Source organism: Panthera tigris, chromosome E1 (genome assembly GCF_018350195.1).
Source record: "Panthera tigris isolate Pti1 chromosome E1, P.tigris_Pti1_mat1.1, whole genome shotgun sequence".
Classification (NCBI taxonomy): Eukaryota; Metazoa; Chordata; class Mammalia; order Carnivora; family Felidae; genus Panthera; species Panthera tigris.
The window spans coordinates 42,269,749-42,392,102 of record NC_056673.1 but is presented as its reverse complement, the minus strand read 5'-3'; the positions used below and the strand labels follow the sequence as shown (position 1 = coordinate 42,392,102).

General features: G+C 44.8%; 3 protein-coding genes, 3 long non-coding RNA genes and 1 other non-coding gene across 11 annotated transcripts; 3 read left to right on the top strand and 4 right to left on the bottom strand.

The window, feature by feature from the left end:
• Window positions 1-13,162: 13,162 nt before the first annotated feature.
• On the bottom strand, window positions 13,163-21,359 carry LOC102952589. Its single transcript, XR_446493.2, has 3 exons — window positions 21,225-21,359; window positions 20,397-20,688; window positions 13,163-15,048 (listed from the first exon to the last, which is right to left on the bottom strand). It is a non-coding gene; the product is annotated as an uncharacterized LOC102952589 (long non-coding RNA).
• A 55-nt stretch (window positions 21,360-21,414) lies between these two features.
• CCDC43 (coiled-coil domain containing 43) lies at window positions 21,415-32,242 on the top strand. Of its 2 annotated transcripts, XM_007093815.3 has the most exons (5): window positions 21,415-21,648; window positions 25,610-25,697; window positions 27,277-27,412; window positions 28,883-28,941; window positions 30,493-32,242. In XM_007093815.3, exons 1-5 carry the CDS (start codon window positions 21,445-21,447, stop codon window positions 30,678-30,680), a joined length of 675 nt encoding a protein of 224 aa, XP_007093877.2. In that variant the 5' UTR covers window positions 21,415-21,444; the 3' UTR covers window positions 30,681-32,242. The 2 variants fall into 2 exon arrangements, with proteins under 2 accessions (XP_007093877.2, XP_007093876.2); XM_007093814.3 differs by lacking the exon at window positions 28,883-28,941 and having other exon boundaries at window positions 21,435-21,648; window positions 30,493-30,648.
• Window positions 32,243-33,416: 1,174 nt separating this feature from the next.
• Window positions 33,417-49,954, bottom strand: MEIOC (meiosis specific with coiled-coil domain). Of its 4 annotated transcripts, none has more exons than XM_042967196.1 (8): window positions 49,722-49,951; window positions 49,009-49,143; window positions 45,565-45,722; window positions 42,604-42,708; window positions 39,817-41,689; window positions 39,139-39,273; window positions 35,583-35,763; window positions 33,417-35,161 (listed from the first exon to the last, which is right to left on the bottom strand). In XM_042967196.1, the coding sequence occupies exons 1-8, from the start codon at window positions 49,785-49,787 to the stop codon at window positions 34,932-34,934; spliced, it is 2,883 nt and encodes a 960-aa protein (XP_042823130.1). In that variant the 5' UTR covers window positions 49,788-49,951; the 3' UTR covers window positions 33,417-34,931. The 4 variants fall into 4 exon arrangements, with proteins under 4 accessions (XP_042823130.1, XP_042823131.1, XP_042823132.1 ...); XM_042967197.1 differs by having other exon boundaries at window positions 49,782-49,951; XM_042967198.1 differs by lacking the exons at window positions 33,417-35,161; window positions 35,583-35,763 and having other exon boundaries at window positions 39,197-39,275; window positions 39,818-41,689; window positions 49,722-49,953.
• Window positions 49,955-50,200: 246 nt separating this feature from the next.
• Window positions 50,201-101,318, top strand: LOC122233579. The gene is made up of 3 exons (XR_006211208.1): window positions 50,201-50,513; window positions 57,836-58,003; window positions 100,728-101,318. It is a non-coding gene; the product is annotated as an uncharacterized LOC122233579 (long non-coding RNA).
• LOC122233919 lies at window positions 62,014-62,131 on the bottom strand. The gene has a single exon (XR_006211634.1). It is a non-coding gene; the product is annotated as a U5 spliceosomal RNA (small nuclear RNA).
• A 912-nt stretch (window positions 101,319-102,230) lies between the features above and the next one.
• On the top strand, window positions 102,231-103,781 carry LOC122233580. Its single transcript, XR_006211209.1, has 2 exons — window positions 102,231-102,505; window positions 103,551-103,781. It is a non-coding gene; the product is annotated as an uncharacterized LOC122233580 (long non-coding RNA).
• Window positions 103,782-117,800: 14,019 nt separating this feature from the next.
• Window positions 117,801-119,617, bottom strand: FZD2 (frizzled class receptor 2). Its single transcript, XM_007093851.2, has one exon. It carries the CDS (start codon window positions 119,615-119,617, stop codon window positions 117,920-117,922), a length of 1,698 nt encoding a protein of 565 aa, XP_007093913.2. The 3' UTR covers window positions 117,801-117,919.
• Between the last annotated feature and the right edge of the window lie 2,737 nt (window positions 119,618-122,354).

Genomic DNA, 122,354 nt, shown 5'->3' with positions numbered 1-122,354 from the left:
GGGGCAACCCCAAATAGATTTGTAGCATAAGCAAGAAATAAATCTTTATTATTTTAAGCTACTGAGATTTTGGTGTCATTTGTTACTATATCATAATCAAGTCCAAGGTTCCCAAAGTGTAGCACAGTCCTTTCAGAAGGTTCCATGAAGTCAAAACTATTTTGGTAATAACACAGAAACATTATTTTCCATTTTTCATTTTCATTCTCTCATGAATGTTTAGTGGAGTATGCAGAAGCAAAAGTAAGAATCTAACACTCTTCTGTTTAAAATATTAGAAACAATGCCATTCTTCTAATTATTTTTGTTTTGGAAAATATTTTTTCATTAAAAGTGCATTATTTAAGTTAACACATAATGGACTTATTCTTAAACGAACAATATATTTTTAAAGTTTTTCCTTACTGAGAGAAAGAGAGAGAACGTGAGGAGTGGAGAGGAGGAGACAGGGAGGGAGGGAGGGAGAGACAGAGAGAGAGAGAATGAATTCCAAGCAGGCTCCACACTGCCAGCATAAGCCCAACGCAGAGCTCGAACTCCCAAACCATGAGATCATGACCTGAGCTGAAATCTAGAGTTGGACACTTAACTGACTGAGCCACCCAGATGCCCCTAAATGAACAGTATTTTTATTTTTTTAATTTTAAATTTTTTAAATTTTTTTTGAGAGAGAACTAGAGTGTGAGTGGGGGAGGGTCAGAGATAAGGTCAGATCCACACAATCTGAAACAGAATCCAGGCCCTGAGCTGTTAGCACAGAGCCCAACGCGGAGCTTGAACTGGGGAACCGTGAGATCATGACCTGAGCTGAAGTTGAACCCGCTGAGCCACCCAGGTGCCCCAATCAACAACATTTTTAAACTTTAATTTCTAATGTGGTAAATATCACAGATTTTATTTTCTAAATATATATTCAAATATATAAAATCTTTCTATGTATAAATTAAAATTTTTAATGTTTATTTATTTTTGAGAGAGAGAGACAGAGACAGAGACAGAGAGACAGTGAGAGAGCACAGGCTGGGAAGGGCAAAGAGTGAGGGAGACAGGGATCCAAAGCGGGCTCTGAGCTGATAGTGGAGAGGCTGACAGGACACGGGGCTCGCAACTGACAAACTACGAGATCATGAACTGAGTTGAAGTGGGACACTTAGCTGACTGAACCACCCCGATTTATAAATTTAAATTGAAAAATACCCCCATGTGTGGTGTCTCTCTCAATTGGATAGGGGCCCCCAAATGTGGGGCATTCTGATAGGGTGAGGGCCGGGGGGCACAGGCAGTGGAAGGATTCACCCTAGGCAGAACAAAGGAGACAATTTATTAAATACACTACAAGGGAGCGGTGGGCAAGACAGCAGAGGAGAGGCTGTTGGTAACGAGGCAGTGGCTGGAGGCGGTTTTTAAAGAGAGAAGGTGAAGAGGTATGAAGACCTGTGGAATTTTCCCTTTTTTGGTAACTGTGCCTGCTTGTAAATAGCCCATTGGTTAGTTAGGGCCTATGGATATTTTGAGGTGGGTAGCCTGCTGGGCCTCTCTGTATTCAGCCAGAGCGCTGGGGTCACCCTGGGCTCTTCTACCTTACTCAAGTTTCCATCGTTCAAGCCTGTTGCCTAAAAACGGCCTCTACAACATTGTGGTGGCCAGTCTCCCCAGATGGCCTGTAAGGATATTCAATTCCTGGTAGTCGTGACCACATCAAACAGGGTGAGTTACCATTAGAGGAAATAATGATGTGCAACTTCTGAGACGGGGTCATAAAAAGTATTTCAACATCCACATTGCTGTTTCTTAGATCACCTGCTGTGAGGGAAGCCAGCAATCATGGCCTGAGAACACTCAAGTATGCTGTGGAGAGGCTCTTGTGGAGACAGAGGAATGGAGGCTTCCTGCGAACAGCAGCACCCCCTACTGTGATGGAGCCATCTCACAAGATGGATTCTTCAGCCTTAGCTAAGCTTTCGATGACTGCAACCCCACAAGCGATCCCAAGTCAGAAAAGCCCAACCAAGCTGCTCCCAGGTTCCAGGCCCACAGACAACCCAGAGAAAATCAGTGCCTGTGTTGTTTTAAGTCATATTTTGGGGTGACACAGCAACAGACAACTGATAAATGCATAAAAAAAGCTATTTGGAATCCTCAATTTTTAAAAAAGAAAATAGGGGGCTGAAACCAAAGCGAACCAATTTCAGAATTGCGAACCTAGCTTATCCTGACTGACAAATAACACCAGTCAAACTACCCTCCCTTTCAAACCCACCCAGCGGCTTTCCCTCTTTGCTCCCCTGACCAAACTTACCTGTGTCTTTTAAAAAAATTTTTTCTTAATGTTTATTTTTGTGAGAGACAGAGAGAGACTAAGCGTGAGCAGGGGAGGGGCAGAGAGAGAGGGAGACACAGAATTCCCAGCAGGCTCCAGGCTCCGAGCTGTCAGCACAGAGCCCGACGCAGGGCTCGAACCTGTGAATCGGGAGATCGTGACCTGAGCCAAGGTCAGCTGCTTAACCCACTGAGCCACCCAGGCCCCCCCAAACTTCCCAGTGTCTTGAATGAGCCAAACTTGTTGCTGCCTTAGGGCCTTTGCACTAACAGCTCCATTTCCCATTTCTTCTTTTTCCTTCTAGGCATCAGATTGAATCTCACTTTTTCATATGGGACTGCGGAGACCATCCAACCTAACAGCAGCTCCCCCATTCCTTGCCGGGTGTGCCACTTTGTCTTATTTTGTTCACAGCACTTAACACTCTCAGAAAGTATCTTATCTGTTTACCGGTTTGTTGTCTATATTTCCCCAGCCAGAATGCAAGACAATAAAGTGAAGGGCCTTTCCTGTTTCCCTCACTGCTCTTTGCCCAAAATGAAGAACCTGGTGGGTGCTTACTAAATATTTGTTGCACGAATTGAATGACTGAATCTCTCTGATCTTTAGCTTTTTCATTTCTAAAAGGAAGATAACATTATCTAACAGAAAATGAGGTTTTAATTTTTTTTAAGTTTATTATTTTGAGACAGAGAGAGAGAGAAAGTGTACACACGTGAGCAGAGGAGGGACAGAGAGAGGGAGATAGAAAATCCCAAGCAGGCTCCATGCTGTCAGCACAGAGCCTGACATGGGGCTCGATCTCCCAAATTGTGGGATCATGACCTGAGCCCAAATCAAGAGTCCCACTGAGCCACCCAGCCACCCCCAGAGTGAGGTTTTGAATATTAAACATGCATTTAATGCAAAGTCAGTGACCAGAAAAAGGTACCTTTTACTATCTGGCAGAAAATATTTTGAGATAGTACTTCAAAATCTTCTTTCTCAGCATTTTTCGATTCCTGAAGGAAAGTGCTTAAAGTGAAAAAAAAAAAAATTCAGCTCATCATAGAACAAGGACCTCCCAATATCTAAAACACTTGCATAAATAGATCTAGAAAAGAACAACCACCCAATTGAAAATGGGGAAGGGAACATTCATAGGAAAATAAATACAAAGAGCATTCCAATATGCTCAATCTCACTTAAAATAAGGGAAATGCAAATGAAATCTACACTGAAATGCCATTTTTCATTTAACAGACTGGCAAAGATCAATTTTGCTAGATAGTGCCAAGCTTCCTTGCATTGGGGCTGTACCAGCCTCCCATGTAAGGCAATTTGGCCCTCCCTAGCACAATTACAGATGTACATCTTTCCACCTGGCAATCTCATTTTTAGGAGTTACTCTACAGACACACATACTCACACATATGTACTAGGACTTACGTAATATCTACTGCAGCACTGCAGTATCTACCAGTTATATATGGTGTTTATCAGAGGAATGCCTATAAAATGATGACACAGAAAAGGAATGCAGATATATTTAATTACTCTATTTTATAAATACATAGGTAGCTCTTCTACCATGATATTCAAGTGCTTTAAAATTTATTTATTTATTTTGAGAGAGAGAGAGTGCACAAGCACGGGCAGGGGAGAGGCAGAGAGAGAAGGGGAGAGACAGAATCTCAAGCAGGCTCATACTGTCTGCACAGAGCCTGACTGTGTGATGGGGCCACTCCTGTGAACTGTGAGATCGTGAACTAAGCGGAAGCCAAGAGTCTGACCCTCAACCCAGGGGCCCCCAAAGTGCCTTAAAAATAGTAATTACTTTAATCCTCCTAAATTAAGGTGAGGTGAGTAGTTAACAATGCCCGTTTTGTACATGGGAACACTGAGGTTATAACTTGCTTGAGGTCACACAGCCAGAAAGTGTTAGGGCTGGGATTTGAACCCAGGCAGTTTGACTAGAGAGGCCATGCTCTTTTTTTTTTTTTTTTTAATTTTTTTTTAACGTTTATTTATTTTTGAGACAGAGAGAGACAGAGCATGAACAGGGGAGGGTCAGAGAGAGAGGGAGACACAGAATCGGAAGCAGGCTCCAGGCTCTGAGCCATCAGCCCAGAGCCCGACTCTGGGCTTGAACTCATGGAGGGTGAGATCGTGACCTGAGCTGAAGTCGGACGCTTAACCAACTGAGCCACCCAGGCGCCCCAGAGGCCATGCTCTTAACACGGCTCTGTGCTGCCTCTCAATGTCCGGCAACATGAAGAAAGAAAACTGACACAGCAATATTAAAATCTGTTAACACACACACACACACACACACACACACACACACACACACACACACACACACATATTTAATGTTTATTTTTGTGAGAGACAGAGAGAGAGAGAGAGAGAGAGAGTGGGGTACGGGGTAGGGTTAGAGAGACAAGGAGACACAGAATCTAAAGCAGGTTCCAGGCTCTGAGCTGTTAGCACAGAGCCCCATGTGGGGCTCCAATCGACAAATTCCAAGATCATGACCTGAGCCGAAGTTGGACGCTTAACTGACTGAGCCACCCAGGCACACAAAACAGATCTTAAGAGATAAAAGAATTATTAGGAATATAGGTATCATTGCTTGATGATAAACAATTCACTAAGAACTAGGTAAAACCTAGCATTCACATGAATCTAACAAACAGAGCCTCAAAATACTTAAGGCAGAAATACAAGGGAAGACTGAAATCTACATATATCGTAGGGCATTTTACCAGATTTTTACCCCGAAAAGACAGATGAAACAAAAATAAAATAAAATTTGTAACATATAAAAGATTAAATGATATGACAAACTTTAATATACAAATATTAGAAAATAAATATGATTTTCAAGTACACACGGAGGAGTATAAGAATAGACAAACTTTAATATACAAATATTAGAAAATAAATATGATTTTCAAGTACACACGGAGGAGTATAAGAATAGACTTATATTATGCCACTAATGTATCAACGAATACCAAAAAAATCAACATCATATAGAACATCTCCTATGACCATATTATAATTAAGTTAGAAATCAATAAAAAGGGGCACCTGGGTGGCTGAGACAGGTAAGCAGTCAACTTCAGCTCAGGTCATGGTCTCATGGTTCCTGAGTTTGAGCCCCACTCTGGCTGCCCTCACAGAGCCCCCTTCAGATCCTCTGTCCCCTTTTCTCTCTACCCCTCCCCCACTCATGCTCTGTCTCTCTGTCTCTCAAAAATAAACAGTAAAAAAAATCAATAAAGAAAAAAATTTTAAGGGAGTAAAACCAAATGCATACCCCTGGAAATTAAAACCATACTTCCAAATAATTCATGATAGGAGACTAAAACAATGAGGAAATGCAATATATTGAGAACTGCCAACAGTGAAAAACTATGTATCAGGAAAACTTGTTTCAGTCAGTAGAGTGTGAGACTCCTGATCTCAGCCCCATGTTGGGTGTAGAGCTTACCTAAAAACAAAACAAAAACCAAAGGAACAAACAAAAACAAAAACACTACATATCAAAAGCTGTTTAAGAAGTTGTAAAATTCAGCTAAAGTAACTAGAGGGAAATGTATGACCGTAAGTGGATATGCTGTTAGAAAATAAGACAGAATGAAAATGAATCAGCTAACTGTTCACCTTGAGAAGTCAGAACATGAAGAACGAGCACACTCAAAATTTGCAGGTGGTCAGAAAGAATAAAGAATAGAAAATGATGAAATAGAAAAAAAAAGAAAAATAGACTCTTACAAATCAGTATGGAAAAGCCAATCCAACAGAAAAGTCTACAAGAGATATAAATAGGCAATTCAAAAATGAGGAAAATGTAATGGATAATAAACATATAAAAAATGCTCAAACTCACTAGTAATTAGGAAAATGCAAATTAAACAGATGCCATTTCACACCCTTTTGACTGGAAGAATTATGACAAAACCAAGTTTTAACAAAAATATGAGGAGGAGGGGGGCATGGGCACTCAGTTGGTTAAGCATCTGGCTCTTGATTTTGGCTCAGGTGGTGATCTTGTGGTTTGGGAGTTCAAGCCCCGCGTCGGGCTCTGTGCTGACAGCTCAGAGCCTGCTTGGGATTCTGTCTCTCTTTCTGCCCCATCCCCTGCACTTTCTCTGTCCCTCTCAAAAATAAATAAATACACATTAAAAAAAAATTTTTTTTTAAAAACCTACTGTGTCAAACACTATACTAAATTCTTTTTTAAAAAAAGTGAGGAAAAGAGTGGGAATATAACCTGGAACAAAACCTTAGGAGAGCAATTTCAAGACACCCAGTATAGTATGTGCCGTTCGACCCAGCAATTGTTTCTAGGTATATCCTAGTCTCCAGAGAGAGGTGCGTACCCCCCCAGCATAAGATAATCACAGAGCTGCTGGAAGGAAACATTAGAATTAAATTTACTTAAAAAGTTTTTGTAATGTTTGTTTTTAAGAGAGAGAGAGATAGAGAGAGAGAGAGCGCGCATGAGTGGGGAGAAGCAGAGACAAAGACACAGAATCCATAGCAGGCTCCAGGCTCTGAGCGTTCAGCACAGAGCCCGATGCGGGGCTCGACCCCACAAACAGCGAGATCATGACCTGAGCCGAAGTCGGACGCTTAACCGAATGAGCCACCCAGGTGCCCCTAAATTTATTTTTTAGCTAAAAGAATAAACATAAGTAAACTTTGCTAATCTGTCGTAAATCGATTGACACTGGTGCCCTCCCTGGGGCCTCTCTTGTCACACACTTTGGTTATGTAGTAAGTCAGGTGAGTTACCTGGGGAAGGGGAAGTGGAAGCTTCATATCTGGAGGGGTATTGTGTGTTTTCTTTCAGCTCTGTGGTGTGTTTGTATGTTCATATTCTATGTAGTTTACATATGACCAGATAGATGGGTTAAACATTAAAACATAATCCAGATTATGCTATCTGGATTTGATTTTCCTAACCCTCCAAAGTGGACACAGGATTTAACAAAATTGGTTCAAAGAAGCAAGATTTAGATTACTCATAAGTGAATGCTCCAAGTACAAACACTCAGGTTCAATGAAAATCCAACCAGCATTGAGAGGGAGGCAGCTGGCCAACAAGTGAAAAAAATCACTGAAGTTCAAGAGAAATTCTTGCCAGTAATGAATCCTTAGCACTACTGAACTGTACACTTAAAAACGGTTAAGGTGGTGGGGCACCTGGGCGTCCGACTTCAGCTCAGGTCATGATCTCACGGTTCGTGGGTTCGAGCCCCACGTCAGGCTCTGTGCTGACAGCTCAAGCCTGGAGCCTGCTTCCGATTCTGTGTCTCCCTCTCTCTCTGCCCCTGCCCTGCTCGCACTCTGTCTCTCTCTATCTCTCTCTCTCAAAAATAAATAAACATTAAAAAAAAAGAAAAGAAAAGAAAAAAAGAAGTGGGCAAAGTAATGAAGCATATGCAACCTTATTTTGACTACAGATTTTTGCAATATGTAGGATATTTGTAGTATGTTATTTAGTTCACTTTTTTTTTTTTTTTTTAAGTAATCTCTATTCCCAATGTGGGGCTCAAACTCACGACTCTTAGATCAAGAGTGGCATGCTCTATGGACTGAGCCAGTCAGGAGCCCCTTCCTTCACTTTTCAATCCCCCCTTTTATATGTTTTATGTCTTATCATGGACACACTAATTTGTTATAGTGGTTCACATACATAATTCATAAATAAATACACATTCATACATTAGAAATGCATGGTGAATTATTTTTACTTCTAAGAGTATGTGGCAAAATATGTTTGATGCTTACTGGCCTACTGAAACTTTCCCACAAACATACAAAGAGACATTTATAAGATGTGAATTGGAGCACTATTTGGAAAACTGGGAAATAATCTAAATGCCTGTCAACAAAGGAATGGATCAACTAGATATATTCAAGCAGCGGAATACTATACAGTGGCTTAAATGAATGGATAAGAGTTGTATCAACATGGGCAAATATTTTAAAGATTTTAGTTTTAAGTAATCTCTACACCCTGAGACCAAGAGTCACATGTTCCACCGACTGAGCCAGCCAGGCGCCCAACATGCATAAATATTTTAAACAGTTTTATGTGAAAAAAAGCACACTGTAGAATGAAAAGTCCAACATGCAAAACAATGCAAAACAATGTGACATTCTGTTTATGGATACATATATATGTATGGATACATACATACACACACATACACATACATACATACACAGTATATCATACTGTGTAAGATATACTATGTTTCAAAACATTCAAGAGGAAGATAAACACCAAATTCAGGAATAGTGGTTACCTCTGGGGAGGAAGGGAAGAAAATGAGATTGGAGGAAGTATTCAAGTAGGGTTTCTTTTTTTTTTTCTTTGTTAAGTGTTTGTTTATTTTGAGAGAGAGAGGGCACTGGCATGCCCAGTTGGGGGGGGGGGGGGAGAGAGAGAGAGAGAGAGAGAGAGAGAGAGAGAGAGAGAGAGAATATCCCAAGAGAAAGAGGGAGAGAATCCCAAACAGGTTCCAAGCTCAGTCTGGAGCCGACAGTGTGGAACCTGATGCAGGGCTGGATCCCACAACAGTGAGACCATGACCCGAGGCGATATCAAGAGTGGGACACTCAACCGACTGAGCCACCCAGGCACCCCTATTGCTTTAAAAACAAATGCAAGGTAAATAAATATAACAAAGAGCTCATAATTTTAAAACAAGATGTTTTGAAACTAGTCTCCCAGTGTTCTCTTCCTCAGTGACAACCACCCTCCCACCCCTTGTGTATATTTCCAGAGCTATTTTATGCACGTGCACGGATACGTATGTGTATGTATTCTCTGTACCCCACCTTCTTTCAAACACAAATGGAAGCAAACATCACATACTGTTCTGAGCCTCACTTTTGTCTTTAACAATCTATCTTGAGTTTTGTTACCTGTCAGGACATAAAGAGCTTCCTTCATTTTTACAGCTGTCCAGTACTCCTTTCTGTAGCTTGAGCCAGTCTCCCGGTAACAGAATGGAGACTATTTCTGTCCTTTCACTGCAGTAAGTATCACTGTAATGAATATCCCTGAAAATATGTCATTGTGCACACATGTACATATTATAATAAGTTCCCAGAAGGAGGATGCTGGATCTTTTCAAATTGCCCTCCAACAAGATTGTACGGATTTACTTCCAGCTTCAACGTTTTCCAGTGCCTGCTACCCAATCACGGATCAACACAGCATATTATCAGACTTTCTGTAAAGATTTTTTTTTTTTTAACGTTAATTCATTTTTGAGACAGAGAGAGACAGAGCATGAACGGGGGAGGGGCAGAGAGAGAGGGAGACACAGAATCGGAAGCAGGCTCCAGGCTCTGAGCCATCAGCCCAGAGCCCGATGCGGGGCTCGAACTCACGGACCGCGAGATCGTGACCTGAGCTGAAGTTGGACACTTAACCGACTGAGCCACCCAGGCGCCTTTTTTTTTTTTTTTTTTTTTTTTTGGAGAGCGAGGGCCAGAGGGGTAAGGGTGGAGGGAGAGAGAATCTCAGGCAGGCTCCACACTCACAGAGAACAACGTGGGATGGTCCCACCACCTTGGGATCGTAACCTGAGTAGAAATCAAGAGTCAGACACTTCACAGAGGACTGAGCCACCCAGGCGCCCGGCCCCAAGACTTTTTGATCTGAGAGGCAAACATGGTAACTCATCGCCAAATTTAATTTGCATATTTTAAAAATTATGCATCAGCATCTTTTTATAGTGAAAAACGTTGTATTGATTTTTCCTATAAATTGTCATTTGTCCTTTTGTAAATTTTTTTTAACTATGACCAAGAACTTTTGTAATAACATGGCCAATAAGGATTTTTTAAAAATTTTACTTTAATGTCTATTTACTTTTAAGAGAGAGAGAGAGAGAGAGAGAGAGAGAGACAAAGGCGTTAGTGGGGGAGGGGCAGAGAGGGAGGGAGACACAGAATCTGAAGCAGGCTTCAGGCTCTGAGCTGTCAGCACAGGGCCCGACATGGGGCTGGAACTCACGGACTGTGAGATCATGACCTGAGCCGAAAGTCGGATGCTCAACCGACTGAGACACCCAGGCACCCCAGGATTTTTTTTTATAATGGAGGGTCTGAGCAGCCTTCACTCAGTTTTGTGATAAGCTCGTGATGCCTTCAAAAACTTTTGTGTGTAGTACCGATATCAATTTCCTGATTTCGATACTGTACTATAATTATATAGTACTACTGGGGGAAAGCGGAAGAAGGGGCACAGGTTTCTTTGTACTATTTTTGCAACTTCTCATGATGTCTGTAAGTATTTCGAAATAAAAAGTTAAAAAAAAAAAAAAGCTAACAAAACCTCATGGTACTTTTCTGGTTGGGGGCTCTGTACTGACCTCACGCTATGATCCTTGAGTCACGATGGCTCCCAAGTTGGCCAACTGACAAGCACTACCTGCAAGTTAGCCACTGGGTTAGAAGGTGGGGGCGCCTGGGTGGCGCAGTCGGTTAAGTGTCCGACTTCAGCCAGGTCACGATCTCGCGGTCCGTGAGTTCGAGCCCCGCGTCAGGCTCTGGGCTGATGGCTCAGAGCCTGGAGCCTGTTTCCGATTCTGTGTCTCCCTCTCTCTCTGCCCCTCCCCCGTTCATGCTCTCTCTCTCTCTGTCCCAAAAATTAAAAAAAAAAACAACAAAAAACAAAAAAAACGTTGAAAAAAAAAGAAGGTGTATGAGGGGACACGTGACTGGCTTGATTGGTGGAGCATGCAACTCTTGATCTTGGGGTTCTAAGTTTGAGCCCCATGTTGGAGATAGAGAGTACTTAAAAATAAAATCTTAAAAAAAAAAAGGTGTATTTGAGGACTGAAACAGGGGCAAGTCTTTGGGGGAGGACTTTGGCTTTTGACTGCATTACCGTCACATTCTAAGCACACAGCAGTCATGGAGATAATATTCACACTATCTTATATTTCCTAGCTTTACAGTGTTCCATGCCCATCCATTTACATTATCTCAATAATATGGGGAACTCTCTCAAGAGATCCTTTGCAAAGTATAGAAGCTCACCTTTCTTTGTGCTGTCACTCCCTGAGAATCTTCTATCTGAACTGTGTTGCTCAAGCTATACATAAATCTCTGGAGGTCCCTAACAAACTTTTGCACACAGTTCCCTTCATCGGGGTCTGCTCTCTTTCTCTTCTAGTCTTTTTGCCTAAAGAACTTTTATTCATGGGATATCTGGATGGCTCAGGCGGTTAAGCATCCGACTTCGGCTCAGGTCATGATCTCATGATCCATGGGTTTGAGCCCCGTGTGGGGCTCTGTGCTGACAGCTCAGAGCCTGGAGCCTGCTTCGGATTCTGTGTCTCCCTCTCTATCTGCCCCTCCCCTGCTCGCGTGCTGTCTCCCTCTGTCTCTCAAAAATAAGTAAAATGTTAAAAAAAAATCTATAAAAAATAAAAATTAAAAAATTATAAAAAAGAACTTTGATTCATTCTCTAAAAAAGTACAAGTACCATCTCCACTAGGCAGCCCCCATCTCCACAGCTCTAACCCCACTGCAACAGGACTTAATCTTCTGTGCACCTTACTACAACCTCCATTGGACAAGGCTCCATTAAAACGTTTATCTTGCTATATTGTCATTGAACATGCCTGTTCCCACCAGACTGAAGATCCTTTGAGAGCAGAGATTTTGTGATGTTTATCTTTGCATTTTCAGTGCTAGCAGCAATGCATGCTGTAGATAATAAATATTTAGTGAATGCAGGAGTCAGGCCAGTGACCTACCAGCCTCTCTGCAGTTTAGGAAAAGCCAACCCAGGTTCTTGGGTAATTCCTTTCAGCCCAGAGCAAGGTGTTTTGCAGAGTCAGCTGAAGCTCTGGTTGCTATGTATGAGCCCTTGCCTCTAGTTAGGCTTCCCGTAGTTGTGGGCCTCTCTGCCTCCGTTTCCTTACCTTTAATACAGGGACATTAAAACCACCTCTTCACAGATACTTAGCTCTTAGCACAGTGCCTGGAAAAGAGTAGAGAAGTCTCTTCAAAGATATGCATTTAAGTGTTGAATGAACGAGTAAAAAATGACTTGAGGTTGCCCGGTCATTTATTGAGCACCTACTGCATCCGGTACTACGTTAAGTGCAGCATGCTAAGTACAGAGAAGCAACTGCAGCACACTGCAGTGGTCTTAACACAGACTGCAGGGAACCACGGAAGGTTTCCTGGAGCTTGAGTTTTGATACCGGAGGCGCTTGGAAAGGCAAAGGTGGTGCCAGTCGCTAGTGACGACAGGTATTGTTGTTACAGAACCAGGCTGGAATGCTGGCGGAAAAACCAAGCAGCACTCAGGAGATCTTGGCGGATTGGAGATTTATTTAACACCGGCAGGCTCAGAGGAGACCGTTTCTCCAAAGGTCTGAGCCCTGAATGCAGATGGGAAGGGTAATTTATAGCGTCATCTTCTGCACCGGTGGCGGCTTTCGCATGCGTGGCAAACAGGGCAGAAGTACCCAGAAGAGAAGTTTCTAAGCTAGGAACTAGAGCCTGTTTTAGTCCCGTTGGCCATCTTATGGTGCAGAACTTTACTTATTTTCCCAACATTCCCCCCTTTGATGCCTTAAAAAAAAAATTTTTTTTTAAACGTTTATTCATTATTAAGAGACAGAGTCAGACAGAGCATGAGCAGGGGAGGGGCAGAGAGGAGGAGACACAGAATCCGAAGCAGGCTCCAGGCTCGGAGCTGTTAGCATAGAGCCCGACGTGGGGCTCGAACTCACAAACCGCGAGATCATGACCTGAGCCAAAGTCGGATGCGTAACCAACGGAGCCACCCAGGCGCCCCCCCCCGTCCCCCCCCCCTTTGATTCCTTTTTAAAAATCTTTCATTAAGCATCACCTTTTAGCTCTAGGGGCTGGTACCCTGGAGGGCTAAGATACATGCTGCAGTTTGGCGACAGTGTTTTCAATAAAACTACCAAGGTACTTAGTATACAGGAGCTGATGGTCACAAGTAAAATTATGGAAAGGAGGGGCCCTGCCACGGCAGGGAGCCAGGATGCCCAGTCTGTGAGATCCCATCCTCTCCACTGACTGATATTGTCCTGTTGTCTACGTTGAATTCTTTCCTTGAGTTCCTTAATCTTAGTCGTGACTATTCCTGACTGGTTTATAAAATAGCAACATTCCTCCCCCAGAAAGATACAAGTCCCTCCTTTTTCCGAAATGAGGAGGTCGAGGGCTCACCTATTTTGGAGGGACACTGCTGCCAGGGAGTTTATTTGGCTTTGTAAGGTTACCAGGGAGTCTGCCACCCGTTCCGTGTCTTCATTTAGTTCTCGATAGTTTGTGGTATAGCCTTACGGATGAACCTATGCCTCCTATTCCAGTTCCTATTCTCTTGCAATTCCTGCTCCTATCAGGACGGGTAGGAGGACTGCCCGTTTAGCCCGGGACTTGGGGCTAAAGGCTGTTAGGAACTGATCTTCAGTGTATACGGTTATCTCCGGAATTAGGAAGATGGACGAGCACATCCGAGTCCACTTGGCCTTCAAGCATCAGTTGGCCAAATTGCAGCACAGATAGAATACCCCAGGGGTTGACCATAGGGTTGTATTCTTTTTTAAGGTTATATTTCTCCCACATAGGGAAGTGCCGTTCATACCTTCAGGGACCGTACAAGTTAGATTATCAGCATTCGTGAGAAGGACCCCCGTGGCCAAGGGTCCAATCAAGACAAGTGGTGTTGGTTGTGAGATTGTCAGGAGCTTCCCAGGCCAAGGGGATAGGAGTGGCTAAGTAAGTCCTCCGGCTGAGAGGCAAGCACATCCAGCAGGCTTGGGTGTGGTTATTCACTTTGTGAGGGACTTATAGTGTCGGCCCAGCGTTGGGAGCTGGGAATTGGTAAGCACTTAATTAAGGGCTTAAAGGTTTAAACCCTGGTAGGATGCTGGGGAGTGGGTGCCTTTACAGCTTGTATTAGCCTGGTCCAGGTATCCTTTATGACCTTTTGAAGGGCCCTATCTTGCACTCCTCCCCCATCCGATGTCCCTAGTTGGGGAAGATATGTATAGCAGACTCGCTTTCCTTTCTGGAGACTCTGTTTGTTACATGGGCTTCTGCTATTTTGGGTTATTTCTACGGTCCAAAACTTACGTGCTTGGGCATCTGGCGACTGGCAGAGGGTGGGTGTCTTTCCCTTATAACAATCTTTGTGGAGGGAGGTGAGGGAGCTGAATGCCCTTGCATTCCTGATACCATGGGATACTGTCCTTATTGTCTTATAACAATCCTGGGGGCAAGGTGGGTATGTGGCAGTCGTGAGGGTGAGAGAGGTTAACATAATATACAGGCAATACTTAACAGTCCTCCCATTCAGAGGAGGTATGTGAGACCCAACATTCATCTTTTGTCCAGTTTGCTGATGCAGTCTCTATTAGCCCAACAGCAAGAAGCAAGATCAGGGCTATGACACCAGTAAGGGGTAAGGGCTGGGAGAGTTGCATCCAAACCCCTAGGCTCGGTCCACACGTTGATTCCTCAAGCTTCTGCCGTGCGCAGGCCAGCCAGCTTCCGGGGTGTGGCTGGAGCAGGGCTGGAGACCTCAGGGGACAGTGTCTTTTTGAGGGTCAGTTTAAGCAGGTTGATTGGATCTGGATCACTGTACCAGGTTGAGGGTTCCTCTGAGTTGGCCTTCTTAACCCTGGAGTGATGGACCCATGGGGTGATACCTGAAATCTAAGGGCTGTAGGAGTTGTTAGAATAACGGTATGGGGCCCAGTCCACAGTGGTTTAAGAGGTTCCCTCTTCCAATCTTTGACCCGTACAGAGTCCCCTGGCAGAAAGGGATGAATGGGGGTCCCTAAAGAAATTGGAGCCCTCTCTATGGTGTATCTTTGTAACTTATTTAGGACTGCCCCCAACGCCTGAAGCTGTTCCCTTATTTCCTTATCTCCAATCTGGTGTTGGTCTCCTGGGAGTTTTCCTAAACGTGGGGGAGGCCGCCCATATAGTAACTTGAAGGGGGGAGAATTCCAGTGCCCCAGACATGCATCGGGCACGCAAGAGGGCCAGTGGCAGTAAATATGGCCATGGGAGATTAGTTTCCTGGTGGAACTTCGCCAGGGTTTCCTTGAGGGTGCGACTCATCTGCTCTACCTTTCCTGAGCACTGGGGTTGGTAAGCAGTGTATAGTTTCCAGGTAATGTTGAGGGACCTGACCAAGGTTTGTATAATGTCTGCCACAAATGCAGGTCCGTTGTCACCACTGCCCTATGGTGAAGGGCAGACCAAACCGAGGCACAACTTCCCGTAGGAGAGCTTTGGCCACCTCATGACTCCGTTCCGTCCTGGTCAGGAAGGCTTTGACCCATCCTGAATATGTGCAGATTATTACAAGATACCTGAATCCTCTATTTGGTTGTCTATCTGTGAAGTCCACCTCCAAGTCTTCGAAAGGGGCGGCCGCCATCCTTTGTATGCCAGGTGGGGGCCATGGGGCAGACCAGGCATTGTTTTTGGCGCACGTTACACATCATTCACTGATAGCTCGGCATGATGCCAGCAGCTGGCTGACACAGTAGTTCTTTTTGAGGAGGGCCTCTAGTGCAGTTTTTCCCAGGTGCATCAGTTGGTGATATTCCTTGACTAGGTGTTTTCCCACAGATGACAGGACAAAGATGCACCCGTTTGGCATGACCCACCATCCCTTTTTGCTTAGTGTGCCCCCTTCTGTCGAGGCCCAACTTCTTTCCTCTTGTGTAAAGGAGCAGGAAGGCCTCCCTTGGGAGTACGAGAGTCATAGTGTAGATGGGAGCTTCGCCTGGGTCATCACAGGCAACCACTCTGGGTGCTTTGTCGGCCAGGCAATTTCCTTGAGTTATGGCGTTGTTTTCTTTCTGGTGTCCCTTGCAGTGCAGGATAGCTACCTTGTCTGGCAGCCATACAGCCTTGAGAAGGTTAGTATTTCTTCCTCGTTTTTAATAGTTCTTCCTGCAGCAGTAAGGAGGCCTCTTTCCTTACATATGGCCCTGTGTACATGCACAGTAGCAAAGGCATACCGAGAGTCAGTATAGATGTTGACTCGTTTGTCTTTGCTAAAGATGAGGGTTCAGGTCAGGGCGTACAGTTCAGCTTGTTGTGCCCACCATCCTTCTGGCGATGCCTTGGCTTCTGAAACTACGGTAGTTGTGGTTACTGCGTATCCCGCTTTTTGCGTGCCCTCTTGTAAATAGCTGCTCCCGTCGCTAAACAGGGTGATATATGGGCTTGTTATAGCCTGGTCTCAGAGGTCCAGGTGGCTGGCATAGACGTCATCTATTACTTCGGAACAGTCATCGTCAGGTTCCCCTTCTTCCGTGGGGAGGAAAGTGGCTGGATTCAGTGTCCTATTTCGAGAGTGACCCTTAGGTTTTCAGAGAGATCCCCTTGCTATTGTGTCAGCCGAGAGTTGGAGAGGAAACGATATCCTTGGTGTTCATGAGGGACGTGACCACGTGCAGGACCTTAACATTAAGTGTTTGTCCCAGGGTGAGTTTGTCCGCCTCCTTGATGAGCAGGACTGTGGCTGCTAGTGCCCTAAGACACGGTGGCCATCCTGTGGCCACAGAATCAAGCTTTTTCGACAAGTAGGCTACTGGCCGTTGCCAGGGCCCTATGTTCTGAGTGAGAACTCCAAGGGCTATTTTGTCTTTTTCACATACAAAGAGGTTAAAAGGTCTTCCTATGTCAGGTAAACCCAGGGCTGGAGCTCGTCCCAGAGCCGACTTTACTTCTGCAAAAGCGGCCCTCGCTTCCTCAGTCCAGGTGGGGAGCTCCCGCTATGGCTCTCCCAATTGGTCAAAGGGGCCTCACTATGGCTGAGAATTCGGGAATCCAAATGTGACAGAACCCTGCAGCTCCTAAGAATTCACACAAGCCTCATTTTGTTTGGGGCTGTGGTAACGTGATGATAACCTTTTTCCTTTCCTGTTCTAGTTCTCTTTTTCCTTTTGTGAGGAGGAAGCCTAAGTATCGGAACTGCTGTTGACAAATCTGTGCCTTTTTCCAAGAGGTCCAGTGCCCCGAGTTGGACAGGAGCTGCAGGAGAGCCTTTGTGCCTCTTGCACGGTTCTCTTGGGTGTCGTTGGCAAGGAGGAGATCATCTACATATTAGAGGAGGACACATCCTGTGGTTTCCCTCAGAAAGCTGGCGAGGTCTGCAGTCAATGCGTCCCCAAAAAGAGTGGGCGAGTTCTTGAAGCCTTGGGGAAGTTGTTTCCAGGTCAGCTGCAGGTCAGCTGGTGGCCTGTAACGGGTTCAGTCCATTCAAAGGCAAACAGTGGTTGACTTTGAGGAGCCAGGCGGAGGCAGAAGAAAGCATCCTTTAGTTCGAGGCATGTAAACCATCTGGCTGACCCTGGAACTTGGCTGAGGCTGTACGGGTTCAGGGCCACTGGGTGTAAGGAAAGTCACTTTGTTAATGGCCCTCAAATCCTGTACTGGCTGGTATCCTTCTCCTGGCTTCTTGATTGGCAAGAGTGGGGTATTCCAAGCCAATTGGTGTTCAATTAGAATACCTGTTTCTTTGAGCTTGATTAGGTGCTCCTGTATGCCCATTCTAGCCTCGAGTGGAAGGGGATATTGCCTTTGTCTTTGGGGTTGGGCTCCAGGGATCAGATCAACGATGGGGGCCCAATTCCGGGCTAGTCCAGGCGGGTTATCTTTGGCCCATACAGAGGGGAATGCAAGCCTGAATTCTGATGGACTACAGGGTTGGGCCTGGGCACAGACGTCTCCACTCCTCTTCCCTTGGCATGGTAATTGCCAGGACCAGGGTTTCCCTCTGCCTCAGGTTTAATTGGAGGCTTAGTGTGTCCAGTGGGTTCAAAAGTTATTTGGGCCCCAAGTGTGGAGAGCAGATCTCGGCCCAGGAGGGGAATCAGGAAGTCAGGCAAGTAGAGGAACTCGTGCCAGACCTTGTGGCCCCACGTTCACATTGTCGAGTCTGACAGAAAGTTGTTGTATTGCCCGCATCCCAGTAGCCCCAAGTATGGTTGCTGTCTTTTGGCTGAAAGGGGCTACCGGGCAAGTGATAACCGAATGTTCAGCCCCAGTGTCAACCGTGAAAGTTATTGTTTGGCCCCCTACTTTCATTTTGACCGTGGGCTCATGAGGGCCAAGACAGAAAGAGCCCGGTCTCCTTCAGTCTGATTCTATCTCAGCCAGACCAATGAGGTTCCCATCTCGGGGTTGCTCTCGATATTGGCTGGGTTTTGGGAGCCCCTTCTGATTCGGGCATTCATTCTTCCAGTGTCCCTTTTCCTTGCACATTGGTCTCTTGCTAAGGGGGCTCTGGCCTTTCCCCCTTTTGGTGGTTTCCGTTTCTTTCAGTGCTGCTGCGAGAAGGGTGGCCCTCTTCTTTAGTCTTTTTTCAGCTTCTCTCTCAGCTGTGACTTCCCTGTTCATGAAACTTTATTGGCGACCTCTATCAAGTGAGTGATATTCATTCTGGCAAAGCCCTCTAACTTTTGGAATTTTCTCCTGATGTCTAGGGCAGCCTGTGCCACAAAGGAGGTATTTACCATTTGTTGACTTTCTGGTGCCTCGGGATCAAACAGGGTGTATACACGGTATGCCTCACACAGTCTTTCATGGTAGTCTCCGGGAGACTCCCCAGGCTGTTGTGTGACCGATGTTATTTTAGTCATGTTCATGGGCTTTTTGGCTCCAGCTCAAATTCCCTGAAGGAGAGCCTCTTGGTACCAATGGATGTGAGCCTGTCCTTCTTCTGTGGTGAAGTCCCATGTCAGGCACGGCAGCTCAAGCCCAGGCAGCAGGGTCATTGATCCCTGGCAGTGCATGGTCTTCTAGGTACTGTCGTGTTTCCCTCATCCTCCTCCTTCTTTCTTCTGTATTAAACAGGGCACGGAGTAACTGTTGGCAATTTTCCCAAGTCGGTCGGTGGGTCTGGAAGAAGGACTCCATCAAGTCGACCACTGCTTGTGGCTTTTCAGAGTATGATGCAGTGCTGTGCTTCCAATTAAGAAGGTCGGTTATAGACAAGGACTGATAATACACCATGGAACGGCTGGGCTGGACTGTTCCGTCCTCATTCTGTCTTTCAGGTTCTCTCATCTCCCTTACTGGCATTTGGAGGGCGTCAGGTCTGGTCTGGGTTGCAATCTGGCTGCTGGCCCTGGTGAGAGAGGGTTCTCCAGGTCTGGGGGTAAGGACAGATGGATGGCAGATCCGGGCTGGAGGAGAGCTAGACGGAGGAGGAGTTTTAAGCCCCCGGGCAAGGTGGGGGGCAGGGGGCGGAGAGTCATAAGGTGGCGGAAAGACAAGGCCTTCCCCTGGGTCCCCCGCAAATACCGGGGGAGCGGTGGGCTGCTTCTTTGGTTCTCCAGGTGAGTCTCCGGGTGAGGCAGCTAAAACCCTTTGCCTGACTCTGCTTGTTATGGATGAATCGCACCCAAGGTGGGGGATTTCAGGCAATTTCAAGCCAGGAGTCAATATATGGAAATTGGTCAGGGTGACCTGGGTTCCCAGTGACTATTAGCCAAACCCGCTGCACCTGGGCATCTAATGTCCCTTCTGGGGGCCATCCTACATTGAACGTGGGCCATTCTAGTTCACCAAAGGTTCTTAGCTTCCTGGGTATCATTTTCATCCCATAGTCACCTGAGAATCCCTTTTAAAGAATCCCTTAAAGTTTTTAAGCAGGACCTCAAGAATCTTGGGCTTACTGTTTTGACCCCATTACTAATCCCTTTCTTGTGTTCGGTGTCGCAGAGACAGACAAAAAAAGGGTTATCCCCTCAGATGAGAGGACCAAACAGATGCTCCACTGGTTACGGTCTGGAGGGAAACTTTAGGTAAGGCTTGGCCGTGGTGGGCTCAGCTTTGTAACTTACAATGGGAGTCTAATTCGATGCCGCCCTGAACTGATGCCTTTCACCAAGACACCACTCAGACTCCATAGACTTTTGGGGACCTTAAGGGTGCCCATCTGTGGAGCCACAAATTCGAACCGACTGGCAAGCCTGGCTGAGCTGCACATTCACACACACATATACCAGAGGCTATTACATTCTCTCCCACAGAATTTTTTACCTGTGAGACCACTGAGGTCTCCGGGGAGTGATCAGGTCCCCCTTCCAGCCTTTTGGATGGCCCTGACTGGGTTGGGGCCCCAGCCTTACTGGTTCCGACATCGGGTCCAGGTCCTCACCTACCAGGTCTCTCTGAGTACCGCAGGAACAACGGAGCAGGGCCAGCCTGGGCGACTGAGGGTACTGCCGAAAATCAGGCAGGGCTCCCCTTCTCCTCTGGGATTCCTCGCTCCGTCACCGCCTCGCCCATCTCCCAAACCAGTGGCAACAGTGGGCCAGCGCAGTTGGGTTTCCTGGTCAGGGAACCAACCAAATATGTTACGGAACCAGGCTGGAACGCTGGCGGAAAAACCAAGCGGCACTCGGAGATCCTGGTGGATTGGAGATTTATTTAACACCTGCAGGCTCAAAGGAGACAGTTTCTCCAAAGATCTGAGCCCCAAATGCAGGTGGGAAGGGTAATTTATAGCGTCATTTTCCACGTTGGTGGTGGCTTTCCCGCGCTGCAAACAGGGCAGGAAGAGCCTAGGAAAAGGAGTCTCCCAAGCTAGGAACTAGAGCTTGTTTTAGTCCCGTCGCCATCTTATGGTGCAGAACTTATTTTCCCAACACTCTGAACAGAGTCAGCAGTTTCCCTATTGAAAGCTGTGTGGGAATGCGCGGCGTAGTATCTACCGAGGCGCGCGGAAGGGCAGCTCGGTGAGATGCACCGAAGCGCTGGAATCGAAATTGAATCCCAGCCCTCTTCCTAGCCGCGTGACTTTAGCCAAGTTACCGAACCTCTCAGAACTTCCCCAACTGTAAAAAAAAATCTGTTAAGAATACTCACCTGCCAGGGTTTCCGAGCGATGACGTAACCATGCGGTCGCCAACTAGCGCTGTATTTAGAAGGTGCAAAATGCCCAAGCCGGTCACTACTGGTCGATTGGCTCTACGCCAGACGGGCCGGGGAGTGTGTTACCTCTAGGAGCATGCGCAGTACGCCCGCGGCGCGGCCCGTCAGGCACTGCGGTAGGCGCCCTGGAGGCTGGCAGGACCCTGACCCCAAGATGGCGGCGCCCAGCGAAGTGGCCGCGGCTGCCTCCGGCGAGAATGATGGCGGGGGCAGCGGCTTTGGGTCGTGGCTGGACGGACGGCTGGAGGCGCTGGGAGTGGACCGAGCCGTTTACGGCGCCTACATCCTGGGTGTCCTGCAGGAGGAGGAGGAAGAGGAGAGGCTGGATGCTCTGCAGGGGATCCTCTCTGCTTTCTTGGTGAGAAGCCGGGACACGTTCCTTTAGCTTCCTGGCGGCCCCTGTCAGTACTTCGTACCCCCTTTCCCATACCTTGTGTCCCAGAGGATTAGTGGTATCCCATGGGAGAGGAATATTCTGAGCTCTGGGACGCGGGGGAAGGGGGTTGCTCACCAACCAGGGTTTTGGGAAGCCAGAAGGTTGCAGGTGCATAGAGAAGTGTGGCTTTCCTTTTTTCCTGGGGACACGGCCCTCTTGGATCCCTGTGGGTGAGCTGAGTGAGTCTTCTTCCGAAGGCACTGAAATGCCTAAATGAGAATTTTATCATAGACGCCTAACGACCAATTTCATTCCCATGCGTTGACAGTGTTCAGAGAGAGGAGTAAAGTGCTCTGGGATGTCTGTGATCTTTAAGAGACAGTGCCCAGTGCTATCCCATGACAAATGCCTGCAGGAAGTACCTTCTCGGTTCCTATTTTGGAGGTAGGAGTTCAAAAAAGGTAAGCTGGAGGTAGAAGTCTGGGTATAGGTGTAGGCCTAGGCCAAACTGAAGCAAATATTGTGCTTGATCTTTTACAGTATTTAGAAATGCAGTGACCATCCATGTTTGCTGGGGGAGGTGGGAAATAAGGTCAGAGTTTTATCATTCCAGCTTTTAGTATATGTGTTGCCAAAGCGACCATTAAGGTCAGAGTTTTAAGGGAGAGAGAGAAGCTTGGTATTCTTCTTTTTCTGCTGCTTCTGCTTTTTTTTTTTTTTTTTTTTTTTTGGTACCCAGCTTCTTAAAAGCAGATTGAGAAATGTGTACTTTAATCTGTGTTTAAGTAGTAAATCACCAGATTGTCCACTTTTCCAACCTGACCATTCTGCTGCCTTCATCTCCATTTACACTTACTTGGTGGAAACACAGTTTGATGATTGGGCATAGGGTTGAAATATAACCCTAGTGCAGCTGTCTCAGGTTCTCCTGGCAAGGTGCCCCATTTAGTCCCGAAGTCTGCTCTGGTGAGATTGACCTATGAATGGGAAAGCTTTAACACAGCTTGTGATGCATCTTACAAGTTTGGTGGGGATAGAGCGCTGTAGTAAATTCTTTTCCTGGACCCTGACGACGTAGCAGGTTGGTGGGGGGAAGAGTGTAAGGCAAGCAATTTAAGTTAGTTTTTATTTCCAGTTGGGAAGTTTCTAAAGACTCCGTGAAAAAGAGGTTGAAGTAACTTGGATACTCATTGGTACTAGCTCCTTGACCTCTTCTTTTCGTGGTGTCATTATTTGGAACTGCGCATCTGTTGATGAAGGCAAGCATGAATTTGCCTTAGACTATTAGCAGTCTCTTGGTAGAAGTGAGAAGAGTTATCTAGAACCATATTTTCTCTATATTTGCTTCTTGTTTACATGAACTACAGAAGACAGACATCTTTAAGGGTGGCTTCTCGCTCTCTCTGCCTGATTCACACACCATTCTTAATTTTCTCTTGATTTTCGCAAGCCCTTCTATATAGAAAATTGCTTTGGGAAGAACGGGCCAGGAAGTATATGGTGAGGCAGGCGTCCTGTACACGAAACACCTGAGAAGGAACTTGAACGAGCAGCAAGGCCAATGAACATGGTATACGTCAAATGTATAATTCACGGTGTTGCTTGCTTTTTGTCAGTCAGGCTCTATCTAAAAGACCCTGACTGTTGTACCAAATCCCTTTCTAGGAAAAACAAAAGGCATAGCTAAATCAGCTACCAGATTGGGCTCGGATTCAGTATTAGGAATTAAGAAGTTTGTCAGCAGCAACTTGAGTTAAGATTCAAGGACAGTGTATATTGTCAGGAACAAATAGCAGTTAATAATAAAAGCTTTCTATTATCATTTTTAAAATTCCTTCCAGTAGCATTTATATTGATTGATGGATTGATTCATCAAGTTTTTGTTGATGGATTACTCTCTACCAGGCATTGCCCTAAGTGTTTGGGGTACCTTAGGGAACAAAAGAGAAATCCCTGTCACCCCTTATGGGGTGACATTCTAGCAGGGAAAAAAAAAAAAGCAGTAAATTATATAGTATGCTAGAAAATAGTAAGTACTGGGAAAAAAGGAACATTATAAGAGAATCAGAAGTGGAATGGAGGGGTGAGTTGTAATTTTAAGTAGGATTATTACATTAATGGGGGTAGTGACACTTTAGGGCAGCTATTTATATACTAGCCTTCTAAATTGTCAGTGTCTTGAGACCAGGGACTGTTTCTCACTCATTTCTTATCACTTATCTTAGTGCCTTCAACATGGCAGGCAGTATCTGGATAAATAAATGAACAAATGGATGAATGAACTACTTTGGTCTGGGTGAACCCTGGGAGAATGAACCACCTCATCCTCCAAAAGCATCTTTTCTCTTATGCTTCGCCACTCCTTTTCCTTCTTTTTCTTCTTCTTCCTTTACTTTTCCTGCTGGGGTTCCTTGAATTAAAGAAAGAAACTGTGGACCAAAGAAGTTTTGTATGTTTGGCATGAGTGCCAAAAAGGACACAGGGTAGAGGATGTAATCCTTTGTTGGGTGGAAAGTAAGGAAACCCAAAATAGGGTTGGCTGCCTGGCTTATTCGGTAGAGCGTGTGTCTCATGATCTCAGGGTTGTGAGTTCGAGCCCCATGTTGGGTATAGAGATTACTTTTATTTTATTATTTTTAAAAAAATTTTTTTTAACGTTTATTTATTTTTGAGACAGAGAGAGACAGAGCACGAACAGGGGAGGGGCAGAGAGAGAGGGAGACACAGAATCTGAAACAGGCTCCAGGCTCTGAGCTGTCAGCACAGAGCCCGATGCGGGGCTCGAACTCACGGACCGTGAGATCATGACCTGAGCCGAAGTCGGACACTTAACCGACCAAGCCACCCAGGCGCCCCTAGAGATTACTTTTAAAAAACCAGTAAAATCTTAAAAAAAGTCTGTGTTCTGTCTCTCCTCGCTTTCTTTGAGAGATGGTATAATATAATGGTTGAGAACATGGGCTCAGAGCTAGACTGCTGGGTTCAAATCCTTTTTAATCCACTTATTACTTAATGACCTTGGGCAAGTTACTTAACCTCTAGGCCTTGGTTTCCACATCCATAAACTGAGAATGGTACTTCTATCTTGGGATTGTTTTAAGAATTAAGGGTTCTTATGTGAAGTATTTAGAACAGTGCCTGGCACATGCTAAGCACTTAGTAAATGTGAACTCTGACAGCTCATTTTGAAGAGTGGAGCATGAAGATTGTGAAGCAGCCATAATGAAAATGGAGGGAAATACCTAGATCTGTTGAAATGCCTATTCTTTGCCAAGCAGGGTAGGGACTTCGTACACATTCTCTTTCATCTTTCCTAGAATCCTGGGAAGACGTGAAGCTCAGAAAGTTAAGAATCTTGTTCATAGATCTGGGTTTGAATTTAAGTATGTCTGACAGCAAAGCCAACATCCTTTTTCTTATATCATGGTAAGGAAGATTGATCGGCATGTGTGTGGACGATATGTGTGCTTGTGTAAAGTGAACAAAAGGATGGTTGGATAGGAGACCATCTACTCATTTATCACCTAAAGAGGTGGGGTCAGCTCAGCAAGGTCACGGATACGTTCCAGCTCGAAAGTGGATGAACCTTGGAGAAAGTACTGAGTTGAGTGTAGCAGCCAAGAAAGATTTCACGGCTTTGATTCAGGCAATAGGTTTTTGCTCCAAAAGTATGAGGAAGACTGTCCTGAATTACTGAGAATCCTTTCCCCTGGTGCTTGGCAGGATGGAGTGGGTGCTTTTGACCTAGCAGGTGTGGATTCTGGGCCTCAGACACAGGATTACTTCTGTTTCCAGAGCCTCAAAACAGAAACATGCTTTTTGTTCTGTGGCCCCCAGATCCTCCCCGTGACTTCTCATCACCAGCAGGCAAGCTGTACCCTGTGCATGGGCTTTGTTCAGGCTGAGGGCCTCGGGACATTAATTGGTCTATTTCTCCAACTAGGAGGAAGATTCTCTTCTTCACATCTGCAAGGAGATTGTGGAACGATGGTCGGAAAGTCAGAATGTTGTCACCAAAGTGAAAAAAGAAGGTAGAGTTGGGAGTTTGTCTAAACTGCAGTGCCTTTTCCAACGACCTTTACTGTGCAGCTGTTAGAGAATTTTGAGTTTTCGCTATTTTCTACGCATTTTGCCTAAGATAATTTAAGCTGGCAAACACCCAGCAGCTTACTGGAACTTTTTAGCTGGATGTTGGTTTCCTTTTCTTTTTTTACAGTTTTCCATTCCACCTGACCATAGTCCCCTCCATTGTGGCTTTTGCTTTCTTCCTTTTCATCCTCTTTCTACTGTCCCTTGTAGATTTTCATGGCAGGTATGGGGCCAACTATATTTTCCCACCTCCTACCTTTTCCGTATTCTCATTTCATAACAGTTGTGGTTGATGTTTTGCTTTATTCAGCTAAATTTGTCACCCCTGGAAATGAAAGAGAAGTGGGTTAATATACTCACCATTAGTATGACAGATTAACTGCAGAAAACTGAAATCCTAGAAGCCAAACTTGAATCTATTCTAAACTACACATTGGTTCCCAGTCTTGGCTGTACACTAGAATCAGTTGATATACTTTAAAACGTGCCAGTGCTAGGGCCATACCATGGACTAGTTGTAGAAACGTCTTTGGGGTTGGGGCTCAGGTATTGGCATTTTTTAAAAAGCTGCACCAGATGATTCTAGTGTGAGTCCAGGCATAAAAACCACTTCTGGACACCACTGCCCCCTTTCTTTGAGAATGGATAACTTAGTTGACTTTATTTTAAAATAATCTATGGTGTTGCCTGGGTGGCTCAGTCGGTTGAGTGTCCAACTTCAGCTCAGGTCATGATCTCGTGGTTCGAGAGTTCCAGCCCTGCCTTGGGCTCGCTGCTGTTAGCACAGAGCCTGCTTCATATCCTCTGTCCCTCTTTCTGCCCCTGCCCTGCTCATGCATGCTGTCTCTCTCAAAAATAAACATTTAAAAAAATTACATATTTCACCTGGCATCATCATCATTATGAAAGGGACCGGCATAAGTTGATTCTAGATTCCTTCTTATGTTTCTGGTTTGAGAGGAGAGAAAGTTGCATGCTTGAAGCCAAATTTTCTATGGTTCTAATGCAGTGCTTTTCAACTTTTTTTTTTTTTTTAATGTGTATTTATTTTTAAGAGAGAGAGCTCGCAAGCAAGGGGAGGGGCAGAGAGAGACAGAGGATCCAAAGCAGGCTCTGCACAGTCAGTGCAGAGTCCGATGTGGGGCTTGAACTCCCCAACCATGAGATCATGACCTGAGCCAAAGTCAGATGCTTAACCGACTGAGCCACCCAGGCGCCCTGACTTTTTCTTTTTCTTTTTTTTTTTTTTTTGGTAAAGCAGCAAAACTTCAATTTATAAAACAGGTTAAAGCAGGGCTGCTCTGATTGAAGATAGATACGAGACCTAAAGCCTAGCCTGCAGGGCCTTTTCTTTCCTTTCTCATTGGCCCCTGAGGCACCTCCTTTGAACCCCAGGGCCCTAAAGAATCAGCAGATGCCATTGCCTTGCCTGCAAGCACTGCCTGGGTGGACTGGTGGTTCGGTGAGCTTGTTTTCTCTTACATACAACCTTGTTGTCCCTCCCTTCCCTTCCCCTCCCAGATGAGGTACAGGCCATTGCCACCCTAATTGAGAAGCAGGCACAGATTGTGGTGAAGCCCAGGATGGTGTCAGAAGAAGAGAAACAGAGAAAAGCTGCCCTCCTGGCCCAGTATGCTGATGTGACAGATGAAGAAGAATATCCTTTTTGGAGTCTTGGGTCCATCCCCTGAGGCTCAAGTCAGACATGTTTGCTGGTTTGCAGTGAGCTTTGGGAAGTTGCCAATCTCTCCGTGTAGTTTAATTTTTCTCTCTGAAATGGCATTGATCTCTGGCCCTTCGTGGGTGTGAGAATTGATATTCGGATAGTTGGAAACTTCAGTGTGAAAGAAATAATGCCTTAATAATGGACTGTTTATATTGTATTTCCAGAAACTAAGATGCAGCTGTATGTTTATATTTGTATAATACCTTTCTGCCTAGTACAGTGTCATACGTATAACCAGTCTTTATATTCGTTTCCCAGTTGATGAGGGAACGGAGACAGTGAGAGTGGAATGTGTAATCAGAGATATGCATAGATTTAGTGGCAAAACCAGGACTAGAATACAGATCATTTTGGATGAAGGATTCCCAAATTTGGGGCAGTTTCATTTGAATCTCATTATTTTTTTTAATACTCCAGCGACCACATAATTGAAAGATCACATCCCCAAATCTGGAATATGGGCACCGTGCCAAAGGCAGTTGCCCTTGACCAGAGACGGGCTTGGTTCCCTTTGAGTTTGAAATTGTTTAGGAGATGCTTAGCTTCCAGAGCCTGCTTGACTGGAGTATGTAGTGCCTTATGTGGTGGACATGATGCCAGAAATGTTAGTTGTCTCGTCACGAGCTTAGGAAATAATTGTTAGGCGCTTTTGGGCCAACTTGTTCTTCTCCTGATGTTTTTATTGCCAGGGTCAGCAGAGCTAGGGTCCCAATGACACAGTCTCATTTCCTGGCCTAGAAAAGAACAATGTTTTAAGCAGTGGTTCCCCTGGAGAACTTGTTAAAATCCAGATTGCTGGGCCCCACTCCCCACTTTCTGATTTAGTAGGTCCAGTGTGGGGCCCAAGAATGTGCTTTCCTAACAAGTTGCCAGGAAGATCTGGGAACCATGCTTTGAGAAGCACTGTTTTGTTGTTTTTTTTTTTTTTAAGTTTATTTTTTTTATTTTGAGAGAGAGAGGGAGAGGAAAAGAGAGAATCCCAAGCAGGCTCTGTGTGGACAGCACAGAGCCCAATGAGGGGGCTCAAACCCACGAACCGTGAGTTCATGACCTGAGCCAAAATTAAGAGTTGGACGCCTGACTGAGCCACCCAGGTGCCCCTGAGAAGCACTGTTTTAGAAGTCATCTCGCCATCCCCTGGCTTCCAGGTCCTGGGCCAGTCTACCCAGACCAGGCTAAGTTTCTTTTCAGCTGCCAGGAGATAAGGATCTTACAGTAGCTCTGAATAATTTTCCCCACGTTGAGATTTTTAAAGATGACTCTCCTGGGGTTACCACCACATCCCTGACAGTTTTTCTTCAGCATGCTTTTCCTACCCATCACTTCGTTGAATGTTTTCTGATGTTGGGTTGGGATGTGCTAGCCTTTGTTTTCCATCGGACTTTCCTTGACATCACTCACCGAAGCAGATGAGAAGGATGATTCAGGCGCCACCACAATGAACATTGGTTCTGATAAATGTATCCTTCTCTGTGTCCACCCCCAAGTGTTTCTCCATCAAATACTCTTGAGGAACAGTTTTTATTTTGCTGTCATTGCTGGGGCCTCCCTTTTACCAATAGGAACTCATGTCAGGCCAGCGTGTGAGCCCCATTCCTAGGACAACCATAAATGGTCACTCTTAACAAGAACTTTTCCCGAAGAAAACATGTTCACCTGTATTGTGAAGGGAGGAAGGATTTCTTAAGAATTTCTAAGGGAAAATAAGAATCAATACACCCTGTGTATAGCACTGGGATCCCCAGTGATGGAAGCAAACTAAAATAAGATTAAAATGTGACTTTGTCCTCAAAGACTTTATCATTTTTCAGAAAGAGAGCACAAACACTGAATACTTTTGAGCTAAAATTACTGACAGGTGGAAACATGTGCTGAGGAACGTCCCAAAAGAATCACTTATGAGAACTTTCTACATTTAGAATCCACTGTTTTTTGTTTGTTTGTTTTTTTAAGAACCCACCTTCTTAAAGACAAGTATGGTGGATTATCACAGAAGAGGAAGACTGACTTATTTTAAAGCACTAAAGCAATAAAAGTTATGTTTTAAGAGTAGGAAGGAGCTTGTTTGGTAGTAACAGGGGTTTTGTTCTTTTTTTAAGCTTTTTGTTTCTTTTTTGTTTTGTTTTGTTTTTGTTTGTTTTAGTAATCTCTACACTCAGCATGGGTTTTGAACCCACAATCCTGAGATCAAGAGTCAAACGCTCTTCCGACTGAGCCAGCCAGCCACCCCAGGTTGTATTTTTAAAGTCCTAAGAAATGAGGGGTAAAGTTTTTGGCTAGGTATTTTCTAACTGGTTAAACTTATTTTGTATCTCCTATAAATTCAGAGTTTGTGGTTATTAGGACATAGTTTTTGCTTAAGCTTCAGTGGTGTAGGGAAAAAAGCAAATTGATAAAGTTTAGTAAGGTTAAACAACTTATTTACCTCTTTTCAAGCATTTGTTTTCAATGTTTATTAATTTTAGAAAGAGGGAGAGACAGAGACAGAGCATGAGTGGGGGAGGGGGAGAGAGAGAGGGAGACACAGAATCCGAAGCAGGCTCCCGGCTCCGAGCTGTCAGCACAGAGCCTGATGTGGGGCTCAAACCACAAACCACTAGATCATGACCTGAGCCGAAGTCAGATGCTTAACTGACTGAGCCAGCCATTTTTAATAGTGCCAAGTACATAAAAATTTTGCCAGTTACATTGATATTCTTGTTGACTGAAAGTAGCCTAGATACTTCAACAATAGTCTGCCATGATCTAAGTGCTTATTCTGGAATGAAATTTCATTTTCATAAAATATTTTAACATTTAAATTTAGATAAGTCTGAGGTTTTTATTCTGAGGATTAATTTTAAACGTTTGTAATGGTAGTTTCAGGATTTCCCATTAGACCAAAGAGAAATTATCCTAAGGAATTTTCTTGTAGAGATTAGGAACATGTAGAGGGAGGACAGCAAGAATAAGGAAAGAGCAGTCGTTGAGACCTGTGTGACCTGTACCCTAATCCCTTAACTCATCTGTAGCTCTGTTCCGAAACACCAATGTGGAAGATGTCCTCAATGCCCGAAAACTGGAACGAGACTCACTTCGGGATGAGTCCCAAAGGAAGAAGGAACAGGACAAGCTGCAGAGGGAGAGGGACAAACTAGCCAAGCAGGAGCGCAAGGAAAAGGAAAAGAAAAGGACACAAAGAGGGGAGCGGAAGCGATAACCTTGGTCCACTCTGTTCTTTCTCCTCATGGACTTGATCAAAGGGAGAGCTGATTGTGCACATGTGTATTTAAGAGAAATGAGAGAACATTGCAGAGTGGTTTCCCAAGGCATGTCCCTTTTGTTTACATGGTCAAAAGGAAAATCACAAACACTTCTAATTACAAAATGTGCCATGTCTGTGTGGTGTGGGTAATCAGATTATTGTAGTTGATGTCTGTACCAAAGATCTGGAATGGCGGCAACTTTTATATTTTAATCTTGAAGTTCTGGCTCCTTTTGGCTACTTAAAAAGTCTTCCCTTACCTAGGATCGATAACAGAAATATTCAGAAAGCTGACAGTTACAGTTTTCATCCTAAAGGAGCAGAATCATGACCACTCCTTTCCCGAGATGAAATGTGGGAGCATAAAGTACTTTGAAAGTACTATTTACCCCTAAATGTATTGTTTTATGGATGAAATAGAAAACTAATGAAGAGCCCTACCTGGGTCTAGATATTATGTTAACATGGCAATGACCTATGAAAATGGAAGAAATTATGTGGTGGATGTTCTAGATTTGAGGGGAAAACAATTATTTTTAAGTTTCAGCTTATGGGAGGAAAAGAAGTATCTTTTTAAGTGTAGATAGTCACATATTTTTTTCCTCATCAAGGCTGCAGTTTTGAAGAAGGATGTGTATTGGGTGGAAGGAGATCATTGTTAGCTAGATTCATTTTTTATAATCATGTGTCCTCTTGAGCACTAGTAGAGATTTTAATCCTGATGTGCCCTAAAACATGAGTATAAAGACCTGATAATTACAGGTTGAGAGAAACTGCAGGAACCATGCGTTTAAGGAACAAACACTGGAAATCTCTGCGAACACAAAGATATTTAGGAGTGCACATTGTGGGTGCTCAACAAATTTATTGAATGAATGGAGAAACCAGGAGAGTCAAAAGTGAGCGGGAACTCTGTTTCTACTTTGCTCACAAGCCACATTCAGTTGTAAATACGGCCTTTCTCTACTTCAGGCAGCGGACTGTCAAGAAGCCTGAAGGGAGGCATCTCCCTGACAAGACAGAAAGTAGGTATTTTATACCTGAGGTTGGCAAACTACTGCAGACAAGCAAATTTGGCCCAGTCTGTTTTTATATAATGCGGGTCAACAGTGAATATTGCATTCTTAAAGTGTTGTAAAAGAAGAAACGTGATAAAACTTTAGGCCTGTGAAGCCTAAAATATTTACTGTCTGGTCCTTCAGAGAAAATGTTTGCTGACCTCTGTTTTGTACTATTAACTATGAGGTTAACAAAAATTTTTACCTTTGTGCAGCAGGTAAAAAGAAGCATGGTTAAGGAAAAGATATGTCACCTCTATACACTCCTATAAGCGTGGCATTGCATTTTAAAAAAGTAACCACCTTTTAAAAAAATAAACTATTTAAATCACTGTTTTCTGATTTATCCTGATTCCTTCCAGCTATCCATGGAAATGAATTGTGTGAATAGTCACTTAGGAATGTGATGAATTTTGCTCTGTATTTTATTTTGTTTAGTCCAATATGCTCTTTTAATAGTAGAACCTTTTCCTAGAATCGAATTCTCTGCCTCAGTTTTCTTTTCTGTGAGGTTAGGTATTAGGAGATCAGAAAGATTACTGTGTTTGTTTGTAAGTCAGTAAATTGACTTTGAAAGCCTTGGAAGTACTTTGGGAGTCTTAGTCCTCTGTGGCAGCAGCAATAGGCTGTGGCTACAGATAGGGTATGAGGGAGCCACCTTTATTAACCCTTATTTTGGATTTTTGGTTTATTCTCACTTTGATCTTGGTCTCTGCAGCAGAGTCAGGTTATATCCATGAATCCCTGAAGAGTACTTGCAATTATGTAGTTTCTATTACGTATTCTACAGTTAGGTATATCCTGAGCTAATGTTTAAGTAAGAAAAAAGGATCAGCTTCTTAGACTTGGAGTAAGGTTATCCACTTAATTCAGGTGCTGAGAAATCCTTTATGTCTAAAATGTTCAATATTGCAAAGGGCAAATTTTAAACAACTGTATCTTTTATAGTGTGATTGACATTTTAAGCCAAAATCAGAATTTCAGTCATAACATTAATTCCCAACCCTCTAAAACTTTATAAAGTAGCGGATGGTTCAAGTGGAAGGACACTGATATAATTCAAGGTAATTTTCAACCACTTTTATATAAATTGCTTTGTCTATTAAAAAAAATGGAGTACATCAAATTCTTTTGGATGAGAAATAATGGGAACATCAGTTTCATTACAGATTATGTGTGATGTTAATTTTTTGTTCTTATAGATTGTTATTCAGAAGTACAGTATATAAGAACCATCCATTAGAGAGTATACCTATAGAAGGGGATAACCAACTAATTTGAGAATTATCTGCAGGGTGATGTGATTAACAAAATTTCAAATAATTTTTGTTTGGTTTTTATGAATAGACTAGTGTTTCATTTCTGACAACGGTCATGTAAAAACTTATCCAGAATTTTTATTTTGGTTTGCCTGGATTAGTATAAAGGCAAAGCAAAAATTTCATCTTTGAAGGAGGGGAGGTTCAATGCAAGGATATCTGAATGGCATTGCTTTGTCTACCAATATTCTTGTTGATGAAATATAAAACTCGGCTCCAGTTCTTATCAGTGAAATGAAATTTGACTGGTTTTATGACCTTTGTGATACTTAAGGTTAGAAACTAATACAGAGATGTAAAAAAATGAAACCAAATATTTTCAACAAAGTAATTTATTAATTTTTTCCTGAGAGACTAAATTCAGTACAGTATTTGTTTTCATAACATCCAACATGTCTTATGTCAAACTCAACCACTTTCCATGCAGTGACTGTGGTGGGGTGATCTATTTTATTTGACTACCCTCAATGTAATTCATTTGGGTAGTTCTAAAGCATATCAGTGATCAAAATGTTTCTCCCTACAGTTACTCCTGCATTCTCAATCAGTTTCTTCCGCACATCATCTAAAGAAAATTTATGTGGTGTGATTACACTCTTTAATACCAGGATTTCTAAAACTAGGAAAAACACCATTTAAAACATCAGTGTTTCCAGTCAAGGATAGTTCAATTAAATTTCATCAGTACATTATATTATAGTTTAACTCATGCTAGAAATGTTAAAACCCAAGATCTTCTGAGTCACATAATACCAACATTTCATATTAATGAATAAATTACTTGGGTTTCATACAAAGATATTAAGTGATGAGAAACAGAAAAAGCCAACCTTTCAAGAGCTCTTTTAAAAAAATACAGAAGCTAACTAATGAACACAACTACACAAAATATACACTAACCAATTGCAAACTAAACTAAAGATTAACCTTAAAAAAGTATATTTTAGAACTTCGTGATACCCTCATAAAATGCTCATAAGGGTATTATTACCTCATAGGGGTATTAAAACAATAGTCATTATTTTAGTTACTGTGCATCAAGTCTAAAAGATCCAGATAAAGGAAATGTTTTGTTTTTGATTCAATTTAAATACTTTAAAACTGGAAATATTTAATAATTGATAGTATAATTAAATTTTAAAGAATATACACAAATGATTTGAACAGGTTTTATATTCAGTAACTTGCATGGTTTTTACACTGGCACTTTTATCACTAATTTAGGAGAATCAGATGCATTTCCCTCCATATACGCAGGCACTAAGATTTCAAATTTATAAATATGGTAGTATTTTTAAATATTAAATTTCTACATGAATATTGGGTTCATCCTTGTTTTCCTAGGTATTATCCAGTTTTGTAAGGAAAACACAGTTATATCACAATCAAAACTTGTCTTGGTTACTAGACTGTAGCCATAATTGGGTTACAGTCACTTAGATTCATTATTTGGAATTATACTTACTAAGGCAGACCTAAATGAAACTTATCTTCTAGAACAATTTCACATTTGCATTTACCTGCACTGCAAATGGGCTTAAGCAATAGTTTAGCTGTTAGGAAATATTTAATTAACTTAAACTTGTTATCTGTGACTACTCAGAACTCCCTAGAGTAGTCAACTTTCTGAGTTCACCTTAAACTATGGTATCTGATCCATTCCAGATAGAAGATTTTTGAATAGAAGTTAAACTTCATTAAGGTACTAACTTTAAATCTGGAAGAAAATTAATGTACTGAAGTTTTCAAGTTTGACAAGTTCATTAAAATTTTTTAGCATGTCTTGATACATTTACTTATCAGCTTTTTACTCTTCTGCTGGCATTTCCTTAATGTTTGTTTGCTTCACCTCTCTGGTTCATTGGATTGCTATTATTTATGTTTTCATGGACTTTATCTTCACAGTTTACTGTATCTTGTAAAGCCTTTTCCACATCTGTTTGGCCAGCTGTACTGGCTGTTTTTGGCAAGGTCATCTGAAGTGCACACCACAGGGTAGTGCGTGCTTTCCGAGTAGCCACACACATCTCTTTAATTGCTGAAGCAAGGGCAAAAACATCTGTAAAGAAAACACTCAGTGTCAGTTCATATTAGATGCCTTTTATGTATCCTTTAACTCTTAAAAAGCCCAATGCTGTGCTATTAAATGATCAAACATTATTATTTTCATAAGAGATAGGTTGCTATTGACTGAGTTAACTATTTGACTTAATATCAAAAAGTGTTGATACTGTTTCTGACTTGTGTGACAATGACTATGCTTTGGGGAGAACACAGACTTTGAGAGTTGTAATTAAATGGGTAAAATTAACAAAACTGACCGAAGTACTTATGGAGTAAATTATGTGGGCATGATTTACCAATTTACCTTTAGCTAAGTGTAAATTTTGGAAATCCAACCTTTAAACTCAGAATCTGATTTTAACAACATTCAAATTATCTCACTGCCTTATCAACAGAATACGCATTAACACTTATACCTCTGTCATCTTGGCATCTAGGAACTCCTTGCCTTTGCCGATTTGAAGCATTAACAATTTCATCCTTTCTACGTGACTGTACAATGTGAATGGACTCCAAGTGTCTATCAAGAGCAGTAGAGATATTGGCATGAAGGGGAGAGCTTCGAAGACGTTCCATTTTGCCTAGTAGAGTCACAACCTAAGGGAAACATTTTAAATTTTGATAAGGCATGTAACCACAGTGCTCTGTCTTTAAGAACAAATTTTCAATGAAGTAGAATAGAGATGAGAGCAGTAATATTCGTCAAATAAATACTTGAATGCCTACTGTGTACTGACACCATGCTGGGGAAAATAAAGATGTTAAGGCAGTCTTTTGTACCTACTTGTTTCGGTAATCAGTTACTGGGAATAAACAGTTAAAAAATCAAAATTTAAACATTTCCATGTCACTGACAGGGTGTGTAAATTTAAGATCTAATATTGTTTTTGGCAAATAAGAGAACAGCCTGCAAATAAAACATTTTTAGGAGGTAGTGTAATCTAAAGGGAAAAACATTGAGCTAAAAAGGGAGAAGTCCTAGACTGATCAATCCTGACTTTGGCAAGTCCTTTCTGGGCTTTCAATATCCTCCTTTTGAAAATCAGAAATATTCAGATCATACTAGTGGTAGTTTTAAGGAATCCCTAATCCAGTAGGATCAGTAAGGGGAGTACAATTCATAGTTGCATATACCTATATCTCAAATTCTAAACTTGAAAGGTGTATGGAAAGAGAACTTTTTCAATAATTAGGATTTGAACATCAAATAAATATAGTCATTGCCTTTGGGAACTAAATGATTTAAAATTCACAGAAGACCTTCTGTGTTCAGTGACTGGTGTTCAGTGACTGGGGAGAGGAGAAAAATATCTCTCAATGAAGAAACTAATGGCACCTGAATGAATGCCTCTAACCTCATGCTCATTTCAAGTTTCTGTGGAGTAATGCCACTTTGGGTCTATGGAGAAAACATAAGTACACAGTTATTAAATATTTTCCTCCCAATTACAGAACCCACCAGGATCTTTGAGGAGGAAACAAAACAACAAAAGAAAAAAAAGGAAAAATCACATAGAAAAACTCCAGTGAGCTACTAATTACACATTTTTTTCTAACTATGTATTTTTAAAATAAGAATCATTTAAATAAATGGTAAGTGTAAAGAAATTTGCACAGGTGATTTTTAATAAAAAAGGTGGTTCTTTTCAGAATTGTATAAAACCTGCAAACCAGAAAATAGTACATGTAAAAATATTTTTGCCCTTTGTGATCATCGGTCTAATGTTGCTAAATATAAAAAAAATTTTTTTTAATGTTTATTTATTTTTGAGAGAGAGAGAGCATGAGCAGGGGAGGGGAGGGGCAGAGAAAGAGGAAGACCCAGGATCCAAAGCAGGTTCCAAGTTCTGAGCTTTCAGCACAGAGCCCGACACGGGGCTCGAACTCACGGACTATGAGATCATGACCTGAACCAAAGTCGGATGCTTAACCGAATGAGCCATGCAGGTGCCCCTAATGTTGCTAAATATAGATAAAAACAGCTATAAACATAACCTAAATTAATGTGAAGCATAAGCAAAGCTGAAAAAGTTTATTTAAAGTTTGCAATTCCTTGATTAATTGCCTAGAAATGCGTTGCTGAGAAAAAGGACTTTTAACTTGGAATGGTTTTTTTTTATTTAAAAAAAAATTTTTTTTTTTAACGTTTATCTATTTTTGAGACAGAGACAGAGCATGAAGAGGGGAGGGGCAGAGAGAGAGGGAGACACAGAATCTGAAACAGGCTCCAGGCTCTGAGCTGTCAGCACAGAGCCCGACACAGGGCTCGAACTCACGGACCGTGAGATCATGACCTGAGCCGAAGTCAGACGCTTAACCGACCGAGCCACCCAGGCACCCCTAACTTGGAATGGTTTTAAGAAAAATTAATAAAAGATTGAAGTTTTTATTAACAGCTGGCTGTAACCCATGTTGGTATCTGACTATAATACTGATAAATCCATTGTAAGAATTTACAAATTTGATAAAAGAATTTCAACCGACCAACTGAAAGCTAGGTAAAAATCACTCTTTTCCATTCAAGTAATTCATATCTATATTTTAAAGACAGCAAAGTAGATGAAACTGATGTTCAATAAAACAGACTCTGCTATGTTGATTTTTCTGGTTCCTAAAATGGCTTTTATTCGATCATAGAAGCAAGCTGTCTTCACTGTGTGCTTTTTCCCAGGAATTTGTTTTTGTTTTTGTTTTTTTTTAAGTAATGTCTATGCTCAGTGTGGGGCTCAAACCTATGACTTTCAGATCAAGAGTCAAATGCTCCTCCAACTAAGCCAGCCAGGCGCCCCTCCCAGGAATCTTTTATCATATTTGAAAAACAGTGTAAGTTTTTAAAAGAGGAAGGTCAAAAAAGAAAAACTTTACCCTACTGTATTAAATTCTAGAAAATTCTGAAATTTCAAAGGAGGTAATAGAAATAATCATTTGTTAAATTAGAAAATGACCTAACGTCAGGATTCTTTACATTTGAAGTGATATACTACTTTTCTAAAACAAAGCTATTTTATAAATTTATGCATACCTACATTCTTCAGTATTTTTTCAGTTTATCAGTATTTAATACATTGTTGGATACACTTAATGTTTGTTGAATAACTCAAGTGTGCAGGGTTAAGAAAACAGTAATTCCCTGTTAATGTCCCATTTTGTATAATGCAAATACAGCTTGCTCATCTAGCTAGAAAACAAATGGGGTTTTTTTTGGTTTTGTTTTGTTAGAGAAATGGGACTTTATAAATAATATTCAAAATTATTTTTGCTTTAAAATTCTGTTGAGAGTTGGCTGTATTGCTGATATAGATTTCTTAAAGAGAAACCATTTAAATTCCTAAACCTACTTTTTTTTAATGTTCATTTTTTTATTTTGAGAGAGAGAGAGAGAGAGCGGAGAAAGCAGAGAGAGAATCCCAAGCAGGCTCCATGCTGTCAGTGCAGAGCCTGATGCGTGGCTTGATCCCATGAACTGTGAGATCATGACCTAAGGGGAAATCAAGAGTTGAACCCTTAATCAACTGAGCCACCCAGGTGCACCTACTAAACCTACTTTTAAAAGGATTGAGGGGTTCCTGGGTGGCTCAGTTGATTAAGCGTCCAACTTCTGCTCAGGTCATGATCTCGCACTCCGTGAGTTCGAGCCCCGTGTGGGGCTCTGTGCTGACAGCTCAGAGCCTGGAGCCTGTTTCAGATTCTGTGTCTCCCTCTCTCTCTCTGACTTTCCCCCATTCATGCTATGTCTCTCTGTCTCAAAAATAAATAAACGTTAAAAAAATTTTTTAAAGGATTGAGGGGGTGCTATTTCTCCTTTCCTGACTATTAATCATAGTTGTAGGACCAAGCATGGAAAAGATAATTATTTCAGAGAATTATGCATAAATGTGATTTAAAAATCATTCAGAACTCTGACTTGCTGAAATGTTTTAAAATTTTATCAAGCAATGAAATAATCCATCATTGGATGTTTTTACAGCTTACTCTGGCTTGTTCTCGAAGTTCGTCCACAATTAAGCGATCAACTCGAGATGGGTTGGAGGTCAGCCTTGGAATTGGAGTGTTGTTAGTACTGGATACTTTTTTTCCTGGGTAATTCTTGGCCAGGGCCAATTCAGTCTGTAAAAAATTATATAATTTTTAGATGCTGAGTTTTCTAAATATGATTCAGTTATGAGTGACATTTCTCATAGGTCTAATAAATAAATTGAAAATGACTACTTTAAAATTGTTTCAGTATCAAACAGAACAAATGCAAACCACAACACCACTGTATTTTCTATATTTAATGCATATAAAATACCTGCAAGTCTCCCTGCACCTCATGTGGGACTTGAACTTCTAAAACTCTGATATCAAGAGTCACATGCTCTTCCAACAAAGCCAGCCAGGAGCCCCAAAAGTAGTAAACTTTTGGCTCATTAAGGAAAAAGTCTACTTCACAGGCAAAAAACCCCCAACTTTATATAAATAACAATTTTTTAAGCCTCACATTTTTTTAGTTATGTCAGCTAATTCCTTATAGTCATGGACTTAAATACTGTACATTATGGAAGAATTCAGCTTAGAAATAAGGCCAAGTACTCTTGAACTACACTAACAAAATGAAGGTAGGCAGAGAGAACATCCCAAGTTACTCCTAAATGGATAGATTTGTATTACCTTTTTTCTCTCCTTTTCTAATGCTCTCCATTGTTCATAGCACTCTTCTAGTCGAATATGAAGTTCACTGGCTGGTCCACTACGGGTTTTAATTGGTCTTTGAAATCCAAAAGTTGGCACGAAACCAGAAAACGAATTATCACCATACATCATATCATTAAAATAAGGGTACAAATGGCTTAAGTCATCGTAAGAAAACATATCGTAAGAATCCAACAGTGGAACAACTGAATGGCCAAATGGGTGAGTGGATCTTAGGGGAAACCCATTTGAACCAACTTGTTGAAAACTCTGATTATGCCTTAAATCTCCCATCATATAATTATTAGAAAAGCATGATGCCTGTGTGCGATTCACACGGCTATTAATATTGTTGTCTCCACTTCCCTGTCTGTGGCTATTAAAATGACCCTGTGACTCCAACAGATCTTGATACGTATGTTGAGATAAGCCATCTAAGTGCTTTGGACCTTCCTCAGCATCATAATGTCCACTCTGAGACTTAGCTTGAAAATTATGTTTGTTTACATTTTCAATGATCCCATACTGCTGAGTTGCATAGTTATCACAAAATCCATTTGGCTGCTTTATTTTTTTATCAGTAACTGATTCAAAGAGATTTTCTTCTCCAGTCTTTGTCAGTCCTTCCATGTGATTGACAGATTGAATTCTTTCTGCACCATTGTAACTGAAATCAAAACTAGAAAATGCTGAAGGATTTTCTTGGCAATACTTCTGAAATAAACTGCTATTTGGGGTTAAATTTGTGGATGATAGTTGGGGGAAATCTGAAGAATGGTTAGAACCTTTAGAAGCTACACTTAAGTGACTATTTAATTTCATCAAGTTACCTTGATTTCGATAAGGAATAGGAGTGTTATTTTTTGTTTGGACATTCATCCAGGTTGGTCTGTTTAAGCTGATACCTCCTGAAGGTGTTGCTGAGTTTGATAATAAATTCACAGATTTAAAATACTCAGAATTTGAGGGGTCAGGTTTAGTAAACTGTTGTTTTTCTGTGACATTAGCAAAATCATTATTAGCTGGACAACCCGCATGAGGTTTTAGTCCATATTCTGATTTTAAGCCAAAATCAGCAGTGAAAGCTGCCTCATTTGCCAACTGTTTTTCTGTCAGACGTGGTGTGGTTTTTGGAAATGTGAAATTCTGCTGGTCAGCTATTGTCTCTTCCATTTTTTTCTGATTTGCTGGTTTAACCTGAAATAACTTTGTGTATGTGTCTGCTTCTACAGTTGGTATTTCAGGTGTGCCATTGGCTAATTTTTTACTATCCTGGACATTAAAATTTGAACACTTATTAAGCTTAACCTTATTAGGATGAACATATTCTGGGTATCTACAATAATCTGTGTTTTCGCTGTATCTATTAAATTGAGAAAGAAACATCTCTGCCCTTTTTTGCTGTAATGGTGCTTCAAGACCTTTAGCACATATTTTCTCTCTTCCATAAGAGTAAGTATCAATTCCTGATTCTTTCATGATGTCAGACAGACCAGTCTGTGATGTAAAACAGTTTTTGATAAATGGAAAATCTTGGAATGTTGTCTTAGCTGTATCATTTGTCTGGATATTGTAACAATTAGAATGATCACTTCGTGAGGGGTACATCCATTGTTCTTCAAGGTCTAACCCAGTAAATCCATGATAAAGTTCATCTATTTTTTGCTGTGGTGTTAGATTACTATTATGCAGGTATTGCTTTTCCACTGCTGACACAGATTCACCACTATAAAAAGCTTGCTGAGAGATGGCTGTATCTATTGGCCTTTTGGTTTCTGTTAAGAGGTCATGGTGATCTGCAAATCTGCTTGTGTTCACTGGCCAAACTGACTTTAAATTGGAGGAGCAGGTCCTAGAACAAGTAAATATATTTAATTACAACTCAGATTTTAAATGACTTTATTTTCTCAGTGGAGAAGGTAGAACAGGTTCTCAAAACATTTATATTGCCTCACTTCCCCATTATCTAATCCTTTCTAACCTTGCCTTATAAATTACCATTACATCCAAATAATTTTCTATCACTTGAAATGTGCCACATACTACATTAATATGCATTTTTATCTTGATATGTCTTCAGTATACTTTCCCAAGAGGCATCAACTGAGGCCTGAGGCTGGGGACTACATGGTCTTGCATGAATTGTTTATCTACAGTAAGCAGAAAACAAAATAAGTTTTTCCTTTAATTAGGTTATAATAGAATACAAAAATGTTGTTGACCACATTTTTTTAAATGAAAAAGATGTACTTTGATAAAACTATTACTAAAATTAAAATATTTTAATTGGTTACATGTGTGCTGCATATTTCCCTATTTATGAAGTACCACATTTGGGTAATATGGCCTCCATCCCCGAAAAATCAATCAAAGTGTATTTAAAAAATTTTTACCATAAGAACAAAGTCCATACGTATTTCTGCATACCAGCAATGATAGTTTTATTCTTTAGGATAGATGTATAAAAGCTCTTTGGAATTTGTACTCTTTACGCCAAACTTTAGAACTCAAAGGAAATAGCTCTGAATTATGCAAGAATAACTTTCCAAAGGAAAGTTCTTAATAGCAAATTAAAGTCTGAAACTTCCAATTGTATGGCAAGTACCTCAGCAAAGTCAAGGCTGCTAGAAACAAATATTTGAATTAAGATGTCTATTGTCAGATGATCCCCTATTAAGTAAAAATAAAAGCTAATAAATACAGTAATCTAGTATGTGTGAATTTAAAAGCTTACTATATACCATGTAGCTTATATAATATACTAACCCCTCAGCAAAATATGGCTGTGACTTGTCTTGTTCTTCCAAAATGTTAGACACAAGTCCATATAAGTCTGTTTCACTGCCATAGTCATTTCTTTCCGTTTGAATCCTAAAAATAAATGAATATCACATGTAAATTATTTTCCTCATACTGAAATTCAATATATTGATTTCTATTTCCAGACTTCTTATACTATTATTTTTCTATAAAATATCTGGATTGAATTTATCCCATCATTTCAAATAAAGAGGCAACAACATTTTCCACTTTAGGGGAGCCTAGGTGGCTCAGTCAGTTGAGCGTCTGACTCTTGATTTCTGCTTGGGTTATGATCTTACAGTGGGTTTGGGCCCCGTGTTGGACTATGTGCTGGTGGTATGGAGCATGCTTGTGATTCTCTCTCTCTCCTTTCTCTCTCTGCACCTCCCACTCTTTTTTTTTTTTAAAAGAATATTTTCCACTTTAGCATAGTGCCTATGGTACATGTTTCTCCATTTCAAATCCTATGTCTAGTTTGCAATGTATGCTTAACTCTTGTTTCTCCCAAACACATGCTATTCATTTTAAGTTCCAAGATATAAATCTCTGACTTACGATGTTTTAGACACACTTGGCACCACGGCTGCTTCTAAAAGCATATCTGGTCCCATTATACGTTATTCCGTCAACACTTGCTCAGTTTTTTCATTTGTGATTTGGAAACCATACGAATCTGCTACTCTATTTTTGTGACTCTTTAGACCAAATGTTGGATTTAAAAAGTGAAATGTGATATGGTCATCCTAGATACCACAGCAATATTACAGTTGTCACTTAAATCTAACAGATTTGTTGGCTATCCCTAAATCCTTACTACAGTAACTGGAGCTCTATGTATCTGAAATCCCACCTTGTGACTAATGCTGTCTAAATAATACAAAATGTAAAAACCACAAGGAGATGGGAAATTGGTGCCTATCTATTAATGTCCCGTCTATTTAATGTCCTATCTATTTCAACTAATCTGTTCCTAGAAGTAATATGTTGCTTTAAGTTATAGCTTCTTATTTTCTCGTACTTTATTTCTAACATTTCATAGTGTTAGGACATCTTAGAAATAAAAATACCTTTATATTTGCATAATACTCAAATAGTTCATTGATCTTCATAACATAAGATGGGCAGGTATTAGTAATCATTCAGCTATTGAAGAACGATCATTTGAGATCTTAAGAAACTTGTATTTTATAAGTGTATGTGATTTGTTATACTGTACACCTGCTGAACAAATGGTCTGCCTACAAGTCTAATGCTTTTTCTGCTATATTGTGTTATTTCAAAAAGATTGGATAAGTTTTTTGATACAATAATATATTAGTATATCTCTAAAATAATTCAATGTAATATATACTAAACTACTAATACTTGTTATTGGGAACTGTTAAGGGTTAAGGTGAATTTCCACTTTCTTTTATGATTTCTGTAAAGTCTGAATTTTTTCAATGAACATATATCAACTGAAAAAATATTTTTGTAGAATTATATATTATATAGTCTTTCTAATAAGATCACTGTTATACAGAACTCAGCAAAATTTTCAAAATTTTAACTTTTTTGAAGGTAATCTCTATACCCAACATGAGGCTCAAACTCATGACCCCAAGATCAAGAGTCACATGCTCCACTGACTGAGCCAGCCAGACACCCCAATTTTTAACATTTTAAAAACATTTTTTAATTAATAAGATTTTTAAGGAGGGTGCCTGGCAGGCTCAGTTGGTACAGCATACCCACGTTGGGTATAGAGTTTAAAAAGAAGCTTAAAAAAAAGAAGAACATATAAGATTTTAAAAATAATTATTGTCCAATTAAACTAAAGCTGCATCAGCATCTATCAACTGCTCCCTTATACATAATTAAAATAAAGGTAGATGTTACTCCTTTAGACTTCTCTTTCCAACAGGCTCCCATAATATACTATACTTCTTTTTAAACCTCACTATACTTGTGCCCAGCAAGTCGTCACTGTCGTCGTTGTCATCATCATCATCATCATCATCATCTTTATTGTAAGAGCTATAAAGTTGGAGATAATATTTGCCGTGTTAATTGTAATATCCCTAGTATGAGAGATCTGGCAGAGTTAGGCCTCTAATATTAATGGAATTAAAAAATAACTAGAGGGGCGCCTGGGTGGCTCAGTCGGTTAAGCGGCTGACTTCGGCTCAGGTCATGATCTCGTGGTCTGTGGGTTCGAGCCCCGCGTCGGGCTCTGTGCTGACAGCTCAGAGCCTGGAGCCTGTTTCAGATTCTGTGTCTCCCTCTCTCTGCCCCTCCCCTGTTCATGCTCTGTCTCTCCCTGTCTCAAAAATAAATAAAACATTAAAAAAAATTTTTTTAAATAACTAGAAGGGTCTGGGTGGCACAGTCGGTTGGGCATCATGCTCTTGATTTCATCTCAGGTAATGATGTTGCAGTTTGTGAGATCAAGGCCCTCACTGGGCTCCATGCTGACAACATGGAGCCTGCTTGGGATTCTCTCTCCCTCTCTCTCTGCCCCTTCCCTGCTCGCTCCTTCTCTCTCTCTCTCAAAAATCAATCAATCAATCAATCAATCAATCTTACGTTTGATAAAATCCTGCTTGCTCTACACTTGTGAAGGAAATAATTACTGAAAATTTAGATTAAATTGGATGAAAAATAGATCTAAAAATTACCCATGTATATAAGTCATCTTTAGAAAGAGGAACTTAAGATTTACTCACTAAGGGTTGCCTCTAATGAATAAACAAAAAGTAATGAGCTAAAAATTACAACACAGAACTGCCCAGTGTAGGGTTTCTAAAAGTTTGATAAACATAATATTGTAATGCCATAACATTAAAATGCTGATGTAAGGAATAAAGAGCTAATACAACTGGGTTCCCATGTAATCAAACTTTAAAAGTTTTCATTTAGCCTGAAAAATATGATTTATTAATTTACCTGTTCTTTACATTGATCTGAGAATTAGAAGGCTGTTTAGTATCATCTCCATAAGTAGACCATGGTGCATAGAAAAGTGAAGAATCTATAGAACTTGAATATTCTGCTGATGAAGAAAGTGGAGTATAGGTCTGCCTTAGGTCAACACTGTCTTCACTCTGAAAATTTAAAGACATGTTTGCACATCAAACACATCAAAATTACACAGAATATTAGTGAAATAATGAGATACGAGAGGAAATAACACATGCGTAGGAGTTGGGAGACTTAAAATCTAGACTAAGCCACTTAAACTTACTTTCCACTAGGGGTTCATGAATGTTATCTGTAAATGGCCACAATAAATATTTTAGGGTTTGCTGGCTGGTGAGGTCTCTGTCAAAACTTCTCAACTCTGCTGTTCTAGCACCAAAGCAAACCATAGACAATATGTAAAGGGCATAGCTATGTTCCAATAAAATTTTGTTTACAAAATCAGGCACTCAGCAGATTTGATCAGTATTTGTTGCTTATCCCTGGTATGAAATACCCACAATTACTGCACTTATAATTTTTTTTAACAGATGAGTGTTATGTAGACACTAGCAGTGTTATTTTCAAGAAATCATTTACAAAATTCAGTCTTAATGCCCCTAATCTGTGGGGGAAAAAAAAAGGTGAATGTACATTTATTCATATGGAATTTGCAAAGAAATTCTACATAACATTATATTCAGTCAACCTTGTGACAAGAGTACTGTGCTATAAAAACAAGGAAACTGAGGCTACAAGTTATTGAGCTGATAGGTGACAAAACTAAACCCAAACTCAAGGCCTTCTTACTCCTACTGTAGGAACTTTTAAAGAATATCTTTTAATTTTCAGCCTAGTTTCTATTTCTAAGAGATATTATAAAAATGATGATATATAAAATTTTATGTCTTCAGAAATTTAAAAGCTATTACTACAATTAGAAGAAAAATACAAGCTCATTTTTCTTTTTCTTCTTTCTTCACTCAGATCGAAGTATCAACACTCACTAGGTGTCATTTTTCTTTTTTTGTGAATGGTTCTATAATTTGGGTAAGTAAGGTAAAAGTTTGAGTTTTAAGATTTTATTCACTTAAAATACTGCCTCTTAGGGCATCTGAGTGGCTCAGCTGGTTAAACGTCTGACTCTGGATTTTGGCTCAGGTCATGATCTCACAATTGTGGGATCAAGGCCCATGATGGGCTCTGCCCTGAGCTTGGAGCCTAGTTAAGATTCTCTCTCTTTCCCTCTGCCCCTCTCCCTTGCTCACATGCATGCTCTCTCTCTCTCTCTCAAAAATAAGCAAATAAACAAATAAAATACTGCCTCTTTTCAAGAGGGATTGATATGCAGTGAAAATAATTTTAAATACTTAAAATAGAATGAATTTAAATAATAAAGATTAAACTTATTTAGATGTGTTTTATTCTGAAAATGCTTCTTTAAAGAGGTCTGAAAGTATACATTCACATATTTTAACTCTCCAAATGAAATCTGAGATGTAATAACTATAAATATCTAGACACAGTAGAAATAGTATTTTCTTATAAATACAGAGGACATATAATCCTAGATAAAAATATTTTCTAATTGCTTTTACAAAATTTACATAGAGAAGACATATTAGATCAAAGTATTCTTAAATTTTTGTTCTTCATAGACAGAATTGAAATACAACTCTTTAAACACTAAGTTTCTGGGGCACCTGGGTGGCTCAGTTGGTTAAGCATCCGACTTTGGCTCGGGTCATGATCTCACGGTTAGTGAGTTCGGGTCCCACGTTGGGCTCTGTGCTGACAGCTTGGAGCCTGGAACCTGCTTTGGATTCTGTGTCTCCCTGTCCCTCTCTGCCCCTCCCCTGCTCACGCTGTTGCTGTCTCTCCCTGTCTCTCTCTCTCAAAAATAAATAAACATTAAAAAAAAAAATTTAAACACTATACCAACAAAATATTTACTATACCAATAAAATATGAAAATTAATATAATATCTTCCAATCGCCAATCTTTAAAAATGTCAAATACTTTACAACCATTTGTTTAAATTGCGGTTATGACTGCTATTTGAAAACTACATGTTATAACTGTCTTGTATATACATATATATACATATAATGCTGACTATTCTGAAGCTGGGGAAACTGAGGAACCGAAATAATTTTGCTGTGTCACTAAAAACTACTTTCCAGAATTTCTTAGCTAGCAATAACTTTTGCAAAGGCTTTTATCTTTGGAATCATTCATAATTTTATTCCTTTAGTTCTGAAATTTTTATCATAGACCCACTTTAACTCTCTTTTAGGTGTGAAACATCCAAAGTGACATAAGTAATTGTTCATCTTTTTGAGATAGTGACTTAAAAGAAGTATTTTCAGATTATGTAATATCAAAAATATCAAACAAGATACACAGTATTTGAAACTAAATGCATTTTAGGAGTATTCTTTCAAGTTTGTTTCACATTTTAAAGTAAGATTTGAGTATTAGCAATAAATCCGTTTATAAGATTGATTTCAATTTCGTATTCTAGGATAAAACAAACAGCTAAAATAAAACATAATTATATTTTAACTATCTGGGAATTAAATTAAAACATTTATGGGAATGTTTTAAACATTTATGGGAATTAAATTCCCAAATGCTTGGGTTTGGCATAATAATCAGTTTAGATAACTGCAAAATGTATCACTTATATACCCTGAATATACTTGATTGAAATTAAATTCACGTAAATTTTAGTAGCTGTGAAAACAATATGGAGAGCAGTGGAATGCTGGTCTTGGCAGGAAAAAGACCTAGGGTCCACTTAGGCTTTGTCACTTAAGACATGAATCAAGCTGAGCCTCAGCTTCTCAGTCTGTATAGCAGGTGTAATGTACAAAGTTGTAGGATTAAATAAAATTATTTATTTTGGGCTATTGTTATAATTCAAAGTATAACAATATCAACACTGATGTCCTGGATAAATAATTTCAAATGAAAATGACTTACACTACCCAAAGCCTGGTTTAATATGATTAATAAAACTAAATGTTTTAGATGCAGTAAAAGGTAGCATGTAATCCAAGACCCTGTTAAAGCCAGAAAGCAAAGCAGTAAAGAAAAACTTCACCTTCAAATTAACAAAGGCATGTTTGTGCCGACTTGCACTAAATGTTGCAGCAACAACTATTTTACGGTCTTACTAAGTATGGATTTTCTTACATTTCTGAGGACAAAATGAAAGCAAGAATAATGTAAGATCTTGTTTTCAAAGCAAAGTATGGAACTGCGCAGACTCTGTACTGAAATTATTACCGGCTTTTAAACAGAAAGAATGTTCTTGGCTTTCTGGTCCTAAACTTGGGAGCAATTTCAACACCTTATATGAATGGGCTCCGGGAAACGAGTTTGATTTAGGGAAGAAAAAAAAAAAAATCCTCTAACAAAGGATGGACCTGCGATTTGTAGCAATCATAGAAGGACGTGGAGCCGGTCAGCATCACGCTATTGAACACGTCCGTTAGCCTGCTGCTGGGGTCGGCACCGAGGTTCCAGCAGCGATTCGCGCTTCCACGGAACGCTACCTTGGGCTGCACGAAACGGACAGGGAGGAAGCGGGAGAGGCATCACGCAGTGCAAAGGCAGGACCGAAACGACGGACGGCTGGGGCACCGCCGTTGTTCTCGCCACTCCACTCGGAATCCGCTCTGAGGACACCGATCCCGATCCCGGGGCCGGCGCCTCCGTCCCCGGGCTTCCCTCTCTGCCTTCGGGCCGCCTGCGGGCCGACCGCAAAGGCGCGGCCCCCGACGGCCGTGACAGGCCCACGCCGCCGGCCATCGCCTCAGCGCCGCCGCCGCCCGACGCGGAGGACATGGCCGTAGCCCCGGCGTCGCGGCCACCGCGGCCCGGCCCGCCCGTCCTATCAGCCCGCGTCGCGCCCCCCAACCCGAGCCCGGCCCCGACCGAAGCGCCCCCCGCCCGCACCGGCGCCTCGACCGGCCGGGGCGTCCCGTCGGGGATCCTCCCCGACGACCTGCACTCTCCAGCGCGGCCGCGGACTCCTCAGAGAACCGCGTCTGGGAACGCTCCCGCTCTCCGCCTCTCCTCACCGTAGCCATCCTCCAAGCTCGACCGCCCCCGGACCCTGACCGTCCCCACCGTTTACCTCAAGTCCCTCCCTCAGGCCTGGGGGGCTAGAGGGCGGGCAGGTGACTCCGCCTCTCACCTCCATGGAGCCCCCCAGCCCCTCCTGGACTAGGTACAGCTCCTGGGGTACGGGGGTGAGGGGGGGGCGTCGAAGCCCGGCTCCCTCAGCCCGCACCCCGCCGCTGCCGCCGCTGTCGCCGCCGCCCCGGGCGCTGCCTGGAGCCAGTCTGTGGGTGAGGGGACCGGAGTGGGGAGGGAGGGGCGGGGGGAGAGGCCGTTACATTGCCTACCCCTGCTCGAGACCCGGCACGCGACCCTGCAAAGGGCCCGCCCCGCCCCCCTCCCTCCTAGGAGGCCCGCCCCTCGCTTCGCACCCCCTCATTGGCCCGCTGCCCAGCCAATAGGCAACCGCCTCCAGGGCCTGTTACCCCCCTCCGCCCCCCCCCCCCCCGACAAAGCCTAGAAGGGGCCGTTAACTGACCTCGCTCTCCCGCAGCTTCTGAATCTTTCCCGCTCAAAGTAAACCTGTTCGGGATTGGCTCTGATTGGCAAGCAACAGCTCTATGATTGGCTAGTAGGGCAGCGGAGGGGCGGGGCGTGGAAGGTAAGGAAAGAGAGCAGGCCTACCCCGTGGGAGAAGCGGTGGAGGTGGTCGGAAGATTTGAGAAGTCGCCCAGCAACTGGCTGATAATCTAAACCTATCGCTGCGCACCTTGTGCCAACATTTCATTTTTGGCCCTTGGGCCCTTCCCTAACTCCCACAGTCCTTTGGAACAGCCAAGAGAATAATAGACGTGCCCGTTTACAGAAGGTGAGGAACCCGTATGGAGTTGGGTGTTGTTGGGACACCCCCTTCCCGAGGCAGAGCTGCCCTCTGTTCTAGGACCCAGGCTACAATCGGGGTGAAGGCGTTTTGGTCTTAATGTAACTCCTGAACATATTTCACTGTGACCTGCGCCAGACAGGCCATTTACGTGGGCAGTCTCATTTGGAGATATGATAGTCTCAGAGAAATGCTGAATGTTGTGTGCGTTGAAATATGGAAGATGAGAAACCTAGAGGCTGCGAAAACCTTTAAGGTGTTTATATTTAAAATCAAAACCTGAGAAGCGCTCAATAAGGTGAAAGATGTTCTTTTAATTCAGGAACAAACGGAAATAGTACAGGGGGATAAGTTTTATTGGCGCATATTGTCCCAATAGTTATTTTGGATCTCTACCCAGCTTTGGTTTAAGAAAGCAGACCAGGAGAGCTGCCTGGGTGTCCATTGAGAGTCGGACTCCATTTCGGCTCAGGTCATGATCCCAGGGTGGCCCTGGGATCCAGCCCCCAAGAGGGTTCTGTGCTGAGCATGGAGCCTGCTTAAGAATCCCTCTCTCCCTCTGCCCCTCTCCCCCATTTGTGCATTCTCTCTCTCTCTCCCTAAAATGTAATAAACATTGTGTGTGTGTGTGTGTGTGTATTCTTGTTTTACTTATTTTGAGATAGAGTGTGTGAGTTGGGAGGGGCAGAGAGAGGAGGAGGGAGAGAGAATCCTGCACTATTAGTGCAGAGCTGGATGTGAGGCTTGAGCCCACAAACCGTGACATCATGAGTTTTTTTTTTTTAACGTTTATTTATTTTTGAGACCGAGAGAGACAGAGCATGAACAGGGGAGGGGCAGAGAGAGAGAGAGAGGGAGACACAGAATCTGAAACAGGCTCCAGGCTCTGAGCTATCAGCACAGAGCCGGACGCGGGGCTCGAACCCACAGACAGCGAGATCATGACCTGAGCCGAAGTCGGACGCTTAACCGACCAAGCCACCCAGGTGCCCCATCGTGACATCATGACTTGAGCTGAAGTCCACCGCTTCATCAACTGAGCCACCTAGGCATCCCTAATAAAAAAAATAGAAAGAAAGAAAGAAAGAAAGAAAGAAAGAAAGAAAGAAAGAAAGAAAGAAAGAAAGAAAGAAAAGCAAGCAAGCTGATCAGGCTGTACCAATTAAATTTCTTTCCGTACTTCACCCTTAAAGTGGCTGATGTGCAGCTCATTCTCCCCTTTCATTGACAGCATTCTGTACCCCTCTCCCTCCCCCATTGTACCCAAAAGAATTTTGAACAAGTATGAAACCTCTTATGTATCTTCATTATTGTAGTAAGATATACATAAAATTTACCATTGTAATCATTTTCTAGTGGACAATTCAGTGGCGTTAAGTACATTCCTAGTGTGCAGCCATCACTGCTATCCATTTCCAGATAATTCTCACTATCTCAAACAGAAACTCTGCACTCGATAAACAATAACTCCCCATTTCCTCTCCCGTCAACCCCTGATAACCTCAATTCTAATTTCTGTCACTTGGATTTTGCCTCTTCTAGGTACCTCACCTAGGTGGAATCATACAATATTTGTCCCTTTATGACTCTTATTCATTAGCAAATGTCAAGGTTCATCAGTGTTGTTGCATGTGTGAGAACTTCATTCCTTTTTATAGCTGAGTAATATTCCACTGTACCTGTATACCACATGTTGTTCATCCATTTATCAGTTAATGGATACTTGGGATTTTTCTCTTTTTCACTATTGTGAATAATGCCGCTATGAACATTAGTGTATAAGTATCTGATTTCTTGTTTTTTTAATTCTTTTGGGTATTGGGGTGCCTGGGTGGCTCAGTCCATTGAGCATGTGACTCTTGATTTCGGCTCAAGTCATGATCCCCAGTTAGTGAGATCGAGCCCACGTTGGGCTCTGTGATGCCAGCTCGGAGCGCGCTTGGGGTCCTCTCTCTCCCTCTCTCTCTGCCCCTCCGCCACTCATGCTCCCTCTCTCTGTCTCTCTCAAAAATAAATAAATAAACATTAAAAAAAACCCCAAAGGTTATAGGAAAATTTAACATTCCGTTGAACACAAGTGAATACATTATTAAAAGAACACTTTGGTTATGAAGCAGGGCAAGTATTTACTATGTAAGTAGTTCTTTATTTCAGCTCTTGTATTTCTTTTTTAGAAGGTCTCATTCTTTCTTAAAAATTTTTTTTCAATGTTTATTTTTGAGAGAGAGAGAGAGACAGGGCATGAGTGGGGGAGGAGCAGAGAGAGAGGGAGGCGCAGAATCTGAAACAGGCTCCAGGCTCTGAGCTGTCAGCACAGAGCTCGATAAGGGGCTCGAACTCACCAGCCGTAAGATCATGACCTCAGCCGAATTTGGACACTTAACCGACTAAGCCACACAGGCACCTCTAGAAGGTCTCATTCTTCATGTATGTGTTGGGGGGGTTGGATTTCACAATCATACCCAAAGATATATACAAACCTCAGATTAAAATGAGGACTTAGAAATACCTACATAATTGTTTTATGTATTCTCTGCCTTCATCTGAATTTAGTTTTTTGGGGGAATGGTGACCTTCTTTCTCCATTTATTGAATGTGCCTATATAGGAGCAACCATAAAAGAATTTTATGTCATAAAATTGATTACATTTTGATAACCTTGGTCCATCTCAGAATGATGGTGCCCTCAAGTAAACTCCTTTTTTTCCTTGTTATTTTGGGATATTTAAGTGAATCTGAACTTATGATTGGATTTTTAAAAGATATTTAAGAACGTTCTTTGATACAACTGGAAACGTTTTAAACCTATTCCATCCTTAAAAATTAGTGCAGAATGCACACTTCATCAAAATATACAAGGTTGGGTGTTTTTGTTTTATAACTGGAAGACAATGTACAATGTGGTACTCTTCAGTTACATTAGTGAAGCCCTTTTTATACTTTTACACATACTTAAACATTTTGTTTTGTAACAAAAATAATCAGTTTCATTGAAAAAAGTCAGTCTGCCCCCTAGAAATGTTTTGAGTGATAAAATAAATAGGATTTCATTATTCTCCCAACTAAAACTTCAAGTTCAAATAAAATACATATTTTTGAAAGTTCAAGGTGTATCAGGGGCACAGTCTCAATGCCAAAGAGAGAACTCTGAATTAATTCTTCATAGAAAGCAATCATATAATTCCAAGTCAGTATATAATTAATTATCTATCACTGCAGGATTATTATTTATGCTCACATCTGTATTAAATGAATTGCTTTTCCAGTTTCCTAGTGGACTAGTGGTCCAATGACTTAAATGGACTGCAAATCTACCTCAGTTCAAACCATGCAATTCTTTATAGGCTTCTCTGACTTGAGGAGTTAAATTATCTTAATTATACCTTTGAAAATTAACTGGGCTTCCATATGTGGTTTCTCAACCTCAACAGGTTGTGGGAAGAGTGAAAATGTATTAAGGAAACTTCACTCAAAACTGGAGTTGGGAAAACATGAAGGGCAAGCTTTCACACATGTACAACCATTCCTCCCAGCTTGCCTAGTCCAGCAGGAAGGAAGATTTTCTCTCAGCCCAACAACAGGAAGCTACCCTCACCTGCAGCCAATGAGAGGCTGTCACCACTTCCAGCTCTCATTTTCCTCCAATGAGCTTTTGTTCAAAGCATCCCTCCCAACTTCATCCTTAGCTCTATGAAGGATCCCTCTCACTTTGTTCTCAGGACTTGCTTGTGGTTTGCCAGAGTTTGCTTGTCCTGAATTGCAGTTTTCCTGCTATTCCTGAAAAAACTCTTTTGTTGGCTGAATGGCTTACCTTTTTCTTTTAAAAAGGATGACAGAAGCCTTACAAAAGGCTCCTTATCAGAGCTATTTGAAACTACTCCCTTTTTTAATTACTCAAATTAGGGTTTTTCTGTTTCTCTAGCATTATATTTATAGCTTCTTCATATATATATATATATATATATATATGAACTACTTACATAGTAAATATATATATATTGTAAATATATATATAAACATAAAGAACTACTTTATATATTTAAACATAGTTCTTAAACATAAAGAACTATATATATATTTATATATAAATATAAAGTAAATATATATATAAACATAAAGAACTACTTACATAGTAAATATATATATATTGAACTAGAGTTTTCACTATAAAATGAAAAGTTCTGAATATCTGTCTCACTGCCCTCCAGAACTGAGTTTCTATTTCTCAGTGTTTGATTGGAACCAGACATTAGAAGAGGTTCATAGAAGAGTGCCACCAGAAAAAGACATCTTTTAAAGCTGTCTTTATAAATTTCCTTTAGGCCTTTAAATTTCTCCTGAATTTGAGGGATCCCCAGACCATATAAGGGTCTTCTGACACAATGAACCAGAAAACAGCTCCTTAAAAAAAAATTAAGATCCAGAGTTTTAATTTAGGCTACAGAGTTCAAGAAGTTATGAAGGGGTCTATTTTTAAAGTTCTAGCAAAGCTTTGTGTGTTGTGATGTACCACGGCAAGTAAGCCTGCTTCCCAATGGTAATTAAGTTAAAAGAAATTTATGGAAAAGAAAAAAAAAAAAGGGAACCTCGGTGGCTCAGTCGGTTAAGCGTCTGGCTTCGGCTCAGGTCATGATCTCATGGTCTGTGAGTTCGAGCCCCGCATTCGGCCCTGTGCTGACAGCTCAGAGCCTGGAGTCTGCTTTGGATTCTGTGTTTCCCTCTCTCTCTGCCCCTCCCCTGCTCATGCTCTGTCTCTCTCTGTCTCAAAAATTAAAAAAAAAAAAAAGAATATTCATGAAAACTGTGGTTTCCAAATTGGATGATTATATACCCTTAAAGTGGGAAAAAAATTCTGTGTTTATAGAATCTTTCCGAAAACTCACAGCTCACCTTATTGTTGCAATCTTTAAGCAGCACAAATTTCTATATTATTTCATCTATCTTATATTCTATTTGAGCAGCCTTAAGATACTGTGAGAGCACCTACCTATAGGTTCAGTCTGAAAACTGGGTTGTTTTAGAAATCATTGTGTTAAATAATGAGACTCTGCATCTTTTTCAAGTTGTCAGAGCCTGGAGATAGCTGTTCCATTGCAAGAGATTTTAAAACCTGGCTTAGGTTCTGAGCTGGCCCCTGATCAGGCAGGGTTCTCCAGGCTGTCCATCCCTAGGGTACCTACAAAGTTGAAACCTGGAAAAGCTACTTCCTTGACTCTTGGAGAGCAGAGTATGGGAGGTTTACCCAAGGTCGTTACCTCTGATCTGGAGTCCTACTGCTTGTCTGGCCTGATGATCTGGTGCTTGCTCCCTCCTGCTCTTTTTTTTTTTTTATAATAGACTTAATTTTTAGATGAGTTTTAGGCTCACAACAACACTGAATGGAAAGTACAGAGAGTTCTCATATACTCTCTGCCCCACACATGCACAACCTTCCCCATTATCAGTATTCAGCACCAGAGGGGTACATTTGTTACAGTTGATGAATTGACACATCACTATCAGTCAAAATCCATAGTTTACATAAGGGTTCATTTTTAGTGTTGTACATTCTGTGGGTTTTGACAAATGTATAATAATGTGTATCTACCATAATAGTATCATACAGAAAAATTTCACTGCCCTAAAAATCCTCTGTGCTCCACTTACTCATCCATCCCTTCCTCCTAACCCCTCATGACCACTGATGTTTTTCCTGTCTTCATATTTTGCCTTTTTCAGAATGTCATATACTTAGAATTATTCAATATGTAGCCTTTTTAGATTGGCTTCTTTCTCTTAGTAATATGCATGTAAGTTTCCTCCATGTCTTTTCATGGCTTGATAGCTCATTTCTTTTTAGCCCTGCATAAATATTTCATGTCTGGATGTAGCACAATTTATACATTCACCTACTTAAGGACATGTTAGTTGCTTCTAAGTTCTGGCAATTGCGAATAAAGCTGCTGTAAACACCCATGTGCTGTTTTTCGTGTACACGTGTCTTCAACGCATTTGAATAAATATCAAGGAGCATGATTGCTGGATTATACAGCAAAAGTATGTTTCGTTTTGTAAGAAACAACCAAACTGTCTTCCAAAGTGGCTGTGCCATTTTGCATTCCCACCAGCAATGAACAGGAGTTCCTGTTGCTACATTATCCTCACCAGCATTTGGTGTTTGTTAGTGTTTTTAGTTTTGGCCATTCTAATAGGTATGTAATGGTATCTCATTGTTTTACATTTGTTTACCTCTTGCTTGTACATATTCCTGGCTCCTCATTGTTTCTCTTCTTTTTCTTACTGCTCAGCTTCTAGACAAGTAGTTCTCAGATCTGGTCCCCAGATCAACACCACCACCACCTAGGAACTTGTTAAAAATGGAGTTTGGGGGCCTTGCTCAAACCTACTGAATGAAAACTCTATTTTAACAGCCCTCCAAGTGATTCTGATGCAAGCTAAAATTTGAAGACACTGTTCTAGACCTGTACTGTTCAACATGATAACCTCCAAAAATGTAGTTATTGAGCTCTTGGGATATGGCTAGAATGAATTATGATGTCCTCTAAGTGTATAATGCACCCCAGATTTTGAAAACTTAGTATGAAAAAAGAAAAAGCAAGATACCTTGTTGGTAATTTTTATATCAACAACATTGAAATTAAAATACTTTGGATATATTGGGTGAAATAAGATACATTATTAAAATTAATTTCCCCTGCTTTTTTTGTTTTGTTTTGTTTTGTCATAGGGTTACTAGAAAATTTTGAATTACATTTGTAGCTCTCATTGTATTTCTGTTAGCATTACTCTAGACTGTGAGTCAGTGAACTACAACCTGTGGGCTACTCTGGCCTACTGCCTGTTTTTATATGGCCCATGAGTTAAGAGTGGTTTTAAATTTTTAAACAATTGAAAGTAAATTTTCAAGAATTATCACAAAAGAATGATATTCCATGACATGTGAAAATTATATGAAATTTAAGTTTTATTGTCCATAAATAAAGTTTTATTGGACTGTGGGCACACTCATTTATTTTTGTATTGTCTATGGTTGCTATTCCTCTATAGTGGCAGAAAACTAGCTGTGGCAAGAGCCCTATGGCCTACAAGTCTAAAGTATTTACTAACTGGTGCTTTGTAGAAAATATTTGCTAAGCCCTGTTCTAGACTGTCAGCTTCCACATGCTGTGTAGGAGAGGACCCTGCTTTTAACTTGCCCCTATTCTTTGTTCCCAACCTTTGCTTACCTTTTAGGCCCAACTCCTTGACCCTTACAACCCGAATCTCAGTGGTATTTTGGGGCTGCAAGATTTGATCTATGCATTTTTCAGGCTACAAACAGGTAGACCAATAATGTTCTTGCCTTCCAAAACTGCACAAGGAACTATGGACCCATCAAAAGGAACAGAGAGATGCTCAGTAGCTTCTTTCTCCAAATGCGGGGCCTTCCTTCTTAAGGACGAGAGAACGTCGGATTGATAGCTCCACCAAACTGAGAGGTAAGCCTATGATTTAGGGCTGGCCCCTTTCTTTAATAACTCAGCAACACCTCTTGAATTAAAACTCTCACTCTCTCTGTGCAGCTTATGCCTACTCTCAGCCAGTGTATTTGGCTTCTGCAGCACCTTGTTCTGCCAGATATATTGTGGAAATTATTATGATGGTTTTTTCCACTCCAGTGAAGCAGACGTCTGGATCCCTTTGTGAGCCTCTTGATCCTTATTCCTTACCACCCCCACCAATATGCAACCAAAGTCTTGTTGGCTCAATGAATCTATATGGTCTCATTTTATAGAATCCCCAAAGAAGAGAAATATGGCTGTGTTTTCCAGAATGTTAATTGATAACAGTTCTTGGCAACAGTACTCTTCCTGGCTTTCCCTCTTTAACCTACTCCTTCCACCCATAATAATACCATCATTCCTGAGTAGATTGGCACCAGTCTGGAGTTTCTCTCTCTCTCTCTCTGTCTCTCTCTCTCTCTTTCTCACCTCTCTCTCTCCCTCTCTCTTTCTGTCTCTCCTCTCTTTCCCCAGCCCCACCCATAGGCCCTTCATTCCTTTTTTCCTTGCTCTACTGATTATACCTGGACTATTTAACTTTCTTTTTTTTTTTATTTTTTTTTTTATTTTTTTTTCAACGTTTTTTATTTATTTTTGGGACAGAGAGAGACAGAGCATGAATGGGGGAGGGGCAGAGAGAGAGGGAGACACAGAATCGGAAACAGGCTCCAGGCTCCGAGCCATCAGCCCAGAGCCTGACGCGGGGCTCGAACTCAGCCCAGAGCCTGACGCGGGGCTCGAACTCACGGACCGCGAGATCGTGACCTGGCTGAAGTCGGACGCTCAACCGACTGCGCCACCCAGGCGCCCCTTAACTTTCTAATATGAGCTGGTTTGTTGCACACTCCCTGAACATTGTAATGATGTGAATATTAATAATTAGAAGAGGCCTCACTGAGAGGTGTTATTCCCGATTTCAACCATACTTCATTGTCAAAGTTAAGGAGAGGTCTTGCATCTCTGTTCACTTAAGAACTGTCTCCTCTAGTCAGTTATCTTTAGATTCTGTAGTTGAGTTGAATTTAGACTCTGGGCTTCGAGTGGGAAGAGGCAGGAACTGTTTCACATAGGTAAACCCTACACAAATCTGGCTTTTCCTGTCTAGCTCATCTTAAATATGGGGCATCAAGAGGGAAATCTATCAGGGGGTTTCTGTTGGAAAGTAAGCTGGGGGATCAAGTGGCCTAGTGTTTTATTCCAGCTTTTCTCCAGATGATCTCCAGATTTCTGGCGTTTACCTTCTCTGGGCTTCAATTTCCTCATCTGTAAAATAAAGGGTGTGATAAATCACCCTGTAACATTCCTTCCAACTCTAAATTGTTCTGGTTCAAAATGTTGAAAATTTCAAGTTAGTATAACCATAGAATTAAAGTTTTTTTTTAAATCTAGAAGTGCTCTTGGGGATCATTTGACCCAATCCTTAGGCGTCCCGATGAGGCTCAGAGAAGCACAAATCACAGAGCTGGTGGTGCCAGAGCTGACTCTAGAACTCCCCTTTCCTTCAGAGGATTGCCTCTTGGAGAAAGGGACATTAACAAGATCACAGTCACTTTGTTTTCAACTCTTGGTCTGTAGTAAGGCATCATCTTATAATTATCTACTCATGTAATCATCATCATCATCGTTGATCACTGAGAGAATTTGCTACTACCCAGGATAGTGCTGTTGTCTTTTGGAAATAATCAGTAAAATGTGGGGCAGGTGGGACCACCTTAGTACTGTTTTTTTAAAGAGATAAAATTTAAGTTTTTTGAAACCAAAGTTGGTGAATATTTTATTTGCAGAAACTTTCGTATTTTACCTAGATGTTTTGGCATCATGTAGATCAGATTCCCTGACTAGTAAGGTATTTCCTCATAAATTTAGAAGCAACCGTCCTGGGGTAGCCCCAGTTTCTTTGGTAGGAAGGAGAATATAATATACAATAATGTTTTTTTCCCTGTGTGTGTGTGTATATATATATATATATATATATATATATACACACATATATATATATTTATAAAGTATATATATATATACATATATATGTGTATATATATATATATATGTATATATACTTTATAAATAGCATATTCTCCAGGAAAATAAAAAGTGGCTTCTTAACATACAAATTCCAGGGACCTTTGGAATAAGACACCAGTTTTGCATGTGTGGCAATAGCCATACACATTTTGGTAATCAAACAAATTTTGGGAACTATGTTCTGGGCCGATGATCCTGTTCTGATCTACCACTATGATTCTTTTTGTGTCATAAGCAACCTGACTGGCTCCAAACATCAGCTGAATAGTTTTGTTTTGTTTTGTCTTTAATCTCTGCCAGTGGCTCTCACACTTTAGCCTACCTCAGAATTTCCTAGAGGACATACTAAGAAACAAAATGGTGCAACCCCCAGCGTCTCTGATTAAATAGATCTGGGGTGTGGTCCCATAATTTGCATTTTTAAACAAGTCCAGGGGTGATGCTGATGCCTGTGGTCTCAGGACTATACTTTGAGAACTACTGTTCTACCTATGCCTTTTGGCCAAGAGCTTGCAGGTGAATACTGATTGGTGAATTCAGTGCACAATGCAGGTGATGGTGAGTTTGGCTGGTGTTACTTTTGGTCCCTGTAAGCCAGACCAAGAACAACTTTACTATCCTGTTATCACATTAAATGCTACCTCAGCTGAGATCAGGGGTTCCAAGAGCTTTTGACAGGGAAACTTGAGCTTACCTGGGCCATCCCCTGTCTTTGTGCAGAAAATATATTATTTCCCTCCTACTCCAAGACTCAGAGAGGTGATTTACCTTGTCCATGATTACATAGCTGTTAACTGCAGTACCAACACCAGAACCTTGACCTCCAGCCTCCCCAAGCTTTTCATGACAATGAAATTAACATTGATAGCGACTGCTTCCCTTTTGCTTTCAGAACAATCTTCTCAGCAAATGTCTACCTGATTTCAAATGGACATTTTCCAGTGGTCATTTGGCCGAAAGGATTAGAACTTTCCATTAATGTCATTGCTCTTCAACCACATGTGTCCTCATAATGCCAGCCAGCTATTTTTCAGTATGTTCAAAGTGTAAGATGAGGGAGCGTGGACATAGCCATGCAAATTTATCTATACTTTTAGAAAACAGGCATATGTTTCACTAAATATTATCATCATATTGAAAAGACAAACTGTTAGGTAATTTACTCCCTCTGGTCTGAATGTGAAAAGCTAGGGAATATCCTGATGGAACTTGCTCATCTGGTAGTACAGGCAATAAAGATTTTGATCCTATAGATTCCAACTTCAATTATGCAGCAACATTGTTGGCTGGAAATGAAAGACCAGACTTCTTAGCCTCCTGTCTATCCCTAGCATTTCTTCTACCTTCTTCATCTTAAAGAGTGAGATGCCTGGCTTCCTGCAGCCCTTCCTATTAAGAGGGCTATTAAGATCATGAAATATTCTCTCCTCACAGCAGGTCAGTCATGGTAACTACATAACCAGAAATGAACGATTTCGTAACTGTGATGTTGATAAATTTTTAAGCAGCTCTCTCTGCAACTCTCCACTCCTGAGAAGAGATGGCATAGCTTTGAGTCTGAACAGAGTTGGGGGGAAGAGGGATGGAAAGCAGAACTAAAGACTTCATATGTGGGGACAGTATGGTTAAGAGTGGAATCTCCTACCCATTTTTTTGTCTTTGTTTTTAGATTTTGGAGATCATACTTTTTTTTTTTTTTTTTTTTTTTTTTTTAATGTTTATTTATTATTGAGACACAGAGCGTGAGCAGGGGAGGGGTAGAGAGGGGGGAGACACAGAATCTGAAGTAGGCTCTAGGCTCTGAGCTGTCAGCACAGAGCCTGACACTGGGCTTGAACTCAAAACTGCAAGGTCATGACCTGAGCCAAAGTCAGTTGCCTAACCAACTGAGCCACCCAGGTGCCCCATACTTTTTATTTTATTATTTTTTTCCAGGCAAGTTCTCAAAAAATCAGTGAAGGACTCAGAATTGTTTCTCTCCATGGAAATCTTCAGTAAAAGGTGAAAGATTTTATGCAATCTGAAGAGAAACCAGAGTATGGAGATCATACTTTTTAAAAAAATCTTTTATGTTTATTTATATTTTTGAGAGAGAGAGAGAGAGACAAAGTGCAAGCAGGGGATGGGGAGAGAGAGAAGGAGACACAGAATCTGAAGCAGGCTCCAGGCTCTGAGCTGTCAGCACAGAGCCCAACATGGGGCTTGAACTCACAAGCCATAAGATCATGACCTGAGCTAAAGTCAGCCACTCAACTGAGCCACCCAGGTGCCCTTGGAGGGCCTACTTTCTAACGCAGTATGAACCAGTGGTGAGAACCTTACGCTAATGCTCACAAGAGCCATTGGAAAGCGCTAAGCCCTGAGTATGACTCTGAAACAATTTTTCCTATAAACGATTGGGGCTTCTCCCCCCTCCCCCCATTAAATGTATGTGCATATAATATGAAAAAAAAAACCTATTTGACTTCAGAAACCTAGTTAGATTTACTAGAATACAAATCACAATCTCTTGAACTGAAAATCAAAGTTATTTGGTATTATGTGGACTAGACTGGTATTGAAATTTTCCACTTTTTTTTTTTTCTTTTTAAGGAGAACATTCTCTTTTCTCTTCCCCATGGTTTTACTCTCCTTCATTGTCCCTGGAAGTTTTCCACTTTTTAACGGGTTGTGTTGATATTTTATTGACGTACCTACCTAGGTTTATTTTTGTGAGTGCAGTAAATTCTACCAATCATGGAGCTGTTTCGGTGATTGTACAGATAAAATCCCTGAATAAACAGTACTTGGAGGGAACTTGTGTGACCTGGTTTTGTCTGGTCATCTGTATGGTTATTGCATTTTTGTGATTTAGGAGAAAGGAGGATTCCATCTGATAAACTCTGGTGGGGAACTCTGATCTGTACTAGTCAGAGATGCTACATGATCTTCAAGGGCTAAGGGGATTGTGGTGATGTGGTTTACAGGTCACCTCACTGGATATTAAGATTAAACCCTGCCTGGCGAGTTCAGCTGTTTCTGTTTACCCAGTACTCCCAGCCTCACACACAAACCCCCCCATCTTGATTATTTATTTCTTGTTGTTTGAGCTTTCTTTTTGGCTTTAGGAAAATGTCATACGTTGAGGGAAGGGGTGTTGCATGGGTCATGACTTTGACATATTCTTTGGCCAGTGCACTATCAGAAAACACTTTCAGGAATTCCTCATGCTGGGAGCAGTTACTAAAAAAACTCAATTAAAAAAATACATACATTTTATGTTAATTTTCACTTCTTCCGTAAATATTTTTTTTCACTTTGCAAGGATAACAACTGCTTGTGGAGAGGTTAAACAATATAGAGTAGGTTAAAGAAAAAAAGAAAAAGCCCCTAGGAATCGCATCATACTCTCAAAGCCTTTAGTCTCTCTCTTCCATGTATATGTGTATACTCATGCATGAGCATAATGGAAAGCACATGTCATACTAATTTTCCTCCCCACAGCACAAATAGAAACAATGGGGCATAATTTAATATGGTAGTGGTAAATATTATCTCCATGAAACGGTGCTTTAGTTTTAGCAAGATCTTTCGTTTTAGGTTCTGTCCTGACAGTTGTGAAATTATAGTTACATAGATAAGTTCATGCACTACCACATTCATGTACATCTTTGTGTGTGTGTTTTATCACATTTAAGATGGTTATAAAAAATCCCCCCCCGCTTTGGGCTTCTGGTTATTACGTTGTTTTTTTTGGAAAATATTATAAAAGAGATGGGGATACATTGTGATGTGCATCTGCCATTTTCACCAGACAATATTTGATGGAGATCTTTCTATCTGTAGACTTAGAAGAAGATTTTATATATATATACATACAGATGTATATATATATATATATATAAAATATACACATACGTATGTATATATATATATACATACAGTATATATTATATATACGTCATATAATAGTATATATGATATATGTTCCTTTGAAATATTCTCTTATGCAAATTTTCTATAATTTATAATTAATTCTCAAATTTGTTTTATTTGATTATAAAAGTAATATACACTTGCTTTAAAACATTTGAAAACACTACAGAAATGTGCAAAATAAAATGTAAGTTTCTTCCCCCTAGTTTCTTCACTCCCTTCTAAGAGTATCTACTATTAATAGTTTGGTATGTATCCTTCCAGACTTTTTTTTTTTTTTTTTTTTGAGAGAGAGAGAAGTCACGTGTGTGAGCTGGGGAGAGGCAGAGGGAAAGGGAAAGAGAAAATCCTAAGTAGGCTCCATGCCCAGCACAGAACCCAACTTAAAGCTTGATCCCACAACCATGAGATCATGACCTGAGCCAAAATCAAGAGTTAGACGCTTAACCAACTGAGCCACCCAGGCACCCTATTCCAGACTTTTTTACTTTTGATACAAACAAAAGTAAATAATATGTTTGGTTTTTTTTTTTCAAAAAATGAGGTGATACTATAGTATAATGTGATTCTGCAACTTACTATTTTCAACCAACAATATATCATGAGACATTATCAAAGTATTTTCTTTCTTTCTTTCTTTCTTTCTTTCTTTCTTTCTTTCTTTCTTTCTTTCATTTATTTATTTTGAGAGAGAATGAGCATGAGCCGGGGATGGGCAGAGAGAGAGGGAGAGAGAGAATTCCAAACAGGCTTCATGCTGTCAGCGTGAGCTTTGAACCCACAGACTGTGAGATCATGACCTGAGACAAAATCCAGAGTCAGATGCTTAACCAGCTAAGCCAGCCAGGCACCCCAAAGTGTGTATTTTTTTTAACAACTGCAGAATAATCCAGTAGTATGGATCTATCTTCTATTGATTAACATTCTGGATTCCACACCCCCCCCAATTTTTACCTATTATTTTTGTTCACTTGTCTTATAAAGATTATGTTCATTTAAATTTTTTTTTAACATTTATTTATTTTTGAGAGACAGAGAGAGACAGAGCATGAGCAGGGGAGGGGCAGAGAGAGAGGGAGACACAGAATCCAAAGCATACTCCAGGCTCCGAGCCATCAGCACAGAGCCCGACATGGGGCTCAAACTCACAAACGGCAAGATTATGACCTGAGCCGAAGTCAGACACTTAACCGACTGAGCCACCCAGGCGCTTTGAAGATTAAGTTCACTTAATATGTTGTTGATACATAAAACAAAATGCCCTCCAGGAAAGTTACACCATTTTATATCTTTACCAAAAGTGCAGAGAGGATCTATTATCTGGGTATCATATATTTCTTCTTTTATTAATTTGGTAAAGAATAAATGTAATCTGCTTGTTCATTTTATTTGTATTTCTTTAATTACTAATTAAGTTAAATATCTTCTTATATGTCTATTGACCATTCAGCTTTTCTTTTTTTTTACAAGTATTTTTTTTAAGTTTATATATTTTGAGAGAGAGTGTGTGTGTGTGTGAACAGGGGAGGGGCAGAGAGAGAGAGAGAGAGAGAGAGAGAGAGAGAGAATACCAAGCAGCACAGAACCTGATGGAGGGCTCCATCTCATGAACTGTGAGATTATGACCTGAGCCAAAACCAAGAGTCAGACGCTTAACCAACTAAGCCACCCATATACCCTTCAGCTTTTCTTTTATATACTATCCATTCTTATGCTCATTTTCAATAGAAGTAATTGACTTTCTCTTTTTAACTTGTAAAGGTACTTCGTGTATTGGAGAAATTAGTTATCTGTCATAAGAGTTGCCAATATTTTCCCAACTTATTTGTCATTCAACCTTGTTTATAGTAACTTTTGCCATACAGAATATACAGAAGTTGCTTCTGTTTGTATGTTTTATGTGTGGAGTCAAATTTATCAATCTTTTCCTTTTTGGTTCAAGGGCTTCATGTCAAGCCTGTAAAAATCCCTCATCACCCCAGGATTATACAAAGTACTACCATATTTTCTTTCTCGTACTCTCCTGCTTCCATTCTTCTACATTTAATTCTTTAATCCATCTGGAATCCATTTTGGTATGAACTGTGAGGTATGGGTCCAACTTAATTTTTTCCCCAAAATAGTCAGCCACTCGTTCCAACAGCCTTTATTAAACAGTCCATCTTGCCCCCACTGATTTTAACTAATTTTTTTAAACATGTATTTATTGTTGAGAGACAGCAAGCAAGGGTAGGGCAGAGAGAGAGGGAGACACAGAATCTGAAGCAGGCTCCAAGCTCTGAGCTGTCAGCACAGAGCCCAACGCGGGCCTTGAACTCACCAGCTGTGAGATCATGACATAAGCCAAAGTTGGACGCTTAACTGACTGAGCCACCCAGGTGCCCCTTAACTGGCTAATTTAGTGTACACTAATTTTCCAAACACACTTGAGTCTACTTTTGGACTCCATTGTGTTCCCTCGATCTGTCATCTGTTCCTGTGCCAATAACACAATGTTTTAATTTCTGTAGCTTAAAGATATTTTCTTATATCTGGTAGGACTACTCCTTTAAAAAATATTTTTATTTCCACAAGTTTTTTTATTTTTATTTTTTGTTTTAGACAGAGCAAGCGGGAGAGAGGGGCAAAGAGAAAGAGAGAGAGCCCTAATGCGGGGCTTGATCCCATGACCCCGGGATCATGACCCAAGCTGAAATCAAGAGTTGGACACTCAACTGACTGAGCCACCCAGGCACCCCTCCACAAGTTTTTAAATTGAGGTGAAATTCATGTAATATAAAGTTAACCTTTTTTTTTTTAATTTAAAGTAGGATTAACACTTAGCATGGACCCCAACGCGAGGCTTCATCTCAAGACCCTGAGCTGAAATCAAGAGTTGGATGCTTAACCAACTGAACCACCTAGGTGCCCCAAGTTAACCATTTTAAAGTGGACAATTCAGAGGCATTTAGTACATTCACATTGTTGTGCAACCATCGCTTCTATCTGGTTCCAAAACATTTTAATTACCCTAAGAGGGAAACTTCATACCCACGAAACAGTTTTTCCCCACCCCACCCCCACCACACACACAAATTTTTAACACAAAAAATTAAACTTATATTATAAAATCCCAGGCTTCAAGTCACTGGATTCTACTCCTGAAATCATTATTGCACTATATGCTAAATAACTTGGATGTAAATGAAAAAAAAAAATCCCAGGCTTTAGATCCACCATGTGTTAAGGAAGCTTAAAAATCCAAGTCCAAGTTCAGAATTATAGAGAAGCCTTTCCTTTCCTTTCATTTATTTTATTTTATTTTATTTTACTTATTTTTTGAGAGAGAGGGGGCACAAGGGAGTGAGGGGCAGAGAGAGAGAGAGAGAGAGAGAGAGAGAGAGAGAGAGAGAGAGAAGCAGGGCTCACCCAAAGTGGGGCTCATGTTTTTTTACCCAAAGTTGGGCTTGTGCTCACCCAATGTGGGACTCAAACTCACAAACTGCGAGATCATGACCTGAGCTGAAGTCAGATGCTTAATGACTTAGCCACCCAGGTGCCTGAGAAGCCTTTCGTGATTAAGGAATGCCTCTGTATCCCCCAAGCTTACTTCTACGTCCCCAGTAGCCCAAGACTCAGCTCGGATTCTTTTAATCTACTGCTAAATTGCTTTGTGATTTTTCTTAAGCATCTGTGACTTGTGTTATGTCTCCTCAACCACCTTGTAAACCTGCTACTTTTTTTTCCTCCAGTCCACCGTCATAGCACCTGGCACTAGCTTTACACAGTCACGGTCTCATTAAAATATTGTTGATTGATTGTTATCAAAACTTCCATATTGGATTTAGTGGGGTGTCAGGAGACTGCATGGTGCATGATTTAAGTGGGAATTAAGAGGGAATTCAACATACAGCATTTTACTTTCAGATAATATACTACTAGCTGCCATTTATTAAGTGCCTATTAGTTGTCCTGTCATACACATTAACTCACTGAAAAATTCTTACAACAATCTTCTGGGGTGGAGGTTTTCTGATGATATTCACTGAGATGAAATAATTTGCTTAAAATCCCTGGGTTTAATGTCGGATCCACACTTTGAACCCAGGTTAGGGTTCTACCCTGCACCTTCTACCATGCTTCATTGTGTCCGTATAGTCTCTCCATCAAGGGCTACCCATCACATTATCCCAATGAATGTTTTTACATTCATTTTTTTTTTAATGTTTATTTATTTCTGAGAGAGAGACAGAGACAGAACATGAGCAAGGAAGGGGCAGAGACAGATGGAGACACAGAACCCAAGACAGCCTCCAGGCTCTGAGCTGTCAGCACAAAGCCTGATGTGGGGCTTGAACTCACGAGCCATGAGATCATGACCTGAGCTGAAGTCGGAGGCTTAACCGACTGAGCCACCCAGGCGCCCCTACATTCATTGTTATAGTCAGGTTTGTCTTGAAGGAATGTGCTTGTCTCACAACCTTACTTCATGCCCTGGCCAAGCTATCAAGGATCAAGTTCATTTCTTGCTTTATTCTGTTCTGTGTTCTGGATGGAGTCCCATGCTGGCTGGCCCAGGTGTTAAAACTGTCACCTTGGCTGGAGCTGGAGCTGGTATGTGGAGTCAAAGCCAGGCACAGCAACCACCATAGGGATGGGAGACATCATTTTCCTAAAGGGAGGAATCCTGGGAGCTTCATCTCTTCTCAGTCATCCCACATGTAGCATCTCCCTCTTTTCTTCTAGAAAAATGTATGAAGCTTGGGGATGTCAGAGAGCACTTTGGAGAAATTTAGTGTAAACGAATCAGAAATATATGGATTGGCTTTCCCGCAGAGGAGACTCACGTTTTAAAGTAGAAAGGAAAATATATGGGACAAAGACTAGGTGGGCTTCTGAGTATGGCAGGGTGGGGTTGGGGTATTTCAGCAAATTCCAAGAAGTGGGCCATACCAGCCCAACCTGCCCCTCACAGTTGCAGAAAGACAGCCAGCTCTGGGACGTGTAGTCCTGGATGTGTGTTCTCAGAGGACAGAGGCCCTGCATATGGAAGTGAGAGGCATGGATTCAGGATGCAGTAATGCCACTTGGCAGCTCTTGCGACCTTTGTGACTGGACAATATCATCACTTGGTCCTGGTAAATTTCTTCATCTGTTTAAAAGAAGCAGGGGGTTATTTAATGATAGCATCTTTCCCACCTGCTTGTGTGGTTTTGTGACATGTTTCCAATTTGCTATAAATTAGTAAGGCATTATCATCATTTAGATGCATACTAAAGAATTTAGAGAGATAATAAGTGATGATAATGAACAAATTAGGTCAAGTGGACTGACAATTTTTAAAATGGCTATGAGACTTCTTCAGGGCGCCTGGGTGGCTCAGTCGTTTAAGCGTCTGACTCTTGATCTCAGCTCAGGGCATGAGCTCACGATTTGTGAGATCGAGCCCCACACTGGGCTCTGTGCTGACAGTGCAGAGCTTGCTTAGGATTCTCTCTCTCTCCCTCTCTCAAAATAAGGAAATAAACGTTAAAGATTTAAAAAAAAAAAAGACTTCTCCTTCAAGGGATGTTAGATGAGAACTAACATGAATAACTATGTTTATACAGATGACCCCTTTTCAGCCTGGATTTCTGACATACATTCATTTAGTAATAACAGGATCCAGTTCCCCGTGCTGAGTATGAGTGTGCTCTGGGGGATGGGGGGATGGGTGGAGCACAGGGACTAAAAACCCTTAATGCTGGAAGGAAACTTAGGGATCATTAATTCCTATTTCCTCATTTTCCAGATAAGCAAAATGAAGCCCAGAGAGACAAGGCAATTTGCCTGAGACCACTCAGCTAAGGCTGAGCTGGGGCTCAACCTCAGCTTTTGGTTCTTGCATTCTAGTGATTTGATAAAATAGTAAATGACAGTGAACTAATTGAAGAACGCTTTGAAAACATTGTCAAATAGGTCACTTTGCACCCGTTTTTCTTCTGTCCTCAGGGAATGCAGAGATGGCTGATGCCTGATTGGTAAGGTAGGGAAGAATTGGCTCCCACAAAATCCACATCAGACCTCTTTAAAACTTCCAGGTGTCTTGCTTGCATGGAGAGGTTTCTCAGATCTCAAGCTCATCTGCAGTGAGCCACAGACCTGGGAGCTCCAAATGTCTCTTCCCTATCCTCCTCCTAGCCTTCTCACCCCAGGAGACAAGCAGGCTGATTTCATTCCCAAAGGAATGACTAAGTGATCATTGGACTCAGACCAGCATAGGGAGAAATAGTAGGAATATGTTCATGGTTGTTTCTGTAAGCCTCAGAAACATCCTTGGCCAGGCAAAAGATAGGATGATAATGGAACAACCATCATCAAGCTATAAGAAACACACATCCTGAAATGGGTCTGGTTCTAGTTGGGAAACGGAGACCCCTTGACTTGTAATGGTTTTGGCTGCATTTTTGCTCCTCTTTTCTGACCCTTAAGGTTCAGCCCTGTGCCTGGTGCCTCACTGGTTGCTTTCCAGTTTCCCAGCCTCGATTCCTGCTCCCTGACACTTGATTTCTCAGACTATATTTGCTTTGTCTATCTACCCACACTATGCTACCTGCTTTTTCCTTTCTGCCCTAGGACCCCTAGATTTGACCTCTTGCTTGTTTAACCCATGGTTTGTTCCTTCCATCCTTTACTCTCTACTCAGGATTTGAGTTTTTGTCCCCACAACTTACTCAGCTGCCTTCCCTGCCTGCCCCTAACTCTGACCCCTTCTACTATGGAAACTTGTTACTACTCCATTTCTGGGGTGACTCTTCCCTGCCACATTCTCATCTTACATTCCCCATGCCCAAACCCCAAACTGACAAGAACATGGGACAGCTATTTGCCAGGTACTTTGCAGTCATTATCATCCCCCACAGCCATGTGGTGTCCTTACTCGGATGTGGCTACAGGACATTGCCCATCTCCCCTGGCCTGTGTGCCCTCCACAATAGCAAATCATCAACAGCAGACTTGGAGACCAGTTGCCTTGAGTGCAGCAAAGCTCCGCAGTCCTCCCAACTCTCCTAGAGCCAGTGCTTGGCATGGGGGAAAACAGAACCAGGTTGATTCTTCTCCCTAGCCATCCACAGTGGCACCAAAAGGAGAAAAGGCATATCAAGCCATGTTGTACATTTGGATCAATTAATTAAACGTCCCCTACCATGACCCTCTTTGCCTTGCAGAAGCGGAATGTTTCAATGTCAAGATGTCTCAGCGACGCCTGGGTGGCTCAGTCGGTTAAGTGTCCAACTCTTGGTCTCAGCTCAGTTCTTGATCTCAGGGTTTTGAGTTCCGCCTCTGCATTGGGCTCCATGTTGGGCGTGGAGCCTCCTTTTTAAAAAAATTGTTTTTAACATTTATTCATTTTGGAGAGTGAGAGAGACAGAGCATGAACGGGGGAGGGGCAGAGAGAGAGGAAAACACAGAATCTGAAGCAGGCTCCAGGCTCCGAGATGTCCGGCACAGAGCCCGACGCGGGGCTTGAACTCACGGACGGCGAGATCATGACAGGAGCCGAAGTCGGATGCTCAACCGACTGAGCCACCCAGGCGCCCCGGAGCCTCCTTTTTTAACAAGTTGAAAAAGATGTGTGTGAGAGGGCACCAGCTAGAGGGTTATTGTCAGAATCTGAGATGTAAGGACCAGAACCTGAACTGGAGACATGGCCCTAGCGTAAACATGACGAAGAAAGCAAGAGACAGATATGAGACATTTTCATGAAAAAGAGCAACAGAACTTGGAGACTACATGGATGTAAGGGATAGAGAGAAGGATCAGTCAATGCCAAGGCCATTGTTGGAATTAACCAGGTTAAGGTATCTCTAGCTGCATCGCCCCCTGAGCACCTGCAACCAACTGGTCTAAAATCTAACAGTTTTCATCTCCAAGCCAGTTCTTCCTCTTTCTCCCCATTCGATTCAGTGGATCTAGCACTCCCTTAGCTCTCCACATTTGAAATTCTGAAAGGTCTTTGACTCCATCCACAAGGTCTTCCTGAAATCCAGTATATCACAAATCCTGCTGATGTTCCCCTTATAATGTTTCTTAAAGTCCATCCCATCTTTTTATTCTGAGTGCTCCCACCCTGAGTTAGGGTCTCAGAGTTTCCAGCCAGGACTATTGCCTCTCAGTTCTACCTTCAGTCTCCCTGCTTCAATCCATGCCACACTCAGCTGCCACATCATCTTTCCAAAACACCACTTGAAACATGCTACCTTCACTGCAAAAAATATGCCCGTGACTTCTGTTGTGTGGGAAATCAGCTTACTGCAATGGTAGCTTCCCAAGTTCATGACCAAGTGAGCTATCTCTAAGGTCGCAAAATAGAAAGGATGCATAGGTTGAGTTGAAATGCTCAAATCGTATGGTTTATTAAGTCAAATTAAAACACATAGCAAGAAACAAGGGGAAGGAGAGGGATGGGACTACTTTATCAACTTAGGGTAGTGTACAAGCAGGGTGGAAGGAACACACTACCTGAATTTTGGGGTATGCAGTGTCTATATATTCTGTATCTCTCTGTGCTGCATCAGGCTTCTCTGTTGAAATTATAAGGACCAGAGTCCTTATAATTCAAGCTAGGGGACCCACAGAATGAAAGTGCACTGGGGGCCAGTGGCAAACATATGAACAAGCATGCGGGGCCATAGCTGTAACTTGCTATTTAGCCTCCTGAGCAGCCATGAGTATATTTGTATATCTCGGCAGAGTAGATAGGGAACATACCAGAGTAGATGTCACCAAAGTGTCATATTAAAACCTCATGTGGGGCGCCTGGGGGGCTCAGTCAGTTAAGCATCCGACTCGATCTCAGCTCAGGTCTTGATCTCAGGGCCATGAGTTCAAGCCCCATGTTGGGCTCCATGCTGGGCCTGAAGCCTACTTAAAAACAAAAACAAAAAAACACCTTATGAACATCGAGTCCTCATGTACATATAGTCTATCCTGAATATTATTGCCTTTGGTATATTTAGTGCCTTATGTATCTTATGCATGTTTAGGATGTCATAACTATTTAGTAACTTTTATGCATTTAGTGTCCCGTGACTATTTAATACGCAGGCGTCTTGTGAATATTAGTCATCTCTTAGTCCTACCACACATGCTCTACTTGACCTCGGCCTAGGTCTAACAAACATGTTGCTTACTAGCTACTCACCTATACTTAAAACATCTTAAAATGTTTCGCTCATGTTTTACAAACTACCTACTTATTTCTCTTCTATAACAGGATTGAATATTCTCAAATCGTATCCCCACCTTCCCTTTGCCCACAGTGCTGTAAACTCCTGGTCCACCCCCGCTGCCCCAAATCTGCTCCTCCTTCAGACTTTCCCATCTCCAAAATGGCACTTCCAGACCTCAGGGTGAACCTTGACAAAAACTCTCCTTACCCTCTTCATAAGCAGTTTGTCCTCAAGACCTCACCTCTCCACTCCTGAGACACACTTCCATCCCCATCCAAGCTGTCGCCAGCCTTCTTCTGAGGCAACTGCAGTTCGCTGCTGCTGCTTCCACTCTTAGCCACTTCAGTCCTGTCCCACACAGCGTCGCAGACTGATCTTTCTCAGAAGTCAATTGGATCATGTCACTCTCCTGCTTAAAACCAGTCACCGATTCCTCATTGCCCTGAGGGTCAAGTCCGAAGTTCTTAATGTGGTGTCTGTGGACCTGTGAGATGTGGCTTGTGCCACTCCCCAGCCTCACCTCGGCACCCTCTCCCTTCCCAAGGCTCCTCCACATGATCTCTAGTTTCTTCCTTTGGGCCTTCATATTTTCTATTACTTTTACCGGGAACGCCCCTCTTGCTCGGGATTCTGTCTCCCTCACACACACACAAACCAGTGCTACTCATTTTTCAGGCTTCAGCTTAAACGTGACTTACTCAGAGAGGCTGACCCCCCAGCCTATTGAGGGCCTGCATTGTTCTGTCTCATAACACCCTCTCGTTTTGTTTCCTTCATAGCATTTATTCGACTGTGGATTTATTTAAAAGCTGCCTGGCTTCCAAGCCATAAAGTCTCATTAGGGCAGGGATCTGTTCCGTTCACAGTAGCCCAGCCAGCGCTTAGCACAATACCTCACACATAGTAAACACTCACTAAATAGTAGTTGAATGAATGAAGGAATGTGAGTAAAACGTGGCTTTCCTTGGCCTCATGTTGCCAACTTTAGTCCCTTTCCGTGGATTTTGTGGCCAGAGTTCTGGGTTTGAATTTTGACTTTCCATTTATGAAGCATGACTGTTAGTGAGTTACTTAAACTCCTTGATTCTCAACATTTCTCATGTATAGAATAGGGAGAGAGATGCGCACCTCACAAGCTGCAGTGAGGATCCAGTAAGATGAGGTCGGGGAGAGCCTTGGCGTGGCGACTGACCCCAGTGCGGGCGCTCAGTCAGCACCTGTGCCGTCACTCCTTTCTCGTCCTGCACCCCTGCACCGTTACCCTGCTCTCCATCAGGCCGCATTTCCTTCTTCTCAACTTTATTAGGTCCCAGAAGGTCTCACATGTCTTCGGGGAGCCTCCTTCAGCAGTTCAGCCCTTGGTGGGTGCTCATTCCTCAAACCGTTCACCTGCTCATTTCCAGTCCTTGGAACGTATAGTGGTGACCTTTGTTGGTTTTGTTTTTAAATCTTCCATGTGTCCTGTTTCTCCAACTAGACTCCAAGCCCTTTGGCCACAGGATTCCCATCTCAGGCTTCTTGTCTCCCTCACAGTACCTGACTCAGTGCCTTACAAAGAGATGCTCAACTCCATGTTTGTGAGTGCCCTCAGGGTATCAGGCACTGTGGTAGTTTTCACATTCATTGTCGCCTAACTTCATCTTCATGAGAACCCACCAGGTAAGTATTACTATGTCTGTTGGGAAAACAGAGGCTCAAAGTATAGTAATCTAACTTAGGGCACCCAGTGAGCAGAGAGCAGTCTGTTAACTCTGTGTGTTTGCTTGATAGCCTGGCACATCACAGACGATCGATAAATAGTTGTTAGTACACTTCCCACCACACCATATTGCCTGTCTCGGGAAGTATTTATTCATGCTGAGGATGGTCATTATCATGTTCTCACTTCCTCCCTACCAAGAACTTGGCTGAAAATCCCCTGTCCTTGAGCCTCTCCACTAAAGCCCTCCCAGTGTCCTGTACCCCAAGTTCACACTCAGTTTCCTATTTGTGCTACATCTCGTTGCTAAATTCTCATAGACCCTGACCCGGCCCGCCTCTTGTTTCCCCACAAGCCCTGTTCTCCATATCTTTCCCCCAAGAAAGCTTTTCTTCCTCATGGCCCTCCCTTCTCCCATCCCCCTTCCAGTCCAATTTTACTTCCGGTTGCAGGGATTAAGAAACACACCCCCACCTGGAAATGCCCTCTGAACTAGAGCACTTATGTCCAGGAGATGTCTAAGGTTCTTTAGAGGGAGAATTATTACTACTCATTAGTTGGATAGCTTGAACGAGGCATATCTCCTCTCATAGCCTCAATTTCTTCACATATAAAATGGTAAGACTCACTCACATTTATCAAGCACCTACAAAAGGGACATAAGCATTGGATATATTAGAAGTCAATAATAGCAGATGCTTAGTCAGCACTTTTTGTGTGCAAATGCTTCACATGTATTTACTCACTTAATCCTCACAACAACCCTACAAGAATGTTATTTTTTTTAATGTTTATTTATTTTTGAGAGAGAGAGCGGGGGAGGAACACAGAGAGAGGGAAACAGAAGATCCGAAGTGGGTGCCATGTTGACAGCAGAGAGCCCAAAGCAGGGATCGAACTCACTGTGAGATCACTGCCTGAGTCCAAGTTAGATGCTTAACCGGCTGAGCCACCCAGGCACCCTGAGAATGTTATTAGTAACACTATTTGACAGACGAAAAATGGAGGTCTCCAATTTAAGTAATTATCCCTAGATCACCCAAGCCAGGGGGTGGTAAAACGGGGCTTCCAAGCGCAGCAGTTCTGGCTGCGGAGTCCTTGTCCTAACCACTGCCCTATACTACGTCTTATTTCCTCATAAAACAAGAGGGGCTAGTTAAAAAATAATCCCCTAGATTTTTATAGCTCTTTTCCAATCCTAAAGCACTGTTCATACTCCATACCCTATTTGATCTTCAAAACAACCCTAGAGGTAGATATTATCAGAGCAGTTTATGGGGTAAGAGCTGAGACTTACTAAGAGGGTCATGTGTCCAAGGGCACACAGGGGGTGAGGGCAGAGTCAGGACTCGAACCCAGGACCGCTCATTCCCAGCGCCTCTCCTGCTACATCTCTGATGCCACTGTCCTTTCGGAGTCTCCTCCGGCTCCAATATTGTACGCTATCCTTTCCTCTCTCTTTTTTTTTAAAAAGAAACCCCAGTGTTCCTCAAAGAATCCCCTGCCCTGTCACCCCCACACCTTCTCTGCGCAGTGCGTGCTCACAGACAGCACCAGGGGGTGCTATAGACTAGCACACAGGGACGTGCTGCCCTGGGAGCCCCTGCTGGAGGAAACAACCAGAAGCTTCCCTGACTGTTCTTTTCTTTTTAAAAGAAAAAAAAAATTTTTTTATTGTTTATATTTAAAAAAAAAAAAAAAAAAAAAAAGTTTTTCGTAAGTACTACTTGTACATAGTACAAAATTTTAAAGGTAAAAATGAGTATACAAGGTACCTGCTCCCCAGTTACCCAGCTCATCATCCTGGGGTGCAAACTCAAGAAGTTTTCTAGTGTTTCTTTCTAGAGATATTCTGTGCTTATGTAAGCAAATATGTATTCTTCTTCCCACACAAATGATGCACGCGTTGTTTTTTACTGTTCATGCAAATGGTACCATACTATGCACACTATTTTTCCTGTAGCTTCTGGGGGTAATTTATGTACCAGATCAGTCCTCGTCATAATTCATAATACCTGTATTGAATTGAATGGATAAACCATAATCAATTTAACCAGATCCCTATTATTTTCTGTCTTGTACCATTACAAGCAAAGCTGCAGATAAATACACTGTACATAGGTCACTTTGCACATGTGCGTATCTGCAGGATAAGTTCGAAGAAATGAGATTGCTTGCCTCAATACAAATTACACACATTTGTAATGCTGATCAATACTGCTCAATTGCCTTGCACAGAAGCTGCCTGTTTATGGCTGCTGCATCAGCAGGGCATTGGAGGGTATGTTTCCTACACCCTCACTAACACAGAATCTTATCAAGACTTCTGATCTTTGCCTTCCCCATAGGTGAAAGATGGTTTCTCACCATGGTTATAATTACATTTCTCTTGAAATGAGGATCCCCTGACCTCTGGGATTCATTCATGCAATCTGTAGTTAATTAGCTGGTGTCTCCCATGTGCCAGGCACCATGTTGGGGCATCTTCTCCTCCCGCTGTCCCTGGTCTGACTTTCACAGTCTTTTCTGCCTGTCCCATGCTGGCCTGCCTTATCATGTCTCCCAAGCAGCCATTTTCCTTGCTTGGCCATCCTCACCAGGTCAAGCAGGGGCGACCTCACTTGACCTCTTCTTTAGAGGCTTAAGAGTGAGGAGAATGTGGTTTCTTGCCTTTTCTCTGTTCTCAAGACTAATTCCTGTAACCCAATTAAGCAAAGCTGAGAGGTGGGGACGTGTCTTAAGGTCAGAATTAGCCCTGAGACCTGGGGCTTCACAAACCATCCAGTCCAATGGGTCAGTCACTGCTTCAGTTTTCCCATCCGTCCCCCTCTAGGTGTGAGGAAGATGAACAAAGAGCAGGTACCTGGACACTTGTCTGAGTTCAGGGATGTTATTTGCTCAACGAGTGGCCGGTTGAAACTTCCTCAGATTAGATGTCAGCTAAACATAAATGCATCTATGAGCAGTACTATTTAGATGAAAGTGGGGAAGAAAAAGATGTTAGGATCGGTGTTCTTTTCTACATGGGAAACCTCTGAACCGTTTCTCAACTCCCCCTTTTTTTTGCAGTCCCAGAGCACTTGACCCTGTGATGCACTTAACCCTGTTACAGTTTAGCTGCTCCTTTACTTGCTTTCTCCATAAGGCTATATATGAATCAGCTTAGGGCTGGCGTCTTTGTTCATCTTTGTATCTGTCCTCTGAATAAAGATGGAATCAAGACATGGGACTTTTGAATGAATATCTTCCTGCCCTCCAATACCCAAGCATGGCGTCTGTATGAAGGCCCGCATCATTCTCTAGTAGCTGAGCTAACAGGACCTCTACCTCTAGTTCATCCCACGCACGCACGACTGCTGGAGTTTCTCTCCTAAAGCACACTGGTAATCCAGTCACTTGTGGAGGTTCCCTGTGGCCTACTAAATGAAGTGCAAATTCCTTAGCTTGGAATTTAGGGGCCCCCGTGGTGATATGGCTCTGGTCTACCTTTCCAGTCCTTTCCACTACCTCATGCTCCAATCAAACTGAATTACTCAATGCTTCTCAAGTGCGCCTACATTCCATCCCTGTGCTTCTGCCCCTGCAGGGCCTCCTGTGCCTAGAACACCTTCCTCTTTGCTCCCCTTCCGTCACTTATGCCTGCTTCAATCTCTCTCTCTCTCTCTCTCTCTCTCTCTCTCTCTCTCCCCCCACCCCACCCTTTGTTTAAAAACAAAGGTAATAAGTTTCTAGAAAGAAGATAAATTTACATATCTTTCTGGGTCCTTTCCAAATGTAATTGGCCCCAAAGACTCCTGTTCAGATCCCCCAGATTTCCAGCTCAGCTCCTCAGTCGGGCTTTGTTGTTTATATTTCTCTCAACTCATGTCTGCTGACATCCTCATTCCTGCCGCACCTCAAACTGAAGACCGGAAAGCAGACACTGTGTGACCCATCTTTGGGTCACCTACAGTTGGTCAATGTTTGTTAGAGAGCAGGCTTTCCTTGACGTGTGGCCTGTTTTCTTTCCTACTTTGAGTTTGAGAAATGAGAAGAGTTTGGGACCCATTTCCACAACCGCTGCGGCCATCCCTGTAGACCCTCTTCTGAAAGGGATCTTAAAGCAGAGCCACCCCAGTAAAGTGAGGAAATCCTATCAGCCCTACAGAGAACAGCAGGACCCTGTGCCTAGGGCTTGGGAGAATAGTGTCCTGTTCGCCCTTTTTCGGAGTGAAGGGAGCGTGGTGAATATGTCTGATGGAAGGAGGAGCATTTGTTCACTTTAAGTTCTTGGAAGGAGAAATGGAAAGCCATCTCTCTCCTTCCCCTGAGGCAGACAGGCACAGATGCTTCTCTGTTAAAAGGCCTGTCAGCAATGTTGGGTGGTGATGTGTGCACTGGCAAGGCCACAAGAAGTCAACCTGGTCCTTCTCCAGGGCTTTCTCATGGTGCCTTCTTCAGAGGACAGAGTGGTACCTCAGAGTTTGAACACGAGTTTTGGTTTGTACTCCACCATTCAATGGCTTGACCAGGTCCCTCAGTCTCTCTTGGCCTAAAAATAGCAATAGCTTTACCTTTACCTTCCACATGGACTGTTCTGAGCACCAAAAGAAAAAATGTACATGAGAGCATTTTGCAAATTATACGTATTTTTAAGTTTATTTATTTTTGAGAGAGAGCATGCACGTGCACAAGTGGGGGAGGGGCAGAGAGGGAAGGGGACAGAGGATCCAAAGCAGGCTGATAGCAGAGAGCCCGATGCGGGGCGCAAACTCACGAACTGCGAGAGCATGACCTGAGCCAAAGTTGGACGCTTAACCAACTGAGTCACCCAGGCGCTCCTGTAAATTTTATTTTCAAAATGTTATTTATATCCTGCCTTGCTGTGCGATGGGTTTACAGAGGCTTACAAGATACAGAAGATGCAAAGTAGCATAAATTAAAGATGAGAGTTAAAAGCAGAAGAAAAAAAGAGTGAAGATGTAATAATAAGCCCTAAATGAGGTTAAATGCATACCTAGTTTGCTCTGGGTGGGTCCCAACGTTGTTGGGAAACTGTACAGTGTTCTCTGAATCAGTGGAAGGGGTCACTTGGATGGTGGTGTTCCAGGGTGTCCAATATGGAGGTTGAAGGCTCGTAGTAGGGCTGACAAATTCTGGACGGGCCTTGGATCTCCATGAGTGGGGACTTGTCCCAACCTCACCCTCTGCATAGGTTCCACCGCTTTAGTGCCAGATCCACTCAAACCTGGAGGCAGCCAGGTCCTTCTAAACATCTTATCCTAATCCCCATTCACCCCACACAGCCAGCATTACCTCCCTGTGGGGACAGAGTTACCTACTGCCGACTCAGACACTCATTTAAAAAAAACCCCACAAACCAGTTTTATTGATATATATAATGTACATATCACAGAGTTCACACTTTTAAAGTGTACAGTTTAGGGCTCCTGGGTAGCTCAGTTGGTTGGTTGTTTGACTCTTGATTTCAGCTCAGGTCATGATCTCACGGTTCATGAGTTCAAGCCCTGCGCTGGGCTCCCAGGCTGATGGTGTGCAATCTGCTTGGGGTTCATCTCCCCCTCTCTCTGCCCCTCCTCTGCTCGCTCTCTATCTCTCCCTCTCATAATAAGGAAATAAACATTAAAAAAAAAAAGTATACTGTTCAATGGTTTTTACTATACAGACACTCTTAACCTCTTGTAGTAAATGCCATGCCCGTCTGGTCTACTTTGCCACACTAGACCTCACTTTCTTTTCCTGCTCTCCCTCTGCCCTAATTCTTAACTCTCTGAGTCAGGACTCAAATTCTGGAAAAGGTGCCCCATAATTCCAGCATTTCCCACCTCGGGCCCATCTCTTTGGCTGGGTGCCCTTATTAGGTCTGCTGTACCAAAAGTAAACTGGCTCTGGGGATGGTGGGGAGTACACAGAAAAGCCGCCAGCATGATCTCCACGTTTTGCAAGATTGAGGAACGCCCAGGAAGAATCCAGGCGGCAAGAGGTTGTGGGCAAGACCAGCCCAGGGAGCTGCAGCACTTGACAGATCACATTGTTAGACCGTGACTCACTCCCGCCGCAGTCTGGAAAACTGAACCTCTCAGCCTGGCCTTCAAAGGAGGGCCGCTCGGACTGAGGGCCGCTCTGAGCAGTCCTCTGAGGGCCAGGTTGGACAAGCAGAGTTGGGACCTGTTAATTCCAGAACTGGACTATTCCACACTCCTTGCCCCCACATTGGGAATACCATGTTAAAAATCCTATGTTAAAAAATCAAATGTTGAGGGGCGCCTGGGTGGCTCAGTCAGTTAAGCATCCAACTCTTGATTTCGGCTCAGTTCATGATCTCACCGTTCCTGAGTTTGAGCCCCACGTTGGGCTCTGTTCTGACAGCGCTGAGCCTGCTTGGGATTCTCTCTCCACCCCTCACCCCCTCTCGTGTGTGTGTGTGTGTGTGTGTGTGTGTGTGTGTGGTCTCTCTCTCTCTCAAAATAAAGAAATAAGAACTTAAAAAGAAAAAGAGTAAACTTGTTCCTTTCCACAGGCTGAGGAGGGGGTACCCAATGAAGACCCTCTGCCCTTCTAGCACAGCACACAGTCCCGCTCTCCTCACATGCCAGGGCTAGGACCTGACTGGAATGTTGAGAGCATGACCCGGAACTCCCTGTCTGATGCGGGAGACAGAGTTTGGTCTCTAGGAACCCACGTCCCGTAGAGGAACTTTTGACTAAAACAGTTAAGCATTATTTCATAGAGAGTGTGTTCCCAGCTGCAAATCCTACATCCTACAGAGTGCTGAAGCCACAGAGAGGGGACTGGGTCGTGTCAAGTGTCTTTCTGAAGCTCCTTCCTTAAAGCCCTTGTGGGAACCATCACGTATATGTGGGCATGATTTCTTTCTTTGTTTTTTTTTTTTTTAAGGTTTTATTTTTAAGTAATCTCTACACCCAACATGGGGCCCGAACCCACCACTCCAAGATCAAGAGTCTCAGGCTCTTCCCACTGAGCCAGCCAGATGCCCCTGTGGTCACAATTTCTAACACTCCTCCATACAAAGCTATGTGGAGATAGTGTCCATTGCCCAAGGAAGTTAAGGCTGGGCTGAATTAGGGGAAACTGTCTTTGGGTTAGGAAACAGGAAAGACCCCCAATTCAGTGGCCTTTCCACCGCTCCAAGCCACTGTCTTTGACATGAGGAGCACAGGGACTGGACGTGTTGGAGAGTGGGCTATGCAGTCAAGTGGGACAGCTACAAGATGGTGAGAGCCGCTCCATCTAATCAGGGAATGGGGATGAAGGAGTAGAACCAGGTTTCTCAAAACAGTATTTTCTCTTCTATGGGAATAGCCAGTGCATCTGGAGAAGACAAGGAGAGCTTCCTATTTTAGGGGGAGGTCGGATGGTTGGGAGACCATCCCATAGCCAGTAAGAACACCTGCGTGGTCACTTTCCCCAGCTACACAAGTTCTTGGCCCCACTCACATTCTATAAGGTGGTCACTGGTACTATGTCCATTTTCTAAGTGAGGCTCTGAGAAGTGAGATCACTGGCAGCCGGCTCACTGCAGATTTGGGACTGGAGCCCAGGTCTGATCACAAGTCTGGTGGTTGTTCCACTATGCTGCGTTGTCCACCTTATGAGGCTGGTGTCTAGGGTCATTATTGATTCCAAGGTCGCCACTGTAGGCCCCTATTCTTGACCCAAGCCAGTGCCCTATTCATTATTTTGGGCAAAGTTGGAAAGGCTCATACTCAGGGCGTATAAACCCCTGGCCCCTTTCCCAGGCTCGCCAAGCTGTTCTTAGTCAAGATGTTCTTAGGCTTAGTTTTGCACCCCCTCCAGCCCCCACCCACACCCTTCTAGCCCCAGCTGACTTGGAAGCAGGGAGAAAGACACAAGGCCAGAAGTCTTTTGTTATCCAACGATGGAGAAATGGCTGAAATCCCGGCATCTCCCCCAGAAGACAGAGGCAGCTCTGGATTTCCTGTTGCTCCCAACACGGGCCAGATAATTGGAGACAGATTTTTGGGCTTGGGTTGGGAGGTGAAGCTTAAAGTATAGTCATCGGGCCTCCTGTGAGTCCATGTGCGCGAGCTACTTTGTTGGGGTTTCTTTGTTGGTACTGTGTGTGTGTGTGTGTGTGTGTGTGTGTGTATACGCTTGTGTTTGAGACAGTATGTGTGTATATCTAAATGTGTACATATGTGTTTGTGTGATCTGCCTGTTTCCCTTGTACTTCTTTGTTAGTGTACTGGAACTTGCATGTGTGTATCTGTGTAAGAAAGTGTGTAAGTGTGTGTCTGGGTCTCTGTGAGTGGCTGCCTTGTTTTATTTTCCTTTGTGAGAGTCAGCCTAGCCTGGGGAGACCTCAGTAGTTCTTTTTGGATCTTATTACTCAAGACTTAGCGATTAAATGTAAAACAGTAATTAAGATTAAAAAAAAAAAAAAGGCAGGAAGGCAGATGGCCTTCAGCAAGAGGCTGTGAGGGATAGAAACAGCCGGAGGACAGTCAGAGGAAAGAGCAAAGGGGAATCTTCTTACAGGGCAGAGGGTCTCTTTTCAGGGGTACAGATAAGCCCCAGTTCCCCCCATCTGTCTAATGGAGAAAGGCATCACATACCAGAACAGCTCTGCTTTCTCTGCACTTGCAAGGTTGGGCAAGGGAGGGAGCTGCTATTGCCTTCCTGCCTGAATCAAGCCCCTTTCGTCTAAGCCTCTCTATGCACATTCACAAATGTAGGTTCTTTTTGCTACAAATGAGATACAGACCAGTTGGGACGCAGCCTAAATCATAACAGCAGTTATGGCCGGTCATGATATACCTGCTGCAGGCTTCACTCCTGGGCTGGGCACTTCACACACACAACTGTTGGTATCAACAGTTTAATGTATGTATGTATGTATGTATGTATGTATATAACACCACTTATGAGCTGAGAATTGTTTTTTTGCAGAGGAAATGACCTTATGATAGAGCAAGGACTTTAACCCCCCCCCCATGAGTCCCCCAAGTGGTAATTTATTTGCTCACTCACCAAACGTACTTCCTAGCTACCTTCATTAGACACTATGCCAGATATCAGAGGGGACGCAGAGATGGACAAGTCATAGTTCCTGCCCTCACAGAGGCCACCCTCTAAGAAGGAAATCAATGATGCTCCGAGCAGTGCCAATGTCAGTGCCAGAGCAAGGTGGCTGTTGCAGGGCTGAGGACTTTTCAGACAGGGGCAGGATTCATTCCCAGAATGAGCTGTTCCTTATAGAGACATTGGAAATAAGGACTAGCTGGGGAGAAGACATGCTGGAAATGAAGGACCGTGGATGTGTGCTCTGGGGGCTTGTGTGGGAAGAGATGAGGAGGACAAGGCCTGACTGTGCTCTTCATAGCCCCGCATTCGCTGGGTGGACTTGGTGTCCTTAGATGGTCCAGCCCCTCTGGCGGGAGGAAGGAGGGAACTGGGGAAGATGCACACAGCTATGCCTCTCTGGACTGGTTTCTGAGGTTCCCAGGTGGCTGGTTGGGGGGGCGGGGAGGGAACACACAGGGAGGGTAGAGTCCCCTACTAGCTCCTGGTGGCCTGATCAATTCCCTAGTGCAGCCGCCTCAGCAGGCCGCCAGCGTTCCCGGCCTAAATCGCTTCCAGTTTGTTTAGTCAAAACCCTTGGCCCCGACATCAAAGTCATTTGGAGTTTCTGGGGGTTGTTGTTCTTAGAGGGTGTTTATTTCGGAGATGGTTCTCTGTCACCGACTGTGCCTTGGGTGGGGGGGGGGGTGGGTACGGGAGGGGCTGCTAGGGCCTTTGGGTCTCAGAGACATCAGGTTGCCTGGGGGAGAGTGACAGGACAGTTTCCATAGCAGTTGCCCCCAGGACACTATCTCTCCTATGCCTGCCTCTACCTGGTGCAGAAAGAGAGGCTGCTTCTTCCCTGCCCAGGGCCCCACAGAGGAGCCTCCATTCCCGTCAAATTTGTGCCAGACATTTTAGTCTGGGCTTCCAGGGGTCAAGTCTAGGCCACATCCCCCCTCCGCCCATACCAGCCCTCATCTTAGAACCCATGGGCTCACTCCAAGCACACAACTCTCCACTGTCCACCTCACCATCCTCTCCTCAGAAGAGCCTTCCCCGCCTTGCTTTTCTTTCTTTCTTTTTTAAGTTTATTTATTTATTTATTTATTTAGAGACAAAGACAGCATGAGCGGGGGAGGGGCAGAGAGAGAGACAGAGGGACAATCCCAAGGAGGCTTTGCACTGTCAGCACAGAGCCCAACGTGGGGCTCGAACCCACAAAACCATGAGATCATGACCTGAGCCGAAACTAAGAGTTGGATGTTTAACCAACTGAGCCACCCAGGTGCCCCTGCTTTTCTTTTTTAAGGTTTTTTTTGTTTTTGTTTTGTTTTGTTTTGTTTTGTTTTGTTTTGTTTTGGGAGGGGAGCAGCATGAGCAGGGGAGAGGCAGAGAGAGAGAGAGGGAGAAAGAAAATTCCAAGCAGGTTTGCTCTGTCAGCACACAGAGCCTAGAGGCCGACACAGGACTCGATCTCACAAACCAAGAGATCATGCCCTGAGCCAAAATCAAGAGTCACTCAACCAACTGAGCCACCCAGGCACCTCACCCCCTTTTCTTTTAATCTGATTGGCTGAATGTGCACCCAGCTATTTGAACTTATACTGGGCTCCATTTGGCTCTGGAATTTGCACCTTTCTTACTTCTGAATTCCTGCAGGTTCTAGTTGGTCCCCTTTTTCTGTGACTTGTTCCTCAGTGCCTAGCACAGGTGTGCACCCAGAGAAGAGGAGATACTCTCTATCCAGGCGAGCTTGCTCCATAGGGGCTCTTAGCAAGCGTGCAGAGCCCATGGCCTGGGTGGGGGCAGAGCTCCCAGGAGTCTCCCAAGGAAAAAAAAAATCTGCACCGGGTGAAGTGGAAACCAACTCCAGGGCTTAGCCATTGGCTAGGGCAGGAACAAAGGAAGCAAAGAAACACAGGGAAGGGGAGAGAGAGAGCTGGGGAGAGAGGCGTGAGAACAGGTAACAGGCCCAAGTCTTCAGTAACCAGTTGTTAAACACAAAAGTTTCCAAGCATGATCTATAAGGACAAGTCTACTCTGAGTCGACTACCTTCTTTCCTAGGGGGTTCCTAGGGGTCAGAGGGGTCTCTAGACTCTCCCCAGTTTCTGTTCTCCCTCCACCACCTCAGCTGCCTCTATTTTCTCCTCCTATCATTTTCTTGGGCTGTGCCCTTCCTGCTTTCTTAACTTCCCATCTGCTCTCTCAATGCTCCCAGACAAAGGGAACCTGAGTGCGCCAGTGGCCAGTTTTCTCCCATTGGCTAATAATTTACAGTTGCTTGCTAAAAAACAGAACAGTAGCCTGGCTGGGAGAGAGGGAGGTAAGACTAGGAGTGGACTTAGCAATCACCTCTGCTGTGGGATGATGGGAAGGGTTGAGTCTGAATCCCCTGCACTTTTGCACACACTAGTGAGCCAAGAGCAAGGTCTTTACAGGGAACCCCCTTCTAGAAACTTGGCCAAGCATAGATAGGTGAGCTCCCTGCTCCGTGACATTCCCACAGGAGCCTAATTGAGGGTAATCCAGAATGCCTGGACACAGGCTCCCTATCCTCAAACCAATGTCTTCAGTCCCCTAAGGAGCTTGTCTCCTAATTATGGGCGGGGGGGAGGGTGCAGTTTTGAACCACTCTCCCAGGGTGGCCCCTTGGCTCAGTCATATAGCAGGTGCCTCCCTTTTCACCCCAATCCCTCACTCTGTACCCACCCCCAACTTAGCAGGCTGTTCATTAGTTAATAATGTTAATGTGGCTGCAGCTAGTGATTAAAACCATTGGTTTGACTGAGACTTAGCGATCAACATCCCTGGCATAGTTGCTAATCCCTCGGAAATATGTGTTTAATAATCATAGGGGAGGAGGTCAGGGTGGGTGGTCCTGGGAGCTGGGATCCAGTGTCTCCTATTCCCCCAGCCCTCCGTTCCCATGGTTTCTCGCAGGCAGGCACTCGGGGATGTGTCCTAGCAGGGGAGCCACTTGGGAAGACTGGCCAACTCTGCAGCAGATGGAGGCGGTGCCTGGTGCGCAGCTGCCTCTGTGAGTGGGGCAGAGATGGGCTTGTGCCAAGGGTGTGGCTGGCATGGCTCAATGAAGTGCCCAGGGTCAAGAGGCTTTAGCCACGTGGAAGGATTAAATCTGAGCCCTGTACTGCTCACTCCTATGCCAAATGCCCAGGGAGGAACCACGGGTTCCAGGAATCACCTCCCCAAAGCAGCTCAGGCGGAGGCTTCCTTGGTCTCTCCCAGTCAGAAAAGCCTTGAGTCAGGATTCCATGTCCATTGCCTTAGGCTTCTCAGGCCTCCTGATCATCCCATTCAATTGTTTAATTTATGTAAGGCCTTTAATAATACATAATTATAATTGTTATATTAACAATATAATAGGCACATAAAAATGTAAACTATTAATATATTATGTGCAAGAATATAATTATTATGGTTAACATTTTATTGACTGCCTACTTTGTCAGGCCCTTTATATATATTACCTCTCATGTTCATAACACCCTGCCAAGCAGGCCTTATTATCCTGTTTTATATATGAGAAATCTGAGACTCAGAGTGGTTAACTTGCTCAAGGTCATATAGCTAATAAGGGGCAGGGCCAGCATCAACCCTAAGTCTTTGGCTAACTTCACACCCATTCTTTCCCAAGCCTAACACTATAAGGAACTGGAAAAATAAAATAATACACTGACAGTGCTATTGAAACACTTACAGGGGGAACCTGGATGGCTCAGCCAGTTAAGTGTCCGACTCCTTATTTTATGGCTCAGGTCATGATCTCACGGTTCATGAGATCAAGCCCTGCTTCTGGTTCTTCACTAAGCATGGAGCCTGCCTGGGATTCTCTCTCCCTCTCTCTCCACCCCTCTCCCCTGTTCTGCACGGTCTCTCTCTCTCACGCGTGTGAAATTAAATAAATAAACAAACAACAAAAAAGGAAAACACTGATGGCGCACACCTGGGTGGCTCAGTCAGTTAAGCGTCCGACTTCGGCTCAGGTCATGATCTCACAGTCTGTGAGTTGGAGCCCCATGTCGGGCTCTGTGCTGACAGCTCAGAGCCTGGAGCCTGCTTCGGATTCTGTGTCTTCTTCTCTTTCTGCCCCTCCCCTGCTCACACTCTGTGTGTGTGTGAGAGTGTGTGTGTGTGTGTGTGTGTGTGTGTGTGTCTCAAAAACAAATAAATATTTTTTAAAAAGAAAAGAAGAGAAAAACACTGATAACACAGCTCCCAGGACATGGTACATGAGCGCGTGTGCACACACACTAAAAGTTAGATGATGGCACAAAATAGCTTTTGGAGGGCTGATGCAGGCAGTGTGGGTGAGGGCCCACAGACTGGTACTGGCAGTAAAAGTCACAGTTTGGAGGAGGGAGAGGCCACCAAGGGCAGTAGGGATCACTGAAGACTATGGAGAGAGGAGAGGCATTTAATGGATGGGCAGGTGTCCGTGGTGGGAGGAGCAGGAGAAAGATACACAGGGTGGAAATTCAATGGCAGCAAATAGATCAGACTGGTTTACACGGTGCTGGTAACTTCTATCCTTCCATTCACCATCCCTGTAAGCAGGCCTGCCCCTAACATTTGTGGGGCATGGGACAAGAGTACAAATAAAAGCCCACAAACAAAATTTCTAAATATTTAAGAGGTACAAATCAAGTGAACAAATGTAAATAAGATAGATCCTATCCTCTTACCTTGACAAATCCACTTTCATAATGACTTTGGAGTTTTGCACTGGAACAGGGTGGGGCCGCCCCACCTCTCACCTACCCACCTTGTTTCCACCAGCAATTCCTTTCTGCTCTGCTCTGGCAGGGACACCTCCGTGGCCCATGTGTGCAAGCCCTACTCACACCCACAAACAGCCAACCCTTGACAACCCCTCAGGTCTGAGGGTACGCGCACTTGAGCTCCGCCTGCCCAAGGTTGAGGGGGCAGGAAGTCTAGGGTCACTTAGATGGGGAATTTGGGGGGCGCCTGGGTGGCTCAGTCGGTTGAGCGGCCGACTTCGGCTCAGGTCATGATCTTGCGGTCCGTGAGTTCAAGTCCCGCGTCGGGCTCTGTGCTGACAGCTTGGAGCCTGGAGCCTGTTTCGGATTCTGTGTCTCCCTCTCTCTGACCCTCCCCTGTTCATGCTCTGTCTCTCCCTGTCTCAAAAAAAGTAAATAAACGTTAAAAAAAATTTTTTTTAAAAAGATGGGGAATTTGGGAAATCAGTGAAGCCCTCAGTTCAGGTGCAAAATTTAAGGAACACCAAAAAATTCAGTAATAAATAATATTTTAACACAATATTTTAAAAATCAAATTAAATGCAAAATATTCATAGTAAAATATCAAAATTTTAAATAAAGACAGGGTCAGTATTACTGTTTTTGTTGTTACTACTGTTTGGGCTTTTGGTTTTTGTCTTTCCCTTCCTTCCTGCCTGCCTTCCCTCCTCCTTCCCCCTCCCCCCTTCCCTCCTTCCTTTCATTCTTTCTCTTTCTCTCTCTCTGTCTCCCTTTCCTCCTTCTTTGCCTCCTTCCTCCCTTCCTTCCCTCCTTCCCTCCCTCTTTCTTTCTTTCTCTTTCTTTCTTTCTTTCTTTCTTTCTTTCTTTCTTTTTCTTTCTCTCCATTCCTCCCTTCCTCTCTTTCTTTCTTTCTTTCTTTCTTTCTTTCTTTCTTTCTTTCTTTCTTCTGCCTCAGATATCTGTATGGTTTCACACAGCACTGGGCCAGGAACCCAGGGCATGGTCTAGAAGCAGTGTGGAGGGGACCATGCAGGTTCAGGGGAGACGCATCCCATGGACTTTGTGCCGTGGAGGCTCAGCACTGGGTACCCTCTTGCCTAGAGCCTAAGGGTGATATGTACTGTGAGTTCCTGACCAGCAGCTAGCAGAGGATCTGACATTTAGTAGGCCCTCAGTAAATGCTTCTTGAATAAGCTTGAATAACTTCTTAAATAACTTTTCTGAATTGTCACAGTTATATTCATTACAAGGTTACTTAGTGAGCTGGGTTATAGTCACTCTCAACACAGTATCCCTGTTATCGGGCATGTTGGCTGGGTCAGGGACATGAGTGAGGGAACAGAGGCAAGGAACCTGTCAAGACTCAGAGAAGACTGACCTAGGATCCTAGAACAGTTTTGGGCAGCAGGAGGCAAGGCTGTGGTTGAAGAGAGTGAGCTCCAAAAAGAGGAGATCCAGGGGAGACGGTGGCCAGGAGTCTCAGCGGCTCGGCCGGAGCAGAGTTCTGAAGATGGTGAGGTGGGGTGGTGGTGGAATAGAGACTTCGGTGGGGGAAGTGGGGTGAGGGAAGAGTGGACTCCGGGAGGACCAAGGAGCAGGCCAGGGAGTGAGCAGGAGTGGGATGCAGGGAAGGTAACTATGGAGCCTGGCAGGAAGAACACAGGGTCTGGAAGGAGTGGCCGGTGTTGTGTGTTTCTGCACAGCGAATAGGGGCCTGAGAAGGGGGGAGTAGAAGCCCCAGAGTGGGGATCCCAGAAGCCAAGAACAGGTCAGTTCCTCCAGAAAGGTTCTGGGCAGCCCCCTCCTCCCTTCCCGGACTCGGGTTACACACTGGTGTTTCCTATTTCAGGCCCTAAGCCCTCCACCACGTCCTCCCTCCCCCTTGCCACTCCCCCCTCCCATTCCCCAGGGAGGGACAAACACACTTGATATATGAAGTGTTTCCACCTCGACTCTTGGGAATCCCACAAAGGCTTCAGTGTGTGGCGGCCCCTCCTCCCTTTCCACTCCCAGCCCCTCCCCTCCCTCTGTCTGGGAGTCTGGGAATGCCTCTTTTTGGGGTGGGGGGAGGCGGCAGAGAGCAGGAGGACAAGCAATGGGTGTGGAGGATTCTCGTCCTCTCCAGCCATGCCCCCCACAGCAGGCGGGCGTGGGTGAGTGTTGGGGGTACCCGCTGATGATCCCTGGTTTCTTCGACTTCTCACCAGGGCCGGGCTCCAGAGGTGAAAGTGGTGGGGGTGGTAAGGGGTGGGGGGCTTGGCTTCTACATTTGCCTCTTTGCCCACCTTGCCCGCCTCACTCACTTGCTGCCGAAGCCCCCTCCCACTGGTCAGGGGAGTGTTGCACACCCCGCTCTCCTCCACACGGGAACCCAAAGGAGAAAGAAGGCACATTCAAATGCACTCCAGGTGCCAGGCATTGTGCCAGGCCATTGTACCATAGTCATCTCAGTTCCTTCCGGGCAGCTTCTGAGGTAAGACAAGTGACGTTGGAGGCAGTACATCAGTCACGGTGTTCAAGACCATGGACTTGGGCGGCAGGCAGACCTGGGACCAAATCCCAACTCTTGGCCTCATGAGTGGGGCACGTTTCTATACCCCCCAAAGTTTCAGTTCCCGATCCCTAAAGGAAGAGTAGAAGGCTTTCACAAGCTAGTTACAAGCGTTAAATAGCAGGGGCTCCTGGCTGGCTCGGTCAGTGGAGCATGCAACTCTTGATCTCTGGGTCGGGAGTTCAAGCCCCACACTGGGGGTGAAGTTTACTTGGGAAAAAAAAAAAAAAGAAATATTAACTAAGATATTGTGCATGAAGTACCTGGCCAGTGGAATGTAGTAGATGCTGACTGGTAGGGGGCGGAGCAGCCCCTGAGCTTTCCACTCCCCAGCAAGTCTCCTCTTGGAGGGCAGGAGCCCTGGGCCCTATGGAGTGGGCTTGGACCCCGCAGAACGAGGCCAGGCAGGGGATATGGTGTGCAGGAGAGAACTCCCTTCCAGTTCCTGGGAGCACCCTTTGGAAGTACAGATGGCACCCTTGACTCCAAAAGAGCCTGAAGTTGGGGCGCCTGGGTGGCTCAGTCGGTTGAGCGTCCGACTTCGGCTCAGGTCACGATCTCTAGGTCCGTGAGTTCGAGCCCCACGTCGGGCTCTGTGCTGACAGCTCGGAGCCTGGAGCCTGCTTCGGATTCTGTGTCTCCTTCACTCTCTGCCCCTCCTCTGCTCACGCTCTGTCTCTTTCTGTCAAAAAATAAATAAACATTAAAAAGAAAAAAAAAAAAGAGCCTGAAGTCAGGGACCTTGAGGACACAGACGTCCCACCTCCCATCCCCAGGCAGTGTGTGGGGGGGAACCCCCCCAACACAGTGGGTGGTCTCTCTGGCACTCCTCCTCTGACTCCCGGAGAAGCTGCCGCTGGCCCTGGGCCACACCAGCCACTCACAAGGCCCAGTCACACCACATGTGTCCAACACTCGCGTCTTCCCCACACAGCGTCACAACAAAGAGTGGAAATGGGCACACGTGGGGGTTTGGAATAATGTTTCCCACGTGAATGAGTGAGCTTATGTGCCGAGCACAGGTACGAGACACCCATGTGGGGCAGAGGCGGGGGGGGGGGGTAAGCTTTGGGTACCTGTACGTTGCATCTTATCTACACGTGAGGGGGTGCCTGTGTACATACACATTTGTACTCACACAACTCCTAGCCTCACCCTGGGTTCCCCGGGGGCATGTGTGCGCCATGTGCCAGGTTGTGTGTGTGTGTGTGTGTGTGTGTGTGTGTGTGTGTGTGTCCACGTGTGTGACTGCATGTCAGACAAACTCCCTGGAGCTGGGGCTCTGCGGGAAGGGTCAGACGGCAGTCTGAGACACTTTTCATGTGTCAGGCAAATCAGGCTCCCCTTTCAGGAAGCCTTCCCAAGGAAAATAAACTAGCCCAGCTCCTGGGGCAGACGGGGAGGGAGCTGGGGATCGGGAAAGAGAGAAGGGATGGCTGAGCGTGGAGGAGGAGGTCACAAAGCAAGGCAGTCAAATGACACCCCTCTGGCTCCACCCTATGACCCTATTCTGATCTCTGGAAATTGTCTTCTTTTCACTTTGTCCTGGGAGAGGTTTGTCCTCTTTCTCCTCTTCACATCCTTTTTTTCTCTTCTCTGTCTCTCCTGCCCTCCTTTCTTTTCTCTATAAGTTTATTTATTTACTTTGAGAGAGCGAGCAAGTGAGCACGTGAGTGTGCATGCACACGCATGCACAGCGAGGAAGGGGCAGAGAGAGAGAGAGAGAGAGACAGAGAGGGAGAGAGAATCCCAAGCAGCCTCCATGCTGCCAGTGCAGAGCCCTTCAAGGGACTCCATCCCAGGAACCAAACCCCAAACCGTGAGATCACGACCTGAGCCAAAATCAAGTCTGAGGCTTAGCCGGTTGAACCACCCAGGTGCCCCTCCCCCTGTTTTCTTCTCTCCCTTCTCTTTCATCTGCTCTTCTCCAATTTCTCCCTCTTCCTCCCATCTCCTACTACTCTGGCTGCCAGCCAGTCACCTCTGCTTCTCTCCCACCTCTACAGAAGGGGCCAAAACTATGGTGTACCAATGAGAACAGGTGGTCAGAAAATCCCCATCAGGAGCAGTACAGGTGTAGCAGTCGTTGGAGGGTTTTTTGTTGTTTTGTTTTGTTTTGTTTTGTTTATATGGATTGTTTTCCACTTTTGTCTTTGGGTGCCAGATTGGCTGCAAGGTTCTCTGGCTGTTGCCTTCAGCTATGGAGGGGATCTTTTATTTGTCAACTGACTAATTGACTGCATCATTAACCATATGTTTATTAAGTACCCTGTTAGTGCCAGGCACTGTTTTCGGCTCTAGAGCTACAACAGTGGGCAATAAGCAGAAGAAGCAAGGGGACTCTGCCTCACAGAAATTTCACACTGATACAGAAGTCAGAAATTAAAGTGACACACATAACGTAAACTTAAAACAACCTTGAGGGTTACAGACAGAGGAATACACATATATATACGTGTTGTGACAACCTCTAAAGGAGGAAATGACATGATCAGAAAGATGGGAAGGATTTGCTAAGGAAGTGATTAGCCTAGATTTGCAGAAAAAGTAAAAGTTAACCAGGCTAAGGAGTGGAAGGGATTGTGAAGTGAGACAGATTATTGGATTGTAGTAGGTAAAGGGAACTGTATGTGCAAAGGCCCTGAGGCCAGAGGGAGGAGAGGGAGTTAGGTCAAGTTGTGCAATTGAACTAAGGCCTGTGTGGTGAGGAGGGGGAACTTGAATGGAGCTGGGGCAACAGCCTGTACAAATCATGCACACTCTCGTAGGCTATGTTGAGGATCATTCATCTTGACAAAATGCCAAAATGCTTTGTAAGTATCATGTATTTTGTAACTTTTTGAAGTTAAGAAAGTATAAATTCATTAAGACTTTTAAATGAGTATATATTTTTTCATACAACAGCATCCATACATATTTGAAAAACATTAACACACAGACCTGGTGGGAAAATTCTATTCTACAGGTGATGCTTGGTCCACATATGGAATCCTCAGGGACCCCCAGGTTGAAGGTCACTGTGCTGGGGAAGAGAAGCAAGGAAGGGATAGAGACTCACCCCAGTACGTTGCCAGGCCTAGGTTCAATAGAAGAAGGCAGGCTGAGCCCAGCTCTACTCCTGGAGAGTCTGACCTTGGCCTCTGCCACCCCCACCATGTGCTTCGCCTCTAACAGCTGAGCTGGCTTGTGCTTGATGGGTGGAGGGGCAGGCAGGCGGGCAGGGGATGGGAGAAGGATGAGACAGCTGAGGAAGAAAGAGAGAAAGAAGGAGTAGTATCCTACTCGAAGCATGGCCTTGGACCCAAGCGTCAGCACCACTTGGGAACTTGCAGGAACTTCAAATTCTCAGCCCCCACTCTAGATCTACTGAATCAAAATCTCTGAAGTGAGGTGGACTTCATGGCATTATGTTTTAACAAGTAACTCCTAGACACTGTTAAAGTTTAAGAACCAGTGATACAGAGGGCATCACTGGTGGGGGGTACTCGGCTGAATCAGTGAAAACAGGACTTGAGTCTTCCATTCAGCCATCCAGCCACCGTCTATTGCTGGGTACTCCATGTGACCCAGGCGCTTTTCCCGTAAGTCTTTCTGATGGAAAGGTGCTGAGACGGAAATAACACAGCTCCCTCAGGCCTAGTCCCGGCTCTCAGCTCTCCCGGGTCACTGTCTGACCTCTTGTTCTGGGGTGGAGAGTACCCCCCCCCCATCATGGCCCACATGTGTAGGGTGAGGGAGGGGAAGTGTCTCAGGAGGGATGTCAGGCCAGGCTTCCTGGCAGACCCAGCTGTCCTTTCCAATCCACACTGCCCCCACCTCCCAGCTCCTTCCCAAGGAGCACGCCCAGCAGCTGCAGGAACCACCCAGCCTGGCCCAACTCTAGCCCCAGTGTCCCCCAGCTCAGGGGAAGTAGAGTTCAACCTGTTCTTCCCTGATGGGCCCTCCCAGACCTCCACAAAGGGACCCAGACCCACCACAGCTGGAATCTAGGACATCCCTGGAACCCTTCTCTCCTTCCCCACAAATCTCCCCTACTTGAGGGTATTGGGAAAAGCTGCCACAAGCCATGTCCTCACCCCTGTGCCCCTGCCTGAGCCCCAAACCCAGCTGTCAGCTCCTCAGGTCACAGCCCACCCCCACTGAACGCCATCCCACACTGTGGGTGGGATCTCATCTCCACACAGGCCAAGCAGCTGGCTGGACCACCTGCCTCAGGAGAGACCAAATGGAAGGCGGAGAGGAAGGGCAGGGGTGGGGGAGGCTCTGAGGGAGAGGAAGCAGGGGTGAGAGGGCTGGGGCCAGGAAGTCTAGTATGTTAAAGCTGAAAGGGGTATTAGGGATCAGCTAGTGCAGCCTGGACATTTCACACCCCTCCCCAGGACGGGAGAGATAGTTGGGGCAACCCTACAGAGAAACGTGCTCTCCCCCAACTGACTGTAGTCTATTGTGTACCCTCTTCCTCCAGGAGCTTCCTATAGCGAACTCCATATTTCTTCTCCCCTATCATTCATTCTACTCCTCCTGACTGCCCATAACTGGTACTTGGTTCATTAGCTTGTCTCATAGTCGCCCCATGTCCATAATTTTTTATATCTTAGATGGAGATCCATCAGCAGACTGGAGGTTTCCTAAGGACAAAGGCTATATCTCTCATCTAGATGTTCCTGGAAAACAAATGATGTCTCCCTTTCACTAGAACACAAGTTTCCTGAGAGCAGGGGCTGTATCCCGTCTTAGACGAGGGTTCCCCAAAGGCAGGAACTGAGCCTCCAGAATTTTGTGGGCCTCCTACTCACCTCTCTGATTCTGTTCCACAGAGATAGCCCTTGTTTAGTTCCTTAGACATGTGGCCTGGAACCTAAAAGCAGTGAGCCCCTTGGACAGGAGTACTCACTTCAGAGGCTATCTATGCCTGAAATGGCTGGTGCCATTTGGAGCCACTGGGGCCAACACTTTGCAGGCATGACCTGGGAATTCTCAGACAACTGTTCCCATTCCTTGCCCATCCCAAGATCCTAAATTTTTGTCAGAGTAATTATAAGGCTTGGTGTTCTATGGTTCCTGTCCCAGCAGCCCTCCTGGGAAGTTCTCTGACGTTTTGAAGGGAGCTCTACCTGAGCTGGAGACCCTGTGAACTCAGGGACTGTTGTGGGGTTGGGGGTGAGAGGAGAGGCCTTCCTTCCTCCTGTTTGCAGAGGCTTCTGGGGATGGTTGAGGCAGATGACCCCTCTCCAAAGCTCCCAAGGCCCCAGCCCTTTATTGACTTTCCCTCTCCCATTTGCCCCATTCCCTCCTCACCATCTCCCAGGATGAAATTCAGCAAAGGCACCAAGCTAACCCTCACTCTCACAAAAAAAAAAAAAAAAGGGGGTGGGGTCGTGTTACCCTGAGTGGCTCAGCCTGTTAAGTGTCAGACTTTGGCTCAGATCATGATCTCATGATTTGAGCCCCGCATCAGGCTCTCTGCTATCGGCATGAGCCTGCTTGGGATCCTCTGTCTCTCTCTCTCTCTCAAATGAATAAACGTTAAAAAAATAAAAAGCTTCCCCCAAAAATAAAGCTAACCTTCTCTATGGAATTGGTCCTAGAGCCTTCCTCCCTGGCCCTCAAAGGGGTTTCTGGGATTTCTGTCACAGCTCCCAACCTACCAAAGTCCTAGTTCATTCTGGAACTTTCTGGTATTATCACCCTGAGCATCCAGCAGCCCCAGCCCCAGCTGGAGATGTGCAAGTAAGTACAATGAGACCTCAGTTCTGTCTCAGAGGATCCTGCCACGGCCTCTTTCCACACTGTGCTGGGCTATATAGTGTACAGGGCACCTTCATACATGTTATCCTAAGAACACACCTGTGATGGGCTGGCTAGCACTGCTTCCTCTTCCAGTCTCCATGACACAGGGTTAGAGCTTGCCACATTACACTCTATTCGTGTATGTGATAACCCCACACCACCCCATACTATTAAGGATGAGCTTCTAACAGTCAATGTCCTTATTCACTTTTAAGGCCCTGGTCACTAGCAGAATATGTGGCATATAGTAGCCATCAAGTTTGTGGGACGGATGGATGGATGGATGGATGGATACAGAGACAAAGGAACATGATCTGTACAACAACCCTATAAGACACATAGGACAGACCCTATCCCAATAAAGGAAGCAAGGCTCCGAGGAGCTAAGAAATGTATCCCAGGCCCCACAGCTAGTCTGTAGAACGGGGACCCCAGGCCAGGCCCTTTGTTTCAGTTTCAGTGCACCACCCTATCCGCAGTGCTAGCTTGGAACTAAACCCAGGCCCCCAGACTCCCTACACCCGGAGCACTGTGTGTGGCTGCACAGGTCACACACTGCACCACTCCCGGAGGTGCTCTTCACGTTACTAAATGGCCACTCCTGGAGCTGCTGCAGGATGTGGCCCCCGTGGCTGCCTCCCCACTCACTGCTCAGCCCTCTTTGTGCACACACTCAAATACTTAAGCCAACAGGAATTCATGACCTCCTTCTCTTCTCCTGCTGTAAGAGTGCCTGCCAGCGAGGAGCTTCTGAGGGGCAGGTGAGGATCCCTGAGGAGTACACAGCACCCCCTCCCAGCACCACCGTGTGCCTCCCGCCTCCCCAGGTAGGAGCACTTCTGTGGAACCTCACCGCGTCCCCCCCCCCCCACAGGCCCCTTACCTGTGCCCACACCCACCCCTCCACACTCGCCTCCCCACACACATGTGCACCATGCAAGCCAGGCACAGGGCCCCAGATCTCCAAGCTCCTGATGGAGTCTCAACCAAGCAGGGGGCTGAGGGCTGGGGGCCGCCTCCTGCAGCAGAGCCCCGTCCCCCTCCACTCGTGTGCAGGGCCCTGGCCCCTCCCGGGGAACAAGGCTGGGATTAATAAGCGGCGCGGCTCCCTCCCCTAATGGGCTCCAGCTGCACAAACATTCCCAGAATTCAGAGCCTGCTCTGTCTGGGGCGGCCCAGGCCTCAGCTCCAGCATTCCTGGCCCCCTCCCCCTCCCAAGCCTGGGACAGCTGCTCCGGAACTCCGGCAACTGGCTGGGGATCGAATCCCAATCTGGCTTTTCCAGAGGTGGGGGGTATTGGAATGACTGGGGGTGGGGTGGAGTGGGGAGCAGAGGAGGAGGGAAGAGGTGAAGGAACTCTGAAGGGACGTCTCAGTTCCCGCCCTACCCGCCCCTCCCCCTCGGCTCTGTGGCCCGCCCCTCCCCCAGCACTGCTTACCCTCTTAGCAGTAGGTACCAGGGGCCCAGCTCAGACTTACCTAATTTGTCTCACCAGGCGGTGCCCTTGGCTGGCAATGCCCAGGAGGAGGTGACAGGACAGAGCTGGGAGGAAAGATAAACATCTCCCCTTGTGTTTTAAGAGATCCAGCTGTGTCTCAGATGGAATCTATGGCCTGGCAGGAGCTTCATTCAAACAGATTCTTATCAAGACGGGAAGAGGGGGGTAGCAAAGGGAGCAGAAAGAAGAAGGAAAGTGGGGTCCTCACCCTCCCGTTATCCTCTCAGGGAGGGACATTTAGGGACCCAGAGGCAGGAGTTCTAAGTACATAAAGATGTGCCACGTTGATGACAGCTCTGAACCTGTCTTCTCTTTCCCATCTCTGGATCAAGGGCCAGAACGGGTCATTCGGCTGTCCTTACCCAGGTGCCACCAGTTTAGCTAGTTTGTGGGACACCAAGGACTGAGGCCAGGTGAAGAGTCTTGTGACTTGACTTTGTGCCAGGGTCCATCTGACTGGGGGGACTGGTGGAAAGCATAGGTGACCCTAAAGGAGGTGTGTGACTGTCCATGTGTGCATGTGTATCGATGCCCAAGCCTGAGCAGCTGTGTTAAGTGGCACTGCTTGACATGTTCGGAGCGCACCCACCTCATCTGCCTTCTGTATGTCCCACATCCATTAGGACAGGCTGCCTGCTAGCCACCCCCTCCCCTGTTGGAAGTGTCCCTACGTGGGGCATGTGCTGGAGAGAGGCTGAGAAGAGAAAGAATAGTAAAAAGGAAAGGGAGGTCAGAGAGGGAAGAGCCCTGCGGGAGGCCGTGTAAGCAACAGAGGGCACCAGTTTGGGAGTTGAGAAATGTGGGTGCTGGCCTCACCTCTGCCATGAACCAGCTGGGGCGTTTGGACAAGTCACTTCCCTGACCTGGGCCTTAGTTTCCTTATCTTGAATATGGGAAAGTTAGACTAGAGTGTCTTCTGAGTTCCTTCTTAGATTCCACTGTCACTAGAACTGGGTTTGGGGCTACAGGGAAGATGCCCATCTCCTCAGACCTGTGGAGAAATGGGCTCTGGGCAGGCCACCAAGAGCAGTCAACAGGGACTGCATGGAGGGTACCCAAGTCTCCCTGGAGAGGCAATCCAGAGGAGGGGAGTGATGGCAGGTTCTCCCAACTGGCAGCTCTTGGCGGCAGTCCCGTGTGAGGGCAGAGGAGGGCCACTGAGACAGGGAGCATGGGGTCAGTCACCCTCTCGCCCTCATGCAGCAAATATACACGTCCCCTCTCCTGCTGAGGAACATAGACCTCTCTGGGTCTTTGTCCCCACGCCCGCTTGTGTCACATCACCTGCTTCCTCCTGGGCCCAGCCATTTCTCCATGGAGGCACAGACGGATGGCTCTCTGACAACGTTGAAGCCCCTTAATTCATTACTGTACATGAGTCGGAAGGAGTGCGGTGAGACCTTCTTGCATAAATGGAGAAACTGAAGGCCTCCGGTTAGAACAGGAAGTTAGGAATTGAACCCCATTTAGGATTCTCTCCAAGAGAGCCTCATTAGTCATTCGTCTGGCATTTAGTGAACAACTATCCTTCACAGTTAGCCCTGCATTAGAAAATGAGGAATACAGAGAAATAACATTTCTCCCTGGGGTATGATGTTAGAAAAAACAAATTCCTCCTCCCCCCGCCCCCCCCCCCCCCGCCGAAACAAAGGTAGAATTGGAACCAACCCTAGGTTGACCCAAGGAAACAGTAATCAACATGCAGTTGGGTTTCAGAGCTGTTGATGTGGGCACTGGAGAAACAGTAGACCAAGACACCTGAACCTTCTAGGTGGAAGATTATAAAGCTGAATTATAAAGCTGCAGGTATTTCGCAGGGACACTGAGGATCTTAAGAATGAAAAGAAGGAAAGACCGTGGATGCAGAACTTATACCCTCTCTCCCCCGTCCCTCCCTACTTCTTTCAGTTATCTATTGGGTGACAATCCACCCCAAACTGAGTGGCTTAAAACAACAGCAATCTTTTATGTGCTCACGATTCTGCAGTTTGGGCAGGGTTTGGTGTGGACGGCTTGCCTCCGCTCCCTGCAGTGTTGGCCGGGGAAAGTTCAGCTGGGCCTGGAGCATCTGAGGTGGCCTTACTAATGTGTCTGGTGCCTCTGCTAACGTGGCAGGGAGAGATGGGGGTGCTTCTCTTTCCTGCCTAGTCTCTCATCCTCCGGAGTGTCTCTCTCCCTCTCTGAGTAGCCTCTTTCTCTCCTGCAGCGTGCTTACGCTTCACATGGTGGCTGGCTTCCGAGACGCCAAAGTGGAAGCTGTGGCGGGCCTCCTAAAACCTACACCTGAACCATCAGGACATCAGTTTTACTGCATCCTATTGATCAAGGCAAGTCAAAGGCCACCCAGATTCAAGGAGAGTGAAAACTAGATGAAAGGCTCCGAATGGAGAAGGCATTTCTTTGCAGACCGTCCACCACATTCCCCTCCCTGTGCTCCCCTTTGTTCCCCCTGGCTCACTGAAAGGCACTGTCCTCCTCCCTGGGCTGTCATCCTTCACCCCTGCTTCTAATCTGTGCCCGGGTGCTGTTGTTTCTGCTTCCGAAGCATCTTTCAAATCATTCCCACCACCGCTACTGTCCTCTCTTACCTAGAATGTGCAATAGCTTCCTAGAAGTTCTCCGTTTTCCACTCTTGCTTCGTTACCATGTTGCTTTCCACACTGCAGACAGAGAGATTACCTATGGGGGGCTGGTGAAGTGGGGGACGGACGAGCCAGGGAGACCTGTGCTTCGTGATACACCTTTTGGTACCATGCGCGTACCTTTCCAAAAACTAAAATGCCTTTAAAAAGAAAAATTTTTTTAATGTTTATTTATTTTGAGAGAGAGAGAGAGAGAGAGAGAGAGAGAGAGAGAAAGCATGAGCTGGGGATGGGCAGAGAGAGAGGGAGACGCAGAATCCCAAGTAGGCTCCAGGCTCTGAGGTGTTAACACAGACCCCGATGCGGGGCTTGAACTCACGAACCATAAGATCTTGACCTGAGCCAAAGCTGGACGCTCAACCCACTGAGCCACCCAGGTGCCCCTAAAATGCCTTTTAAAAATGGATTCAGGGGGCGCCTGGCTGGCTCAGCCAATAGAGCGTGGAATTCTTAATCTCAAGGTCATGGGTTCGAGCCCCACATGGGTATAGAGATTACTTAAATAAATAAAACTGAAAAACAAACAAACTTTAAAAAAAAGAACTGGATGGGGGGTGCATGCGTGGCTCAGTCGGTTAAGCGTCCAACTTCGGCTCAGGTCATGATCTCACAGTTTATGAGTTTGAGCCCCTCACGAGGTTCCACACTGACAATGTGGAGCCTGCTTGCGATTCTCTCTCTCCTTCTCTCTCTCTGCCCCTCCCCTGCTGGTGCACTCTCTCCCTCTCTCTCAAATAAATAAACTTAAAAAAAAATTTTAATAAATAAAAATTAAAAGAACTGAAAGACTTTAAAAAAATCGGTTCAAAGTCAAATTTATTAATAGACAAAAGAAACCAAATCCTCACTGTGTCATTTTTCTCCTGAAAACCCCTCGGTGACGGCCCACAACACCTTCAAGTTTATATTCCTTAGCAGAGCTCACAAAGCCCTTCAGCATCTGCCCCACCTAGCCCCCACAGCCTCACCCCTTCCCACTTTGCACTCTGCGCTCCAGCTGAGCGGAACATCTCTGACCTTCCTGCAGTTCCTTGAAAGCACCATTTCCTCTTTTGCCTTGCAGGTTTTACACAGGCGGCTGCTCACAACACTCTATTCATCATTCAGGTCTCCGCTTAGATATCGTTTCCTCCAGGAAGTCTTCCGTGGTCCGTAAAGTTGGGGTTTGACGCCTCTTCTGTGAATTCCCATAGCACCCTAGACTTGACTAGCACTGTGCTCATCACGCTGTGTTGTAATTACCTGGGGTTTCCCCTCGCCCTCCCACTAGAACATACCCTTCCAAAGGAACAGGAACCAAATCTGCATTGCTCACTGCTGCTTCGCTAGCACCTTTGCAAAGGTACTTTCTACATACTGATGGAAGAAAGGAAGGGAAGAAGGGAAGAAGAAAGAAGAGGAGAGGGAAAGAGGAGGATAGGAAGTTGGTTTAAAAGCTGGAACAGCTCAGGATAAGACCGGGATTCAACTATGTGGATGGACCTCATAGCCATTAGATACAAACAAGGGAATTTTATATTATTTCATTGCTAGAAGTTCTTGAACAGACACAAGTAATTGATTGTGATAGAAGTCAGAATAGTGGTTGCCTCTAGAGCAGAACTCACTGGAAGAAAGTGTCCTATATCTTAAACAGTGTTTATGTGAGTGTTGACACATGTAAAAATTCATTAATCTATACTTAACATGCACTTTGTGCATTTCACTCTAGGTTATATCTCAGTAAAAATAGAAAGGGAAGGAAGGGAGGGAGGGAGGAAAAAAGGGAGGAAGGAATAATGTGGGCAGATAGTCACATAAATTGCCTAGTTGGTAACAGTGATAAAGGAGTTATCATCTAGGATTATGATACAGAAGTGGGATCTGGGATCTGGGCAGAAAAAGGGGTGTGTGTGTGTGTGTGTGTGTGTGTACGCATTATGTGCTTGCAAGTGAGGAGCCTGGTTTCCACTGAAGGGAGGAAAGTAATCCAAACAATGTTCCCATCTCTTCTTCACACATCTATCTGTCCCCTCTCTCTCCAAAGCCTCCAGTGGTTTTTTATAACTACAGCATAAAGTCCGGGCTCCTTGACCTGGCATTAAAACGTTCCACTATCTGCCCCCTGCCTACCTCCGCTTCTAGACTTCTCTCTTTTGCCTGGTGCCTCTCTCCCCAAATCTGCCATACTTTGCTGCTCTCGTGCACCCCTTACCTGTGTCGGTTCACCAATCCATTGAGAGGTCGGCTATCATTGCCCTTTGCTTGTGACACTCTTACTCACTGTCATGGGATTCACTGCTCCTCCAATCTTTCCTTTCATGGCACTTTGCTTGTAGCCAAATAGCATGTAACTTGACCTCTTGCAGATCACAGCTATTTATATATATGTTTCTCTTCTTGTCCAGAATGTCTCACATGGGTGTAGGCAGGCCGCCATCCCTCAGATTGATTGACTGATAAACCCTCCAGAAGGCAGGGACAAGATCAGTGCTCAAACCTACAGCTCAAGCTCTCAACTCCTGTCTGAATGTCAGGACCACATCTCCAAATGCTTACCGGATATCTTCTGCTTGAAGTAAATGCGTTCAAAACTGAGTTTATTACCTTCTTGTAATAAACAGAGAAAATCATGCTCACCAAGTATTCTATGTGCTCCCCTCTACTTTCCAAACTTCTGTAGTTAGGAGAGGCCATAAGACTGGTTCTGGCCGATGAAATGTGCATGGAAGCAACGTACATCATGTCTGGGCTGGGGTGATAAAAAGCCCTGTACACAATTCTCTAGTGTCTCTCTCTCCTCCTGTCATGTAACTGAGGACGTGACTAAAGGAGCCATGTGTTGTAGGTGGTGTGGCTACAAGATGGTGGAGCTTGGATCCCTGAGTGACTGTATGGAGTCGAGACCCCTGTGGACCACATAGGACCTATAGTATGAGTGAGAAAACAAAACAAATCTTTGTTTCGTTAAGCCAATGAGATTTCGAAGTTATTAATCACTGCAGCATAATCTACATGATCCTAACAGATTCTCTACTCTCACATCTGCATGTTATCTTTATTCCTTCCATTGGTGAATGATGGCTCACCCATCCAATTATCCCAGCTGGTAACCTCAAGCTGCTTCCTCCTTCACTTTCCTTTCGATTTGACAGACACTGCTTAGGCTAGGCCTCATCTGACCCCTCTCTTGGATCAGAATCAGCATCCTGCCTGATTTCTCTGACTTTAGACTCCTCTTTCCAGCCATCCTCCTTATTGCCTCCAGAGTTCTCTTTCTAAAACACAAATCTGATCACAGTACTCACTGAGCTTAAACACCTCTACCTGTTATTTCCTGTAGGATAAAAACGAAAAATCTGAGGCTGGCACCAAGTACCTTGATTAGTCAACCTACCTTGCCAGTCTCCCCTGCCACCTAGTACTCTTGAGATCTAGCCACATTGGGAGCATCTGGGTGGCTAAGTCAGTTGAGTGTCCGACTTTGGCTCAGGTCATGATCTCATGGTTCATGAGTTTGAGCCCCACATAGGGCTCACTGGTGTTAGTACAGAGCCCACTTCGGATCTTCTGTCCCCCTCTCTCTGCCTCTCTCTCTCTCTCTCAAAAAAAAAAAAAAATCCAGCCACATGGGATGACCAGTGAGTCCCCAAACATACTAGGCTTTCTCGGCCTCTCAGTACAGGTAAATGTAGATCCTACTACCTGGAAAGCTCTTCCTTCCCTTGTCTTCCTGGAAAACTCCCACCCCTTTTTCAAAAACCCAAATTAAATGTACTCTCAATGAAGCTTTATTCATAAAGCCAGGCAGAATTATTTTTATCCCTCTTTTGTGTTGCTCAGAAACTCCGGACCTTCCTCTATTTGCATTTATCACTACATTTTAAGAATCCATTTACAAGTTCGCCTCTCCCACTAGGCTGGAAGCTCTTCTGTGGTAGAAATGGTATCATTCATCTTTGTATTCCTAGGGGCAAAGCAGGTAGAAGTGTATTGAAAGAATGAGTGAATAAGTAGATGGATCAAGGAAAGAATTCTTTTATATCTGTCTCTTACTGTTTACATCATCTGTACCCTAGAATTTCCTCAATGTGCAGTACATTGGTTATCTATTGCTGTGTAAAAAAAAAAAAATTACCCAAAACTAAGTATTTTTATTTTAAAAAAATTTTTTAAATGATTTTAATGTTTATTTTTGAGAGACGGAGACAGAGTGTGAGTGGGGAAGGGTCAGAGAGAGAGGGAGACCCAGAACCCGAAGCAAGCTTCAGGCTCTGAGCTATCAGCACAGAGTCTGACGTGGGGCTCAAACTCACCGACTGCAAGATCATGACCTGAACCAAAGTCGGACACTTAACCGACTGAGCCACCCAGGCGCCCCAATTTAAAAAAATTTTTTTTAACGTTTATTTATTTCGAGAGAGAGAGAGAGCACACACACATGCTCATGTGCAAGTGGAGGAGGGGCAGAGAGAGAGTGAGAGAGAATCCCAAGCAGGCTCCACACTGTCAGATGGAGGCAGACACAGGGCTCAATCCCACAAACGGCGAGATCAAGACCTGAGCCAAAATGAAGAGGGGGACGCTTAACCGACTGAGCCACCCAGGCGCCTCTAAAACTAAGTATTTTTTTTAAAGATTCTTGGGGGTGCCTGGGTGGCTCAGTCTTAATTAAGCATCTGACTTCGGCTCAGGTCATGATCTCGCGGTTGGTGGATTCAAGCCCTGCGTCGGGCTCTGTGCTGACAGCTCAGAGCCTGGAGCCTGCTTCAGATTCTGTGTCTCCCTCTCTCTCTACCCCTCCCTCGCTCATGCTCCGTCTCTCTTTCTCTCTCAAAAATAACATTAAAAAAAATAAAGGTTTTTACAAAATGTTTATTTATATTGAGAGAGAGAGGGAGGGGCACAGAGAGAGGGAAGGAGAGAGAATATCCCAAGCAGGCTCCATACAGGCAGCCCAGAGCCCGACGCAGGCGGGGCTTGATCTCTTCAACCGTGAGATCATGATCTGAGCTGAAATCAAAAGTCAGATGCTTAACCGACTAAGCCACCCAGGGGCCCCTAGAACTAAGTATTTTGAAACAACAGGCATTTATTATCTTGCAGTTTCTGTGGGTCATAACGGCGAGCACAGCTTAGGTGGGTGCTTTTGGCTCAACAAATCGCGCGAGGCTGCAGTCAACTGCCAACTGGGGTTGGGGTCTCATCCAAAGACTTGACTAGAACAGAGTGGGGGGAAGGGAATCCGCTTCCAAACTCACTGACATGGGTGTTGGCAGGCCTCAATCCCTTACCACGCAGGGAGGAGATTACATAAAGACGTGAACACCAGGAAGCAGGGATCACTGGGGGCCAACCCAGAAGCTGCCTACCACATGCAGTCATGCAGTTTTTCCACTTTAAACGACATGAGGAAAAGAGAAGGACCAGAGAAATTCCTAGTGCAGGATCTTGAGCCAGCCTAATACCTTTGAAAGCAAAAATCCTAACCCCTGAGACGGAGTCAACAAAAATTTTACCTAGCTCTGATGAAAACGGATGTATATGTGTGTATGCACACACCCATGCATTTGTGTACCCAGAAGTCCTGAGAGGAAGCTAGTCATTTTTACACATGTACGGTAAATGGCAGAGATTGAAATCAAGGACTTTGTATGGTGACCCTGAGACAGAAGGCAGGTATGGTGGTCCAGAAGGAAGGGCGTGTTGAGATAGAAGAATGTCCCATTCTGCTTTTCCCCCTAGACTGAGAGTCAGCAAACGTAGGATCTGGACTTGACGTGGTGCAAAGAGACTGTGGGATCCCAGGGCTATTTGTTTAACCCTCCTGTTGCTCCACTTCTTTATCTGTAAAATAAAGGGGTTCGGTCATATGATTTTTTTAAAGATTCTTTTGTATTTTTTTTTTAGTGATCTCTAACACCCAACATGGGGCTTGAACTTACAACCCCAAGATCAAGAGTCACATACTCCTCCAACTGAGCCAGGTGCCCCTAAATATTTTTATTTTATTTATTTATTTTTAAGATTTTATTTTTAAGTCATCTCTACACCCAGTGTAGGGCTCAAACTTACAACAGTGACATCAAGAGTTGCGTGCTCCACTGACTGAGCCAGCAAGGCACCCCCGGTCATGTGATCTTGAAGAGCCTTTTAATCTCTATTATTCTACAGTATAAGGTAGAGGTTAATAGCATGAGCTCTGGTGTCAGACTACCTGAGTTCAGGTCTAAGTGATCACACTTACAAGCTGTTACCTTGAAAAAATTACTTAACTGCTCTGGTTTCCAGCCCATTCTTGGGAATAAATGAATTAATGCATGTCAAATACTTAGAATAATGCCAGATACATAGCAAGTACTTAATTAACTGAATTATTACTATCCATTTGTTCCAGTTCTCTAGTGCTGCATAACAAAGTACCCCAAAACTGAGTAGCTTAAAAGAACACCCATTTTATTATATCCCATAATTTTATGGGTCAAGAATTTGGATAAGGCTTGGTTGGGTGATTCTCCTGTTCCACAGGCATCGTTGAGGCTATTTAGTGATATTCAGCTGCTAGGTGGGCTGGTCTGGACGATTTAAGATGGTTTCCCTCACCTGTCTAGTGTGTCAGTAGGGATGGCTGAAAGGCTGGGCTCAGCTAGACATATTAACCAGAGCACCTCCATGTGGCCTCTCTAGCATGGTGGTCTCTGGAAAGCCTGACTTCTTAGATGGCAGCTCAGGAATCCTGAGGGTGAGGGTTCCCATGAACAGGGTGAAGCTACGTGGGTCTTCGTGACCCAGCCTGGGATGTCATGTAGCATCGCTTCCACCATACTCAACTGGTCAAAGCAGCCCATATTCAAGGTGAGGAGACACAGACTCCACCTCTCAATAGGAGAGCCAAATAATCTGAAGTTATGTATTATAGCCACCTCACTTTCTGACCCCCAAGGAAGTTTCTCATATGAATCCTACAGGGATGTCAATGGACCAACCTATCCCTCTTTCTCTGTCAAGGAATTCGGATTATCTCTCCCTTCAAGGCAACAGTTCACACTCCTCCCTAGAGATATGCATGTATACACTCACACATGTATAGCCACACACACACACACACACACACACACACACACACAGTCACACAGGTCTGGTACATACATGTAGCCAAGGCTGCCTCTATTTGTAGCCATGTCTTAGGTCAGGGAGACCCCAAGTCCTGCCCTACAGTTCTTTACCAGGAAATTCACTGATTATTCCTACTCCTATTGGTGTGAAAGAGGGCATTAGTAGGGATGGGATCCAGTCATTGATTAAAAAGAGACCATGTGTGTGTATCTGTGAGTGTGTGTGTGTGTGTGTGTGTGTGTGTGTGTATGTACATGGCTCTTGCTTCTGATTGGCTCAAGTCAGTAAAGAAATGAGATCTGCTGTTGAGAACGGGCAGGGGTGGCTCAGATGTGTGTTTCAGGGCCAAGCTAGCGTGAGATTGAAATTTTGCTGGGGCTCAACCCAAATCCTCACTTAGATCAGCCCTGCCACTCTCCTCTACACTCATCCTATGTTCCAGGCACGCTTTACTTCTCACTGTTCCCTGACTACGCCATGTTCTTCCATGGCTTTGGCCATGGGGTTCCTTTTGCACAGAAAGCCCTTGTCTTTTTCCCAACAACCACAGTGTCTGTCTTTTGTATCACATGGTATTGTGATCATCTGCTTATATGGCCACTTTCTTCAAGAGCAGAGACCATGCTCTATTCTTCACTGTACCCCCATGCCTGGCAAAGAATAGTTTTCAACACTGGTTGAACCAATGGCTGAATACCCAGCTATTGCTCCCAGATTCAGCAACTATTCCTCCTCCACATCTGTGTGCTGCCTGATTCCACCCCAACTCCCTGAGCCCCTATGAGAAGGGGCGAAGGTCTCAAAAGCTAGGGTGGAAAGTTGGGGCTGGATTCTTGAGGCCCTAGAGAGACTCTGCAAAGTCTCAGAAAACAGGAAAGGACATGGCGCTGAGCTGTAGAGGTGTGGCCAGCAGACCCAGAGGCACTCACATTCCTAGTGGGAAAAGCCAGAGAATCCTGCAAGGTTTTTCCAGTGTGGAAGAGGATGTCTTAAAGTTTTCAAGCCTCAGTTGAAATAGTCCGTAAATACACCTGGTTCTGCTGGGTTAAGTGTTAGGGTCTGTAGGGAATACTCAGACCTGGACCTGAGCCAGCACCTTCCTGGAAGATGATTCTGGCTGCTGAGGTGGGGGCAGGTGCAGCTGAGAAAAGAGGTCCCCTGGACCAGTGCTCCTTACACTTGAATGTGCAAACAAATCCCCAGGGAATCTTGTTAAAATGCAGCTTCTGATTCGGTAAGTATGAGGTCAGATCCAAGACTCTGCTTTTCTAACAAGCTCCCAGGCGTTGGCACTGCTAGGGGGCAGGGGGGTGGGTAGAAAGCAGATGGAATCACACTTTGAGTAACAAAGACCTAGAAAACTGGCATTAAGATCCAGACATTGAGGGCTCAGGGCTCGGGCCTTAGAAGGAGAGGCCACCATCAGCAATGTTACAAAAATGTTCAGGAGATGATGCAGGAGATGATATAGTATAAAGTCAGCCTGACCTTTATCTGGTATAGGTGCCAACCTTTACATTCTTTGAGTCTCTGACCATGACAGACATCACTAGTGGATTCCAGCACTATCTCCCATTAAACCAAGAGGAAGCCTCGGAATCCATCTTAACACAGTGCTCCTGGGTAGCCACTACCAAGCATTACAGCTGGCATGAGAAATGACCCCATTTGCTATTTCTGGTATTGTGGTTAAAAGTCTGACTGCCTGTACTCTTCTTGGGCTGGCTAGATGCCCTCTGAACAGCTGTTTCCACGAAATTCAGTTGCTCTAATATGCTGTAATTTGAGGTAAAGACAGCACTCATTTCGTAGTTCTTTTGAACATTAAATGCTATTATGAATGTATAGTGCTTAGCACAGTGTCTAGCACATAGAATGTCCCCTGTAAATGATGGCTACCACAAGGAGGCTGAAAGGATTGGCTGCATAATTGGGGGAGATGCGAGTGGTGAGGCGGGAGAGGAAAGCAAGGGAGAGAAGCCAGAGAGCTAAGAGTGGAGAAGGTTAGGTGGACAAAGGCTGTGCCAACCCTGGGAGGGCCGGGAGATTTCTAGCTCTCTCTGGATGGAAATGGGCCCCCTCCTGGCACAAAAGCTGTTTGATCAGAAGGGTTGCATGGCTCAGGTCATCTTGAGGTATCTGAGTTCAGAACTTCTTGTCAAGGAAAATTGTGAAAGACTTTGAAATGGTTAAAAAGATTACTCGGGGCGGGGGGGGGGGACAGCGAAGACTACTGCGTGTCCTTGCAGGTTATCTTTGAGTTTCATTGTCTTTCAGTTATTTTACAACTCTGGCAACTGTAATCATGGACACTATTTTTGTCCATAAAATGTAAACCGTGTCTGGTGAAGATGTAACTGATATTACCCAGTGAATATTGCCCAGTTTTACATTAAGCAAATTTATTCCAACATTCTTTTTAAGTTTGCTTGTTGTTTGTTTAGAGCGGGCACAAACAGGGGAGGGGCAGAGAGGAGAGACAGAACCCCAAGCAGGCTTTGTGCCATCAACACAGAGCCTGATGCAGGGCTCGAACTCAGGAACGGCGAGACCATGTGAGATCATGACCTGAGCCAGATGTTTAACCAACTGAGCCCCCCCAGGTGCCCCAACACTGTCTTTTTTTAACACTTTTATTTTTAAGTACTCTCTCCACCCACCATGGGGCTTGAACTCATGTCCCCGAGATCAAGAGTCACACACTCTTCTGACTGAGCCAGCCAGGCGCCCCTGTTTCAATGTTCTTGATGGCCTAGATATCTTTCGGTTCTTTGGATTCTCCTGAACATCTTGCTGACTACTTCATTAATTGATGAGTCAAATGGAAATTTTGATGTATTTATTGTATCTTTGTATAAGAGTAATGATTCTGTCTGGTAGGAAAAAAAAAATTTTTTTAGCATTCTCAGCAGTGAAGATTGAGCAAGAAAGAGGCTTCCAGGACCCTCTGTCCTAGACAAGTTTTCTCATGTGCTCCAAACAACACATTACACATGTTAAGTTTATAAGGGATTATGTCCAATTTCATTACTTGTTTTATACTATCCAAATAGATACATCATGATTTGATATTTGAACACGGACACATTCTCAAACGCTTATTTAGAGAGCTTGTTTAACAAAACATTAAAAACTCAGAAGCACCACAAAAGTACCATCTATCCATTCATTCGCTTAAACTAGATGGTTGTCTCCATGTGGGCAGGGACTGCATTTGTGCCTCTCTAGAGCTTAGCAAGTTCCTGACTTGTGGTAAGCACTGAACACACAAAATACTAACTACTGAGCCAACGCAATGAACGAATGAGCTTAACTAGCATTTATTAAGCACTTGCTATGTGCCAGGCACTGCTTTAAACATTGTACTTGAATTAGTTTATTGAATTCTCCAACCAGTCTTGCAATGTATTATTACTATTCCCATTTATAGATAATGTACAGAGAGGTCAACACCTAGCAAGGGGCTAAGCCAGATTCAGGCCCAAGGAGACTGGCTCGGAGCCTGATGTTGGACACCCGCTATGTGCCAGGCGTATTGCTAGGCTCAGGGAGAGAGAGAAAAGACTAAACACAGGCTCTCCTTCAAAGAGGTCGTAGTCAAGAAAGGAATGACAAACAATACTGTGATGTGCTGTGACCATTGAGAACACAGTGTGGGGACAGGATTGGCCAGGGGTATGGCTGTCTGCAGAGGGGCCACCTGACCTCAGGGACATTCTGAGTCAACAGTAGTTAATATGTAAAGCCAGGAAAAGGGAAAGGCATTCAGGGCACAGGAACAGTACATGCAAAATCACGGGGCATGGTTGGTCTGAAAACATAAGAGTTCCAGAGGATGGCACATAGGAGTGTAGGGGACGACAGTGGAAAGTGAGACTGGAGAGCTAAGAGCCAGATCCAGACCTTGGAAAGCCTTCTGAGCTGAGTTGCTGAGGGAGGGAGGGAGTTGGGACACTCTTTGGAGGCCTTGTAGGATTTTCACCAAAAGACATTAAACCCAGTACACAGAATTCCCTTCAAGCCACATCCCACCCCAGAGAGTTCCCTAGGAGACCTAGACCAGTTTGGAAATGCAATAGGACTGTGGGTCACACCCAGCGCCACCTGGGAGCAGTGGCTGGGAGTACTCCCTCCCTCACACCCACAACTCCTGCTGCTGTGCTCACCCCCACACACAGCATGGCCACTTCAGGCCCACTCCCTGTCACATTCCCCCTAGAGGGTGAGGCCAGAGAGATGAGAATTAAGCACCCTCCCTTCTTACATCCCTTCCTTGCCCACCCTCTGACTCCACTATCCTAAGCAGCTGCAGAGCCTGGCACACCGTAGGCCCCAGTCAGAGGAAGAACGGGAGACTGGCGCTTCCTGGGGGGGCCAGGGCTCTGGGCTGTACCCTCCCCTCCCAGCGGGCTGAGGCTGGTGATTAGCTGGGTTAATTATATCCAAGCCATTTCCGATTGGCACAAGCCCACCCACCCACAGAGCCTGCCCAGAAGGCGTGCAGGCCCGGCCGAGGGTCACAATGCCAGGGCGCCAGCGACCCTGGGAGGGGGTCCTGACCCTTGCAATGGCCAAAAGGAGGGTGGTTGTCCTCCCAGCTCCAGGACCTCCTGCCCTCCCCTCACCCCAGGCCTCCTTTCTCAACACTTCCTACCCCATCCTCCCTTTTGCATGTCCCCGCACAAATCCCTTTCCTGCCCCTCCTCCTCCAGGTTTGGAATGAAATCATGGGGCTCTGAGTTCCGCACGAGGCCCCTACATAAACACTCTGATTGGGGCTAATTATAAGGGCCAGGTTGGGAGGCTGGAGCCTTCAGAAAGCTTGGCTCTCAAACAAAGGGCCCAGGGCTCAGCCCTCAGCCCAGGCCGGCCCCTCCCCAGGCTTCATTAGGAATAAGGAGGGTCCTGGGCCACAGGCAGTCCTCTCTGAACTCAATCAATAGTTTCTGGGCTTGTTCCATGTCCCAAGTCCCATCTTGTCCTTTCTCCAGGCATCAAATCCGGGCCCTGCCCAGATGGTTTGGAAAGGCTGCAAGCCTGCAGTGGAAGGCAAGGCAGCTGGGGAGGGGCTCTCAGGCAGTGAGGCTGGGGATGGGGCAGAGCAGGGGGGGGGGGGGAGGAGGCGCAGGGGAAGCCAGCTGTGACAGCCCTAGCCCTAATTAGCCGGCTTCAAAGCTGGCTGGAGAGAGAGCCCGCCTGCGTGTGTGCCCTGCTCACTCAGGCGGGTAAGACATTTCTGTCCTAATCAGAGGAGAGGCCGGGAGAAAAACACTGCCCACCACCCCCAGGAGCCTCTAGACTGTGAGCTCGAACCCAGAGTCAGGTGCAAAACCTGGGAGCACAGGAAATCATTCTGTTTTGTTAAAATTATCAGCAACAATAGAGTAAAAAGCCCTGAAGAAATGCACATCCTTTGATCTAACGATTCTTTTAGGAATTAGCCTAAGTATCAGGGAGATGCTACAACTTATTGAACTTTTATGTGCTGGCTTTGTGTATACCATCTGATATAATCTTCATGGCAAGTTGCCAGACAGGTACAGCCACCTTTTTGCAGATGAGGACAGGGGCTCAGAGGTTAGGAGACTTCCACAGGGCTCATAGCTGGCAATGTCTCATGCCAAAGCCTGTACTCTCTGTCATGATCTGCCTGTGTGTCTCTTTTTTGCCTGCTTTTCTCCCTCTACAACAAAGGTATTTACACACTCATTCCACTCTGCTGCACTTGATAATCTGTTACCTTCCAGAGAGGCAGCAATGAGGGAATAATCTGGTTTGGGGGTGTTTCTGGTTTTGTAGACCTGATGGTTTTCCCTCCTGAACTCCCCCCCCCAAACCTTTCCATAACATAAGTGATTAGACACTTGAGGGAATACCAGAGTTCCCCCAAGAAGGTGAAGGATGCCCACTGAAGAAGTGGAGATACCCAGTCATCAGGACTAGAAAATGTCTAAACCAGGAATTGGAAAACTAGCTTGGGGATGGGGCCATGGAGGGGGGCACAGAGAGTTCACCAGCCCCCTAAAGTTACATGCAAAATTGTTTGTTCACCAGAGTCTGCCCATTTTCTCCCAGGAAAAGCTCCAAAGATTTTTTAGGTTCTCAGATGGGTCAGTGGCCCCAGTTTAGAATTCGTTTTGAGGAAAGGAAGGGGAGTCCAGAGAAAGAAGGGACCATCTACAGCGAGCAGGTAGATGATCAAAGGCACGATGCCTCCGATATAGCAGAATCTGGGCTCAGCTTCCCCAGACATGGGCCCCATGGCACCCTGGGATGGCATCTCCCCACTTCTGGAATCCAGCCCAGATCTAGGGCCCCAACACCCTATAATACAAAAGTCATCAGCCCCAGATCCTAGTGATCTTCATTCTCTGGGGATGTTCAGAAGAATTTTGTCTTAGAAAACTTTACTGTCCTCTTCTGCGGCTAGTTCTTAAAGGACAATGGGTTTGTAACTAATAGAACCATCTTTAGGAGGGGAGGCTGGGAGCAGGTGTGGAAAAGCCAAAGTCTGATCCATGATCGAGGAGTCTGGAGGAGAAATGCCCTGAACTTAGAGAGCCTGTTGCTCCTTTGTGGGATGGGGTGAGGGTGGGAGAGCAGGTAGAAAGCAGCTGCGTCTGTGATGTGACTGGCCTCAGGTGAAAGGTCTTCCTTTGGGCCCTTGACCCTCCACCAGACAAAGCCTCTCTCTTCCAGAGGGAGGCCTCAGCCCACTTACAACTACTCATAGGGTGGCCCAGAACTCTGCAAAAGCAGGCCTCCGAGCCCATGTGTTTAACTGTGTTTTCCAATCAAGGCAGTGGAGACCCCTCTCCAGATATGGCAGTGAGCTCAGGTAATCTGCCTTTGGGTCTCCGCTCCAGGCACGGTCTCTCCTAAATTCCCTGCACTTTGGGGTAACACTTCCCTTCCTCCGAGAGCTGATTCATTAAAGCAAGGAGAGCAGCCAGGTGGGACATTCCCCACTACTTTCCATAAGGTAATTAGCCCTTGCCCCCCTCCCCGGCCTTTGGGGAAGGGGAGGGCATCTAGAACTGTCCTGTCCAAAGGAGGCCATTATCATCTACCCTGTCCCCCCCCACCATAAAACCTATTTTTTCCACTTTCTTGGGCCCTCTTCTGCGTTGGCAGGAGACTTTCAGGGAAGGGGGTTAAGAACAGTCTTTACCAAAATTCCCTCTCTCTCACCCCCACTCAGGGAAGGAAAAGAGATCATTGCTGTTAGGCCACCAAGTGCTCCTGCTATCAGCATGAGGGTCCACTGACAAATGTACCCAAAGCACTAAGAGCTGGGCTCCTGGGCCTTGGGGGGCGGGGGGGATGCAGGATGGGCTCTTACCCAAATCTTCAAGAGACCAGTTCTCCTCTTTCCACTGGGTTCCTTCTCAGCCACTGCACCCCCCCCCCCCATTCTTTCCAGGAGAGGCACTCACAATTTGTAATTTAACTCTTTCCTGCAGCGCTTGCGGGGTTCCTTTAGAATTTTGCAGCAAACGGAGCTCCGGGAGTGACTCCCCTGCCTGCTTCTTTGATAGTTGAGAGAATCTCATGTTGGGCCTTCACACACATCATCATTTGAGAAAGAGTTAGTTTTAACATATAAGGTTGACCACCCGCACAAACCATTTGGGGGAAGGTTATATATTTTGGGAAGGGGGCTCTGCTGAAATCCCCAGGCTTCATACAATTCCAAACAAAGCCCAACATACGACTTCAATTACCACCAAACATTTCCAGATCCCCTCCCCCAACATAAACTAACACACACAAACACATCGAAGTAGGGGTTCTAACTTACTTTCTCCCTTGTCCCAAAGACTGCCAACAAAGGGTGGTAAGGCACCATTTCCCCCATCATCATTTAGCTAAAAAAACAAGGTCTGGGGGCAGGGAACCTCTTCTCCACCCCACCCCCAACCAAGTAGGCCAAGGGGAGAGGGAAAGAGGGGGTGTGGTTTGGTTAAACTAATAAAATGTTACAACCCTGTTAAATACAATTAAAGGGCTAGATCTCTAGAAGATAATTAAATGTGCTTTATTATGATTATTAGCTTTTAATTTGCACTATTATCAAGAAACAGGCGATGGTGAAAAACTGAGTTATGTGGCATACTTGTTCCACCCTACCCTTTGGTCTTCAATCCTTTGGAATTAAAATTCTAAAATATTCCAAATAGTTGAGGGAAATGATGTGTATTGGATACGGCAATTCTCTTACCAGCGTCAAAAATACTTTAAGAAAAGTGTTGCCTTTTATTTGGGGGGTTTAGGGGGAAGATAAGAAACATCTGTTATAAACATTCTATCAATCTTGTGATATAGAATGTCATGTAAACACTCAACCCCACCCCCACAGCACAAAGAGCCTGCCCAGAGCCTCCTTCCAAAGCAAAGATACCCACCTTTCCCTACCCGGCCTTTCTGGACAAGTTTGAAAAGAAACGTCTTTTGTTAAAGGAAAACTAAAAATCCCACCAGTCCATCAGTCCCCTCCCTCCAACCCAACCCATTTTTATTGCTTTTGGGGAGGAAAATTGAGGCAAAACAAAAAAACAAACAAAAAAACCCAAACCCCACACAGAACACACAAACCAACCCGCAAACTTCTAATCTGAATGCGAGAGAAGATATTCGGTTTGGGGGAGTTGAGGGGGTGCCGCGGAAGGAGCCGACTACAGGGGAGACGGGGGAGAGACGCAAGGGCATCTCCAAACGGTTGACTTTCGCGAACTAATGCTCCCCCTGAAAATGGAGGCAGTCAGGATTGATACTCAAGGTAGCAGCGGGGTGGGGTGGGGTGGGGTGGGGGTGAGGGGTCGGGAGTGGTTTTGTTTCAAAACACTTTTCACAAAGCACTACAAAGCACTTTCTGCCCACTCCAAGCGCCTGGGGGCAGCCAGCTGAAAAGGAGTAAAGTCAAAGAGGAGAAAGATCTTCCGGCTTGCAGGGGAGCAGGCCACAGGGGTGAGGGTCATTCCACACCCCATCTCGCCCTATCCATCCCCACCGTCCCACTGGCGGGTTTGGGTTCCCCCCACCCCGCACGTCTTCATCTCTTTTAGGAGTGCTCCAAAGATGGAGTGAAGGAGACAGGGCACGTGGGGAGAGAAAGGGAAAGGGAATAAAACAAGAAGAATCCGAGTCTTGTTCAAAAATACCCAACAGCTTCCACAGGCCCAGCGTCAGCGAGAAGGCTCACGTATTTGGCTTTGGGAGTTGAATGTAACCAACTTCCAACTCCTCGCGGCAAACACCTCTTCCAGCAGGCCCAGCCCTGCCAAAACACCACAACACTAACCCAAGTAGGAGATGGTGTTTGCAGGGGCACCGAAGAAAGGCGAGGGCCCCCTTAAACGCCCCCTCCCCTCATTCCTCGGCCCTGGCGCCCCTTGCTGCTCCTTCTCCGCGCCCCCCCCCTCCGTTTTTCTTTTAAATAGAAAATATATAATTAAATTTACAGACTATTTACAGTTTTAATTACAAACCTGATGGGGGTGTTGAACAGAGAATTCTCTTTAAAAAGCAACCTAAAAAAGAAATGGTTTCGATTGTTCTTTATTTAAAAAAATAAAATAAGGAGTCTGTAGGAGGCCCCCCCGGGCAGAAGCAAGCGCGGTGCGGGTGGCCTGGGGACGCGCGGCGGCGTAGGGACACCCCCTCACACGGTGGTCTCGCCGTGCCGGCTGTTGGTGAGACGGGTGTAGAACTTCCTCCACGAGTGCAGCGTCTTGCCGGACCAGATCCAGAAGCCCGACGTGATGCCCACGATGAGCGTCATGAGGTATTTGATCATGTAGACGGTGAAGTCGGGTGACATGCGCGGCGTGTAGTGCGCCGGGCACGGGATGGCCAGGCTCTTGCAGTGCTGGCTCACCCACGAGCGCTCCCAATGCTCTCGAAAGGCCTGCTCGTAGAAGTAGCAGGCGATGACGATGGTGGCAGGCACGGTGTAGAGCACTGAGAAGACGCCGATGCGCACCATGAGCCGCTCCAGCTTCTCCGTCTTGGTGCCGTCGTGCTTCATGATGGTACGGATGCGGAAGAGTGACACGAAACCAGCCAGGAGGAAGGACGTGCCTATGAACAGGTACACGAAGAGCGGCGCCAGCACGAAGCCCCGCAGCGGGTCCAGGCTGTTGAGGCCCACGAAGCACACGCCGCTCAGCAGGTCGCCGTCAATCTGGCCCATGGCCAGGATAGTGATGGTCTTGACCGCCGGCACGGCCCACGCGGCCAGGTGGAAGTACTGGGAGTTGGCCTCGATGGCCTCGTGGCCCCACTTCATGCCCGCCGCCAGGAACCAGGTGAGAGACAGGATGACCCACCAGATGGAACTGGCCATACTGAAGAAGTACAGCATCATAAAGAGGATGGTGCAGCCCTCCTTCTTGGTGCCCTGCACCACTGTGCGGTAGCCGTCCTCGGAAAAGCGCTCGTTACACACGACGCGCTCCTGGAGCACGAAGCCCGCGATGTAGGCCACCGAAACCATAGTGTAGCAGCCGGACAGAAAGATGATGGGTCGCTCCGGGTAGCGGAAGCGCTGCATGTCTACCAGGTAGGTAGTGACGGTGAAGAAGGTGGAGGCGCAGCACAGCACCGACCAGGTGAGGATCCAGAGGCGCGCGAAGCGCGTCTCCTCCTGGGAGAAGAACATGGAGCCGTCGGGCCGCGCCGGCTCACAGGGCGCCGCGCAGTCGCGCTCGCCCAGAAACTTGTAGCTGAGATAGGATGGCACCTTGAGGACGCGCGGGCAGTGGAAAGGGTGCTCCAGCGTGGCGTAGCGCGGGGGCGAGCCGCCGCCGCCCGGGCCGCCCGGGGTGCCCCCGGCGCCCGGCTGCAGGCCGGGCGGAGGCGCGGTAGTGAGCAGCGCGGGCGTGCCGTCTTCGGAGTGGTTTTGGCCCACGCAGATCTGCTCCGCGCCGTGGCGCGGAAAGTGCTCGCAGCGCAGGCGCTCGGGCCACTGGAAACCGAACTTGTTCATGAGCGCCTCGCAGCCCTGGCGCGCGCGCTCGCAGATGGAGCGGCACGGCGGGATGGCCTGCTCCAGCACGGTGCACACGGGTGCGTACATGGAGCACAAGAAGAAGCGCAGTTCGGGGGAGCACTGCACCTTCACCAACGGGTAGAATTGGTGCACCTCCAGGCCCGCGTCCTCCTGGTTCGTATGGCCCAGAAGGTTGGGCATGATGGTCTGGTTGTAGGCGATGTCCGTGCACAGCGGGATGGAGATGGGCTGGCAGAAGCCGTGGTCTGGGATGGAGATGCCCTTCTCCCCGTGGAACTGGGCCGGCCCGGCGGCGGGCAGCAGCAGCAGCGGCAGCAGCAGGCGGGGCAGGGCGCTGCGGGGCCGCATGCTGGCCGCCGCCCCCCACTCGGCTCCCGGGCGCCCCCCCGCCCCCGCCCCCAGGCCCGAGACCGCGCGCCTTCCCAGCCGCCGCCGCCGCCTCGCTGCCGCCTCCCGCGCCTCTTTGCAAAGTTTGCTGGCGGCTGCAGAGTTGGGGAGGCCGGGCGGGGGAGGGGGGCGGCGCGCCTGCCGGCTCGCTCGCCGCGGTCCGACTGAGCCGCCGGAGACACCGCGCGCTGCTTGCCCTCTCTCCTCTTCTTCCTCCTCCTCTCGCCTCTCCCCTCCCTTCTCCGCCCAGCGACTCCTTTGTGCCTTCCTCCAGCCCTCACCTCGGCCTCTCCGATCCCAATTAGTCGGTTTCAAGGGGGCCCCCGCCAGCGGCCCCGCCCTCCTCTCAGCCCCCCAAAAAAGGGATCCTTGAAACCGCCCCGTCGAGCGCTAAGCACCATCCCAAAATGTGCTCTCGGCCAATCAGATTTAAACTCCAGGACCAGCCCCGAGGGCTGGATTGGTCGACCACAACATAATGAGATCAGAAACCAGATGCCAACAAAACTTTACCCCCCCTTTTTGCTTTTTAAAGAGACAAGCTATTATTATATTAAGGGCTGTTTGCCCAGCACGGGATTTCTCCGGAGTCGCGGCGGCGAGATCCGGAGACACACACTCTCCAGAACTGCGGCAGACTCAAGCCACTCAGCCCTGGATCATTCTTCTTCTGGGGGGCCAAGGCGGTCTCCGGCGTAGGGCCACTTTAAAATCCTTACCTCCGCCCCTGCTCCTACAACCCCACCTATTCCAGTCCAATTTTTCAAATCAACTGAAAAATCTCAAGTTTAAAGTGTTTAAAAAGAGAGAGAAAAACTTAAGAAACTAGCAGTTCACAAAGACTTTTCTCTCAACCCCGTCTCAAGGAATCCAGACAAAAGTTTCACTTCACGCCTTACGTAGACCCCAAGGAGTTTGCCTTGCCCCTCCCCCCCTTAAACACACCCTTCAATAACCCTCTGAAAAATGAGAGCCTGTCTCTTTAAGAGGCTCTTAAAGGGGCCTGGACTCCGGGGCGTAATTGCCCCGTAGCGAGCACAAAGGAGCCCATTATGGTTCTTTGTGTTCGGTGGCACCTCAAAGTGAGAAAACTCAGGAACTTAGAGGCCCAGAGCTGGAGGATTGGGGCGGGGGTTGAAGGGGGCGAGGTGAAGGAGAATGGCCCAGAGCTACGGCTTCTCCCTCCTCCTTCTTCCGAGGCAAATCTTAATTATGCAAAGTAAAGTTTAGTTGCCATAACGAGGAGGTCTTAATCGAAAGTTAATGGTGGGGGGTGGGGGGTGACGGGCAGTTTTGAGTGAGGAGATGACTCTCTTAGACCGTTTGGGGGAATTTTCCTCCTTTCTCCCTACCTCTGCCTCCGCCCCCTAAAAGCTTCCAGATACAGTCTCCTGGGAGGGCGGGAGCTTTACCCAAACCTTAAGTGATTCCACACTAGAAAGAGGTGGCGTGTGTGGCGAGAGAGAGGCTGGGGGCGGAGGGGGGGTGGCGTTGTGGCGGATTACCCACCCCTCCCCCCATCTCTCACCTGGTTGGGGATGTGTAGTAGGCTAGAAGGGTTCCTACTAGTTTAGCAAGGTCTTTTTTTTCTCCTTCTAGGATGTTAAATTTGGGAAGAGGTTTGGGGGAGGATAGGGGGGATTTGCATGTAAATCTCCAGGGTCTGATGCTGGATGATGGATCAATTATTTCTGTGGTCTCTCCGGAGGGAAAGGCGGGGCGGGGGGCGGGGGGGGGTGGCATTTAAAAAGAAGAAAGAAAATCGAGTTTTGGAAACCGTTTTTGCTTCTCAGTACAAACCAAATCCTCCCAGCCTGGCGAGCTGTTTCCTGCTCCGTTCTAGAAAAGGATTGCTTTAAAAACAACAACAAAAGAAATTTGAGAGACGGGAAGAAGAAAGGAATAGGTGGGCAGAAGAAAAAAAATTCTAAGTAGATACATACAACACATCCAGGTCTGACAGGATTCTTTTTTTTTTTTTCTGGATTGAATGATAAACAGATTTTCAAGTTATTTACAACATAAAAGTGTTCCTTATCGGACCCTGGAGAAGTTGCCTTTTCTCTACTTTAGGAAGAATATTTTCCTTCAGAATCAGAGGCATGCACCCTCACTCTCCATTCCATTTCCAGTCCCCCCCCCACCCCCACCCCAAGACCACTTGGTCGCAGAGCTGGCTGGGGATGGGACAGTTGTACTCTAGGAGGCCAGAACCACGCCTGAGGCGCTGCTCCTTCGGATCTCCCCTCCTAGTGTACATCCCAGCACATCTCCAGAGCTGGGACCAAGCCTGTGAGCAGAGCAGTGAAAACAAAAATGAGTTAAGACAGGTTCCTACTCTCCACTCAGGAAGCTCACCGTCTGATAGGAAATTGAGAGTAAATCTCCAATAGAAACGCGGCATCTTCAATTTCCTTCCACGACAAACTTGTTTTCCTGCCCTAGGGCCAGTTTTGAGTGACAGTTATCCCTTCGCCAGCCGCCCCCACAAAGGGGGAGCTGGAGGTGGAAAAGAGAAATAATAGACATTCTTTCATTTACCCAGAAAACCAGTCATCCCTTCAACACACTTTTATCGAATCTTCTAATTTCAAACCACTGTGGGAGGTGTTGTAGGCAACACAGGAGAAAATGGCAGCAGCCCTTTGCCCTTCAAGAGTTTATGGCATCTGGAAGGAAGAGTGATTCTACTAAGACC

Excerpts from the sequence above, each read along its gene's own strand:
- MEIOC (XM_042967196.1), bottom strand. The coding sequence starts at position 49,787 with ATGGAGGTGAGAGGCGGAGTCACCTGCCCGCCCTCTAGCCCCCCAGGC. Across the intron at positions 45,723-49,008 it reads ATGATTGCTACAAATCGCAG|AGTGAAGACAGTGTTGACCT; the intron begins GTCCATCCTTTG and ends TTAAATTTTCAG. Across the intron at positions 42,709-45,564 it reads CAGATCAATGTAAAGAACAG|GATTCAAACGGAAAGAAATG; the intron begins GTAAATTAATAA and ends ATTTATTTTTAG.
- CCDC43 (XM_007093815.3), top strand. The coding sequence starts at position 21,445 with ATGGCGGCGCCCAGCGAAGTGGCCGCGGCTGCCTCCGGCGAGAATGAT. Across the intron at positions 25,698-27,276 it reads CACCAAAGTGAAAAAAGAAG|ATGAGGTACAGGCCATTGCC; the intron begins GTAGAGTTGGGA and ends TTCCCCTCCCAG. Across the intron at positions 27,413-28,882 it reads GATGTGACAGATGAAGAAGA|CGAAGCAGATGAGAAGGATG; the intron begins ATATCCTTTTTG and ends GACATCACTCAC.
- FZD2 (XM_007093851.2), bottom strand. The coding sequence starts at position 119,617 with ATGCGGCCCCGCAGCGCCCTGCCCCGCCTGCTGCTGCCGCTGCTGCTG.